The sequence below is a fragment of the Carassius carassius genome, chromosome 22 (assembly GCF_963082965.1).
Source record: "Carassius carassius chromosome 22, fCarCar2.1, whole genome shotgun sequence".
In the NCBI taxonomy this organism is placed as follows: domain Eukaryota; kingdom Metazoa; phylum Chordata; class Actinopteri; order Cypriniformes; family Cyprinidae; genus Carassius; species Carassius carassius.
The window spans coordinates 30521673-30642606 of NC_081776.1; the positions used below are offsets into that span (position 1 = coordinate 30521673).

Sequence of the window (120934 nt, forward strand, 5' to 3'; positions counted from 1 at the left end):
TGAATCATGGGTTGACCCAGGCCACCTTGCCACAATATTTGTTAGGCGCATTTGTGCATCACATATAATCTGCACATTTATTGAATGAAAATGTTTCAGATTCAATTCAATTAAATTCAATTCAAGTTTATTTGTATAGCGCTTTTTACAATACAAATCGTTACAAAGCAACTTTACAGAAAATGATGTTTCTACAATATTTAGTAGTAGCTAGTAGTTTGTGCACGTTTGACAGGATTTTAGAAAAATAAAAATATTAATAATAATACAAGACGTAGTCAGCTAGATGATGAACTATCAATATTATTAATTAATAGTAATTATAGGATGCAGTCACACATGTAGCAATAATTGTTAGTTCTGTTTGTTGATTCAAGGTTAGCATCATCTGGGGTCCTCTGAGGGTCAGCATCATCTCTTCTCAGGTGTTCTGGATCCAGACTGGAGCTTGTGTAAATCCTAGTTACCACGGGATGTAAATCCCGTGGCAAAACATAGAAACAAAATAGAGACATCATTAGCATAGCTGCTGATCCAACAAAATAAAATTAGTTTAACCGAAGCTAAAGAATAAAAATGCAGATGCAACTACACTCACAATTTAAGAGATACATTATTCGAATGCTTGGCGAAAGAGATGCGTTTTTAATCTAGATTTAAACAGAGAGAGTGTGTCTGAACCCCGAACATTATCAGGAAGGCTATTCCAGAGTTTGGGAGCCAAATGTGAAAAAGCTCTACCTCCTTTAGTGGACTTTGCTATCCTAGGAACTACCAAAAGTCCAGCGTTTTGTGACCTAAGGGTGCGTGATGGGTTGTAGCGTGGTAGAAGGCTAGTTAGGTACGCAGGAGCTAAACCATTTAGGGCCTTATAGGTAAGTAATGATAATTTGTATCTGATACGGAACTTAATAGGTAGCCAGTGCAGAGACTGTAAAATTGGGGTAATATGATCATATTTTCTTGACCTGGTAAGGACTCTAGCTGCTGCATTTTGGACTACCTGTAGCTTGTTTATTGACGAAGCAGGACAACCACCTAGAAGTCCATTACAATAGTCCAGTCTAGAGGTCATGAAAGCATGAACTAGCTTTTCTGCATCAGAAACAGATAACATGTTTCGTAGCTTGGCAATGTTTCTAAGATGGAAGAATGCGGTTTTTGTAACATTGGAAATATGATTTTCAAAAGACAAATTGCTGTCCAATATAACACCCAGATTTCTGACTGTAGAGGAAGTAACAGTACATCCGTCTAGTTGCAGATTGTAATCTACAAGATTCTGTGTGGTGTTTTTTGGTCCAATAATTAATATCTCTGTCTTATCCGAATTTAATTGGAGAAAATTATTTGTCATCCAATCTTTTACATTTTTAACACACTCTGTTAGCTTAGATAATTGGGAAGTTTCATCTGGTCTCGTTGAGATATATAGCTGAGTATCATCAGCATAACAGTGGAAGCTAATTCCGTATTTTCTAATAATATTACCAAGGGGCAACATGTATATTGAAAATAGAAGGGGACCTAGGACGGATCCTTGTGGCACTCCATATTTTACTGATGATAAATGAGATGACACCCAATTTAAGTAAACAAAATGGTAGCGATCGGACAGGTAGGATCTAAACCATCTTAGAGCCTGCCCTTGAATACCTGTATAGTTTTGTAATCGATCTATGAGTATGTCATGATCTATGGTGTCGAACGCAGCACTAAGATCAAGTAAGACTAGAAATGAGATGCAGCCTTGATCTGACGCAAGAAGCAGGTCATTTGTAATTTTAACAAGTGCAGTTTCTGTGCTATGGTGGGGCCTAAAACCTGACTGAAATTCTTCATACAGATCATTTTTATGCAGGAAGGTGCTCAATTGAGCAGACACAACTTTTTCTAAAATTTTAGACATAAATGGAAGATTTGAAATAGGCCTATAATTTGCCAGTACACTAGGATCTAGTTTTGGTTTCTTAATAAGAGGCTTGATAACCGCCAGCTTAAATGGTTTTGGGACGTGACCTAAAGATAACGACGAGTTAATGATATTGAGAAGCGGTTCTTCGGCTACAGGTAACAGCTCTTTTAGTAATTTAGTGGGTACAGGATCTAATAACTTCTCAGAAGAGAGCTCGGTTCAGTGTCGCTGTCCGTGATACGCGGCTCTCTCTCTCATGCGCACCGAACTCAGCGCGTAAGTAACCAGCTACTCTGTTCAGCTTTTCCGCGTCTTGTTTTTGGTTGCTTTAATGTTTAAATCGACAAGCGGTAAGGCTTAAAAATACGTGAAAAAGATAAGCTTTCGTGACGATGCGCAGCAGTGGCCCGTCAACTGTCCTGAGCATCTTTTTAGGCTGGCCTCAGCCAGTCGGTTATATAAAATATCAAGGTGAAAGTCATTATAGCTTGCTTAGTATAGACCCAGCTCCCAACCCAACTTTGAGAATAGATTAACGGCGATATTTTTTTTATCGCCCGATAAGAGTCTCACGTTAACGCAGCACGTTAACGCCGATAACAGCCCACCACTAATATGTATATATATATATATATATATATATATATGTATACATACATACATAAATATATATATACATATATACATACATATATATTTAATTAAAATCTACCTTTTAATGTGGTACCCCTTTACTGTCCATTCAAAGCATTTTCACAAATTCAACTTATAAATTTCTGAGTTCAGCAGTGTTTCCTGACAATCAACCTTTTATTTGAACTGACTGAATAACAGTAGATGAGAGTTTAGAAGACTGACTGTCATTCTTCTCATTCTCATGTCTCTTCCTGATAGAAGTGAAAGACATTTCAGAGCTTCTGTTCAACACAACACTTCAGACGAAGACAGAGATAGAAGTAAAAACACTTAGGTGAGTGTTTCATCTTTCTCTAGTTGTTTTCATGTATGAATGTCATCTTATGATGTGTCATTGGTCACTTTGTGCTTCTTTAAAGCTGTGCTGAAGTTGTTTTGATGGTTTAACTAAAGCTCTTCATGTCATATTCAAACGGATGATCAAGTATTTCTTTGTCAGTACAGAAAGCTGCAGATTCTGACATGGTTGTCACACCGTGTGAAATCACGGTTTCTCATTTTACCATCAGTGTGTATATATAAATTGGTGTCAGCAATTTATAAAAATACACAACACTGAGAACACAAGGGGTAATAAATAGGGAAGGAAATGAGGAGGGTAATGAGGGAGAGCATGTGGGGTAAATCAATCAGTTCTGGTAACAAGAAGGGCGGGTTTAGACAATAGACAACGGAGCATATGACACATACACTGCATCCATAAACCAAAACTCGCAGCCATATGAGGCAATGACTTTGGCACCTCATGAAACTGAATTTGGACAGATTTCTGAGTCAGCGTACGATATTTAGATTTCTACATCATGTTGCAGTTTATCTTTAAGATTTAGGTCATTCTTCTTGTAGTAATGGACATGAAGTTTATCAAGAGTTTGTTGTTGTGAGTCAGGTAAAGATCTGATGGGATCCAGTATTTCTGCACCATTTATTTTTTCTGGTCTTCTGTCTGGAGCTCTATGGTATTTAAATTTAATTAACATTGAGGCAACTTCCGGCATTTTATATTCCAGCAGTACTGGAACTTTGATATCTAAAACTAGAGGACCATGATCAGATTTGCTTCTTTCCATTTGTTGATTTTCTCTTTTTTTGCTCTGCCATTCACACATTTAATGACATGATGTCCTGTGTTCGTTGCCATGAAAAACATATCTAACCTTAAGTGACTCTGATTCTGAGATTGTGTGAAGCCTTCTTTTATAGGATGTATTAATGCAAATATATCTTCGAGGCTCAGAGAATCAGTGAAATCTTCTAGAATACTTCTAAGTGAGGATTGGTAAGTTTGATCTGCTGCTGGTATCCTATCGAAAGTTGGGTTCAGTACTGTGTTGAAGTCCACACCAACCACGAGCACACCTTTAGTTTCTCAATCTGTCCAGCATTTGTCTGTCTGCCCTATGGTTATACACATTAACAAGAGTAAACAACTGACCATAGAGACGACAGAAGAGTATAATACAGCCTCTACTGTAATCTTCATCATGGCATATATGGTGAAAGATTTTTTCATTCTTAATTAAGATAGCGACTCCTTTGCTGCGAGGATGGTGGACAGTGAAGACCTCAAGCCTTGTATGCTCTCTAGTACTTTATAAGACTGTGATCCAATGTGTCTTTTGCACAAAGACAACATTAGCCTTTAGGCTGACGAGTTCATCCAACACAAGTTGGAACTTGGGGCTTCTTTCTTTTGTGTACCTGATTCCCATAGTGTTACAAGAGACAAAACAAAGTATCAGATGCTTTGGTTTTTCCATTTTTTATGAAGACGGATTCTGTCTTACTGATAAATTAAGAAAATAAAATGTATTAATAAAATTGTTCTATATTACATTTTTATTAGTTTAATACTTACATAATAATGAACGGAATATCATTTTAGATGAAGAAATTGGACGCAGAAATTATCCATCAAATCATGTAAAGTATTTCATAATGTGACAAAACAAAGAAGAATTAGTTCTCAAAATCCTATGGTACTGAGTATGTTTTATATATATATATATATATATATATATATATATACTCCAGTGTTTATGGACATGTCACAAGCTACTTTTTCAGTTTGATTATCCATCTACATTATAATTATAGATCATTTAAAGTGTATTTAAAGCACACATTATGATTTGATGTTAAATACGACTTCCACCTACTAAGTAGCCAGAATGAAAAGAGTGTGTATAAAAATAAAGATTTTTGGATTAAGTTGTCATTATACAGATGGCTTTGTAACTTTAATGAAACATTTTTTATGTGTGTGTTTATATAGGCCTGTATGAAATCTATCAAACTCACCTTTTTCATGCTGTCACTTTGAACATTCAAAGCATGTTCACAAACTTGTAAATCAACTTCTGAGTTGAGCAGTGTTTCCTGACAATCAACTTTTCATTTGAACTGACTGAATAACAGTAGATGAGAGTTTAGATGACTGACTGTCATTATTCTCATGTCTCTTACTGTTAGAAGTGACAGAGCTCAGAGCTTCTGTTCAACACAACACTTCAGCCGAAGACAAAGACAGAAGTACAAACACTGAGGGTAGTGTTTCATCTTTTAATTTCAGTTTTCAATTGAACTAATTTCATAATTAATGGACTTTACACACTAAACAAAACTAACAATAACTGTGTAAATAGTAGTTAGGTGGTGGATATTTATATTTCAGTAATGTAGTTAATTATAAAACAGTATGCAATAACATAGTGTTTAAATTTTCATTCTTAAAAATATTATTAAATGAATGCAACTTTATTGGGACAAAAACCTCCATACACCTATACTGCTAATCACCTAATAACACTGTAGCCTAGAACAAGTTTGGTAAAGGGCGGCCTCGAACTCGAACTATAGTGCTGTTTATCACAGTCAGGCATTGGTGGGTAGAGTTAATGTAAATAGTCTCTGCCAACAAATGATTATTTATTTATATATTATATTACTGCAATATTTTATTATTCAATATCTTTAAAATAATCTGTATTGTATAAATCACTATAGAGATAAAGTTGATATAATTTTACTTGATCAGAAACGTGCTGTAGAGATGAAAGTACAATTTATGTCCTACTTTATTGTTTTTAGATGCACAGCGATAGTAGTTAACAGTAACTTATGATGTTAACACTGTCCAGGAGGAGCGCGTCAGAAATAGGCCTGGGTATTGTTAGGAATTACACAATTCGATTCGATTTCGATTCTTGAGGCTTTGATTCGATATTGATTTATTAGCTTCGATATCAATTCAATAATAAGTAAATACAGAAGTAATTAAGTGAGATATGACTAAGGTGGCTTTCTTCAGTGGCTTCAGAGCCAGTGCAATGAATCTTTCTCAGCTCAGATCTTTCTCTTGTTTTCTTATCTCAGGGGCAAGTAGTGCTGCAGAGATAGCAGCTTGCTGGTCTAAAAATCTTTCCAGCATGTTAAATGCACTATTCCAACGCGTTGGTACATCGGTCACTAACTTGTGCTGTGGCAGGTCCAGGAGTTTCTGTTTTTTTTCAGTTCGTGAATGGCTATGGTGCTCCGGTGGAAAAATGCAGAGATCCGCCTCAGTCTGCCTAGAAGCCTTGATACTGCAGGCATCTTGAGAGCAGCCTGTGATGCCAAGTTTATGACATGTGCAAAATAGCCAATGTGCAATGTCTCTGTCAGTCCAACTGCTCGTAGCATGTTAGCTGCGTTATCTGTTACAATTGCTGGCACTTTGTCATTTCAGCCCCATTCTTTCTGTTATGTCCAGGAAGTATCGCATGCTGTGGATGTGTTCCTTGTTGTCTCCTCTCTAACAGGATTGGTCCAAGGCTTAATGAGGGACAGCCAGTGGTTGGCCAAGAGACGGGACCTGTACTATAAATTCCCCTGGATCTCGCTAGAGGGTGCTCTCCCTTTTTGCTCTCACCTTTGTTGTTGTCAGCCATGAGCAATGTGCTGTGTGTATCTCTTTGTTTGGTACACTCATGGTACACTCCTGTGTGTTTAGTGGTAGTGAAATTGCTGTTAGATCTTAAGTAGTTAACAGAGTGCTGTTAACCACATGTTTTTGGAGAGCTTTATGACTTGAACCCCAACAGTTCAGTGTTTGTTTGTTATCCCACACATGAGGCCATAGGGGGTGAGTGCCTTCTTTGTTTTTGTAGGCCATTCGGCCATTACCCATTTTCTCCTGTTTTTTGATAGGTAAGGAGTTAGGTGAGATTGTTGTATTTTAGTTTCTTTATTTTGGATGCACAGGGAAGTTAGTTTCTTAATGGGAAGTTAGTTGTTTTATTGTTTTGGCATTTGCTCACCCCTGATCATTTGCCTCTGTTTCTTCTTTATTTATTTTGTGATTTGTTTGTACTCCACAAAATAGCTTCTGTATCAGATTGATCCAAAGATCAACTTAGAGAATAAAAGAGTACTTTAACAGCTAATCATTGTGGTGTCATTTATGTTGCGGTTCTGACCTAGACCGGGGCTGTAACATAAATTCGAGGCTCGTCCAGCCGGTTGTTTGTCACGGATGGTCTAAATTGGGCGTACGTTTGTTGCAGATACCATAACTTATAGGGACTCGTTTGGTGCTGGTAATAAACTGTGGAGGTTTATTTATTTTTGGCAGATTAGTGAAGGGCAAGATGAATAGGAGATTTGTTTATGGCTTGTTAATGAAGGTACCATATTTTGTGGATTCATTCAGTAGGTATCAATGAGGGTATTTGGCAAATTAACCATGCATTTGTTGCCTGGTAATTTTCTTGTGGTGTGCGATGAGTTTACGGTCAAATATGGAATTTGATTTAACGTAATTTACGTTATCTCCTACGGAGGAATTTAATAAGTGTCGGAAGGCTGATTCGTTGCAGATTTCTTTAATTTTCCTGTTCCTAGGCAGGAGATAAAACGGGTAGTTAAAGAGCAGTTGTATAACAAGTTGGTAGAGGCTGGAATTTTACCGGATGAATCTGTGGAAGGGTTACCACAGAGTGTTGAAACTGAGGTAGGTGGAGAACCTCTTTCTTTTGCTAATATAGATCCTAGTCATCCGCGTTTTGATCCTATGTTAGTGATTAAATTAAAGGAGTTGGATCTACAAATAAAGAAACCGGATTATGATGCACAGCTTCTTCATTTTCGAACTTTTGAGTTGCAGGTTGATAGTAAGTTTAAACTGCGTAAACTGGAACTGCAAGCCAAAGAGCAATTTAATGCACCTGTGCCTATGCCTAGATCGAGACCTCAATCTCCTCATTCCCCAGTGAATGTGCCAGTTTCAGCTGTGCCAGAGCAAAGTCCACCACGCGCTACTTCGTCTGTTGGTGAGTCCATAACTAGTCTTGATGTGAGTAAATATGTCACACTTGCTCCCCAGTTTAGAGAAACTGAGGTAGATTCTTACTTCGTCACTTTTGAGCGTATTGCAGCTACTTTACGTTGGCCAAAACAGATTGATGTTGGTCAACAATTTCTTCAATGTCTTTTCTGCCTGTGCAGTAACACGTGCTCAGACTAGGAAGTTTGACGATGTTCTTGTCACGGTCTCTGGTCTGTGTTTCCCTGGGTCTCCACTAGTGGTCTCACTTCCCCATAGGCACCTCACTGCAGGCACTACAATTCCCACAAGGCCTTGTCCCTTCATCACAGTAATTGCACTCCTGTTAATTGCATTTAGGTGTCTTCACTTCATAGTCATTACCCTGCCTATTTAAACCGGTCGGTTTCTGTTTGTTTCATGGAGTCCTTACTTTCCGCCACCCTTTTTCCTTGGTCCCTTGTGTTCTAGTGTCTTGTTTCCTGTTTGTTTGTTTTGGACTGATATTTGGTTTTGACCCCCTGCTTGTTTGATTCTGATTTGGATTACCCATTAAACTCACACTGCTCTTGGATCTCTCGTCTCCTATGTTCCCGATCATTACAGAAGGATTCCATCATGTCTAGATCCAGCGGTGTGGGATTTGTGTCCGTTCCCCAGCCAGTGTGGAGGAGCGGAGGGCTAAATTCCTCAAATTAGCCACCCTCCATCAAGAGGGGAATGAGGTGGGTGGTGTTCTGGACCCTGGCGGGTGGAATGGGATATAATGATGCAGCCCTGAAAGACCTTTTCAACGCCGGTCTGGATAACCCTGTGCCAGAAAGGGAAATGGACCAGCTGGACGCCTTTGATTTTTGGGGGTTCATTTTGTACCTACAACATTGGTCTCCGTGGGATACCCCAGCCACACCTGTCTCTCCCGGTGGTATAGCCGACTCTAGACTGGGGTCTACAGATAGGAGGACCGCCAGCCCAGCACCACTACACAATATGGCCGCCAGCCCAGCGCCACGGCGCAAGATCGCTACCAGCCCAGCGCCACGGCGCAAGATGTCCGCAAGCCTAAGCCCCTGAACTTTCATTTCTTTCCTGGCCTTGTGTTTTGTTGTTGTTGTTGTTTTTTTTTTTGCACTTTCTTTATCTGTTACAATCTATTACCTGGCCCTCCGCCGGTCCACCTCCCTCCTGGTCTCCTTGTTGTTTGTTGTTTGCACTTCCTGTCTCTGTTTCCCTCTGTTGCCTGGCCCTCCGTCCCTCCCCCTGGTCTTCTGCCAGTCCACCTCCTTCCTGGTCTCTGTGTTCCTTGGTTTGTTCTTGTGTTCGGTGGAGCATCTGGTAGCTGCTCCGTAGAGGAGGGGGTAATGTCACAGTATCTGGTCTGTGTTTCCCTGGGTCTCCACTAGTGGTCTCGCTTCCCCATAGGCACCTCACCACAGGCACTACAATTCCCACATGGCCTTGTCCCTTCATCACAGTAATTGCACTCCTGTTAATTGCACTCAGGTGTCTCCACTTCATTGTCATTACCCTGCCTATTTAAACCGGTCTGTTTCTGTTTGTTTCATTGGAGTCCTTACTTTCCGTCACCCTGTTTCCTCGCGTTCCTTGTGTTCTAGTTTCTTGTTTCCTGTTTGTTTGTTTTGGACTGATTTTTGGTTTTGACCCCGTTTGATTCTGATTTGGATTACCCATTAAACTCACACTGCTCTTGGATCTCTCGTCTCCTGTGTTCCTGATCGTTACAGTTCTAGACGTGTCTGAAACCTTCATGACTGATAGAGCTGACCAAAAGGAATGTGTGCAGGATATTTTTTCTTATATCTGTATTTCTGATTAGGATGTTGCAGTCCGGCTTGAATCTCTGCTGGGAACAGGGAGGAACCAACTGGCCGCCGCGCAAAGAATTGATCCGTCACTAGAAAAGTGTGTTGATGTTGCTGTACAGGAAGATGAAGTAGCGACTAAGGATGTGGTTTACGTTTGGGAAGATGGGGTGCTCATGCGTAAATGGTCTCCAGTAGGGAAGGATCTGAGCTGGAAAACAGTATTTCAGGTAGTAGTCCCTGATAATTACCGTGAACCGATTTTGCGTTTAGCTCATGATCATGCTCTCTCTGGCCATTTGGGAGTAAATAAAACTTTCAATCGCATCATTCGTTATTTCTATTGGCCGGGGTTGAAATCAGCCGTTTCCAAATACTGTCATTCGTGTCATGTGTGCCAGTTAGCTGGTAAACCTAATCAGGGATTCCTAATGCTCCTCTTCATCCATAGCAGTTCTGTCGGAACCATTTGAGAGAATCATTATCAATTGTGTTGGTCTGTTACCAAAGACAAGGTCTGGTTATCAGTACCTTTTAACCCTAATGTGTGCTGCTACTCAGATCCTGAGGCGATTCCTATGCCTACAATTAGAGCTAAAAATGTGACCAAAGAACTGATTAAATTATTTTCTACATTTGGCATTCCCGGGGTCATACAGTCAGATCAAGGTACAAATTTCACCTCTAAACTGTTTGCTCAGGTCTTGAACTGTTTGTCTGTCAAGCATACTTAGACGACATTGTTGTTTATTCACTTGACTGGAAACAGCATCTGACAAGTCTCTGTTCAGTGTTTGAACGGTTGAAGGCTGCATCACTTACCTTGAATCTTGCCAAGTGTGAATTTGGTAAAGCTGTTGTGACCTATTTGGCAAAATGTGTGGGTCAGGGACCGGTACGTCCTGTGGAAGCGAAAATCGAGTGCTTTGTTAATTTCCCAGCTCCAATCACTAATCGGGAGTTATGTCGTTTCCTGGGAATGACTGCATATTACCATGCCTTTTGTAAAAACTTTGCTGAGATTGATGCTATCAAGACGTTGTTGTGTAGTGCCCCAATCCTGTCCGCTCCAGATTTCTTAAGAGCATTTAAGTTGGAAGTGGATGCAAGTGATGTCGGAGCAGGTGCAGTTCTTATTCAGGAAGATGCTGCGGGAATTGATCACCCAATCTTTTACATCTCAAAGAAATTCACAAAGTCACAGCAGCATTATAGCACCATTGAAATAGAAACCCTTGCACTGTTGCTGGCACTCCAACATTTTGAAATCTATCTTGACGCTGGTACTGTTCCTATCATGGTGTATACTGACCATAATCCCCTTGTGTTTCTCTTCCGAATGTCAAATTCAAACCAAAGGTTGATGCGTTGGTCTCTTCTGATCCCGGGTTTTAATCTGAAAATTCGGCACAAGAAAGGATGTGAGATTGTGATTGCTGATGCTTTGTCAAATGCTCCAAGTACGCTGCAGAGTTAGGAGTCCTTCTGTTTTTTTTTTTTTTTGCCTCTGTGAGCAATTTAGCAATATTGTTCCCTGTGTGGCTTTCAAAGAGCGCTCTGGTCTGCAGGATGTTTGACACAAGGACCCAATCAGTTGAAATAAAATGAGACGTGATGTTTACATAAAGGTCGGTCGATCTGGAGGTCCAGCCAGGTAAGCACCACTTTTTCCGCCAACATTAAGGACTCACAAACCTCCGTTTTAACCTCATGTAAAGCTTTGACATGGACACTTCTGTGATGTGTTTATGTGTAGGTATGACGTACCGTGGCTCAAGTGTGTTGACCATGTATTTAAAGGCCACGTTTTCAACAACACTATATGGGCCTAAGTCTTTACAGATGTAAATGGCCACGGATCCTGTTATCTTCTGTGCATGAACGGAACCTGAAGGAAATTTGCAGTGAAAGGCTTTGTTGAGTTGTGTCTGTTTAGAATCATTCGGCTTAGCCACGCTGGATTGAATTGAGAAACAAATAATTGCAATGCATTGATGAATCAATATTTTTACCCAGTCCTAGTCAGATACTTAGCCTAATTAACACCGGTGGAGCGCACTCAAGCCAATCAACACCACAGTATAAATACAGCCGACTTACCTCTATCAATTGACAATTTATCAGCATCCCTCGTCCACACCATCTCCTCACTTCGAGTTCATTTTACACTATAGGGGAAGGTAGGGGTACTCTAGGTTCAGGTTCAGGCCACTAAGCTCGGAGCCCTTGCCTGGACAGCACGCCAAATATGTATTATCGTACTTCAGCTAATTATATGTAAGCGTGAACTCGTGAAGTGTGTTATATTTATAATTACTATTCCCCGCCTCCAGTTCACGTGTTGTTTCTGGGAAAGAGTATCCCATGCAGTGTCTTCAGATGCATGCATCAAATTTCAGCAAATATAGAGCAGGTAATCCGGGCATTACATGCATACAGAACATTCTCTTACTATTCACAGTATACACGCAGCATACTTGTATTTTAGTACACCATTCCGAAAACAGTTTCTGTACTGATTTCAGTGTACTTGAGTTATAGCAGATTCTGGTAAATATAGTAGGTCATCTGGGTATTTGATGCATGCAAAAAAATTGCACTCTATGCATAGCATAAATACTGTATACTGCAGAAATAGCAGTATGATAGTATGGCAATTCGAGCACAGCACATGTGTCTGCACAAAACATGATACAAGAACACAGCCAATAAGAGCTCTCAATGACTGCGCATCCACACATGACATGACATGAAAGTACACAGCCGAGCTCATGGTACACAGAACACAAACATGAAAGTACATGGACGATTATAAACATGAGCATGTGCTACACAGAAAAGAACAACACACACTAACAGAAGAGCATACACCCTGAGTGAAACTCAATAATGCACACTCACAATGAGACCAGGAGCCCACTTCAGAAAGGAGGTTATGTGAAAACTGAGTATGTTAACCCTGAAATGAGGGAAACTCTAGGTTTTCTGTTTCAGAATGGGAGGTTTGTCAAACCTGAGAAATCAGGGTAAGTCAAGCCCATTTCTGAAAGAGAGCTAGCTTATACTCAGAGTCAGTTACCATGATAACTTACTCTGTGAACCTAACCTGGGGGTTGTTTCATCAAAGACGCTAAGAAAATTGGGGACTTGAAATAACATAAATCAATAAGGACTAAAGCGGTTTCATAAATTACAAATGAAGTTCACACAATTTCACTAATTCAATCCAGGTTCAATGAGTCAGGATAATTTGATGTGCAAGCTTATTCTTAAGCAGCCTATAAGGTCGATCATGGATCAGATTGATCCAACAAATAGAGAATATCTGTGCTGTTCAATGCACTTGAGAAATTGTTTTCCTCTGTGCATAACTGACACATCACAGGTATATTTTTCATCTGTATATGTTAGAAAGTCATGCACAGTAGCGTACCATGGGGTTTCAGTCAGGGCCTTCAGCAAGCAACTGTAAACTACATACCTTTACACATCTAACTTTCACATCTCTGTAACAGCTAACACAGCCGTATGCATATCATTTGCATATTATGCTGTACACAGGCTCTCAATGACAATGACAGCTGATCAACAAGTTCAACAGTAGACTAGATGGAGGTGGGTAAAATTTTGAGTAAATTTCCCTACATGGGTCAGTAAAAGTAATTCACAAATACATGATTCACTATGATCATTCACGTCACTCAAAAATGACGCGCTCACAGCAGCAGAACTGTACAAATGCTGGACATCCACACACAACACCACAGTATTATCAGACAGCACATACACCTCTATAACAATGTGCATGATTCAATACTCAAAAATAATAAAACACTCTTTCACCTGTCACTTTTAAATTAAGTCTGTGTGTCTGTCATTCCATGTCCCTTTACTCGTATTAAAAAAAATAAACATGGCCAAATAATTTGTTGTGCTCGGTGCTAGCTGTTAGCCACTCATAGATGCAATTTATCTTTGAAATGGTGCACAAAACCATTGTTAGCAAATTCAGGTTAGGTAGTTTATCCTTCAGTTATTCCTCTTTTGTTTGCAAAAAGGTGCCTTGAAAAAGGCAGATCAGCAGCAATGTCTGGTGTAGAGGCGCCGGTGACTATAAAGGACTAAAAATGACAGGAAAGGAAAAATAAATAAATAAAAGTAGAAATAAATAAATAAATGCAGAAATAAGTGAAAATAAATACCTTTTGGTGATATAAATGGCTATTTCTGTATTTTTGCATTTATTTATTTATTTATGCATTTCTACATGTATCTACATGTCTCTCAAATGAGCTGAATTTTAATTTTCCTTCTTTGTACACTGACCTAAACACAGCTGATTAGCTGATTTTCTTTAATCATATTATTTTTCTCTTCTATGCTGCGTGTGTAACATGGCCTTCCTTGCTGATTTTGTGACGCTGGACTATGAAGGACAAGAGGCAAAAGCAAGTTAACAGAGTTTATTATAATATTTGAGATGATGGTAGGATGACGCAGGAACCGCGATGGCAGCACAGACTGGTGAGTAGGTGAATTGAGTGCGCTGATGATGATGACGGCGGTGGTAAATCCAAGTGAGGTGACAATAATCCGTGAGCGAAGGTAATGATCCAACAGAAACCGAACAGGAGACAAAGCAAGGCAGGAACACATGAATCAGACATCAGACACGGGCGACCTCAAACAACGATCTGACAAACAAGAGACGAAAGACAGGGTGTTAAATAGGCAGTTGGAATGAGATGCACCCACATGAAACAATCAACATGACGTAACATGAATACAGCTGGAGACGGTGCATTCATGAACCGTGACAGTACCCCTCCTCCTCAGGACGCCTCCTGGCGTCCCCAGAATCTCTTACCTGTCGATTGTAATCATCGATAAGGGAGTGATCCAGGATGTCCCTAGCAGGTACCCAACTTCTCTCCTCCGGACCGTAACCCTCCCAGTCCACCATGTACTAAAATCCGCGTACCCTCCGTCTAGAGTCCAGAATGCGATTGACCGAATAGGTGGTCTCCCCATCTACGAGTCGCGGTGGGGGGGGGGGGGGACCGGGGTAGGCGGATCAATGGGAGAATGAAAAACGGGCTTTATTTTGGATACGTGAAAGGCGGGATGAATTCTCCTGTAGGCAGGAGGGAGTTTAAGGCGGACTGCCACCGGACTAATGATCTTGGTGACAGTAAACGGGCCAATAAATTTGGGAGCCAACTTAATAGATACGGAACGGAGAGGAATATTTTTGGTAGAAAGCCACACTTTTTGACCCACGACGTATACGGGAGGCCTTGACCGGTGGCGATCGGCTTTGGCCTTGGTGCGCGCCCCCACCTGGAGTAGAGTCTCGCGGGCTCTAGTCCAAGTGCGGTGACACCTCTGGACGAAGGCGTGAACGGAGGGGACCGCAAACCTCGGATTCCATACTGGGAAAAATAGGTGGCTGGTAACCTACACTACACTCAAAAGGAGATAGGCCCGCAGCTGATACTGGTAAGGTATTGTGGGCGTACTCCACCATAGACAATTGTTGGCTCCAGGAGGAAGGATTCTTGGAGACCAAACATCGCAACACCCTTTCCAAATCTTGGTTGGCTCTCTTGGTTTGACCATTGCTCTGGGGGTGAAACCCTGAGGACAGACTTACAGTCGCTCCCAGTAGTCTACAGAATTCTCGCCAAAATTTAGACACAAATTGGGGTCCCCTGTCGGAGACCACGTCTCTCGGGAGGCCATGTAAACGAAAGACGTGGTCTATGACGGTCAGCGCTGTCTCCTTGGCTGAGGGTAATTTGGGCAAGGGAATAAAGTGGGCTGCCTTCGAGAACCGGTCCACCACGGTTAAAAATACCGTGTTGCCCTGGGAGGGCGGTAATAAAATCTAAAGCGATGTGGGACCAGGGTCTCGAAGGAACCGGCAGCGGTTGAAGTAACCCATCAGGGGGCCGATTGGAAGTCTTACCAGTGGCACAAACCGAGCAAGCCAAAACAAAACTGTGAATGTCGCGAGCCATAAGTGGCCACCAGAATCGTTGCTTGACTAAAAATCTATCGGAATGGTCAAAAATACGCGACAAAGAATCGGGTTTGATATTTTTGGAACCCGGGCGGTACGAGATAGTAAAGTCAAAACGTCCGAAAAAAAAGTGCCCATCGAGCCTGCCTGGAGTTCAACCTTTTGGTGGTGCTAATGTACTCTAAATTCTTGTGGTCAGTCCATACTATAAAAGGAACCCCCGATCCTTCTAATCAGTGTCGCCATTCCTCCAATGCCATCTTAACTGCCAACAATTCTCGGTTACCAATATTGTAATTTCGTTCTGCCGGAGATAAACGATATGAAAAATACGCGCAAGGGTGGACCTTGTCGTCTAAGGGAGAACGTTGAGATAACCCCGCTCCTACCCCCACCTCTGACGCGTCGACCTCCACCACGAACTGACCTGTAGGGTCAGGGGTAATCAGAATAGGGGCTGAAATGAAACGGCTCTTCAGTTTGGCAAACACAGCCTCAGCTGTGTCTGACCACCTGAACGCAGTCTTGGCAGAGGTCAAGGCGGTCAGAGGTGCGGCTAGTTGGCTGAAGTTGTGAATGAAACGCCGGTAGAAGTTAGCGAACCCCAGAAACCTCTGTAGGGCCTTACGGGAATCTGGGCTTGGCCATTCTACCACAGCCTTAACTTTCTCGGGATCCATGCGTATTCCTTCAGTCGACACGATATACCCCAAAAATGGAATTGACTGTGCATGAAACTCGCATTTCTCCGCCTTGACAAAAAGCCCATTCTCTAGCAACCTCTGAAGCACTTGTCGGACATGCTGCGCATGTTCCTGGAGAGAGGAAGAAATAATCAATATGTCGTCCAGGTAGACATAAATGAACTGATCCATCATATCTCGCAGCACGTCGTTGACGAGTGCCTGGAAGACCGCTGGGGAGTTGGAGAGCCCGAAGGGCATCACCAAATATTCAAAGTGCCCTCTGGGGGTGTTAAAAGCAGTCTTCCATTCATCCCCCTCCCTGATCCGAACCAAATGATACGCATTGCGTAAGTCCAGTTTTGTGAAAATTGACGCTCCCTGCAACCTCTTGAAGGCCGAAGACATCAACGGTAAAGGATAAGTGTTCTTTACCGTGATGTTGTTCAGTCCTCGGTAATCAATGCAAGGTCGCAGTGATCCGTCCTTCATTCCCACAAAAAAGAACCCCGCCCCCGCAGGAGAAGAGGAAGGGCGGATGAATTTAGAAGCTAGAGAATCAGAAATATATTTCTCCATAGCCTCCCTCTCTGGAACAGAAAGTGAATAAAGTTTGCCCTTAGGCGGAGACTTACCTGATAGTAAATCTATGGCACAGTCGTAAGGACAATGCAGAGGAAGAGAAGCAGCACGAGACTTACTGAACACTTCCATCAGATGGAGGTACTCAGCGGGCACGTTAGACAAATCCACCGCCTCCTCCTGTAACACAGGCACAGGCACAGGCACAGACACAGACGGACAGGCAGACACTAAACAAGACTCATGACACTCTTTACACCAGGACAAAATGGAAATAGAGGACCAGTCTATTTTGGGGTTATGGAGGAGGAGCCAAGGGTGCCCAAGGACAATGGGTGCCAGGGGAGAGTCAAGGATGTGAAAGGAGATGGTCTCGGAGTGATTGCCAGATGTGATGAGTGTGATGTCTTCAGTAATGTACGAGATGGTAGGGAGTTGCTGTCCAGTGAGGGCGTGAACCATGATGTGGTGCGGAAGGGGTCTGAGGGGAATGTGGAGCTTGTGTGCTAATGTGCTATCCATGAAGTTACCCTCTGCCCCAGAGTCCAGTAGTGCTTGACAGTGGTGTGTCTGTGCTGACCACCGCAGCCTTACCGGAAGGAGCGTAGATGATGATGATGATGGTGATGAGGTCTTCTCGGCGGAGATCCCACCCGATAGTAGCCTCATGCGTACTACCGGGCCTGGACCTTTTACCGGACAGGCATGGGCTTGATGTCCGGCCCCCCGCAGTAAAGGCATAGGCCCAGGGACCTCCGCCTCTCCTTCTCCTCCCGGGAAAGCCGAGCTCGCCCTACCTGCATGGGCTCGTGATCGTAGACGGGGCTGGCCGCGTCCCCGCCGCTGAATCGCACGTCTGCCGGTCCCCTGGATGGGGTGCTGAGTAGAGCCCTCCTCTCCATCCGTGCCAGACGTGCATCGACCCATAGCGCCAGCTCCATAAGTCCATTGAGGGACGGGGGAAGATCCAGGGCGTAGATCTCTCTCTGGACACGGTCAGCCTGCCCATGCAGGAACATGTCCCACTGCGCCTCCTCGTTCCAATGGCACTCCACCTCCAGGGTCCGGAACTCGATGGAATAGTCCGAGACGGATCTCTCGTGCTGGCGTAGCTCCGCCAGCTTCCTGGCCGCCTCCCGCCCTGCGGCGGCCCGATCAAAGACCCGTCTCATCTCGGCGGAGAGTGCCTGGAACGAGGCGCAGCATGGATCCTGGTTCTCCCACACCGCTGTTCCCCACAATGCCGCCCTCCCAGAAAGCAGGGTAAGTACAAAGGCCACCTTGGCCCTCTCATCGGCAAAGGTTCTGGGCTGGAGGGCAAAGTGCATATCACAGCGGTTAAGAAAGGCTCTACAAAAATCGGGCTCACCCGAGTACGCCTCCGGGATCGGGAGGCGTGGTTCCGGCTGGGAGCGGCCCTCAGACGGTGCTAGTGGAACAGGCGGTGTGAGTGGCACAGTGGGAGCTCGTAATAGCTGGAACTGTTGGGTGAGCTCGGACACCTGCGTCACCAAGGTTTGAACCGCGCGACCAGTGTCGTCAAGACTCCTCTCCTGGGAGTCCATCCTCCGAACACTGGCGCTGAGAAACTCCTCGAGGGTGGAATGGTGACTACTCGCTGCCTCCATAATGGTCAGATCGTTCTGTGACGCTGGACTATGAAGGACAAGAGGCAAAAGCAAGTTAACAGAGTTTATTATAATATTTGAGATGATGGTAGGTTGGAGAATGACGCAGGAACCGCGATGGCAGCACAGACTGGTGAGTAGGTGAATTGAGTGCGCTGATGATGATGACGGCGGTGGTAAATCCAAGTGAGGTGACAATAATCCGTGAGCGAAGGTAATGATCCAACAGAAACCGAACAGGAGACAAAGCAAGGCAGGAACACATGAATCAGACATCAGACACGGAGGACCTCAAAAAACGATCTGACAAACAAGAGACGAAAGACAGGGTGTTAAAAAGGCAGTTGGAATGAGATGCACCTGCCGCTGATCAGACGATCAGCGGCAACACCCACATGAAACAATCAACATGACGTAACATGAATACAGCTGGAGACGGTGCATTCATGAACCGTGACAGTACCCCTCCTCCTAAGGATGCCTCCTGGCGTCCCCAGAATCTCTTACCTGTCGATTGTAATCATCGATAAGGGAGTGATCCAGGATGTCCCTAGCAGGTACCCAACTTCTCTCCTCCGGACCGTAACCCTCCCAGTCCACCAAGTACTGAAATCCGCGTCCCCTCCGTCTAGAGTCCAGAATGCGATTGACCGAATAGGTGGTCTCCCCATCTACGAGTCGCGGCGGGGGGGGGAACCTGGGTAGGCGGATTAATGGGAGAATGAAAAACGGGCTTTATTTTGGATACGTGAAAGGTGGGATGAATTCTCCTGTACGCAGGAGGGAGTTTAAGGCGAACTGCCACCGGACTAATGATCTTGGTGACAGTAAACGGGCCAATAAATTTGGGAGCCAACTTATTAGATACGGAACGGAGAGGATTTTTTTGGTAGAAAGCCACACTTTTTGACCCACGACGTGAGTGTTTCACCCACATGAAACAATCAACATGACGTAACATGAATACAGCTGGAGACGGTGCATTCATGAACCATGACAGATTTAGGTTTGTTGATTTGATTGATGAAAAAACAGAGAAACTCACAAGCTGAGCATTTGCTTTGATGTTCTTGAGTATGCGGTGTGTTTAACACAGTCCGGTTCAAATGTGGGTGCAAAAAAATCCATTAAAACTCTAGCAGATGTTTGTCAGAGCGTTGCCATTGTGCTATTGCCTTGTGGGCAAGTGAGAAATGTTAAATAAAGCAACATGGTAAAAAGATGAAAATTCAATTCCTTTTACATTCTCCAAGGTATTAACATTAACATTTTTCATAACTCCATGTAGGACGTTTCTGTACATAAATGTAAGCACTGTGGCAGTAGTAATGTGATATTTGGAAAATGTACTCTTGATACTCAAGTACTTTTAAAAACAAAGTACTTCAGTACTACTTTTACTTAAGTATACATCTGACTGTAGTACTTTTACTTGTACTTGATCTAAATTTAGTAAGGGGTATCTGTACTTTTACTCAAGTAATGAAGCTGTGTACTCTGTCCGCCTCTGGTATTTATACAGCAGATTTTTTTTTATGTAGGATATTCCAGTTCAACCTCAATGAAACTAATCATAGGCCATTAAGTGGACATTACACAAATGAAAATGATGTCTAAATAATAAAAATAAAAACATTTTTTACATAATTTTATGTTTCATAGGGCAAGCAGAGAAGGCCCTGCAAGCCCTGATGGCCCACCACTGTGAGTGAACGAGTGCTGCAGTGTGCATGTGCGGTAAACAGATGGAACGCAATAGAATAATGGTGCAGTAATTCTATAATAAAATAAGCATTCTGCTAAAATATTTGTTGGACATTAAATGTGACGTAGAATTTTAATCCTACATATAAACGCATTTTTATAATAGCAGTATGTAAATCAAATTTAAGCTGCTGATACAGCCTTACCATCTTAAATGAATTAATGTGTGTTTCTCTTATCAGTTAAAATCTATTCTGATTTCTGTTATTTATTTTCATTTTTTTAATGATAATGTTCTAGTAATAACCATAAAATGTACAGCTGTCATAAAACCTGAAAGAAAGACTGCATGGCTAGAAACTGCTGAATAACTCAATGTGCAAGTTGCAACTATGGTGATATGTTTTCATCTTTAAAATTTCATTACATTTTGGACACAATATTAAATATCATTGGTTGTACCCTTTTTTGTATTAATTTGATTATTTAAGTTTCATTTTCTGTATACTTTTTATTTTTGGATAATAAAGTCAACTAATTGTAGCCTATATGAGAGAGTCAGTAGTAATATCAATGCTTTCCTATTAGGGGACGTTTCGTTGAAAAAAATCAAACCGTTCGGTTCTCCACACACGGTTCGGCAAGCGCTGGGACCACGGTTCAACTTAAATCTGACAAAGCACCTGTAATATGGTTTTAGCACCTAAAACAAACAGGGTTCAGCTAGTATAGGTTTCTATTTATGGATGCGCATTTTGGCTTCCCAGACATTACAACAACAGCAATGAGAAGAAAAACAAAACCTGGATAAATCGGTCACTCTTGTTCAATGCAAATGCCTTATGCTGGAATATGAGTGGTGATAGCGCACACGCTCACAGATGAGACCTAAATAGTACACGGTAATATGTGTTTAAACTAAACTCATTTAAGCTTTGCCAGTTTTAACATTTATGCAAGCTCGCGCACACACTGAGAACACAATCTTCTTTTTTTATTTTTTATTAGAAAGTATAGTTTTTCCATAAACATAGCACATAACAAAACCGTGACTCTAAAACCATGAAAAAGTTGAACTGTGCCACCCCTAGCTCCTATTGGCCAGTGTCAGAGGAGCTCAGCTTAGCCTGACAGTAAGTTAGTTTCCCAGCATAAAATGCCATAGTGACTGAGCCTGAGCTATGGTAATTTTGCTTTATGAAACCAAATCAAGTGAAAATAAGTCAGACCAATTGAAATAAGCCTGGCTTATTTGGTAAACTTGTTTTATGAAACAGCCCCCTGATCAGAAGCAGGTTTTCTTCGGTAAACCCAGAGTTTCTTTAGATCTATTCCCTCTTTTAATGCACAAGCGATGTTTAAATACTTCATTCATTCATGCACACTGCAAAGTTGCTTTTCTTACTAAGGATTTTTTTTCTTATTTCCAGTACAAATATATATTTACAAAACAATTAAATCAAGATGGAATTTCTATATAAGAAAATGATATAAGGTATTTAGACTCGTTCCCTGGGGGGGTCTGAAAAAATTTACTTAAGTAAAATTACATGCCATTGTGGTAATAAAAATTATTTTAATGCAAATGGAAAACAAGATTATTTGGAGTGTCTATTACTAAGTGCAAATCTACCGTAGCTCCACCCTCCAATGTCACACAAGATTAAATGCGAAGTAGTTTGTGATGCCAATGAAAGGGTTCGAGTCTGGCTTTTGCCTACCTCGCTTTTCACTTTTCCCATCACATATCACATTATAATTAATATTCAATTAAAATTAAGAAAATGTTCTAAATTTGTAAGTAAAGTGCCTAAAGAATGTTTAATAATTATAAAAGAGTATATAGTTTCAATAAATAATAATTTAGAATCTTATTATTTCATAGCATTACTCTATATTATATATTCGTAAATAGAAAATAACGTATTTTATTTCGAATACAGGACTCAGTACAGTTGCCTTGGAAATTTTTGTACACGGGTGTACACCTTAAATCTCACAGAAATTTCCCAATATCAGATTTATCCCAGAAATTCCTTTTCCCGCAATGGTTGTTCAGTGGTTCTGAACCAGAAAACTCAGAATTTCCCATCTCAGAGTAAGTCTCACAGAGAGTGAGCTAATGCTCAACCAGTTCCCTCACGATGGAACAAAAAACAAATGGAGTATGAATGTCTAAAGCCCGACACTGAACCAAAACCAAACTGTCATCATTTACTAACTCTCATGTCATTCCAAACTGATATGACTTTCTGGTATAAAGATATTTTTTAGAAAGTTGGTAACTACTCTCTCATGAGTTCTGTAAAAGCACACAAACAAACAGGCGCCATGATCGAATAAGCAGCATAAAACGTAATTTTTGGTGCTTAAAACACAGAAAATCAAGTTCACTTAGAAAGGAATTCAACTTCGAGACAGAAGATGAGTAACAATCAATATAACAGGAAGTAAAATTAAAACAAACGGAGAACACCAAGTCTTATTTAAACAGGCAGTGATAGTACTGGACATCAGCAAGTTCAAAAGGTGCTAGAGGAATTAAAGAAACTCTGTAAAGAAATCAAAAGGGACACAACCACACTAAGACATGCCTGGAAAGAGTGGGGCAAAAAATCAAATATATAAAAGATCAATTAACAGAACAGGAGGAGAGAATCGAAAAGGCAGTAGAGAGAATAAGCATGGTGGAAATTACAACAATGCTAAAAAAAAACGAAGGAAATACAGGCAAAATGCATATACCCAACGCAATTAACACAGAAACTTAGCAATGGGAAGAAAACGTTCACAACACTGAATGACGCAACAAAGCGACTGAGAGAACTGGAAATTATGCTGTGAAAGTGCACTGTGGAGAAAAAAACGAGACACTGCTGTCGACACATGACATCATTGAGCCTTGATTAAAGAAAAGTGTAATGTATCTCAAAATAGTAAATAATAGTAGATAATACTAATACTAATAACAATACTAGACAATAGTAAATCAGAACGTTTTCTAAGTAAACTATGGAAGGTTTCTTTTCTTCTTTTCCAGAAAGAACATAAAAATGAATTGCAGTTATGTTATGTTTCCATATAAGTTTATACAAGCTTTATGTTAAATTTCTGATGGATGCCAAATCTGAATGGAAAATGAATGAAACACTCGATTAGACTTCTTGTGTGCATGTACAATAGTATCATAGGACTTTTAATAGCCCTGTGTGCAATGTTTTCTCCGGAGAGGACAGGCCACACCTCTACCCAGTGGATTAGATGCAGAAAGTGTTTGTAAACTGATTCTAATGGGACCAATGGAAGTTCAAGTTCAGTTCATGGTTTTAATGAGAGGTTTTTTTTGTTTGCCCTCTCTGTCACTATACAAGTATTTATATGAACAAGGAGGAATGTATATAATAATACTATCAGAGAATATGGAATTTTTGAATTTCATTAGTTATAATATAAACAGAATTAATAATCTAACAAAAAGGAAGAAAATTTTGGGACTGTTAAAGGGGGTCATATGACGTTGCTAAAAAGAACATTATTTTGGGTAATGCAATGTGTTTATGCAGTTTATGGTTAAAAAAAACCACAATATTTTCCACATAATGTACATTATTGTTTCTCCTCTATGCACTGCTTTTTGAAATGCATGGATTTTTACAAAGCTCATTGGCCTGAAAAGTGTGGTGTGCTCTGATTGGCCATATATATACAGTGCATTTTGATTGGCCAAATACCTCAAGCGTGTGACAGAAATGTTACATCCCCTTACTATACTGTGATGCTGTCTCCTGGCACGATGAGACAAAACCTGTAAAACCCATTATAAATATGGCATTTGTTGCATCCAGTGGGGACATAATTACTGATTATAATTACTGTCCTTTTTCGAATTGCATTGCATTGCATTGCATTGCATTGTGCCACGTAAACTTAAAACCTTGTCTGCATTTGAGATTGGAGAAACAACAATCAACAACCGCTACTCTCCCAGGAAACAGTCTTCATCCTCCATAAAATGCACTGCACACATCTAAATATCTGTGTTGAACTGTTTTGAAACAGTGTTGTAAATACTCTTTTGGAAGGCCAAACAAAGTAGTTTCACTTTCACAACAAAACCTACATTCTCCACATCATGGCGACGGCAAAAAAACTACAGCAAGATTTCATGTTATGCCTTTATTTGTGTAAACATTTGGTGGCGTTATGCAAATCTTCTTTAGTCTTTGCCACTTGTGATGTAGACATGTTAGAATGTGTTGGGGCGTGTTAGAATGAGCCGTTTTAGGTAGGTGTGGTTGACTCTTTTATAAAGAATATCTCTTTGGACTGGAGACTTTAGTCTTTGCCACTTTACAGATCTTCTTTATGCACCAAGAGCTTGTAACACTGCAAAGAGAAAATAAAATTTTCAATTGCATTATATGAACCCTTTAAAAAAATGGCAAAGTTCTGTAGTATTACTCCAGGAAACAAACTTATCTGAGATAAACATTTAAAACTAAAAAGAGAATGGGTAGATCAAGTGTAAAATGCATCATTTGGAAATAAGAAGAAAAGAGGAGTGACTTTTTAGTTTAGTAAAGCGGTATGCTATAACAATTAAAAAACTTTTAAGACAAGGATGGTTGATATATTATGTGGGTTGGATCATTTGGAGGCATAAAGATAACAATTGTAAATATATATATGATCCAAATGAAGACTGCCCCTTTTTCTTAAAAAAAAAATAGCAGCACCAGTAGCAGATAAAAGTGATGGAATTTTGCTTATCGGAGGAGATTTAAATTGTATATTGACTTTTAAACTAGACAGAACACCTATAGTAGAAAAACCTTAATCTAAATGGTCCAAGGAAAGTCAAATCTGATAGACAAAATGGGCTTAGTAGATGTTTGGTGACAAATTCATCCTAAGGAAAGATACTTGACATTCCTGTCGCATGTGCTTGTGCATGGGAGCTACTTTAGGATAGATTTTTTTTTTTGTCAAAAACAGATTTATATAAAGTAATGTACAATTGAACTTGTCATCACCTCTGACCATAACCCATTTATCATGAAAATTAATTTAGGATTAGACAAACAGTTTATATTGATGTAAACAATTCAACATACTGGACAAGACATACAAGAAATGAATTTATGACGATAAATATGTCGTACATCAGTTCAGAAGGGTGGCATTCCAGGTATCTCCATGTGCTTGGAACATACGGGCATCCTCAATCAGTTGATCAGGGAGTCCAAGGGGAGCAAAGGAAATTTAACGGTTGCCTGGCTCGACTTGGCTAATGCATACGGTTCAATCCCACATGGCCTCATTAACACAGCTATGGAACACTACCATATCCCCTACCACACCAGGGGTATAATTACCAGCTACTTCGGAGGATTCAAACTACGGTTCAAAACTGCCCACTTTACTACTCAGTGGCAGGACCTGGAAAAGGGAATCATGACAGGCTGCACCATCTCCCCCATCCTGTTTGTCATGGGAATGAACCTGCTCATAACAGCTGCAGAAAAGGAATCCAGAGGGCCATCAATGGAGTCTGGCATCCGCCAACCTCCAATTAGAGGTTTTATGGATGACCTTACCATAACAACTTCAACCCATGTGCAAGCAAGATGGATCTTGAAGGCCCTTGAAGATGGAGCAACATGGGCTTGGATGAAATTCAAACCGAGGTAATCAAGAAGTATGGTGATTAGAAATGGGAAAGTGACCAGCAAGTTCCAGCTGCGAGTACAGGGGGAGACGATAACATCAATTGAGGAAAACCCAATTAAGTGCCTAGCGAAATGGTACGACGCATCCCTGACAGACAGATGCAATGTTTCCAGGACAGAGAAACAGGCAGATGCATGGCTGAGAAAGACCGAGGGGTCAGGATTGCCAGGAAAGTTCAAGGCCTGGCTCTTCCAGCACGGCCTGATACCACAGCTTATGTGGCAACTGACAATCTACAAAGTACCTATGACAGCAGTGGAAGGAGTCAAGAGGCGAGTGAACAAATACCTTCGCAAGTGGCTCGGAATCCCACCAAGCTTCACGTCAGTAGGGCTATACACCAGGTCTGGTCAGGTACAGCAGCCCCTATCATCAGTGGTGGAGGAGTCAAGGTGGCAAAGTACCGGCTTGTGATGATGTACCAAGACTCCACTGATGAAAAAGTCAGAAGAGCAGGTGTCACTATGAGATCAGGGTGCAAGTGGTTGGCTGACACATCAGTGGCACAACCCGAAAGTGCATTGAAGCTGAACGATTTCGAACTTTGAGTACAAGGTGCCTGGACGAAGTGGGACCCTGCCGAAGCAAAAGATCACATGGCCTGAGATCTGGAGACTGGAGCCCTTTCGTATCTCCTTCCTGCTCTGTTCAGTGTACGACACCCTTCCATCACCAACAAACCTCCACAGATGGGATATGAGGGAGGACCCATCGTGTAGGCTATGCGGAGGGAGGGGAACAATGGCGCACATATTGGCAGGATGCAAATCAGCCCTTAGCCAAGAAAGATACAGGTGGCGCCATGACAAGGTTCTCTTTGCACTGGCTGACATCTTGGAGTGGGAGAGGCAGAAAAAGCACCAGACCAGTACAAGGCTGAGGATATGCATTCAGTTCATCAGAGAAGGGGAGAAACCAGCAGCCCCCAAGAAGATTAAAAAATAGCCTCTTGCATGCAGCACAATCCTGGGAGATGGGGGTGGACCTGGGAAAGAAACTAGTCTTCCACCAGGTTGTGCAAACACTGCTGAGGCCAGACATAGTCTTATGGTCTGAGGAGGCAAGGAAGATAATCTTGATTGAACTGACGGTCCCGTGGGAAGACGGGTGTGAGTAGGCCCATGAGCGGAAAGTCACAAAGTATCAGGACCTCGTCTGTGTGGAAGACACTCACTGCGTTGGGTATAGCAGGAAGGGAGAGGAAGGCAGCTGTCCGTAGGTTGGGTGAGGCAGCAGAAAGAGCGTCTTGTTGGCTCTGGAGTAGGAGGGAGGAGTTGAACTGGGGGCCAGGAAGAGAAGGGCAGTGACTGGCCACCACTGCTGACCCGCCAACTGGAGGGTGTTGTGGTTCAGGGTCGAAACACCCCGTGAAAGTTGGACGCCACCTGATGACATCTTCTCCTGGCCGAAAGCTACAGTCATGCATTACAGTCAGTGACTGTGTAAGATAGCATCAGTTTAGATGTTTTCAAAAGTAGAGTTAAGAATAGAAAATTATTTTACATAAAATGCAGTGCAATCATTTGGGGTTGCATAAAATACAGTGCAATACATAAAAAACAGTGCAATCAGTTTGGACATCGCACAGTGCTCATTCGATAAATGCACAGCTAAACAGATGAGTTTTGAGACTAGATTTAAAAGTGGCTAATGGTTTAGCACCAGAGGTGAAAATCTGAAATCTTCTAAACATAGTAGACTAAATGAAGGGCTCTGGACTCTGCTCGATCTGTCCAACTGCTGTAAGACTGACAAAGAGCTCTGATTTCATCCATGTATAAAGCCTTCTCCTTAGTTAGGAGGTAAGTGATAGGATTAATATCTGTCCAGATGGTGAATTTGTGGCCTATTATTTGCTGTGTGATGCACTGAGTGACTTGCTTGCGAAAGCTATCGGTCTGGCCCCGAGTTCCTCTTTGTGCACTTGTGATAAAAGAGCCCCTAAGCTGTCCAATGAGGCATTAACAGAAAGAATGAAGGGCTCGTTGAAATAAGGATGAGCAAGCATGACACTCTCCAATAAGGCAGCCTTGAGTTGGTCAAATGCGATCTGACACTCTGTTGTCCAATCTGAAGGGGTAAGTTTATGGTAAGTGCCTTGAAATTTCCCATTCTTGGACAACTTTCCTCTTCTTTTCTGTCCAGTTGTAAGACTGAAAAGCGGTTTAGAGATAGATGAGCAGTTGGGAATAAAGTGTTGGTAATAATATACCATGCCAAGGAAAGACTTTATTCTTTTGACAGAATTGATGGATCAACAGACACACCTCCACTGTCAACAATATGGCCAAGGAATTTGACTTGTCTTTCAATAAAATGTCATTTTTAAGGGACAGTTTCAGATTGTTCTTCTTTAGCCTCTGAAACACTGTGTGCAGCCTGGACAGAGTCCAAGGGTCTTTTTGGGGCCTGGAGAAGTTTTGTCATGCCCTGACATTTGTGCTTTTTTCAGTTTCTTATAAATATCTAAATGGCTAAAGTCTAATCTCACTGTAATCAGCACAAACTGGGCTATAATAATATGTGAGCAGCATGTATGTACATGATTGTGTTTTTGAGAAAAAAAAAATATTATGCGTGGTTAGTGAAAAACTAAAAATGTTAAATCACTTGAATAAGGCAATAAAACACATACAGAACATTGGTTCCCGGGATTTTTGAGAACTGAAGCTTGTAGCCTAGAATTTTTCTTTCTAAATTATGTGAAAATCATCTTGTTTACTCACTCACTCACAGAAAACAATATATTGATTTAAATTTTCTAAGACACTTTTTGTTGGTAAAAGTCATATGCGAGTAGGCATCAACTATCATGAATATCATTGTGATTTACACCTGAGAAGACAAAGGGCCGCATAATGAGCTGCATAATGAGCCATTCAGTCATCTGTGCCACTGAGAGGGAGGTGTTACAAGAAAGAATGTGAGAACAAAATAAATCTATATAATTTTATGTTTGTAGTTTATTAAGAATATATTTAATTATCCCACAACATATTTTAATATCCACTTGGGAGTGCAGTTAAACAGTTTATTAGAAACAATCAAAGCTGACTTTCAAACAAATTGTTTGCATCATTACTCCAGTCACACAATCCTTCAGAAATCCTTTTAACAATCTTATTTTCTACAAAAAACATTTATCATTATTATTATTATTATTATTATTATTATTGTTGTTGAAAAGAGCTGAGAATATTTTTTCAGGTTTTTTAGGGGGGATAAATTGTTGAAAGAACAGCATTTTGTTACATTTATTTTATTTACATCAAGCTTTTGAATGGTATAGTATTGTGTATTGTTATTGAAACTTCATAATATTTCACTTGATTATACATTTAGTCAGGAATTATGTTTGGAAAAAGTATTTGGAAAAAGTCTAACTAGTAAAATGTTTACACGTTATTTGAAAACTAATACAAGTATTATAAATAAATAAATAAAAAGAGACTTACTCATGTTTATGATCTCTGCTGAATAAAGTGCTTCATTCTTTTTTTCTGAGGAAATCCATTTCTCAAATCCTCAACCACATCACATCTTTTCAGGGTGAATTATGTCTTATTCCTCTCATCGCGAAGCAAACAGTAAAATAAAATAACTTGAAGAACAGTCTCTGCTTTTTCTTCTGTGTGGGCGTATTCAAACAGCGCGCTTCAGTTTGAATCTGAATAGCGCGTTCAGCGCGGGGGCATGGTCACATTAGATATAATGAAGGGAGATGTGAAAAACAGACATCGCGTTGTTTTCATATGGATTACTTTATCACAGAATATCTGTTCGGTGGCACTTGTTTAGTTTAAAAGTAGACATGTCAAGCTTTCTATAGATATCTCTCTCATGTCTCTTCGTTGAGTATTCACAGAGTTACAGTTCATTTTAATGACGTGTTTGTAAATGAAGATCAGCGCAGACAAAGGCTGCAGACAGCACACCTTGTTTGTTATCTTTATTTTATAAGTGCACAAAGTTTTGTTGTTATTATGTCTGTATCCAAAAAAAGTAGACCCTTTACAGATTCGATTGACGATTAAAACTGAAAGTGTAATTTAAGTTCTTTTCAGGGTTATCAGGAGAAAATGACTCATAACGCGTATCCGCGTTAATCGACACCAGAGGGTTAACAAGAACTGCTGAATGTCTCTGTCAAGCTGATGGTCAGGTCTAGAAGCTATGTCCCAATTATCACTGTTGCTTTTCAGCTCATGGATCAAGTGTTTGATAATATTAGAGCCCAGAATAAGATCATCATGCTGACCAGGCACAACCAAGCAAGGAACAACACATTGGATGGCAAAGAATTGGATTTCTAAATCATAGAAAACCTCAGGCTGGGTATGCTGACCACCACAGCCTACCAAGACAATGTTTTCTTCAGCATGTTTCTTCTCAGACAACACCCCAGCTGAACCAATTTTCTCTTCTTTTTGCTGATTGTACACGCCATAGAATCAGAATCAAGCATTCGGTTAAGCTGAACATGGCCATTGATGCAAACAGGAACATAAAAAAAAGACTACTGAATGCTTCAACTTTTTGACTGGATTGAACAATTATCCTGGTTCCTTTAGGAGCACTATTACAGTTCTCCTCATATAGCTGAGCAAGATTGCACTCTTCATGAAAGGAATTAGTGTCCATACCCACGTCACCCCTTCCCTGACATGGGCCATCTAGTTTAACTGGTGAGGTGGTCTGCTAACATCAGTTGTCTACATGTTCAACTGATGTAGATGAGGAGTGGCTCGCTGTGGGCAGTCCTTTTTCCAATGACCAGGAGTTAAGCACTTCAGACATCTGTTCTCCTGTATGCAATGAGACACAGTTGAATGATCCAAGGATCTACAAACTCTGCATGGTTTGCAGTAAGTCTGAAACTTTGTAACTTGATGATGAGGGCTCACTTGGAATTGGGTTTGCTGAGTGACAAGACGATCTAACAGACTGACTAGGCTTTTCATATAATCAGTGTCACTGCCACACTGTGCTAAGGGAGAAGGTGGCATGGACAAGGCGGGGTTAGATGCAGATGCCTCAATAGCATTCGGGCTCTGAGTGCAAACCATATGCTCTGCTGTATACAAATTGTGTGACTTTGCGTACGTTTGAGCTTTCCATTCTTGCATATGTTCATCAAGCCTCTCTTGTATCTCACAGGCCGACCATTTTTCAGATGACTTAAATTTGAAGACATTTGAAAGAAACTGACCTGGGCAATGCTTAATAAACATGATACTGATCTCATGACTTGGATCACAAATGCGCCGACCTCGTCTCTCTAAACATTCCTTTGCAACATCCATAGACTTGTTCAGCCTGATCCAACTCAATCGCATCGGCATTTGCAAAGTATTGTAAAAATCAGCTAGGGGCATACTAGAGTAGAGTAAATACACATATTTTGTGGAAGTCAGAACGGGTGTATCAAAGGCCCTGGTAGTAGACCCTGGTGTCCTTGTCACGCTGTCTGGTCTCTGTTTCCCTGGGTGTCCACTAGTGGGCTCACTTCCCCATAGGCACCTCACGGCAGGCACTACAATTCCCACAAGCCTCGTCCCTTCATCACAGTAATTGCACTCCTGTTAATTGCACTCAGGTGCCTTCACTTATTAGTCATTATCCTCCCTATATTTACCAGTCTTTTCCTGTTTGTCTTGAGGGAGTCCTTACTTTCCGTCACCTAGCTTCCTCGCGTTTCAAGTCAAGTCACCAATGATGTTTATGAGCAGAGTCAAGTCACCATTGATCTTCCTGAATCCAGTCTAAACTCTGCCGAACTACCAGAGCTTCTCCACATCTCTGCTGAATTACCAGAGCCTCTCCACGTCTCAGCCGAACTCTCTGAGTGCTCGACTGATCCTGTCGTGGCCACGGAGGCCACCCTTAACTTGTTCATGTTCTCTGTTTCAGACTTGCCTATCCAGACTTGCTCTCATGTATAATCGATCCCACTGTGTTGGTCCTCGGTGCCGCCCTGGTGGGCTCCTGTCTCGACCGCACGGCTGTGGTGGTCTTCTGCGCCGCCCTGGTGGGCTTCTGTCTCGACCGCACGGATGTGGTGGTCTTCTGCGCCGACCTGGTGGGCTTCTGTCTCGCCCGCATGGCTGTGGTCGTCCTCTATGGACCTAGCCATCCGTCCCTCCCCCTGATCCTCCGCCGGTCCACCTCCCTCCTGGGCTCCTTGTTTTTGTTTTGCACTTCTTGTCTCTGTTTCCCCATTTTTACCTGGCCCTCCATCCCTCCCCTGGTCCTCCACCTCCCTCCTGGTCTCTGTGTTCCTTGGTCTCTTCTTGGGTTCGGGTGGAGCATCTGGTAGATGCTCCGTGGAGGAGGGGGTAATGTCACGCTGTCTGGTCTCTGTTTCCCTGGGTGTCCACTAGTGGGCTCACTTCCCCATAGGCACCTCACCGCAGGCACTACAATTCCCAAAAGCCTTGTCCCTTCATCACAGTAATTGCACTCCTGTTAATTGCACTCAGGTGCCTTCACTTATTAGTCATTATCCTCCCTATATTTACCAGTCTTTTCCTGTTTGTCTTGATGGAGTCCTTACTTTCCGTCACCTAGATTCCTCGCGTTTCCTAGTCCTTGAGTTCCTGTTCTTGTTCCTGTTTGTTTTTTTTGTTTGTTTCTGTTTGGATTATGTTGGTTACGACCCCGGCTTGTTTTTGACTCTGATTTGGATTACCCTTAATAAACCACACTGCACTTGGATCTTCCGTTTCCTGTGTTCCCGTACGTGACAGTCCTATGTTCAGATGGTATACTGAAAAAACCCATTCCCCTTCCAAATCTGCTACCTTGTTCAAATGTCACATTGTCGTTCACCTCATCAGTTAAACTTCTAAAACCCTCTGCCATATTTCCACACTGTATCAGTCAATTATTTTCAACTTTAAGTTTAACAAATAAACAAAAATACTGTTCTGAACAGTATAAATTGATAACAGTAATCAGTGTGCTAATTTGCTTTTCGGCAAATTAATTGGTTGAAAGTTCGAATTCAAATTGGTGACATGTCTTTGGAGAAAAAATAATCCACCATCATATAAAATAGTCCTTCAGTCTTTGAGGAAAAAAGTACCTAAAATCAGTCACTACAGCTTCCCATGGCGAACAAACAGGCATCGATCTTCAGATGGATCCTTAAAAGGTCACGGCACCATTGTAACGGGTCCCAGTAAAGGGGAATCCACTCTGCGTTGTGGATGTCACTCAATAAAGAAACTTCAGACCTCTCACTGCTTAGCACTGGCTTTATTTTCTGCATAAATGGGGAAATATGTTGAAAATATGAATTTTGTGATCTCTTGATTAAACACCATTTAATGCCTCAACAAACCACGAGACAAACTTCTCTCAGCTCAGAAGGAAGTTAACTGAGGAAACAATTTCACAAAGCAAAATACATGGAGTTAATCTGCTTAGCATAAGCTAACATAAGACAAAAATATCAATAACATGAAATTAATAACAAAGATTGCACTCAAAACTACAACATACATATAAATGGGGAAATATGTTGAAAATATGAAATATGAACTTTTGGCAAACAGAGAGTAAATACAACAAGCTAATATATGCTAATCTCACTCACAATCATTCAAAAAAACGATTTCATTATCCTACATACAAGATATGTTTAACAAAGCCAGAAACAGCTTTGATTCAAAATATATCATCAAATATAAGTAACATTACCATTTAATGCCTCGACGAACCACGAGACAAACTTCTCTCAGCTCAGAAGGAAGTGAACTGAGCGGGCAAAGCGCGCGCGGTGAGAGAACAAGTATATACTCTTAAAGTGAAAATGCACTTCCTGAACAAATCTTGAGGATCATGTCCATGATAACAATAAAATAATATATACAATCATATCAAAGAAACAAAATTACATTTATATTTAATAGAAAAAAGGGGGATTTTGAGTGCAAACAATATGAACAAAATAACTTTTACACCATTCTCTGGTCTTCCTACTGTGTTAACCATGTGTGAATGTTGACATATCTAGTTCTTGTGACAATGCTATCTGTAGTTTCTAGGCATGCTGGCATATGCCTGCAGAAACAAGTGTGACGATATAAACTCTATAGTTTGACATTGTTTTAATATTGACTCAAACTAGTTTGCATATAATTTGTAAATGAAAGGGATTAATAAAAGTATTTAATTTTATTGTATCCAGCGTATCAGTAGAATGTTACCAGAGAGAGACTAAGTTTAGCTTTTGGGAGGAAGAGAAATAGAGGTGGAATTGAGGACTTGTGTGGACTGAGATTCTGTTTCAGAGAATGATGGATGAGCAGGTACATGTGCATCTCATGAGATTAAATGATTACAGAGACCGCATCTGTCACTTTCTTGAGTCCCGGGCACAGGGTGTATCACACAAGACCTTGTACCGAGCTCGACTGTCCCCGCTGGTCTGCACTCATATCGCTGTTAATGTTCCAGGACAGTGCACACGTCATTACCATGCTACTTTGTGTTTTGAAGTAATGCATTTATACATTATACATTATGTGTGTCTTTTGAGGACAAACAATAATTTCAGCATATTTACACACAACTCTGACACTTCATAGGTCTCTCAACTTGACTTCTGAAGTCGCTGGAGGAATTGGACAAAGATGATCTGAAGAAGTTTCAGTGACACTTAAGGAAACATGAGTGTATATCAACATCTGAAATGGAGGATGCAGATTGATTAAACAGTGGATAAGCTGGTGGAGTGTTTTGGGCCAGAAGAAGCTGTGAAGATCACGGTCGGCATCCTGAGGAAGATGGACAAGAACAAACTGGCTGTTCAGCTGGAGGAAGAACACAAGCAAGGTAACATTTAACTCACTGTGACTGTAACATAAGCTGTAACGTGTCATTGTTTAGCAGTGTAACTGTTTGACTTACAATTTCCTCTTTTCTCTGCTGAAGTGTTTGTGTGATTTGTGTTTCCCAGTGAGTGAACCTCTCTCTCTCTCTCTCTCTCTCTCTCACACACACACACACACACACACACACACAAACACACAGCTCAGGCTGAGGGCAATATGAAGATATATGATTCTGCTGGATCATTAAAAAGAGAAACAGGGTAAATAACTATCACTTCTTGTTCTGTACATAGAAACGAAGAAATAAAACAGCAATTCCAGGACATAGCCCAACAGCAGCAGGTCTACACAAATACATTTAATAGAACTGTGACCCCCAGCGTACAAGCTTGATTAAAACTTTTTATACTGTGATACAATCTATTTTTATACTCTGATACAAATTATGCTTGACCAGTAGGTTAAATAATCTAGTATCACCAATGCATCATTACAATCACAAATACAAAAGGTATGGTAACACTTTAGATTACTGTTTCATACTACATAACTAATAAGGAATTATTGAAGAACTAAAAGGTGATTATTCATTAAGACTTAACTCACTACAGTTAACTACTAAGGAAGATGTGTTAACTAATCAGCATGTTATATAATTTTATGATTATGTTAAGTAACAGTGAGCTAATCAATAACTTATGTATTCTGTCATAACTCCTGAAGAACTACTATTAATTATCTACGAGTTAAGGTCCAAGAAATATCACTATAAAATAACTACTACTGAACAGTTATACGCAAATATTCACAATAATAATCAGGCTGTTGCCCACAGATCAAGTACTTGAGTAAAAGTACAGATACCCCAATAAAATATTACTTAATATTAAAATAAGTAGGCCTATACATTTTCAAAATTAATTGAGTAAAAGGACGAGTACAACGTGCTACAACAGTTGCAATTTTGTTACAGTCCACTCATTAGACTTTAATGGAAATGGAATATGCATTTTGTTTGCTTCTAAATGTTTAATGTTTGATAATAAAATTTTTGTTAAATTAGTTTAAATGTGGGCAATATACATGTTAAAATAAAATAAAATAAGCTATTTTAAGAAATGTTCTCTTCTGAAATTTTAGTTTATGATTACTTTATAGGGTTTTTTTTAGAGTGCAAGTTTTATTTGATGTTTTGATGAGTCAAAATGATGTAGCAATTATTATTTACTGATATGTTCACTTTAGAATACTGTTTCAGGTTCTAAGTAATTCCTGCAGAATTGTCTAATAATTCTTTATTAATTACTAATGGGTTCCCTACGTTTTCACTTTAGAACAGGCCTAATGTTTCAGGTTCTAAGTAAGTCTTGCAGAATTATTTGATAATTCTTTATTAATTACAAATTGGATACCTGTATTTTCACTTTCCCTCAGTCCTTGTCTTACATACAGGAATTGAATTAATGGTAATGTGGTATATGCTGATGAGGCACACATACAGTACTGTATATAAAATATAAAAACTAAGATAAGTTATCGCAAGCCACTGGAGTTGTGCTGGGGTTACTATTAGAAGCTGATTTATTACAAAACACACTCACAAAACAATTCACTACACAGGCAAAACCTCTATAAATTGTATTGTATTTATTAATGTTGCATTTTCATACTACTACTGCTAATAACATTTATATGAAAGGGTCACAATTCAATGTAATTGTAATTGTGATTAACTGTTCTTGTGTATAATTGTGTATAACTGTTCATTAGTAGTTACTTCATAGTTATTTTTGTTGAACCTTTACTAGTGGATAATTAATAGTAGTTCTTCAGGAGGTATTACAGAATATATTAGTTATTGATTAGCTAACTGTTACTTAACACAATCATAACATTGTATTACATACTGATTAGTTAACACATCTTCCTTAGTACTTAACAGTAGTGAGTAAAGTGTTAATAAATAATAATCTGTTAGTTCTTCAATAATTCCTTATTAGTTATGCAGTAAGTAAGAAACGGTATTCTAAAGTATTACCAAAAGTTATATGAAAGTTGTAAAGTATGTAAATCTTTGTAAGAATCATAAATCTTTATCTCTCTTTCAGCTGATAAATATCCAGTCCAGATAAGCAGCAGTGCTCAGCCTGGAGCCAATGTTGTTGAAGTGAAAGCTGAAACAGGTGCAAGTGTAAATGCTCCTGTACTCGCTGGAAGCACCTTCACTGGACCAGTACACTTCAACTTCAGCTCACACGCTGCAGGAAACGGTACACTGTAATCACTAATACTAGCATTTGAGTAAAGACTGGTGATGTTACGCCCTCCTAGTGAGTTAATGGGACACTTGATTTAGCACCATTTTAGTGATACAGAATACGATCTCAGTTATTGTCTATCTGTATCTTCTGTTTATTTCTCTCATTCTGTATGCATCTCAGATAAACACAAATGCTCAGAGACAGCAGAGAATAACAGAGAAAAACAAGGTAAACCTTTCATGTATGAACATTTATTGTGCACCTGCTGCAATTATATTACTGAGTCCATCTCCCCATTTAAATATCTGATTTAACAGTAATGAAGTTCAAGTTCAAGTCTGCTTTATTGTCAATTCTTTCCACATGTACAGTACATACATACAGAGAATCGAAATTGCGTTACTCTCAAACCCCGGTGCATACAGATAACATTAAAGCCTAAAAATCTAGATCAAATATAAAATGTAGATATAACTATACAATAAGGGAATGTTAAAAAATACATATAATAAAATTAAAAATAAAGTTAAATAAAGCAGCGCAAGGCAAAAGGCAGATAGAGTGCAAATCAATGAAGTGAACAACAGTGCAGATAAAAGTTTTTATGGTGCAAAAACAAAAGCTTATTAAGTCTGATTAAAGTGGTATAGGGCTCAAGAGCAGTTATTTTATTTAACTGACTGATGAAGTAGTGGAATGATGTCAGTTCCATGGAGAATGAGGTAGTGAGCAGACCAATGCTGCACAAAGTGACTAGTGCATGTCATCGTATATTGGTGGGGGGGGGGTGTGGTTCATAGTTCAGTGGTGCCTGGGGCAGAAGAGGGGAGGGGGGGGCAAGTTTGGGAGTGAGTTCAGCTTCCTGATAGCCTGGTGGATGAAGCTGTCCTTCAGTCTGCTGGTCCTGGCCTGGAGACTCCACAGTCTCCTCCCTGATGGCAGCAGGCTGAAGAAGCTGTGTGATGGGTGAGTGGGATCACCTGTGATGCAGAGGGCTTTACGGGTGAGACGTGTTCCGTAAATGTCCTGGAGGGAGGGGAGAGAGACACCAATGATCTTCTCAGCTGCTCTCAATATGCGTTGCAGAGTCTTTCGGCAGGACGCGTTGCAGGCGCCATACCACACAGTGATGCAGCTCGTCAGGATGCTCTCGATGGTGCCTCTGTAGAAGGTGTACATGATGGGGCCCGGGGCTCTGGCTCTCCTCAGTTTGCGGAGGAAGTAGAGACGCTGTTGTGATTTCTTGGCCAGTGCTGCTGTTTTCAGTCCAGGAGAGGTCCTCTGTGATGTGCACACCCAGGAACTTGGTGCTGCTCACTCTCTTCACAGTCGCACCGTTGATGGTCAGAGGAACGTGCCGAGTGTGTGTTTTCCTGAAGTCTACAACAATTTCCTTCGTCTTCTCCACGTTCAGAAAGAGATTGTTGTCACTGCACCACCTGGCCAGGCGGCTCACCTCGCTCCTGTAGTTCGTCTCATCTCTGTTGCTAATGAGACCTACCACAGTCGTGTCATCTGCAAACTGAATAAAAAGGTTGGAGTTGTGTGATGGTGTGCAGTCATGGGTCAGCAGAGTGAAGAGGAGGGGGCTCAGCACACATCCTTGGGGGGCCCCAGTGTTCAGTGTGATGGTGCTGGATGTGTTGCTGCCGACCCGTACTGCCTGAGGTCTTCCAGTCAGAAAGTCCAACAGCCAGTTGCACAGCGAAGTCTTGAGCCCTAGCTGGATCAGTTTGTAAATGAGCTGTTGAGGGATGATTGTGCTGAATTGTGATGAACTGAAGTCAATGAACAGCATTCTGACATATGAGTCCTTTTTGTCCAGATGTGTCAGTGCTGAGTGGACGGCAGTGGCGATGGCAAAATCAGTCGAGCGATTGGACCGATATGCAAACTGGAAGGGGTCCAGGGAGGGGGGGAGGGCAGACTTGATGTGCTGCATGACTAGCCGTTCAAAGCACTTCATGAGGATGGGGGTAAGTGCAACAGGACGGTAGTCATTGAAGCAGGATGGAGATGGCTTCTTCGGAACTGGAATGATGGTTGTAGTTTTGAAGCATGTGGGAACAACAGCCTGACTCAGTGAGATGTTGAAAATGTTTGTGAAGACATAAGTGAGTTCTGCTGCACAGTCTTTCAGTACACGCCCAGGGATGTTGTCAGGGCCCGGAGCTTTGCGTGCATTGATCCTGCTGAAGGATCTCCTCACGCTGTCTGGGGTCAGCGTCATCACCTGGTCGCCGGGAGGAGGTGGAGTCTTCTGTGCAGTGGTGCTGTTTTGTTGCTCAAAGCGAGCAAAGAAGGTGTTCAGCTCATTTAGCAGAGAGATGTTGTTGTCACAGGTCCGTGTTGGGGGCTTGTAGTCCGTAATGGTTTGTATCCCCTGCCACAGCTTCCTAGTGTCTCTGCTGATGAGCTATCCTCCTGGAGTGCTGTCTCTTAGCCTCTCTGATGCCGCGGGACAGGTTGGCCCTGGCTGTTCTCAGGCCCACCTCATCTCCAGCTCTGAAGGCAGCGTTCCGTGTCTTCAGGAGTCTGTAGACCTCCCCTGTCATCCATGGCTTCTGGTTGGCCCAGACAGTGATGGTTTTTGTGACTGTAACATCATCAATACTCTTGTTGATGTAGGCAGTGACAGTCTCCGAGTACTCCTGGAGGTCAGTGGTGTTATTGCATGTGGCAGCCTGCTTAAACATGTCCCAGTCAGTTGTGTTGAAGCAGTCTTGAAGAACCTCTGATGATCCTTCTGGCCACACTTGAATCTGTTTTTGAACTGGTTTGGTGACTTTAATGAGCGGTCTGTATGCAGGCAATAGCATGACAGTGATGTGATCTGAGGCTCCGAGGTGGGGGAGGGGGAGGGGGAGGGCTTTGTAAGCTCCTCTCTGTGTGGTGTAAACAAAGTCCAAAATGTTATTACCTCGTGTTGGAAAGTTAATGTGTTGGTGTATTTTTGGAAACACACTCTTTAAGTCAGCATGGTTGAAATCCCCAGCTATGATGAGAAAAGCATCAGGGTGTGCTGTCTGCTGCTCACTGATGTGCTGGTACAGTTCATTTAGTGCATCGTTCCTGTTGCTGATGATGTTGAATGGGGAATTGTACACCAAAATGAGCAGTATAGCATTATATTCCCTCGGCAGATAGAACGGCCGGCAGTTAATAATCATAAACTCCATCAGGGGTGAGCAGTGTTTGCTGAATAGCGCAGTCTGGAACGCTGTTGCAGAGCAATGTTTCCGTGAACACAAAAACACAGCAGTCTCTTATAGTCCTCTGAGTTGAGCATAGTAATCGAATGTAGTCCAGTTTATTGTGTGGGTTAGCCGTTAGCCTAGCCCGGATACCTCCGCGCTTACCCCTCTTCTGCTTCCTCTCACACCGCTTGTGGTGCCTCCACTGTGGGCGAGATGCAGCAGTGGGGGTTGGTGGTGGTGAAGGCCTACATAGCACACAGAGATCCCGCAGCTGTTCCGCGTGGGCGGAGTTTAACTGTAAAAATATGGTTCTGCCGACATCGAGCAGAAACTCGCGACTGTATGCGCGCTTACAGACAGGTAGACTCGATGACGACGTACAAAAACACTGCAACTCACATGACATAAAACACGAAAACATTGTTCTGTCGGGACAGAGAGAAGCCGCTGCGTGTGGACGCGCCGCCATCTTGGAATCAATGAATGTAATGAATTATCATTGCATTGATGCATTTAGTGTTATTATTGAATAACATTTTATAAGCTATTTAATGTGCATATTTTGTATCGATTTTAGTCAGACTGAAATCCCTGAAGAAATACATATTTAGTCTATGAACGTGGAGGCAAAAGTGCAGCTACTGTATTTTTCGGACTATAAGTCACGCCTAACTATAAGTCGCATCAGTCCAAAAATACGTCATGACGAGGAAAAAAACATATATAAGTCGCACTGGACTATAAGTCGCATTTATTTAGAACCCAGAACCAAGAGAAAACAATGCCGTCTACAGCCGTGAGAGGGTGCTCTATGCTGCTCAGTGCTCCTGTAGCCTATACTGAGCAGCATAGAGTGCCCTCTCGCGGCTGTAGACGGTAATGTTTTCTCTTTACATCACTTTTGAGCAATTTAAGGAATCTTTGCTAAATAAAATATTCATTTATATCATTTATTTTCCAAAACAATTATACTGATTAAGCTTTTGAATGATATAGTGTATAATGTTGCAAAAGCTTTTTATTTCACATAATAAACACATAAACTTGCTGATATTTGGATCTTTCTATTCATCAAAGCATACTGAAAAAAAATTACTCATCTGTTTTAAATATTGATAATCAGCAAATCAGCATATTGAAATGATTTCTGAAGGATGTGACACTGGAGTAATGATGCTGAAAATTCACCTTTGATCACAGAAACAAATTACATTTTAAAATATATTCATATAGAAAGCAGTTATTTTAAATAGTAAAAACATTTCACAATATTAATACTTTTGCTGTACTTTGGATGAAATAAATGAAGGCTTAGTGAGCAGAAGAGACTTCTTTAAAAACAAAAAATCGTACTTTTCAAAAACTGTTGACTGGTAGGCTGTACAGATTAAAGAACTGTTATATGGTAATGTTTTGTATAGTTGTATCAGTTCTGAAAAGATGGCTACACCCCTGTTTTGAAATGTTTCAAGTTTATCAGAGGGGGAAATGTGTTAGGATAACAGGACTTATTGTAAACCTGGGGTCACGAATAAAATGTGTATTTTATCAAAAATCTTATGGATTTTTTTTTTCTTTTGAAAAAAAATGAAATCATTGATTGAATATAAAGTCACACATAAATGCAAAAACAATTACATTTCTGAAGGATTTCAATCATAATATTTAATGGTAAATTAAACAGGCAGGGAGCGTGGACATGCAACTGCTATTTAGTGTTCTAGGTAGTTTTTATTAATTATTTGAATTATACATTCTACATTTTTCAGTTAGCTAAATGTGAAGACATTTTGCTTAATAATAAAATGTATATTAGAGTAAATTGTCCTGCATTTATATACTTTTAATGTCCTGGAGACAGAAATTTTACCCATTCGCTGAAATGTCCCAAATAATTTTGTTACAGTACTTGAATTTTACATTATTTTCTACTTTCTTCAGTATAATTAAATTTTGGTACTTTTACCTAAATTGAATAAAATTAAAGTATTTATTCAACTTAGCTACATTTATTTTTCACTTAAAGTAAAAAGACAAAGGTGCTGATAACTCAGCACTGCTGAGTAACTTTTCAAACTACTAGCTATGCTATAGCTGTGCACAAGGTGTTCGAGTCTCAGCTCAAGGTTCAGGCTTATTTGTTCATTAATGATGTCATCAGCGACTAGTCGACGTTGACTCGACTTTTATTACAGAAATTAAAAAAATTTATGATGAAAAAATCTGAAATCATTCAACCCCTAATGCACACAGTTCAGTTGAATGGTAGGGCTCGCCCTCTTTAGCAGTACATTTAAACTAAATGTATGAAGCAAATTTTGTATGAAGCTGAAATAACCTCAACATTAACAACAAAACTGATATAAGAATGTAAATTTATTTTAAAATTAAATGACTGACACATAAGCCATGAATTTTATGGCAGTCATATGGATGTAAAAGTGTAGTTTTTTTTACTACAGCAACAGTGGACTTTAGGCATATTTTTGGTGGAATGAAAAAGGAGCATTTTATTAACAATCTAACATGAAAAAATCGGTTCCAGTCCTGGAATCTGATAATTATGGTTGGGAATCGGATACTTGTCATAAAAATGTTTATTTCGATCCCTCTTATCAATTCCTTTGTGTGCATTTTAATGTAATGTCTCTTTCATTCATACTTGTAGCTGGAGGGCACCATCACACAGAAACAATGTGATACTCATAGAAGTAATAGAACTTATGATGTTCTATTTACGTCAATCTCATAAACTGATCGATCTGCTCAGTGCCACTTCAAGACAAACACACCTTATATGTACATGTATTAAATCACATTGACCGTTCTCTGTTGATACCACCTTCTCAAGTGCCATGAATCCTGACCATGACATTTCAACGAAAAAAAGGACACACATGGTCACACTATGTTGTCAGAAAAATGCAATTTTTTTACTACAGCAATGGTGGACTTCAGGCATATTTTTGGTGGAATGAAAAAGGAGCATTTTATTAACAATCTATTTAATAAATAAATCTACAATCTACCAGTGTGTTCATCAACCTCAGCAGTCTGGGTTACAAACAGCATCACCAGAACTTTGATGTTTAGAAGCAGTGTGCATAGTTATAGGGGAAAATTCGTAGTTAAGTCTAGAGGGAGGGGGGGAGGGGTAAAACTTCTGAAAAAGAAAAAGAAACTCACCTGCTTATAGTCTTTATAATCCTGAATACATTGATTAGCTTGTTCAGGTGTGTTTGATTAGGGTTGGAGCTAACTCTGCAGGGCAGCAGCTCTCTATGACTTGCCTACCACTGGTCTAGAACAGGGGTGTCCAAACCTTTTCTGGAGGATCACAGACCTGTGGAGTTTAGTGTCAACCATAATCAAACACCCACTGAACACCCTCTTAAAGCCTAGTTAACACTACACGACTTTAAAACCTCTGCAGATTGCTGTGCTGTTTAGACTACATCACTTGATTGTCTGTCTTGAAGTCTTTATGGTGTTCACACTACATCACATCACACGAGTTGAAAATTCTGTCTCCCAAAGAGTCTATTCTGTCCCCAAACCACTTTTTTTCACAAAAACATGTTCGAGAAGTTGAACAGGAATGACATGAATCAACACGTGAAACAGGAGTTGTTTATTTGAAAATGGACATTGTGAAGAAATTTGTGCTGCAAGATGTTTGCATGATGATCTGTTCTGAAAAATTTTGCTCTATTTCTTGTGTCTAATCTTTCCTTAAAGCTGTGTTGCTGCTGATGTTTTTCTTCCGCTGACCTCAACCCATGCCTTGCTTTCTCATTGGCTGTAGCTTGTCATGACACCTGACACCATGTGATGATGAGACGGCTGACCGGTCCAGATATTTAGCATGCTAGATATTTGTTTGGTGTCGTGACGTGTCAGCGAGCGTCAGTGGTGCATCGTAGAGTAGTTAAAACATAAAAATTGCAGAGCGCTGATCACCCGTTGATTTTCCCCCAATTAAAGCCGGCTTAAAATCCTGTAGTGTGAACTAGTCTCACTCATTGGCCCTTCAGGAGCATTAATTAGAATATAGACAACACACAGTCTTAAAGTTTTGTAATGGGAATCACATACTATGTCAGAGTCTACATAAAGATTTATAATCAATATTTCATTAAAAACCAATAACTTACACTTACACTGACTTTTCCATTTTCTCAAAGGCTCAGCTGCAGAGGACAGTAAAGCTACTTATAATGATTACACTAAGGTCTTGAAGGACAAGTTAAAACAGCAATGTGAGCGGATATTGGTTGGTAATTCCCAGACGGGTGAAAATAAATACCTGGACGATATTTACACTGATTTATATGTGGTGGAGAATCAGACTGGAGGAAGAACGAATGAACACGAGGTGAGACAGATCGAATCAAATCACAACAGACTGACTGCCAAGGACACGCCGATCCAGTGTAATGACATGTTCAAAGACCATATGGGTCGACAAAACAGAAAAGTGCTGACAGTGGGGATTGCAGGAGTGGGAAAAACTGTCTCTGTCAATAAATTCATCCTTGACTGGGCTAAAGGAAAAGAAAATCAAGATATAATCTTCATTTTTCTACTCCCATTCCGTGAACTGAATTTGATGAAAAAGGAGTACAGTCTCATGGGATTGCTTAACACATACTGCTTTAGTGGCCTTAAAGAGCTGACATCTCTTCCTGAAGATGGCAATAAGGTCATGTTCATTTTTGATGGGCTGGATGAATGTCGCTTCTCTTTGAGCTTTGAAGAGGGTGACAGCTTTACAGATGTTAATAAGAAAACAACAGTGAGTAAGATAGTTACAAGCCTAATCAAGAGACATCTGGTTCCCTCTGCTCTCATCTGGATCACATCCAGACCAGCAGCAGCCAGTCTGATACCCCGACAATACATTGATCAGGTGACAGAGATACAAGGATTCAGTGATGAGCAAAAAGAGAAGTACTTCATCAGAAACCGCAGTCCTGAGGTTGCTGAAAACATCATCCGTCACATCAGAAAATTCAGAAGTCTGTACATCATGTGTCACATCCCGGTCTTCTGCTGGATCTCTCTCACTGTTCTTCAGCCTCAGCTGGTTCAAGAGAGCAATGACAAAACACCTACAACCCTCACAGGGATGTACACAAACTTTTTACTTTCTCAGAAGCAGCAGATGAAAATAAAATATTGCAAGGATCCTAAAACTAAGGCTGAAGTCATGTCTTTTGATGAGATTATTCTGAAGCTTGGGAAACTGGCCTTTAAACAACTACAGAAAGGTAATCTGATTTTCTACAATGAAGATCTTGAGGAGTGTGGGCTAAATGTCAATGAAGGGTCTGTGTACTCTGGGTTATGCACCCGGATGTTTCAGGAGGAAAAATCTATGTCAGAGAGAAATGTTTACAGCTTCATACATCTTAGCATCCAGGAATTTATTGCTGCTCTCTATGTGTTTTTTAATAACAAAAACAAGAAAGCAAACCCATTTCTAAAATCCTGGAAAAAAACGACAAATATCCTGTCCACAAAGCCACTGTTTGAACTTCATAAAGCTGCAGTCAATGAGGCTTTACAAAGTGAGAATGGACACCTGGACCTCTTCCTCCGATTCCTCCTGGGTCTTTCAGTAGAGTCCAATCAGACAGACCTGAAGGAACTACTGCCAGGACTGGAGCTCAAAACAGAGGACACCAAAGACACTGCTGACTATATCAAAAAGAAAATAGAGATGGAGGAATCAACCGAGAGGACCTTCAATCTGTTCCACTGTCTGAACGAACTGAAAGATGAATTTCTTGAAGAATTCCAGAAGAATCTGTGCTCTGGAAAACTTTCAGAGCAGAATTTCTCCTCTGTTCAGTGGTCAGCTCTGGTGTTTGTGCTCCAGATGTCAGAAGAGACTCAGGAGAAATTTGAACTGCAGAAATACAGAAGATCTGATGAAGCACTGAAAAGACTGCTGCCAGTCATCAAAAACACCAAAAGAGCACTGTAAGAGTCTTCTTAATATTAATTTAATTACACTGTTAGTTGTTTTAAGGGTAGACTCTGCAGGTAGAAACATTGTTTTTAGTTGCACCTGTCAATTTTGAGATTTAGGGCATTTTGGCTTTTCATAAAGACTTCATAAAGACTACTGGAAAGGAAACATCCAAAAGACACTGTTATGTGTTTCTTTTATAGAAATATATTGCTTTGTGGTTGTTGTGGAGTGACAAAAAGAGATACTATAAATTCCTACTATAAAATCATTTGACTCTTATATGTAAAAAAAAAAAAACAACAACAAAAAAACACCAAGTAACAGATCAGTTCAGTTCATCCAGTTCAGATTTTTTTTTATTAGAAATGTATGCAAATTAGTGCGTATTTCATTAAATAACAGCGATGATAGTCCATCAGAAAGAAGCTTGGTGATAACTATTAGTTAATATTTTTACCCTATTTACCTGCAGTGTCTCACCTTATTAAAGGGATTTAAGATATTTTGGATGAAAATCAGGAGGCCTGTGACTGTTCCATAACAAGTAACAGTCAAGGTCAGAATACTACATTTGCCATCAGTGGTTCAACCGTAATTTTATGACATGACGAGAATAATTTCTGTACGCGAAGAAAATAAAAATAATCACTTTATTCAACAATTCCTCTCCTCTGTGTCTCTCCAAATCAGTGTCAGCACCATATTGGCAAATCTGAGCAGTACGCAGGCAGCTCTCTTCTGTGTCAGCCGCACTGCGCTGATGCACAGTTTTTGTTCAAACCAAAATGTAAATCCATGTAAAAAACATATCCTTGTGGCACTGCTGACACAGAAGACCATACGTTGCCTACGTACTGCTCAGATTTGTCAAAATGGCGCTACGCTAATTTGGAGAGACACAGAGGAGAGGAATTGTTGAATAAAGTCGTTATTTATGTTTTCCTCATGTACAAAAAGTATTCTCGTCGCTTCATAAATTTACGGTCAAACCACTAATGGCAGATGGACTATTCTGACGATGCTTTTCATACTTTCCTGGTCCTTGACAGTGTAGCTTACTTGGCAGTCTATGGAACACTAGTCAATGGTTTTTGCACGTTTTCTGTGCTCCAGAATGTAAAACATACAAAATAAGCAAATTATTTGTTTTTATTATTATTTTTGTTCTCTACACAGGCTACAGTGCTGTGATCTCACTGCTCAGTCTTGCGAGAGGTTGTCATCAGTTCTACTGTCATCAAACTCTATCCTGAGAGAGCTGGACCTGACTAACAATGATCTGCAGGATTCTGGAGTGAAGCTTCTTTCTGATGGACTGAAGAGTCTAAACTGTCAACTGGTGATTCTGAGGTAAATGGTTTACCATAAAATAATTAACAAAATGCTATCATAATGAATGACTTAAAAATTTTGTCACCAAAGTTGGCATGTGCTCTCAATGGAACATTAGAACAAGAGATAATAAATGAAAAAATATGACTCAGGTGGACTGTGTACACCTGAGAAGAAAATAAATGTTGAAATATTGTGATTAAAATTATGGATTTTCAAATAAATTGATATCATGCATGAATTCCTCTGCACAGACCTACACAAGCTAGCAGCACCATCTAGATTGGCTGTGTGAAAAACAACCATTGAATCTAAGCTAGGGTCTAGAATTACCACTCACCAGGCACCAAGTGCAAGTAAAAACTGATCTTCCCTGGACATTATTTGAAATTGTATTAGTCACCAGTTTGTGAGAATGCAGTATGGATTAGTGTGATTCTAAAATTATAAAACTTGCTGTTCACTATCTGGTGTTTTACATTTCTATATACATTTACATTTATCCATTTACAAAACACTTACAAATGAGGCATACAATAAGTGATTCATCATTAAGAGGCAAGTAAACACAAGAAGTGCTTGTAATACAAAGTTTCAGACTTTGTTTAGAAGAGCACAAGCTAGAATAGAGTGCTGTCTGTGTCTAAGAGCACCTCAGTTCACAGTAAATGATGCTCCACTTGAACACCATCTTACATAAGTGCTATGAGTTCGGATCACTTGGATTTTAAAATGCATAACATAAAGAGAATGAAAGAATTTATTAGAAAGAAACTAGAATTCGTAAAATAAGATTCAATCTATTTGCAAATAAAAATTTTATTTAAAAATATGCATATTCACTTTTATTTGTATACCTAATATTTTGAAAAAGACTGATTTACCAGACATTTTTATCCAAAGTGACTTCAAAATGAGCAATTCAACAAGTGATTCGTCTTGAGTCAATAACAGAAGTTCTAATAATGCAAAGTTTCAAACATGGTCAAGAATCGTGCAAACTAGAACCCAGGAGGGATTTAAGAAATAGTGAAAGCATGGAAGAAGGATTTTTTTCCCCCAAATCAGCATGATGCAAATGTTGGGAACTCAGAAATGAAGACCAAGGCCCGTATTCATAAAGATTCTAAGAATCCTCTCAGAAAACTTAATTTAGCTTAAAAACTTTTACGTAGGAGTCTTAGCTTAAGAGCGATTCAGGACTGATCTGAGAGCAACTCTGAGTAAGGAAAAAACTTTCATCTTAGTGAGGAGGCGGGGTTGACCCCGTTGCTATGTATGACACAATCTTTTGAAGACTGTGATTGGTTGGTTGTCCAAGAAGGAAAAAAGGAGTGATTTTAAGTATAGGGTCTATTCTAATTCTCACTTTGAATTTACATGCGTAATTTTTCCTATTTGACCATTCTCTTTCTCACACACACTCACACACACACACATTATATGTGTGTATATAAATCCTTTTTTTATTTACCATGCTTTTAATTTCCTATAAGGTAATTGATTAGCTTAGAATGATAAAAATTGTTCCACTCTTTCCAATTACAGTGATTGCTGTCCTATTTAAGTGGCGGTTTGAATGTTGGTTTTGATGTATCAAACATGGAATCAAAACCAAGAAGGGCGAGAAAGCCAAACTGGACAGAGGAACAGAGTTTACTGTTAGCCCAGTTAGTGTATGAACACAAGGGCATTCTTAAAGGAAAATTCGGGCCGGGTGTCCCAGCAAGGGACAAGAAGCAGACATGGGCGTAGAGCACAAACTATTAACGGTTCATTCCCCCTGCTTGTGCGCACCTATAAGCCTGCTATATTCATAAATTCAGTTTTGTGAGCCTGCAAGGTGGGAATGTCCAGTGGAAACGAAATGAACTGCGACACAATAAGAGGTTCTGAAAGTGCTGTAATTGTTTGTGTGATCACTCTGCTTACAGAAGGTTGTGACAGACCCAAATCATCACTACTGCATTGTTGCATTTTCCCAGTTGCCAAATATCGTAATGTAGTGATTACTTGAATTTCTGGCGCTATGGCATTTCTGGCGCTGTTTTGGAGATGTTAGCACGTCTCTAATAAGATAAGTCACAAACATGATCCCTGCACGATCTAATCTATAGCGTCTTATTTACTCACTGTCATCCAATGTCTGCAACACATTTCTTCTGCCTCTTCATCTTTCTGCCATTTTCTCCTCTTCTAAAGAAACTCTTAAGCCTCTTAAAAGTCCTCGTCTGTGCTCCTAACAAGTTTGACCTTAAGACCTCTTTTAAGGGTTAAGTTGCTTTCTGAATTACTTTTTTCTTTACTATGATTTTTTCTTTAATTTTAAGAGTAAACGCCCACATTTCTAAGAATTTTCTTAGAATTTTGTCACTAGGAGCTACTTTTTGCATTAAGATTCTTTATGAATACGGGCCCAGGAGACTCTTGGGTAATCTTCAGCAGAATTCTTTATTGAGAACACTCTGCATGGTGCTGTCGTCATCAAAAGTCTAACTAGTAATTAATACATAGTAGTTTATATACATTTCAAGGGGGCGGGATATACAGAGGTGGAGACAACCTAAACAAAGCATGCAAATGGAATCAGGAAAATGCCTGATTCTGGCATTTTCCCAGCCTTAATCTCATCAGCATAACAGTGTCATGTAAATACAGAGGTGCCTGATAGTATCACCCATACCTTCACATTATCATAGAAACAAAAGCACAGCTGTGCCTTGAGTTTAGCAGGCACCTTTATCTTGGGACCTTGCCCAATCATCAGGAAGTGCATGAAGACAAAAGGTTCATGTCTCAGACACTTGATTTTCCTGATTTGATCTTCTTTGATTTCAGCTTTATTAGCCCAAAATGTCTACTATTATATTGTGTAACGATAAAAGCTTCGGAATCTTCGGGAAGAAGGAGGCGGGAACCGGCGGACAATCAAAGGACATTTTAATACACAAAATACAAAATACAAAAATAAACACAAAACAGCGCACCAGCCCCTCACGGACGACTGGTGCGCGCAAATAAAAACCAAAACACAACTAAGAGCCCAGGCCTGGTCCTCTCTCGTCCTTCACTGTCGTCGCTCCAGTTTTATATCCTTCCATCTCCTACGTGGGACTCGAGACCGGCGGTGGGCCGCAGGTGCCACTGATTTGCCCAATCACTGCCGGCCTCACTCGTGTTCCCACGTCCCTCGGCCCCGCCCCACTCGCCACATACCCCCATCGCCCCTCGCAGGCCGGGGGGTACCCACGAGACTGCGCTCTACTCCCCCCCCCTCCCTCCGGGGGGGACCGCTCACGGGAACCTGCGGGAGCCTGGGGGTAGGACAGACGAGGCGAGAGAAAAGGAGATGGAAGGAGGAGCGACAGAGACGAGAGAGGGGAGAGAAAAAAAAAAAAAAATTCCGGTTCCCAGGCGCACTGCTGCTCGGCCCTCCACCAGCTGGGTGATCTCCTCCGCGGTGCCTGGCGGTGGCACTGGACGGCCCTCGGCGGACGGCACGACACTCCTCCGCCGCCCGGTGGACGGCGACGGCTCCTCCGGTTTTGGGCAGCCGGCAGGAGTCCCCCGTTCCCTGCTCCTCCCCGTTCCGGCGGATGGCAGCAGGCTCCGGCCACCTGGCGAACGGCGCAGACTCCTCCGCTCCCTCATGGACGGCAGCCGCCCCTCCCTATCGTGGGCGGCCGGAAGCGAGCTCGCCCGTCCCCGGCAACTCGCTCCAGCCCACCGCCTCGAGCGTCCATGGCGGCACACTCCTCGCCTGCACGTTGGCACCGCGGATTCACCAAAGCGGCGAGGGATCTTCAGCAGCGCGTCCCTCCTTCTCCCGGGCTTCGGCACCACTGTAACGATACAACCTTTTATATTCATCTGGAAGAAGGAGGCGGGAACCGGCGGACAATCAAATAACATTTAATTATTCAAAATAAACACAAAACAGCGCACCAGCCCCTCACGGACGACTGGTGCGCACAAAATAAAACCAAAACACAACTAAAATCCCAGGCCTTGTCCTCTCTCGTCCTTCACTGTCGTCGCTCCAGTTTTATATCCTTCCATCTCCTACGTGGGACTCGAGACCGACGGTGGGCCGCAGGTGCCACTGATTTGCCCAATCACTGCCGGCCTCACTCGTGTTCCCACGTCCCTCGGCCCCGCCCCACTCGCCACATATTGGAATCTAAATTTAACATTTTATAAATTTGTAATCCACCAGTCCTCCCGTTGAGAGTTCTAATAACTCTCCCATAATACAAATTTAAACTTTCATAAGTCCATTCTATGGCCTATGTTTCTTAACATAAGCCCCATCCCACAGTCATGTAACCTGAAAAGGTTACATGCACACATATCTTATTATGTGTCTTGTCCTAGATTTACTTAGGTGTAATAGTTTTTTTAGAAACATAACTGTTGAAACATATGACATAGATGGTAACATGTCGTGAAAACTACATGTTGACACAGAAAACGATGTAGCATAAGAGTGGAAGTCTGTTTTCTGTAGTCCATTTTGCACGTAGATTCACTCAGATGACTCTTTGTCCTCATGAAGCTTGTTCATGGATGTCTGAAGTGATGCTTAACACCAGGGTGTCACATATGGAAATGACATGGCATGCACACATACCTGAAACACAAGAAAACAAAGAAACAGCAGACCAGCAGTATTCATGCATAGACTTCTGTAGATCGTATAGTGGTTTTAAGTCTGGTGGTCGTATAGTGTTTTTCTCAATCTAGGTTAAGTACATTTGACACCTATGGACTAGTGATGTGGGGATAAAGCTACGGATAGGGGAAACCTATGAGGAAGTCTTCACCACAGGGTTGGCCCCCGAGGCCTATTGCACTTCGGTTCTTCCCAGGGCTCCTCACTGGTCTTTGTGTGTCCAGGTCTGTCCCTGTATTTGCTGTGCGAACTTTACTTTGTGACATCTCCATCCTCTAATTGAACATAAATAATAACAAACATCACTACCCAAAAAGAATAGGTTAGTGACTGGAGTGTGCTTTAGTATAGCTTTGTAGGCTGTGAGTGTACTTAACGTTTTCTCAATGAAAGGAAGTGACAGTCAGCTTCCTGTAGTTTTATTTACAAAGGATCTTTCATCTCCGTTGTACATTACTGGGGAAGTTAAGCACTCACAGTCCTTACAGTTAACACCTGAGCAAGCTGCTCCAACAGTTTGGTGATGTGGGGTGGGGCAGCTTCAGAGTGGTAAGTAGACTGAGTAAGAGCTGAGTAAAGCTGTTCATTTATCTTAATGTCTTCCTGCTTTTCCTACACTCTTTCATCCAGTGTCCAGTTTTGCTGCTGCAATCTTTACTCCAGCTTTGACATCAGAGCTTCTTTCCCAAGTAACTAAACTGTCTAGATTACTTTTGAGAGTTTTGTGAGACCAAGTTCGATCTAGGAATGGCAAGGCTTTCCTGTACTCTGCTACAAAGCCATCTGACCAGATGCGGACTAATGGTCTCTTTCAGCATCATCAACTATTCCACTGTAAGTTACTGTTTACTGACAAAATCTTTTAGTGAATTCACTCACAGTTTCAGCCTCCTCCTGTTCAGTTAGAATTTGTGACATCAGCTGTGTGACTTCTGCTAACGACATGTCAAAGAGATTCATTTTGCTGATCAATGCTCTTCTAAATTCAGTAACATTTGTGCATGCAGAGGGATAGCTCTGGTATAGTCTCACTATATCTTTAGGTCTTAGCGGTTTGTCAACAGTTTGTACTCGGCCTACAGAAGAGTTGGGAGGAACACTTTCAGTTCCCTCAGTTCTCTGAGATCTTCTCCTAGCGCCACATACCTTTACAGAATCTACAGGCACATCAGTTACTGACTGGATGGCTACATCTGTTTCAAAGAAAGTTTTTAAGTCAGGATAAATGCTATCAGTCTGACTAACTTCTTCCAAATCAGTTTTTGCTGCAGCTTTGTTGCGGTTCAACTTCTTAGTCAAAGAGTATACTCTAGCTCGGCGCTCTTTGTTCTGTTCCTCTAGTTCTGAGTTACACTGAGACAGTTGTGTAGCTAGCGCTAAGGCAAATTCTCTGTGCCAGCAGATAATGCCTTTCAAATTGTTATTGCGAATACATGCTCCTAGTACCTTTTTACACTCATCTACAGACCAATGGATGTATGTCTGGATGGATATCATATTTCTGAATTAGTTCTTCTCTAACTTTCTCAGTAACTATTAGGTTCATTTGCACTCCTGACAGTGATTTGAATTTGCTATCTTACCACGAAGGAGTCGCGAGACCACCTTTTTCAGTTGTGGGGATCAATCTAGCATTCTTTCTAAAGATTTTGTGAGTTTCTTGTTTTACCACACAATCAAAACACTAAAACTTCTCTGATCAACAGAGGGTACCAAATATTAACAATTCTTCTCTGCCAACACAGAGGATAACACAAATTCTAGCACTTTACGCTAAACTTCCCTGCCGAGACAGAGGGTAACACAATATTAGCATGTGATGCTAATCTTCCCTGCCTGAACAGAGGATATCTTTCATCTCTAAAATATTTTTTTAGAAGATAACTTAGTTAACCAAACCCTACAGCTGTCTGTTAACTCTTCTCTGACGGCGCAGAGGATAACAATTTTTTTCTGGTCTTAAAGGTTCTTTTGGATGGAGATACACTCACCAACCCTTCCTATTTAATGTTGATTGTCTATTAGTTCCTATTATTAGTTCAATATGTCAAAGAGCAAGACAAAGACTTGACATTTGAAGGACGATTCTGTAGATTGTGTGTTCCTCCCTGCCCTCACTACACATAGTATATGCGTGGTTTGCCTGGGATCAAAGCACGCTGAGTTGGCTCTCGAGGGGGCCGGAGCCATCAATGTTTTCACGATCTCCGCAGAGAAATTGTGAGATCGTGGAATCACCCCTATTCTACCCACCTCTTCGGCCCTGATTCACAGCACTTCAGCAATGTAGTGGGGCTGGGAGAGTGGGGTTATAGAGCAATGCCACGGGTGGAACAGACACTTGCAAGCTATCTGTCCCCCGGCTCAGTATCGTCTCTAAAGGCTCCGGTGTTGCCCAACTTGTACGCAAGTGGGCAAAGGGTATGTGGCTGCAGGTCAGGCTGGGGCATGCCTTCACACTATGGCAGTTCTTCAAGCCTGTCAAGCTGACCTGCTGAGAGTTATTGACGAGGGGATCAAGTCCAAGATTTCAAAGAGCTTAGACGGACTGATGATTAGTGTTGCTTTCGTCAAGGAAAATTATGACTAAATATCATCATTAACGAACCTTTAGCATGTGACGAAAACGAGACGAGACGCAATGTAATTGCTGGTCATGTGATGATGACTATAATTAAATGTATAATGCAGTATTGTTGAATAAAAACGAGACTAAATGTGGTTTACAAAATAAAAACTATGCTAAAATGTCTCTTCAGTTTCGTTGACTTAAACATGACTAAATGAAATATTACAATGTTTTTTTCATCTCGTTTAGTCACGTTATAACTATTTAGCAGTATTTCTGTTTCCTATGTCTCACTGCGCCAAAGTAATTGACGTCACTGCCTTAAGCCCCAATCGTGTAGTGAAGTTCGGTTCTTTTCCGAGAACCGGTTCTTTCAGTTTGATTCATTACCAATAGTTATCTGGCTCTGCTCGGTGTTCATCTTCACAGCAGTTCAGTCAGTATACGGTTTGAGTAAATTAATTACTCTGCGATATTGGTTTATTTAGACTCAGAGGGAATGTCAGCCACATTAAAAAAAGTAAACAATTGAAGTAATTTGTGGATCAATGCTTAATGGAGATGCAAACCATTTCAAATGATTCAGTTCGATTTGGTGAACTGGTTCAACCGGTTAAATCGAACGATTCGTTCGCAAACCGGACATCACTTTCATTGTGGGATCATATAGAAGACGACAACAAACAATTCAAACAGGATTTATACTTTCACCTGGCTCAGCTAACTGCGAGCTCTCTTTCCCAAATGGACGAGGCTTTTATACTTGTCACGTTCACCGTTGTTCTATTCTTTGAAATGACAGGGGAGTGACAAGGAGTAATTGTCCTATAAAACCGTCGGGAATCACCAATGAGAAGTAATTTGCCAGTGCAAATCTTGTGATGAATGAGTTGATGAATTAATATATTTTTTTATGTACAAACAATCTTAACACATGGTGTATAATATAGCAATATAGCACATAGTGTTTAATTAATATCTAAATAAATTCTAATTCTATTTTATACAATACAATAAAATGTACTTCAAATAAGAAGCCTTTGACAAACTATGCAAACTTGAAAAAAAAAAACTTTTCCGTCAAAAAGCACCTGATGGATTTTAAACTTCACATTAAACTGCTTCTGTTTCACACAAACGCCGACACAGATCTACATGTTCAGCTAGAATTGCCCTGAACTCGTGCATGTTTCTTATGTGGAGCTATGTGGAAGGAATAAAAAAAATGCTGTGCACTCCGCCACGCGAAATTAGAGCACTAAAAGCAAACTTTGGGCAATATCGCAATGATGTCATATTTTCCAAGCTAAATTGAGGACACGCAATAAATCAGGCCCGACACAGAGAAAGGGACTGATGCCGGCCAGCCGGGGTTCGTCTTTGGGAGAAATATTTTATTATATTTAAATATATATATATATATATATATTATTTTATTGAAATATATGTGTGTGTGCTTCTTACATGTTTGGTTGTTAAAATAAATTAAAATCAGAGCATCTTCAGTGTCTGGAATGGATTTATTCTTAAGTCGATAAGGTAACAATAGTATAATAAGATAACCTTGTTTGAAATGGGTTTGGCTAAAATAAAATTTTGGTTTTGTCTATACTTCTAGCTACTTGTACTATATTGACTGGGTTAAATAGAACTGTGCTACTAAAAAGAGACTAAAATACTATGTTCATTGACTAAAACTAGACTAAATGTCTAAAACTGGACTAAATGTCATCAGTTTTTGTCAACTAAAATTAGACAAATATAATTAGTTTTTGTCAACTAAAACTAGACTTAAATGTCATCAGTTTTCGTTAACTAAAACTAGACTAAAAAGAGTATGAACATGACTAGAACTAATAAAAACTAAAATGACAGCTTCACACAAAGACTAGACTAAAACTAAAATTAAGAAAGGCCGCCAAAAACAACTCTACTGCTGATCCCTCCACCTGTGCCACTAAAAAGACTGCTTGCGCTATTGGGCAGTCTATGGCAGCCTTAGTGGCTGTGGAGAGGCCTTTATGGCTTACCCTGTCAGAAATAAAAGAAAGAGACAGGGTCTGCCTCTTGTATGCCCTTCTTCAGCCTTCTGGCCTGTTTGGCGACACAGTCAATACTGTCATCGACAGGTTCCAGGAGGCACACAAACAGGCTGTGGCATTCCAGAGCGTAATGCTTTACAAACTTTATAATCTTGGGATGAAGGGGGTGGGGAACCGGCGGACAATCAAATAAAACTTTAGTAACCAAAATAACACAAACAGCACGACAGCCCGTCGTGGACGACTGCTGCGCACAAATAAAAAAGCAAAACACAAAATAAAGCCCAGGCCTGGTCCTCTCTTGTCCTTCACTGTCGTCCGCGAGGGAACCTGGGGGTATAACAGACGAGGCAAGAGAAAAAGAAGATGGAAGGATAAGGAGTGACAGAGACGAGAGAGGGGAGAGAGGAGACAAAAACTAATTCAAGTTCCAAGACGCACTACCATCCTCCATCCGGGTGATCTCCTCCGAGGTGCCTGGTGGTGTTACTGGACGGCCTCGGTGGATGGCATGATACTCGTCCGACGCCCGGTGGACAGCAACGGCTCCTCCAGTTTTGGTCAACCTGCAGGAGTCCCCCGTTCCCTGCTCCTCCCCATTCTGGCGGATGGCAGCAGGCTCCAGCCCCCTGGCGAATGGCGGCGACTCCTCTGCTCCCTCATGGACGGCAGCCACCCCTCCACATCGCGGGCAGCCGGCCGGCAGTGAGTTCGTCCGTCCCCGGCAACTCACTCCAGCCCACCGCCTCGAGGTTCAATGGCGGCACAATCTTCGGCCACGCATCCCTCCTTCCTCCCGGGGAACTTTTCCATGACATTGTAATTTATCAAGATGCACCTGTACAAACAAACAGTTATGAAGTGGAGGATTAATAGAATTTGCAAGTCCCAAGGTTCTAGTATTTGTTGCTACTTAAATTGCACCAATAAAATCACAAAAGCAGAGATTTGTCTTATCTTAACTGTTTAATATCAATTCAAGCCAATTCAGCAAGAAATAAAGATTTTGTTTGCTACTTGCGATTGCGCTGAAAGCAGGGTTTCCTTTCCTGGCTGAATGAGTCCTGAAGCTGTTTATTCTTGTTTGGATGATGTCTTTGGGATTCACGTGGTGATGAAGGGGGTTTTCCTTGTAACTGCGGAAATCGTTGTCTTGGCTATGGATGATAAGGCACTTGAAGTTCTTCTGAGAGTTTCTTTGCTTGGCTTTTGACTTTAAAGATTTCTTCAGTCAATAAGTTTCAACAGAGTATTTGAGTTCTGGATTACTTGATCGCTTGATGGTGCAGCACGTGAGCATGTTTAACACAAAGGCTAAAGAGCCCGAGGATGAGTGAAAAGGGAAAAAAAGCAAGAACAGATCTGTCTGTGCCATTTGGTTTTAAAATATAAAATGGCATAATGCTGACAATATGAAATATATACAAATGCTCATAAGATCACGTTAAAATACATCAGGATTAGAGGTAGAGTTAGAGTACAGAATGTTCAGTTCGTACAGTATAAAAAAACTGAAAATGATTCAAATCAACATTTACTGGATCCATGATCTAGTCTAAAGTGAGTACTATTTATGGTCAATGGGTAGTTAATAAATAATTATCCTAATAAAAAAATACTTACAAATGAGCTAATTTATACAGCAACACTATTTACACTGCCTCGTTTACACTGTCAGTTAAATGTGAAAAAATCACTTACTGCACTTCATTAATCGGAATTAATAATAAGACAAGACAGAGGACTTCACTATCAACTTCAAATGGGCATGTAATTTTTTTTCAGATTCCAAAAAATTATAAATCATTCTGAATGTATTTTAATGGAGAATTAAATTTTCATTAAAAAAAAAAAAAAATGTATTACATTTTTTTATAAAATTTTTTAATTGCTCATTGTGACTCGTTTTGTCATCACAAGCCACATTATTCTCATGCGGAAGCACATGTGGAGGCAGTAAATGACAACAACGCATGCGCAGTGTTTCAGATGGTATGGCAAGTATAAACACATGAATCGGTTATGGGTCATAATTGAAAGATTATTTAAATGGACAGCCAAAAAAACTGATTTAGTCAACAAATCAGAATTACGCTTTTAAAACTGCAGTGTAAAAGAGGCCTTAGTTAATAACAGTGACAATGAATGATGAACTCACTATTTGTATATAGTCTATTAACTACAATAGTTTTAAAATGGGTTATTAGTGCTTTGTTATTTTATAATTATTATAAAGCGTTACCTAGTAAAGTTCAATCAATAAAGTCTAATTACATTGTATTTAACACAAACATGCACTGCAGATTATAAACTATATAAACTCATAAATTCACATTAATAAAACTCTTTGTTTTGTTTACACAGGCTATGTGGATGTAATTTCACTGCTCAGTCTTGTGAGAGTTTGTCGTCAGCTCTACAATCCTTAAATTCCCATCTAAATGTGTTGGACCTGAGTAGCAATGACCTGCAGGATTCTGGAGTGAAGCTGCTTTCTGAAGGTCTGAAGAGTCCAAACTCTAAGCTGGAGATATTAAGGTTTGAGTTTTATATATTTGATTAGTTATTTTGTAAGTTAATTATAAAAAAAACACATTAAGATTTATTTTGTTTGCAGTTACTGTGCCCTTTTTGTTTAGATTTTCCATCTGTAATCTCACTGCTCAGTCTTGTGGGAGTTTGTCATCAGTTTTACAATCCTCAAACTCTGTCCTGAGAGAGCTGCACCTGAGTAACAATGTTCTGCAGGATTCTGGAGTGAAACTTCTTTCTGATGGACTGAAGAGTCCAAACTCTAAGATGGAGTTATTGAGGTTTGACATTCAAGTACTTGATTAATTATTTTGATAGTTAATTATAAAAAAAGGTTATGAATGTAACCATGGTTCCCTGAGTAGGGAACGAGACACTGCGTTTTCTAGGGGTCGCTATGGGGAACACCTTGTCGTGACCCGTGTCTCAAGCATACATTGAAAACTTTAATTACCAACACTAAGTACCAACTCCATGGGAGTTGCCCCTGGGACATTTAGTTTTTTTTTGTCTGTGACATAACAACTTACATCCAAAGGCCTAGGCTACATAACAAACTTATTTGTTAGGGCCTCGGCCCAGGATAGAGCTGAAGACTTAGAATCAAGAAAGATTCCTTTAAAGGGATATGGCTAAGAAGTCTTGCCTGTCAAACAGGGGCTACCGCTTGCTATTGCATAAGCTTACTGAATTAGCTGTCTCAACAGATCCCTAGTAGCAACACCCTTTTTAGATAGGTATCCAAGGATACATAGGTGGAGTGGCGCCCAAGATGAACGGGGCTTTAACCAACTCAAGAAAGGGCACGAAGCAACCGCGCAAAGCCCTCACCAAATAGGATTTTAGAAGGAATGCAGAGCACTAGTGGCGAAATTACCACAGTGTGGATTTCAGAAAGTGCGCAAAGACACATGCACACTTACCATAACATGTACTTTAAATACTGTTCTAAGTAGAGGGCTCTTGTGGAACTCATAGGCGCACTCATAGGCGACCCTTCTTAGTGAGGGGAGCGCTGCTAAACTACCACAAGAACCGCCCAAATGGCCACCGTCATGTTGAGGGAAGTGATGCTTGAAGTGTATAAATAAATAAACACTGGCTGAGTGGAGCCCAAGGAACCAAGGTCTAACCATCTCAAGAAAGAGAACGAAGCTGAGCGCATTACCCTTATCTTACAGGATTTCAGAAAGTGCGCACTTACCACTTAGGTGGATTTTAGAAAGTGAGCAAAGTGTTCAACATGCACACTCACCACCATGTGGTTTGCCAAAAGTACACAGAGCTTAGCGTGTGTACTTAAAGGTACCTAAGCATCCCAGAAGTGCTGAACCGCACAGGGGAGGCAAGCTCAAATTTAAAAACCTCTGGCAAGGAGAACATCACCTGAGGCAGCACATACAAGAAAACTTCCGTAACTACCACCTCCACTTCCCGCTTGATGCTTCAGCAACATCTAAGCAGCCCGGACATACATTAAATTCCTTGCAGTGCCGTGCCGGGTCTGATGATCAAGAAGGCTCCTGCAGAAACCTGTGATCTGGCCACCTGATACCACAAACATGAAGCCGGAATCAGGGCTATCATACCAGCTGGACAAAACACCGACGAGTGTTTAGTAAACACTGTAGTCCAGCACTGCAAAGAAAGGCAACTCCCTTTAATCTGGACCATCAGTAAATTGGTTACTATGAATATAGAACCAACTGAAACATCATAGGTTCAGCGTAGGAGACTGTTTGCAAGATGTTTCCACCTAACCTTGGTCAGGTGGAGAGCTGGTGGTTATTACCTATAACCTCAATTACCGTCTCAATGGAAATACAGAGAGAAGTTTGGAATGTGAAACCTGAGCGTTGAGGATTGAGGACTGAGCATTCCCAATGTCTGCCAGGTTCATCCAGATGTCTCTCCATTACTACCATGGCTGCCATAGTCCTGCCCATGCCAGAGGAGGTGTGCTTGGTAGCACGGAGAGAGAGATCTGTGGTGTGGCGCCACTCGGCTACCTGATCAGGAGAAAGGCCCTTGCCTTTATCCAGCTCTTTTAACAGATCAGCCTGATATGCTTGAAGCACCACCATCATGAGTAATGAAGCCACAGCCTGACCTGCTGCCACGTATGCCTTGCCATTTAAGTGAGATGTAATCCTTGAAGGGGCTTTGATGGCGAGGGAGATTAAGAGAGGACATCTCCCCCGCAGAAAGAAAGCTACAGGGGGCATACTCTCATAGCCGGTTTCGCGCATCGCCTCAATGTCAGCATAAACCTTTTGCTGAAACCGATGGATGCGAGAAGAAAATGGCCTCTTCCATTTCTTTTCGATCTCTGCATAGAAATCAGGCAGAAGGCTCACCTGAGCTGGAGGACTATGGTCAGAAAGATAACGCTCGTCGAGGTGGCCTTACGGTGTCACCTTGTTAGCGCACTTCCATGGCAAGTCCAACTTTGTCGTGGCATGATCCATAACCTCCAACAGCTCTACATACGCAGGGCAGGAGGATTGAGAAGGCTCAGCCTCAGCTTTTTCACCATCCTCAAATATTTCCAGCTTTTCCTGGACAAAATCCCAGCAGAGCACTAACCTCAGTATCAGAAAGTGTTAAAGATATAACATCCTTTTCCTGAGGTTCACTCTCATCCGCCACCAATGAGCGCGAGAGGGAAAGTCCCTCTCTAAACGATTGAGCCAGATCCACCTGTAATTCTCACAAGCTCATTCTCCTCTGTGCCTCAGCAGTGGCAGGTCCTGGACTGTGGGAATCAGATGGCTGTACTTTTTTTCCTCTGAAAGAGTGCGGAGCTTTTTCATTGTAAAAACACTCACAATGCACGCAGACTGCCTCCTCAAAGACATCGAGTGCATGCTCTTCACCCGAACAAACGATGCAAAGATTGTATTACATTGGGTGTCAAATAACGCTGACATGGATGCACTCATTGTCTAAACGCTTGTTAGTAGTCGCCATGATAGACAGAGAAAGATCACTCTTACCAGTTCTTTCAGAGGCACGCTCTGCGTCAGTGAAGACATTGAAGAGAATGGCGTGTTCTCCCGGTGCTTATTTATCCATAGTTGCGCCGGTAGTGACATCAGGGGTTGTCGCCGGCCAACTAGTTGGTTTTTCAATGTATGCTTCAGACACAGGTCATGACGAGGTGTTCCCCATAGTCGCGCCGGTAGTGACAGCAGGGGTTTCCGCCGACCAACTAGTTGGTTTTTCAATGTATGCTTCAGACATGGGTCACGACGAGGTGTTCCCCATAGCGATTCCCATTCACTCCTAGAGGACGCATTTCGAAGTTCCCTTAAAAGGGAACCAAACTGCTAAGATGTATTCTGTATGCAGTTACTGTATTACTTCTTGTTCAGATTTTCCATCTGTAATCTCACTCATCTGTCTTGTGAGAGTTTGTCATCAGTTTTACAATCATCAAGCAACTGTTTGAGAGAGATAGACCTGAGTAACAATGACCTGCAGGATTCAGGAGTGAAGCTACTTTCTGATGGACTGAAGAGTCCAAACTGTCAGTTGCAGATTCTGAGGTAAATTGTTTTCTAGGGGTGCACAATTATGACAAAAATCATAATTGCCAATTATTCCCATGAAATTGTAATTGCTATTATAAATAACAATTATTTAACAAAAATCTATTATGTATAATATATATAAAGCTTAACTATATATTGGTTTTGTTTCTTCTATTTGGTTTCAAAAAAGGTAAAATTATGCATGGTATAATAATGTTATACTAAAACTGAAAAAAAGGTTTACCAAAGCTATGTATTTAATTTACAATTAAACAGATGCAATTTTAAATTAAGGCAAGGCAAGTTTATTTATATAGCACATTTCGTACACAATGGTAATTCAAAGAGCTTAAGTAAAATAGTCATGAAGAAAAATAATAAAAAAATTAAAACAAGTCAATTTTTAAATAATTTTCAAAGTTTTAAAATTGCTTATTTAAAATGAATTTAAAACGGTTAAAAATAGAAAATGATTTTACATAAAATACAGTGAATACGTAAAATACAGTGCAATCAGTTCGCACATCGCACAGTGCTCATTCAATAAATACACAGCTAAACAGATGGGTTTTGAGTCTATATTTAAATGTTACTAGTGTTTTAGCACATCTGATCTCTTCTGGAAGCTGATTCCAACTGCGGGCGGCATAGTAACTATGGCGGACTCCCCTTGTTTTGTGTTAACCCTTGGTATTTCTAACTGACTCGATCCTAATGATCTAAGTGCTCTGTTAGGTTTATATTCAGTGAACAAATGTGCAATATATTTCGGTCCTAGGTCATTGATTGACTTATAGATGAGTAAAAGTACTTTAAAATAAATCCTAAATGTAACTGGAAGCCAGTGTAAGGATCTGAGGACTGCTGTGACATACACTAAGTAGACAGCCTAAAGGCCCTTTTTACCGCCGCGGCGTCTGTAGAGTGCATTTGCAGCTTTTGACAACTGAGTGACGCTTTAACCACAAGTTATCAAACAAGCGCATCACAGCACATTTTCACAAATAGACTTCAGTTTTGCCTCGCTGATGTGTTACATTGGACGGCTTCAGTCACGGAAAATGAAAGAAAAAGACTATAGTTAAAATATTTTATATATTTAATATGTAGCCTAATATTCACAGATGAAAGTTTGGTACTTATGAAGTAATGTGCATTTATTAGAACGAATTCAAGCAGGATAAATGTCAAGCCTGTGCCTGAGTCTGTGCTTATATTTTCTCTAAGCTACATGATATTATTTTGTTTTAGATATTAGATATTAGACATATTTTAAAATATTAGACATATTTTAGATTTGATACATTTAAAAGGTGTGAAGTATTATTTATATTATATGAATTATATGTTATATAATTCAAAAGAAATTGTGGTTTACTTTGCATCGGAGCATTAAAAGAGCTTCATTAACTGACAACATAAGTGATTTTAAAGGGAGCCTTCTTTACTTGCTTTTAGTGCTGGGCGATTTATGATTTAAATCGATTTTAAAATCAATATTCAAATGACAAATACATTTTTCAAAACAAGTTTTAATATAGCTATAAACTGTAATGTTTTTTCCTTAATGCTGGAAAGACCTTTATTTTATTTTATTATTATTTTTTATTATATATTATTTTTTATTATTATTTATTTTTTGTTAATACTAGCCCATCAGCTTTGCAAATTTAGTTTGTGAGGAAAATAAAAGTACATTTTTGTCAGTTATTTTATCTAAACAGATCGAATAATTTCTTCAAGATTTCAAAATCAAATAGCCTACTGATAATGTAGCACTGTAAGATTACATTTGTTTGAATGCATTATTGCTAAAGTGATTGCATGTGAATGTGCTATATCTGTTTAAATCATGCTTTAACCCAAAAATAATCAGTAAAAAAACTCATATAGCCTTTAACATCCCGCTCGACTATTGCAGTCATTATAACCTGATCAAGCCATAGCTAAATATGTTTAACATGAATTCTTGCTGAATTTGCGGGCTGTTGGCATGAGTTGTACTCGTGATGTAGGCTCCAGTCAGAATCACACCGCTCGGCTCATCCTTTGCTCGGTGGCGTGTCTTTGTCAGACTCGTGGTGGAGGGTTGAGACACTCTGAACTACGGGAGAACTTAGTGGTGCGTCGGTGGATGTTAAAAATAAAATATAAATTACAAATTCGAGTTAATTGATAAAATCAATTTATCACCCAGCCCTACTTGCTTTCATATTATTTAATGAAAAAAAATGCAGCTGCATTTAAATACAGGTGTGTAAAATATGTGCAAGATTTGCACTGCACGTTCACACAATTCACACCTTTATCTCGACCCCCACAAGCCACACATAAATAACCCCAAAAACCCAACCCCCTCCAGCTGAACGGAATTCGGTCTGTGTTTTGGCTCTGAGGAACGGTGTGTTACTGCACACCATGCCTGCACTCAGCAGCACTACTCTTTGTATCCATTATATTCTCGCAGCCCATATTATTATTTTCACAAGACCATAGTGATAATAACAAATCATCAATTAATAATTAATCATTATTTTACGAAAATCATTGTTATTTGTTATTGTGGATGTTTGCGGAAGGCTTTAAGACCAAGCGGAATCCTCTGACTTTACTAAATCAGATTGAGGCGAATACAACTTATTGATCATGAGCCCAACATTTAGCAAGCAGGAAAACATTCATTCTACCTGAAGGAAGACGTATTTCATTGAGCTAATGCTGTTAAATAGAGGGAGAGAGAGAGAGAGAGAGAGAGAGAGAGAGAGAGAGAGAGAACCAGTCTAGGGCTATTAAACTTGGAGCTCATTATATTGAAGTACAAATCCAAACACCAGAAATGTTATGCATTTTATGAATAATGAAATGTTATGAAAAGTATGCATTTTATTTATTCACATGCAGTATGGTTGTTGGTTTTTAGCAGTTAAAACCAATTTTTAAACTTGAATTTAAATACTATTAAACTAACTTTAAAAAAATATCAAGGAGTTTATAAATTAAAAAGGATAAAATGTCACAGTGCATGTTAAATAGCCTAAATGAACTTGTGTTAATAATATAATTAGAACTTACAATATAATTCAATTTTTTACATGAAAAACTCCTGTATAAAATGGGACAGCAACCTTTATATCAAACTTTTTTAAATCATCCACAGCTGAGCAACACGAGAGGGGGATCTGCGCCTGAGCGCGTGAAGTGAATGTGATGAACGGCCATTTTCAGATGCAATGAAAATAAAATAAAAAATAGCCTAGATTAGGCCATGCAGGCTCTGCTCTCAAGTAAATAATACTTATAATTACTGTTAACCCAGAGTAACAAATTTTAAGGGATTAATCGCCTTTTTTAATTTGCTGCATGTTTTATTTATTTATTTATTTTAAAACACGCTAAAAAATAAATTAAGTTTGTGAGAGAAAAAAATGTATCGTGAGTCGTGTATAGGTTGCATTTTAATGTATTAATCACATATTTTCTTTTGCTGCATGTTTTTTTTCAAATTCAAAACAAGAATTAAAAATATAGAATTCTAATGGATAAATATAATTGCAGTATATAATAATATAGGCTTAGCTATAAACAAACAAAAAATAATAATTTAAAGCTAAGCATAAGGTAAGGTTGGGCTTTCTCATTCTCTCACTCGGGAGAAATCCGTTTCCATATTCGTGAAGTTGCCCATTTGAAGCTTAAGTATTATTCGTGAGGTAAAAGAGGCTTTGTTGTACACGCGTGTTTCAGTATCGATGGAAAAAAATAATAATTAACAATATGTGGAGTACGTGGATCGCTGCTAACGCTGAATGTCCGGTGAACGACTGCTGTTTCCAGTGAATATGTGCACGAGGCACCAGCGCGATCAAACAGCTGAAACAGAAAATACTCAATTTTTGGTCACACATAAGGCATAATTCAAAAATGCAAAGTGTTAGTAGTTTGAAAAAAATCAAGAATAAAAACAGAGTTAATAATAATTATTGCTAAATGCTGGACCGTTCCCATTTCACTCTGCATATAGAACCTGAAGATTTTTTTTAAACCAAGAATGAACCGAAATGAAAATGAAATGAAAACATTTAGCTTTTTATCCGTTGTATATATATATATTTATATATATATATATATATAAATATATATATATATATATATAAATATGTATATATATATATATTTATATATATATATATATATATATATATTTATATATATATATATATATATATATATATATATATACATATATGGGCCTATTTATTTAGTGTTTAATAACAATTGCATGCATATGATCCTTTGTGTAAAGGTCTTCTTTTAATTTTTGATGAGTAGACTGTAGCCTAAGACTATTATCTCATTTTAGAATAACATTCATTTTGCGATCCAACCCTTTGCGCCACCTGGCGGTAGTTTTGCGAATGATTTTAACACGCGACTGAATTACGCTGCGGTACACACGGCGGTAAAGCCCAATTAGGCTGTCTACCTACTGTACTCAGATTTTCAGGTTCTAGTCAGAATCCTGGCCGGTGAGGAGCCCATTATAATAGTCCACCCTGATGGTGATAAAGGCAAGAACAAGTTTCTCCAAGTCTTGACTGGAAACAAAACATCAAATTCTTGCAATGTTTTTTAGATGATAGTATGCTAATTTAGTTACTGCTGTTGTCTGTCTCTAGAATCACACCAAGATTCCTCACTTGATTTTTAGTTGTTTGACCCCTAGAGTCAAGGTATGCATTCACCTTGAACACTTCATCTTTGTTTCCAAATGCAATGACTTCAGTTTTTTTCTTGTTTAACTGAAGAACGTTCTTGCACATACAACTATTAATTTCATAAATGCATTGGCAGAGGGAGTCAATGGGGCTGTAGTCATTTGGAGATAAGGCTAGGTAAATCTGAGTATCATCAGCATAGCTGTGATAGGCAATTTGGTTCTTTCTCATTATTTGACTTAGTGGGAGCATATACAGGCTAAACAAGAGCGGTGCAAGAATTGACCCTTGTGGGACTCCGCATGTCATGGACGTCCACTTAGACTTATGCTCTCCTATACTCACATAATATGCTCTCCTATACTCACATAATAGCCTCTCCCTTCTAAGTATGACCTGTACCATTTGAGTACCATCCCAGAAAGCCCGACCCAGTTTTCCATTCTCTCTAGTAGTATGTTATGATCGACAGTGTCAAACGCAGCACTGAGATTAAGCAATACCAGCACCGATATTTTGCCAGAGTCACAATTTAAGCGAATATCATTTATTATCTTAACGAGTGCTGTCTCTGTGCTGTGATGCGGTTGAAAACCAGATTGAAAATTGTCCAGGTACCCATTTGAGTTTACGTATTTGTTCAGCTGATTAAAACCTACCTTTTCTATAATTTTGCCTATAAAAGGAAGATTAGATATTGGTCTAAAATTGCTCAAAATGGTGTTATCAAGATTCCTCTTTTTCAGGAGGGGCTTAACAACTGCAGTTTTTAAGGAGTTTGGAAATGACCCAGAAAGAAGTGAGGCGTTCACCACTTCTAAAAGATCTGCTTCTAAGCAGTTAAGCACACTTTTGAAAAAAGATGTGGGAAGTGTGCCAAGATAGCAGGTTGACGATTTTAGGTGCTGCACTATGTCTTTCAGAATTTTGCTACCAATTGCTTCAAAAATAGACATAGTATCTTTTTGATATTGTGGCCTAATCTGTCTGACATCTGCATTACTTGAGGATGTGCTAATCGCCTTCCTGGTATTGATGATCTTCTCAGAAAACTCATTGCATTTGCTGTCTGAGAGCATTTCACTGGGAATCTGACTTGGGGGGTTTGTCAGTCTCTCAACAGTGGCAAAAAGAGTACGAGTGTTAATTAAGTTACTGTTTATAAGGTTTGAGAAGAAATTCTGTCTAGCTGTGGCTAGTTTCACATTAAAATCATGAAGGCTGTCTTTATAGATGCTATAGTGAATTTCAAGTTTTGTCTTCCGCCACATCCGCTCTGCTTTTCTGCATTGTCTTTTCATAGTCTGAACTGCTGTTGATCTTCTCCAAACTGATTTCTGTCTGTTTGTTTTCTTACTGATTATTATTGGAGCAATATCATCAATAACATTCTTAACTTTTTGAGTTAAAGGAATCAATGAGAATATCAACAGAGTCTGCAGAAATGCTTGGTGTTAAAGATATAGCCTCCATAAGTAGTACACTTGTGTTCTCGTTAACGCATCTCCTACTGACAGAGACCGATCTAGATTCAGTAGTAGCAGACATCAAAATATCAAAGAAAATACAGAAGTGATCAGATATTGCTATGTCCTTATTAACAATGGATGAAATGTTTAGACCCCTACTGATGATTAAGTCCAGAGTGTGTCCACCTTTGTGTGTGGGTCCATGCACATGCTGAGTCAAGTCAAAAGTGTTTAGAACCGTTATCATTTCTTTTGTAGTTTTGTTTTCTGAATTATCTATGTGAATATTAAAATCCCCTGCAATAGCAAAACAGTCAAACTCTGAGGAAATCATTGATAACATTGCTGTGACCTCTTCAACAAAGGCTGGAGAGTATTTTGGAGGCCTGTAAAATAATAATAAACAGAATGCGTGGAGCACCTTTCAGCACAATCCCTAGACATTCAAAAGACAAGTACTGACCAAATGACACTTGCTTGCATTGATAGACATCTTTAAATAGAGCAGCTACACCCCCACCTCTCTTAACAGTCCTGCAGACACTCATGTAAGTGAAGTTAGGAGGGGCTGCTTCATTAAGGACTGTTGTATTGCAGCTGTCTTCAAGCCATGTTTCGTTTAGAAACATAAAATCCACATTGTTTGTGGTTATAAAGTCATTGATTAGAAATGATTTATTTTTTAGTGAGCGAATGTTTAAAGATGCTAACTTAATGGCTGTGCTTTGTGTCTTTACATCAATTTTAGTTTGATGCATAATAGGCCGCAGATTAGATGAGTTTGCCCTTCGGCTTGAGATGGCCTTAGACTTTCTATCAAGTGATAAAACTGAAATAGAGAAAGCTACAGGCACACTGGGTTCCCGCTTGTTCAGTAGGCATTTGTGAATGTTGCAGTTATTATAGCGGGGACCCGACACATATCACTGAGAGCTGCTATCAGTTGTTTTTGGTTCACCTTCAGCAGATTGAGGGTTTGGGCCCTGGCGTTGTGGCAGTGGTCGAAGAGCTCTCGCAGGAGCAGGAACCACAGGCTTTGGTGGTTTTGGGGCCCGCCGTTTTTTTGTTGATATCTGCGGGCTTGCAGCAAATGAGTGAGAGAGTTTAGTCCCAGCATACACCAATTCCTCCATTTTCTGGGAGAAGCACAGAAGTGGAGATGCTGGAGAAAGGGATAATGTGTCTGGTGAGTGGCTGTGATATGTTGTCCTGGCTTCCCTGGCTGTTTTCCAGAAAGTCGTCCTTGGGTGCTGAATCTTGTAGCTGTTTTGATATATCACAGTCTGTCTGTGAGGAGCTCTGTGGGCAGGGCTTAGCCAGGAAAGTGTCTATCAGCAGTGATTGTTTTGTCTGCATGGTGTTATCAGTGTCCTTGTGGGATATGTCAACCACATGATGACTCGGACCCCGTGTGTGTGTGCTGAATGGATTGACACACTCTGCTGAAGGATGACAGAGGGAGAAGTAGATATTGTCCTTAAGCATTCTAGCACCAAGTTTGTTTGGGTGGAGGCCATCCGGTTTAAAAAATTGTCTATGGCCCCAGAAAAGATTGAAATTCACTTTTTTATATTTCACTGCTTCAGTCACGGAAAATGAAAGAAAAACACTATAGTTTAAATATTTAATATATATAATATTTAATATTCACAGATGAAAGTTTGGTATTTATGAAGTTATGTGCATTTCAACGAATTCAAGCAGGATAAATGTCAAGCCTGTGCCTGAGTCTGTGCTTATATTTTCTAAGCTGCATAGTATTAAATCATATTATTATGCAGTATTATTTATATTATATTATGCGTTATATTATTCAAAAGAAACTGTGGTTTACTTTGCATCGGAGCATTAAAAGTGGTAGCCTATTTGACAGGGGGTAGGCTACATGGATTAATACGCAAAATGTCAATATTTTTTGATATATTATGCCTATATTTTAATTTATATTTTAAATATAAATATATTTTTTCCTTTAATAAAACAACATGCATTTTTGTTATTCGTTACCTATCCTTTATTTTGACATAACTTACTGGGAAAAAGACATTTGTCTGTAAACTGATTAAGAAATTGTTGCATGTTTAAACGTGAAGCACTGTATAATTTTGTTCCCATTATTTAGGCCTAATTTAAAAAAAACAAGAAACGAATAAAATTAAACCTGCACGATTAAATATTTGAAACTCTAAAGAACGGATGGATTAATAAACGTCCTCACGATTAAACTCAGGTTCTCTAATTATAATCAACAAAATTCACACGATGTAAAAAAGAGCTTTAGTAATTGACAACTTAAGTGATTTTAAAGGGAGCCTTCTTTACTTGCTTTTAAAGTTGGGCAATAGCATATGGCCTAAAAAAAAATCTGAATTATGATTTAAACCGATTTTTAAATCAATATTCAAATGATGAAGAAATTAAAAAAAAAGTTTTAATATAGTTCTTTGTAATTCATTTAGCAGTCAAATTTATAACTGCAACAAGATGATAAAAAAAACAGTAATTTTATAACCTTAATGCTGGAAAGACCTTTATTTATTTATTTATTTATTTTTTATTTTATTTAATACTAGCCCATCATGCATCTAACCATCCACTCAGCGTTAAGAGCTGTTAAGAATTAAAACTGGCAGCTCAGCAGTGAGTCAGTGTCATGGACGGAGGACCTGTTAATATATTTTCTTGTCTATATTTCCATCTCATTATGCCGCTGGTTTAGTTTTTTTTTTCTTGTAAATTGTAAATAGAGCAGACACTGTCTGTGTCTACACCAGACACGAGTTGTCATCCGTGCCCCACAGCGAAAAGTGTGTCTAAACTTGATGACATCACACTATAGTGTCAAATCATCTGAACACAGTGTCAGAACATTTCGTCATAAACAGAACGAGCATCAGTTCACTGATGGGGATTGTGTCCAGTGTATCCGTCACTGTGTTCTGTTGTCTTTTGTTGGATCGTTCCACTTGTGTCCGGTGTAGACCTGGCGTGCGTTTCTTATTGTTTTATTTTACAGCCCTGCTTGTTTTAATGTTTTTATTAAATATCTGTATTGACTGCATGGTCATATTATCGTATTATTTACTGCCATGCGACCTACAAAAGTAAAGCTTGGCGAGTTGATCAATGAGCATTGCTGCAGGTTGATTTTTGGTGGATGTGCTGTGCTTGTGCAGCCGCGGTCGTCTTCATTTCGTCGGGTGAAACGTCTCTCTCACTCGCAGCAGAGTCTGTGAGCAGCAACTTCCCCTCCGCGCGCACTGATACCAGAAACACGCTCCGCCTTCACTCCGTGAATATAGTATTTCAGTATGTTTGAAATGTTATGTTCATAACGTAGCATATAAAATAAAAATAATAATAAAAATAAATAACAGGAGAGTTTCAAAGTGGCTAAAGCTATTTTGTGTAAACTTTTCCCTATATCACATGCCAAACTAATTACATTGTAAGCATTTAAATCTTTAATTGCTGCTTTCTGCTGTGAAAATTTTGTTTGTGAGGAAAATAACAGTACAATTTTGTCAGTTATTTTATCTTAACAGATCGATTAACTTCAAGTTTTCAAGATCAGATAGCATACGGATAATGTAGTAGCACTGTACATTTGTTTGAATGCATTATTGCGAACATGATTGCGTGTGAATCTGTTTAAATCATGCTTTAACCCAAAAATAATCAGTAAAAGAAACAGTCAAACTCTTAACATCCCGCTCAACTCTTGCAGTCATTGTAACCTTCTGATCAAGCTATAGCTAAATATAGTGTTGTGCATGAACGCGTTCAATGAACGACGTTCACTGAACGCGTTCATATTTTCGCCGAACGCTGAACTGAACGAATCACTTTTCATACAATGAACGTGAACGAGAGCGGCGCTCACTCTGGCAGGAATGAACAGAACGCGCAGTTCACGTTCATGCTCATTTGAAAGTCAGGTTTTACCAGGGCTTAATTTGAGCCGGAACATGTTTCGTCACCTCCCACATTGGATCCGTCACCTCCTGTGTCACTAAAATTAATTGCCTAAATGAAAAAAAAAAATACTGTTTGTGTAGTGTTCAGTGTTTGTGACACATGACTTGCGCTTGTTGTACTAGTTGAGATGCTGTTAGCCTCGATCGTTTCACGCAGGGGAAAAATGTCAAAAAGACAGGAAAGTTTGCTTAACTTTTTCAAATACGCTGGACAGTCAGATCCCAAAACAAGCAAAAATCGTTGGTAAATTGTTAGGATTTTAGTATCATAATGATTAGGCTTATAAATGCACGCACAATTATTCGTGAACTTAATTTGAACAAATGCCTTTCAACTTGTGTGTGCAAAATTCAGAATTAAATTAATGTGCAGAAATTTGTACAAATAGAGAGTAGGCTATGTAGGCATACTATACTGTTGTAGCCATTAAAAAAGCGTGTTTCATATTTGTTAAAATATTATAATGTAATTTTTTTTCCATTTATGTTGATTTATGAAAAGTGAACAGCACGACCGAGTAAGATAGGATGCGCAATATGAGACATGGAGCGGGTCAGACATGATTTTGCCCGTTGAAGTTGTTATAGAAAGCCTTTCTTTAAAGTGAATTTCGTTTTGTATAAATTGTATCTTAATTTTAATCAACTTTTCATCAACCAATTGCCTGTATTTAATAAATAGGCCGACGAAACAAATATAACAGAGGTGCCCGCGCGCTCACTTGCATTGCACGTCAACTAGAGCACATATTAACTTAACGAAACTCAGTGTATGCCTCACACAGACATGACAAATACATCAAATACACAAAGCTTGAAATGTATAAATAATTGTCTCTTGTTTACTGGTACAATAATTTTGATTAGTTTTGGAGTGGCAGTGATTTGCAGCTGGTAATGGATGGTAAAGAGGTTCTATTGAGTAAGATAGTGGCCTATCTTAAAAAGAATTTAACAAATGAATGTGAACTAGTTTGTTTTTAGATATGTGAACTTAGTTCATTTAAAAAAAAAAAATGAACTATGAACGTGAACTAGTTCATTATCATCTGTGTGAACTGAACTTTGAGCTAGTTCTTTTTAAGTATGAACTGGCACAACACTGGCTAAATATGTTTAACATGAATTCTTGCTGAATATGCAGTTATATTATGGGCTGTTGGCATGAATTATACTCGTGATGGAGCGCTCTTGGAGCGAGTGAAAACCACCATGCTCATATTCAAGTGTTTGTGCAAAAAATATTAATGCATAAATGACAGGGAGGCGCCGTCTCATCACTTAAATTTTTTCCTGATAATGCATTTATAATTTTTTAATTAACATAATAACGTGGTGTTTCACATACATTAAGAATATATCTATATTATATTATATATAATTTATTATTATATTATTATATATAATAAGCTTGAAATGTTTTTTAAACGAAAACGAATTGTGTAATCTGTGAATGTTGCAGTTCTCTCGTCGGAGAGAGCCAGCACTTTGAATTTCCTCTTGCAGCCGAAAAGAAAATATTTGTTTATTAATAAATAATTAAAATGTCTAATTTTTCACAATTATTAGGCTACTTCTGCATGTGCTTTGTTGCAAACTTAATGCATGTGCTTAGTTGAATTAGTTGAATATAACAAACGAACGACTAGAACTAGGAAAATCTTACGTGGGGGCAGACGATTTTTTAGTGTATAACCAAAACAATGAGTCCTAACTAAACCCGCTCAGCAAGTTTGAAACTCTCATAAGACACTGTGCATATGAAAGATTCACACCTTTATCTCGACCCCCACAAGCCATACATAACTACCCCAAAAAACCCAACCCCCTCCGGCTGAACTGAATTCGGTCTGTTTTTTTTGGCTGTGAGGAACGGTGTGTTTGCATGTTACTGAAACATGCCTGCACTCAGCAGCCCTACTCTTTGTATTCATTATTTTCTTGCAGCCCATATTATTATTTTAACAAGTCCATTAATGATAATAACAAATTATCAATTGATTGATAATAATCATTATTTTTCGAAAATCATTGTTATTTGTGATCGTGGGTGATTGGGGAAGGCTTTAAGACCAAGCAGAATCCTCTGCAGCTGCTCCCGCCTCACAGCGCGTGGTGGTGATGCACGGGTCGTCTCATAACCCGCAGGCCCTGCGGGTAACCCGCGGGTCGGGGCGGGGCGGGTTAAGAAATTGGCACTTTATTTTTTTTATTAAGAAATTGGCATTTTATGAATAATGAAATGTTATGAAACGTAGCCTATGCATTTTATTTATTCACATGCTGTATGGTTGAAATTAGGGATGTCCAGATCCGATCACATGATCGGAAATCGGGCCCGATCGCGTGGTTTCAGACTCGATCGGAATCGGACGTTACCTCCCGATCAGGACTCGGATATATATATATATATATATATATATATATATATATATATATTCTCATTCATTTTTAACACATCTTTTGTTATGCGGTGGCACAGAGTTAGACCCTTTTGACTCGTGTGCGGCATGACATCACTTTGTTTTCAAGAGCTGGTGTGAATAAATATAGATTCAAACTCAAAGAGACATGATAGTTTGCGCATGACCTGATATTTCATTCGGACTCAGGATACAGCGAGATGAACATCACAGAGCGCTAAACTCTCATGCAGTGTGTGTTTCCTTCATACTCGAAGCCGGAGCGCGCTCCCGCGCTGATATCAGGATATTCCTAATATGGACAAAAGCGTCCAGCTATGCTGTGGTGATCACAGGAAAACAGAAACTTATGCAAACACGAAGACGTTAATATACGATCACGACAATAAATTGTTCTTCAAGTCATCTCCAGCAGGTGATAAATAAAGTATGAACAATCCAGTGCTGATTGACATAGTATTTATTACAGTATAGAAACTATTCTGCATTATTATGTGATAAACAGTGTTTTTAGTATATAAACAAATCATTATTATTTGTTATTGTCCAGCATTTATAGATTTCTAAGCCAATTAAAAGCTAGAAATTAGAGAAAAAATAAAGTTGCCTATACTACCAGTCAGAAGTTTTTGAACAGTAAGCTTGTCAAGGTTTTTTTTTTTTTTTTAAGAAGTCCCTTCTATTCACCAAGCCTGCATTTATTTGATCCAAAGTACAGCAAAACAGTAAGATTTTGAAATATTTTTACTAGCCTATTTAAAATAGCTGTTTTATATTTGAATATATTTCAAAATGTAATTTATTGAACATCCTGGATCTGTTTTTTCGCTCTTCTTTATTCTTTTTTATGTATCATATTCTTTTATTATCAAATGACTCGGACTCGAGGACAAAAAAAACCTGATCGGGACATCCCTAGTTGAAATAATATTTTAGTTCACAACTTTAAGTTCCATTGTTTAAAACAAATGCTTTATTGGCTAACGTTTCATAAACCTTCAGTTGTTATGCTGTTATCCATTTGTAATTTCACAGTATTTTCACCTCCTAAATCACTAACCTTTAATGTCACAATTCCATTAAATTCAAATTTACTCAGGCCGATGGCATTTTTTAATTACATTATTAAATCATTATTATTTATTTATTTATTTTTGAATAATGTAGCCTACATATATAGGTGAAGCAAACTAACTTTAAAATCTCAAGGAGTTTATAAGTTAAAAAGGGTAAAATGTCACAGTGCATGTTAAATAGCCTAAATGAACTTGTGTTAACAATATAATTAGAACTAACAACATAATTAGATTTTTTTAAATGAACAATTCCTGTATAAAATGGAACAGCAACCTCTATATCAAACATTTTTAAATCGTCCACAGCTGAGCAAGGCGGAGGCGGGTCTGCACCAGAGCACGTAAAGTGAAAGTGATGCAAAGTCATTTTCAGATGCAATGAAAAAAAAAAACTAATTCTCTCACTTGGGAGAAATCTGTTTCCATATTCGTGATGTTGCCCATTTGAAGCTTAACTATTATTCATGAAGTAAAATAGGCTTTGTAGTTCACGCGTGTTTCAGTATCGATGGAAAAAAAATCATAATGAACAATATGTCATAAAGTGAACCGCTGCTTGTGCCAAATATCACGGTGAACAGCTGCTGTTTCCAGTGAATATGAGCACGAGGCACCAGCGCGATCAAACAGATAATACTTAATTTTTGGTCACATATAAAGCATAATTCAAAAATGCAAAGTGTTAGTAGTTTGAAAAAATCAAGAATAATAACATAATTAATAATAAATATTGCTAAATGCTAGACAATTCTCATTTCGCTCTGCATATGGAACCTGAAGATTTTTTTAAAACCAAGAATGAACCGAAATGAAAATGAAATGAAAACATTTAGCTTTTTATCTGTGTATATATATACACACATAGGCCTTATATTTATTTACTGTTTAATAACAATAGCATGCATATGATCCTTTGTGTAAAGGTCTTCTTTAAATTTTTGATGAGTAGACTGTAACCTAAGACTGTCCTACGTTTTGAAATGAACTCACTGTAAATATTTTAATATTTTTTAAAGATGTTACAATGTTATATCATTATGTTATTGTTGTTTTACTTCTTCCTTTTATCTCATTTTACAATTACATTCATTTCGCAATTCGTCCCTTTGCGCCACCTGGCAGTAGTTTCGCGAATGATTTAACATGAGACTGACTTGCAGTTAACACCGCGGCGGTAATGCCCATTTAGGATGTCCACCTACTGTATACTGTAAAAAAAAATAGAACAAAAAGAAATTCTGGAATAAAAAGCATTCCTCGTCAGATTCCTTCCATGCCCTGCCTCCAATCCCCATGATCGGCCTGATTAACTGCCTCAGCAGCCGCAAGACCCGAAACACAGGTGAGAGCTGCTAAATTTTTGAAAAGAATCAGGCATTCTAAATGCAATCACATCTCACATCTCTCATACGTACGGTTTATTGAATCGAACTGTCCGAAAGAACTACTGGTGATCCGAAAACCGATGCAACCTGTTCTCTACTCGAGAACGATTCAATCTTTTGTTCGTTATCTGGCTCGACTCAGTGTTCATCTTCAGTTCTCTCTTCACAGCAGTTCAGTCAGTGTACCGTTTGAGTAAATGAATTACTCCGGGATATTGGTTTGTTTTAACTCAGAAGGAGTCTCAGCCACATTAAAGTTTACAGCTTAATTAATTTGTGGATTAATGCTTATTGGAGACGCGAATCATTTTAAACATTTCAGTTCTATTCGGTGAACTGGTTCAAGACGATCTGGTTACATCGAATGATTCGTTCTGTTGTGTTTTGAACTCTCTCACAACAGACACGGAAGAGAAGACAATGATGAATAAAGTTGTAGTTTTTTGCTATTTTTGGACCAAAATGTATTTTCGATGCTTCAAAAAATTCTAACTGACCCTCTGATGTCATATGGACTACTTTGAAGATGTTTTTCTTACCTTTCTGGACATGGACAGTATACCATGCACACAGTTTCAATGGAGGGACTGAGAGCTCTCGGACTAAATCTAAAATATCTGTGTCCCAAAGATGAACGGAGGGCTTACGGGTTTGGAACAACATGAGTGTGGGTTATTAATGACATAATTTTCATTTTTCGGTGAACTAAGCCTTTAAGCTTGTTCAACTCCCCCGAGAGGTGAACACGCTTGTGCAAACGCTGACATAAAAACTCAAGTACAGATCTCTGCTCTAGTAGTTCCGCAAATGCAGCAGTGAGCGCATCCTTCTCTCTCGGGAGTCACATATGTGCTTCGTACACTAGGCCTCTTGAAGACAAAAAAAGAGGATGATGTGTTGGATACAATACAGGTGCCTTTTTATATTTTGCTTACATCATATGCTTCGGCCTGCCAATGTCAAGTTCATTGTCGTTATTTCATTCATGCTTCAGACACCGGTCACGCAACGTGGATTTCCCTTTCGAAAGGGAATTTTGTGTTTTGCAAAGTTTGCTGCTTAACCTGTTGTGGTGTTGATTTACATTGTTTCTATTGTGTAGAGTGATCAGATGCATTTTAAATAATTGCTAAAATCTTCATTGGCCAAAAAATGTACTTTTCATAAAAAAAAAATCACTGTCGTTTGATCCTGACACAAAATGACCAGCTAACATTAATTGTCTAATCATATCAGCAGCACATGTGAAAGTGTGAATGAGTACTAGTCAGGTTAATCACTATAATACTAATTAGATTGTAAGAGCAGACTGATTGCTATAAAAGGAGGAAAGAAGCACTTCCAATCATTGTGTTCTTGTTAGCAATGGTTATTTCCAAAGAGAAATATGCAGCCATCATCACCTTGCATCAAAATGGCCTCACTTGCAAGGAAATTGCTACAAAGAATATAGTACCTGAAATAACCATTTACAGGATCATCAAGAACTTCAAGGAGAGAGGTTCGACTGCAGTGAAGAAGTCCTTAGAATGTATCAGAGTATCCGGCAAGCACCGTGACCATCTCTTCCAGTGGAGTCAGCTACGGAATCATGTCTCCAGCAGTGCAGAGCTTGCTGATGTGGCAGGTTGATGTGAGAGCATCTGCTCACACAGTGAGACCAAGACTTTTGGACAAAGGCCTGTTGCCAAGAAGGGTGGTAAAGAAGCCACTTCTCTCCAAGAAAAACATCAAAGACAGACTTAAATTCTGCAAGAAGTACAGGATTGGACAGCAGAAAACTGGTACAAAGTTATTTTCTCTAATGAAGCTCTCCTCCGACTGTCTGGAAAATAGTTTGCTTGGAGAAGAAAAGATGAACACTACCTTGAGTCCTGTGATGTGCCAACAGTGAAGCATCCTGAGACCATCCATGTGTGGGGTTACTTTTCAACCAAGGATGTAGGCTCTCTCATAATTCTGCCCAAAAACACTGCCATGAATAAAGAATGGTGTCAAAACGCCTGCAAGAGTGACTTCTTCCAATGATCCATGAGCAAATTGGTGATGATCCGTGCCTTTTCCAGCATGATGGAGCACCATGTCACAAAGCAAGGGTGATAAAGAAGTGGCTCGAACATCATTACACTGAAATTTTTGATCTGTGGCTAGGCAAGTCCCCCGATCTCAATCCTAAAGAAAACCTGTGGTCAGTCCTCAGAAGGTGAGTGGACAAGCAGAAGCCCACAAATTGTGATCAATTCCGAGAATACGGCAAAATGGATAAGCATTTATCAGGATTTGGCCCAGAAGCTAATATCCAGCATGACAGAATGAATTGCAGAGGTTATGAAGAACAAGGGTCAACACTGTTAATATTGCCTCATGTTTTTTTTTTTTTTTGCAAATCAAAGCCTTTAAAACTTATGACATGCTTATCATTGTTTTTCAGTATACCACTGAAACAGCAAACTTTGTGAAACACAAAATATCTGTCACTGCCAAAACTTTTGGCCATAACTGTAAGCAAAATATTACATTAAATAATTATCCAGAAATTAAAATGAATATTATAAATATTAATATGTTCATTTGCAGCCAGAAGGGATGTTTCAACCAGTCAAATGACTGAGAACTAATGCTGAGGTCTGAGAATGTCCTCATATGAGCACATTAGTATGGATGAGGCTTGTGAAAATAGCATATGTTTCTATGCTTCTACCTCCTCAGCGCATTTCTCTGTCATCTTTAAAATAAAATAATCAGATTTTCATTAGACAAACAAGCTAATTGCACATATTCATAAAGTGACTGTTCTGTCTCTGTGAATAGTACACATTTGACTCAACTGACAAGATCAGAATAACAGCAAATGTGCACAATACTTTATATTGAATAATCAGTTCAATACAGAAATGATACAACACAAAATGCTATATACAGAACAAACAAACTAATGTGATGTGGGCTGCTGCTGTATGTTTTTGTAGGTTGTCTGGCTGTATGGTGACAGAGGAGGGATGTTGTTATATATCTTCAGCTCTGACTTTAAACCCCTCACACTTGAGAGAGCTGGATCTAAGCTATAATCACCCCGGAGATTCAGGAGTCAAGCTGCTCCAGGAAAAACTGGAGGATCCAAACTGCTCACTGGACAAATTCAAGTAAGTTGAGAAGGAAGAGCTTTTAGGTTTTATTGATTAAACTTTTCAGTGTCTTTGGGTATATCTTTAAGAGTCTAGATTTTAGAGGATGCAACAATATTTAGAATCTAAAAGGCACTTTTCTGAAGATTAAAATATTAACTAAGCTGCTCAAACAAAACAAATTAACAACAAAACAGTACTTTAACTCACCCCCTAACTGACATAAAAAGAGGAGCATACAGTGAAAACACAATGGAGGATATTTGTTTTTTTAAAAAGCTATGTTTTACACATATTATATCTCGTGTGATTTTGAGAGCAAGATTTTCTCATGAGTAACAGTGTGTGATGTTTTGCGATAACCACAAGAGCTGAAAAAAACTTTGAATTCCTGTTTTGAAGAATAGATTCACTTTAAATGTGCGACCTCCCTTTGTGAATTCTTCACCACACACTGGGAAGTGTTACAAAAACAAGATTCAAACAATCAGAATATTGTACCTGGTCAAGAGTGCCCAATGTTGAAATGTGAATACTACACCATTACTGATATTATACAGTTCTGGAGGCTCTACATAATGCAGAGGTTGACTGTCTGCTCTGCCTACAGTTTGCAGTGGTCCTACAGTGTGCAATGTTTCATAAATCACTGTTTTACTGAATTCTGCTGAGGTGAAATTCAGTGCAGTCCCCTATTGGGATATGTATTGTGACTTTACTGGTGATACAAAGCCCTACTAGCAACTACCCCATGTACTCTAGCAACTGCACAGCAACACTCTATCAACCATGTTATGTACCTTGGCAACCACATAGCGACCAACCAGAACATGTTACCAACTGCATTGCAACCACCAAAGTACCCTTGCAATTGCATAGCAACAACATAGAAACCACCCTGACTACCTTAGCAATTGCATAGCAATACTCTAGAAACCACCCTGAACACATTAGCAACCACAAAGCAACCACATCATGCACCTTAGAAACCCCCTGAGTACCTTGTATAGTAACTGTATAGCAACAGCAATTTGTTCACTGAATGATTGTGACTCTGTGTGTTTTTAGTGTGAAGAATGGAGGGGAATCCAGGATTACAGCAGGACTAAAGAAATGTATGTCTAAACACACACACACAGCTGTAGTGATTGTTGTTGTTATTAATGTCTTTATTCTTGTATTCAGATGCCTGTTTTTTCACACTGGATCCAAACACAGCAAACACTGATCTCATTCTGTCTGAGGAGAACAGAAAAGTGACCTGTGTGCAAGAGAAACAGCCGTATCCTGATCATCCAGACAGATTTGATGTACTTCAGGTGTTGTGTAGAGAGAGTGTGTGTGGGCGCTGTTACTGGGAGATTGAGTGGAGTGGAGACTATGGTGTGTGGATATCAGTGTCATATAAAAGCATTAGCAGGAAGGGACGGGGTGAGGAGTGTGAGTTTGGACGTAATGATAAGTCCTGGAGTTTGATCTGCACTCCTGACAGTTACTCATTCAGACACAATAACAAAGTGACAGATCTTCCTGTAGAGTCCATCATCAGGAGAATAGGAGTGTATGTGGATCACAGTGCAGGAACTCTGTCCTTCTACAGCATCTCTGACAGAATGAGACGCATGCACATAGTCCAGACCACATTCACTCAGCCGCTCTATCATGGGGTTGGTTTTTTTTCTTATGAATCATCAGTGAAACTGCTGATGAATTAGAAGAGTCTCACAAGAGATTCTACCCATAATTCTTTGAGCTGCATTAATCAGTAACAGTGGGATGTTATAGAGTCTCTTCATGACATAAAATCAATCAATATCAACAAAATAAATTTTTTCAATGCAGAGGAAACAGAAGCGGGACTTCGTATTTGTATTTACCCACTGTTTAATGCAGGACATGAATGCATTTGACCTGCAGTTACAATCGCATAAATAATGTTTTGATATATAAGACATAAAATGTTAAATACTCATTTGAAAAAAAAACATTATTAATAAAATCAAAAGATACTTTAAATGTGAAATTAAAACTGCCAGTAGGTGTCAGAAAGTCACTTAATAAGTGAGTCATTGCGATTGAACCGAATCATTTAAACTGGTGATTCTTCAGGAACGAAACACCATCATTGCGGAGAGAGGCAAAACTGTGCTATGGTGGCTGTCTTTGGAATTATTTTTATTGTCGAAATAGAGTAAAAACAGGCAATATGGTGTCTAGCATGCAAGTCTCTTAATTAAATTCTTGTTTATTGAACTGTTGTAAAAAACAATCTGTATGTAATCATGCAGATTTTTTAAAATATGGCACTCTTCATGTGATATTGATTTACTATATGAAATTATATAAATATATACATTTTCTGCCCCATATCTTCAATTGTGTGCATTTTAGCAGACTGAATCATACAGTGAAAGAACGCACTCTAAATGTGCACGCACTAGTGTAATCTACCAGACTTCACAGCACTATAGGTGTTTTGTATGGTTTTTGGCAAAATATTGATCATGTCAAATCACACATCATTAAAATAGCAATTACAATATGATCATAGACAATATATATCACACACCCTGCACCACTATCTGTTTGGCTAATTTGTGCAAAACCTTTTGCTAAACTGTCAAAGCTTAATTTTAACCACCAATGCAATGATGCAAGTTTTACCTTATCTCTGCGTGCTTGCAAAGGGTTGATGTCAAGATTTTATAAGCTGCTACTTTGGTCTTTCTATGCAAACACAACTTACAACTTCATAATAGAGCTTAAATATGGCCAGGGCTTCACTTAATTTCCTTCGAGTTCGATGATTTGACAGCTGCAGTCAGGGAAAATGAAAGAAAAACAGTTAGTAAAAATATACTAACTTATATTAAATAGTTAAATTGTAAATTGTAGTTAAAATATTTAATATTCACATATGAAAGTTTATTACTTGACGTTATGTGGGTTTCTTAGAACGAATTCAAGCAGGATAAATGTCAAGCCTGTGCCTGACCCTGTGCTTATATTTTCTCTAAGCTACATGGTATTAAACCATATTTTAGATTTGACACATTTAATAGGTGTGCAGTATTATTTATATTACATGAATTATGTGTTATATTATTCAAAATAAATTGTGGTTTACTTTGCATCGGAGCATTAAAAGTGGTAGCCTATTTTAGTGAGCTAGGCTACAATTTATTATACATTTATTATATATAGTATACAAAATGTCAATATTCTCACATATTAGGCCTATATTTTAATTCATATTTTAAAATTACTTAAAACAGCATGCATTTTTGTTATTCATTACCTGTCCTTTATTTTGACAGTTAACTTATATATTTTATATATATTATATTTTTCTGTACACTGATTAAGAAATTGTTGCATGTTTTATAAATTATTTCCTTTATTTTAGTAAAATGTGAGGCACTGTATAATTTCGTTACCATTAGGCCTAATTAGCCTAAAACAAGAAATGAATAAATTAAACCTGCACGATTTAGCCAAATCTTTGAAACTCTAAAGCATGGATGGATTAATAAACCGTCCTCACGATTAAACTCAAGTTCTCTCATTATAATCAACAAAATGCACACTAGTGTTGTCACGGTACCAAAATTTCAGTATTCGGTACCGATACCAGTGAAAATCCACGGTTCTCGGTACCAATTTCGGTACCAAAGCAAAACACAAAAATATGCTAATTAAAAAAAAATCTTTTTAGCACTAAGAATAAAACCAATGCCATTCTTTATACTTATTTACAATTGTTTTAAAGTTTCTCTACAAGTCATATAATTATGAAAAACAGTAAACAAGTTTCACCCAAATTTAATTTGTCTTTTAATTTATGAAATTTAAACATTTTATTTTTGGTAAATAAAGGGGATTAAAACATGGAAGAAATATTGTGATTTATTTCTTTAAAAATTAAAGTTTTATAAATTTTTCCAACAGTAGTAGCAGTATCACATACATTTTACTAAATAATAGTAATATTTCTAGCACAATGCCTTTATGTAAAAATTAACTTTTAGGCCTAATGAATGCATATTTGTCATTTTACTTAACTTAAGACTGGTGGTGATGCTTAAGATATTTTTGGTCATTGAGGCTTTCTGTAAGAAAAATAGTAATAGATCATATTAATTATTATTAAAAGATAATACTACTACTAATTCTACTATCATACTAATGTTTATACAATGCACTATGAATTGATGGGTTCATGAATATTAATCACGTTGTCTGCGTTCAGTCAAACTGATTTGCTGAAATCAAAACAAAGACGGTACTAGATCAGCGCCAGCCAATGAAATTGCCATTTGTGCATTAGCTACGCCCACTACCGGAGAAACCGGTATGTCTTCTGCTTGTTCGAAAATGAATATGAATAATTCTAAATGAACTCCATTATTTTGACAGGAGAAGACAACAAAGAATAGTTTACATATAGCGTGTCGATTCAGCGTGGTAAGACTCTCGCTCTCTCTCTCTTTGCATGTGTTAGAAACAGCGCTATCAGTAAAGCGACGGTGAGTCGTGCGCCTTCACAAAGAGTTTACAGAGCATCAAATACAGGTGCGCTGTGCGTCCATTGAGATGAACTGAAAAGTTCAGATCTCTTGATGGAGAGAGAACTCTGAAGCTCAGATGCTGAAATTACTGCAAGCATCATGCGCTTCAGTCTATGTAGTAAACAAACCCGCACGTCTCTGCCATTCATTAATTCACACAGAGACGTGCAGAACACGGATTCATATTTCAAACAACTTTTGCGGCTTAACATTTACAGATACTGGTCCATATGGAGATTTGATTTGATTAATTTATGCTAACTTTGACAAATTCCATGACTGTCCATATTAAAATGCAAGTTTCATTTTCATGACTGGATTTTGAGATTCCATCCTCGTTTTCTGCTTCGCGGAAATCATAGAGCTGAACCGAGTTTCAATAAATTAATATTTATATTCAAATGTTTGTGCGAAAATTATTAATGTGCATGCATGACAGGGATACATCTCGATCACTTTAATTTTTTCCTGATAATAAAATAACTTAAAATTGTGGTGTCTCACATACATGAGAAATATATCTACAGAAAGCTTGAAATGTCTTTTAAACGAATGTTAGATTATTTCATGATCTCTGTCAGATATTACTGTCAGGTTGCAATCCCTCCTCCCTTCTTACTCGCTCCTTCCACAGATGTTTACTGTTTTTGCAACATATAAGTGTTTTTGTCTTCTCTTTATCTCCTGCCCTCCCGTTCCTTGTCCTATGTTTTTCTCCCTCCTCCCATCTGTGTTTTCACTCTCAATGGTTTAGTTTTATGTCTCTTTACCCAAATGTATACCCGCATGCGCAGATGATCAGTGTTGGGTAGGTTACTTTGGAAATGTAATAGGTTACAGATTACAAGTTACCTTGTTTAAAATGTAATAGTAGTGTAACTTTTTCAATTACTTTATTAAAGTAATGTAACTAATTACTTTTGAGTACTTTTTGATTACTTTTCTAAATTTGTGAAAATTAAAGAATAATAAATAAAAGCATATACATCAACTTAAATACAGTTATCTAATAAGCATGTGACGTATTCTGTGTAATAAACTCCTGAAACATTGGTGTTTTTTTGAAACTGCTGTCTCTTTGTATATGATGATAGTTTTCTCAAAATAAGTAAAATGCTCATGAAGTGACACAGAGCAGTTCTAGAAATTATGTTTATGTGCTCGTGTACTCCTATATTGAGGCAGCAGAGGTTGAAAAGACTGCAAGCTTCAGTAGGCCTATGTGTAGAAAATGAAACCATGTCTTTGCCATTAATTTATAGGAGGGGCGGACTGGGAATAAAAATCAGACTGGAAAATTCAAACTCATACAAAAAAATTCATGGACAAAACTATTTTTTGTATGGACCTGACATAAAAAAAGGTTTAAATCTTTAATTTGGGGACATGCAAAATAATTAAAAGTTCTCTCCTGAACTGCACCTTCACTTCCATTTTTCTCTTCAGTCTTTTTATTTTGCCCTGTTATCCATCTCTCTCATGACTAATACTCAAGATTGAACAAAACTATACTTTACAATACAATACTCTACAATACTACAATATCTTTATAGAAAAATCCTAATACTGTACACGAGTCTTGTTTGTGTTTTTCCCTTACAAAAATTAACCATGCTTTTATTAGCCTATATAAAAGTAAAATAACCTTGTTTTGTTTTTTTGCAAATGGATTTGTATTTATTTTTAAATAAATACATTTGTAAAATAATTTTACATTTTTTGTTACCACAGTTAAACAATAGTAACCATTTTCTCTGGATTTATAGTTAAATATTAAAATGTTAATTTTCGTAAGGGTTGTGTTGTTGTCCGTCAGTAGCTCCCCCTAAACCTATAAAAAAAAATCTGAATTTTTTTTTCAGATAAATTCCTACTGTAACATTACAACAGATAATAATGATGTCCTTTATATAGTATTTTGAGAGATGACTGATGAGCAACGTGCTGCTGCTTGATTAAATAAATAAAAAAACAAAGACAAAAAAGCATCTTTACAGATGAAACTGACCTAAAACCCTGAACAGTAGTTCTGCTTCTCTGCTCCAGCTGTGCGCTTCCACACTCCACTCTATTCTCTCTCTCTCTCTCGCATTGATTACTCTGAGTCTGAACCAAACCGTTTGGCGGAGGCGCGGAGAGCGCGCGAGTCATGACTAACACTTCATGACTTATTAGAGATTTAATTATCAAATGGCGGATTCGCAAATGATCGCTTTAATACATTCGGCAGGCAATTATACAATAATGATATTAAATAGTGGGGCAAAATCGGCTGCCAGGCCACCGGGAATTGTCCCGGTTCTCCCGGTGTCCAGTCCGCACCTGATTTCCACAGACACGCAGAATGTGCAAGTCATATAGGCTATTGCATTTTTGGGGCTTAATATTCACAGACACTAGTCGAGGTCATGTTGTGATTCAAGTGTACTGACCTACTTTTGATTTAGTCATCCAAAATGTGGCATATTCAGTCCGCGTTAGCCATTCCGTTCTTATGACTGGATTCTACGAACCAGACTGTGTTTCCGCATCCCGGAAATTATTAGGGCGGTATGTCTCAGAATAGTCAGTGCAATTTGGGAAAGAAAACAGTTAAATCTGTATGTGGATGTGTGTAAATATTCAAATGTAATCCCCTTTGTAATCGTTAAAAATTTCATAAGTAACTGTAATTTAATTACTCATTTTTTCGTAGTAACTGTAACTAATTACAGTTACAATAATTTTGTAATTAAATTACGTAACGCCGTTACATGTAACTAGTTACTCCCCAACACTGCAGATGATACCTAAAGGTGAATTGGTGAAGATTGGTGGGGGGACCTTTTAGGCCCAGGTTGTTGAGTTTAGTTTGACCTTTGCAGAAAGTTGAAAGGCTCAGTGCCAGTATTATTCCTTATATGTCCAGTAATTCCTGATCACATATATGTTTATATAACTCGTTGTTTAGGCTCATACTCAACAGATATGTAAGCCATATCTTATTGGATAAACTAAAGCACAACCCCTTGCAATGCAACTATATAATGTGTGAATGTAATAATAAACTTGGAAGAAGTTTGTGAGCAGACTTGTCTTGATGTTCATTTACTTTTTCCCATGGGCCCATGCAAGGACTGAGAATGGTCAGACAGCATCGAAAGATAAAGACAAAGAAATGTGTTATTTTAACAATGAATCAATTCAAAACTAAAGCATTATGTAATCTGTGAAGGTTACATTTCTCTCTAAAGGCGCATCCATGTGGAGAGAGGCAGCACTGTGAATTTCATCTTGCAGCCGACAAGAAAACATTTGTTTATTAATAAATAATTAAAATGTCTCCTTTTTCACAATTAATAGGCTACTTCTGCCTGTGCTTTTTGGCTAATTTAATGCATGTGCTTGAGCGCAGAATATATTAAGGCTGGATTATAAATGTTAATTCAATGTAAACCTGCGATTAGTTTAATAATGCAACAAATGAACGACTAGTAACTAGAAAATTTTTAGGTGAGGGCAGACCTATTAAATACCCTCTAGACTTCGCTGGTAAAGTTTTAAATTTTTTCTTTCAGAATAGTCTGTAATGGAGAGATGTCTTAACACAGATTTATGCTCTGAAACACAAAAACGAAAATTGAAATAAAATTGATATTTTATGTTTTGAGAATGGCCAACCCTTCTCCGTAGATATTGGGCTTCTGATTTGTGCATTTTTAATCACATGAAATCTACAAAATATAATGTCTCCCAAAACTCTGGTGTCTTTTGTCACGTCTGTAACACATGTGTGTTCCCAACTCTAAAATAGCCTATAAAACATGTTCATAGACGGATACTTTACTGATGTCTAGACTGTTGGGGATTTAAAAAAAACTTAAGACATATAATATATTGGTTATGAATAGGCTACATTCTGTGAGAATATATTGTATGGATGCAACAAAATTAAATTAATGCAACATAGGGCTGGGCGATAAATCGATTGTATCGATTCATTCGAATGTGTAGTTTACATCGATTTATTTGAACGAAAATCCTTTTTTTTTTCTTTTCATCTGCCGATGCTCCACTCAGAGTTCTTATAAGTTCTAGTGATGTGTGATTCGTGAACGAATCGTTCACGCAATCCACTGACTCATATTTCTCGTTCACTTAAGTTCCTCCCTCCATAGCAGCGCAGCGCTATTAGCAGCGCATGAGTAGCTCGGTGAACCGAGTAACAATCATTTCATCCTGTCAAAGAATTACTAACATCATCATTAGAGTTGACAAATAACTTTAGAAATGTAAAATAAGGGCTAATAAGGGTTCTTTTCTTTTATTCATTTTTCATATAATGTTTATTCTTGAAGAAAATAAGTATTTATTCTTGAAGAAAATAAGGGAAAGAATAAGGGAAGATCCAAATATTTGTAATGTACTATAGGGCCTATATCTGCCTGCAGTTAAAAATTTTGATTCACCCATTTGTGGTGAATTGTTAGGCTACAATTATTCTAAAAATTTAAATAAATAATATCATAAAAAATGCCATCGGCCTGAATAAATTTGACCATTATAGACTTGTGACTTTAAAGGTTAGTGAATTATGGGGTGAAAATACAGTGAAATTACAAATGACATGGGATTTTAAAGCATAACAACTGAAGGTCTATGAAACATTTCTATTATGCATTTTTTTAAACAATGCCACTTAAAGTTGGGAACTAAAATATAATATCAACCATATAGCCTGTGAATAAATAAAATGCATACTTTTCAATGAAAGAACACTTAGAGAGTGTAGGTTGTTTCTGGTGTTGGAATTGTACTTCAATTTAATGAGCTCCACGTGTAAGAATAGCCTACACTAAAGTTTTTTTTTTTAACTCTCTATTTAACAGCATTAACTTACAATGAAATACGTCTGACTTCAGGTAGACTGAATGTTTTCCTGCCTTGCCAAATGTTGGGCTCATGATCAACGAGTTGTATTCACTTGCAATAAGAAGTTTTTTTTTAACTGCACATTTTTAAGAGTTTTAATTTATATCAAATGTGTTTTTATTAAGGCATATGATTTGACATACAATTCACTTGTACATTCTGAGAGCTTTTTTTTTTTTTTAAATAAAGAGAGAGAAAAAAAAATATATATAATATAATAATAATAATAATAATAATAAATAAAAAACAATCAAACAGTAAGCTTAAAGAAGTACAAAAGGCAAACCAAAAGTAAAAAAAAAAAAAAAAAAAAAAAACTGACCACAATACCCCACACTATTCCATCCCCCTATCCACTCGTCTGACCCTTCCCCATATATCTCCACCCTTCCCCGTAAAGACCTTCACTCTAAAACCATTACCATTGTCATATATTGTGTGCTAGGATGTGGACTGTTGTACTGGATTTGTAGTTTTTAGGTATGATATGAGGGGTTTCCATGTTTTATTAAATATGTTGAGCCTGTTTCTCAGCGCATATCTTATCCTTTCTAAATGAAGTGTATTAGTTAAATCCTCTAACCACATCTTAGAAGTCGGTACGGTTGCGCTACTCCATAAGATGAGGATTAATCTCTTTGCTATTATAAAGCAATAAGAGAGAAAACGCTGTTGTGCCACGCTTAATTTTCTGAAGGTCTCTGATGTTCCAAGAATGATAAACAGGGGATCAGGTTCGATTGGAGTATCTATGACCTCAGACATAACGTTACATATATCAATCCAGAACGATTGAACCCTTGGGCATAGAGCAAAGCTATGGAGAAGTGTTGCTACGGAAGAGTGGCACTTATCGCACATGGGTGACACTTCTGGGTATATGTTGTGTAGTTTCTCTTTTGAATAATGAAGTCTATGTATAATTTTAAATTGGACAAGACAATGTCTTGCGTTAACGGAGCAATTATGTATGTTTTCAAGACTTTCTTTCCATAAATCGTCTGGAATAGATTCACCAAGTTCTTCTTCCCACTTTCTTTTATATTTTTCAGTTGACGGGGAGCTTATTAGTAAGAGATTGTTATAGATACATGATATTTTACTTTCGTTAGGAGACAATTTCAAACAGTCGTCTATTTTAGATTGTGGTTCAGTCTCAAATTCTCTTAAGTATTTCCGAACGTAGTCCCTAACTTGAAGGTAACGAAAGAAATTATTTTTCCCCAGCTCATACTTCCTCTGTAGTTGCGTGAATGAAGCAAAAACGCCTCCCACGTATAAATCACCAATACATTGGACACCCCTCTCACACCATGTAGAAAACGCTCCATCCAGATTGGAGTTGGCAAATGTGGGATTTCTATTGATGGGTAACATAAGAGAAATTGGTTTAAGATTAAAGGTGATCTTGATTTGTTTCCAGGTACGGATCATACTATGAATAATAGGATTGTTATTATACAGGGACTTATTAACCGCAGCTGGAGCTAGCAGGACTGCGGCCATGGAATATGGGTGGCAGTCCTCCCGCTCCAGCATTAGCCAATCAAACATTGGTATTGATGTGTTCAACCAGAAAGTAAACATCTTAATTGTTGAGGCCCAGTAATATAGCAAAAAGTCTGGGAGCGCCAACCCCCCCTCTGACTTTGGCCTACAGAGATGTTTTTTACCTATTCTGTGAACTTTGTGTCCCCACAGAAAAGGAACTATTAAAGAATCTAGGTTTTTAAAAAAAGATTTTTTTAAAAACATTGGGATGTTTTGAAATAGGTATAGTAATTGGGGGAGGAAAATCATCTTTATACAATTAATTCTTCCAATTAAAGAAATTGGGAGAGTATCCCAGAATGATAATCTAGTCTGTAATCGCTCTATTAGAGGAGGGAAGTTTGCTTGGAATAGAGATGAATACTGTTTTGTCACTTCTATCCCCAAATAGGTGAATTTCTCTGGAGAAACTGTAAATGGAAAATGGTCTAGGCATGCTAAGTCATTCATTTGGACCGGCATTAAAACACTTTTAGACCAATTGATACGATAACCCGAAAAGGTCCCAAACAGGTTGATTTTATCGAGAAGATTAGGAATGGAAATTTGAGGCCTTGTTATATATAAAAGGATGTCATCTGCGTACAATGATATCTTATTATTTGTGTCCTTGGTGGCGTAACCATAAATCTGGGGTTCCATTCTAATACATTGGGCTAGAGGTTCAATAACCAATGCAAAAATTAAAGGGGATAGGGGACAGCCCTGCCTTGTTCCTCTATGCAAGCTGAACGGAGAGGATATTGTCCGGTTTGTTCATATTTGAGCTGTAGAATTTTTGTAAATAAGTTTGATTAGTGACAGGAATTTATTTCCAAAATTGAACCTATTAAGAACTTCAAATAAGTTACACCACTCAATCTGGTCAAATGCCTTCTCGGCGTCAAGTGCAAGTATGACCAGATCAGTGGATGGACCTCTCTTTGTATACATAATATTGAAAAGGCGTCTAAGATTAAAATTAGCACTCCTATTTGGTATAAAACCCATGTGATCCATATGAACTAGCTTTCCCAATAAAAGATTCAGCCTATTTGCTAATATCTTGGCAAATAATTTCCCATCGACATTAAGGAGGGAAATAGGACGATATATCCAGTACATATATCCTCCATATATCCAGTACATTAGTGTTATTAATGAACGTATTTAAAAATTCACTAGAGGCATTCCTTGGGAGTCTTTTCGTGGAGGACCTATCAAGATATGTGTCAAGGACAGTATTAAAATCGCCCCCTATTATCAAGTGTGTTTGTGAAATGTCTGGTATCAGTGAAAAAACCTTCTGAAAGAATATGGGGTTATCTAAGTTGGGAGCATATATATTAACTAGAGAAAGGGAAATGTTATGGATTTCACCAATCACTATAATATAGCGGCCTTCTTTATCAGTGATTGTTTTTTTCTGTAAAAAGGGCACACCTTTTCTCAGTAGAATGGCCGCACCTCTTGCTTTGGATGAAAAGTTTGAGTGGTAAACTTCCCCTATCCAATTTGCTTTTAACCTGCCATGCGAGCCATTCTTCAGATGAGTTTCCTGTAGGAACATAATGTCTGAGGTCAGTGATTTTAGGTGGGTCAGAATTTTACCCCTTTTGACTGGGTTATTTACTCCGCGTACATTCCAACTGGAAAATGTGAGACCCTTCAGCCGTCTGGTTTGATTATTTAAACTATCATACATCTGGAAAATGTGGTTAGTACAGTATCCATAGCAGTACAGTTGTCAATGTTTAGGATTTGAGTGAATGGTCCTCCTATTCCTCCCCTCCCCACTACCCCAGTCCCCCCCACATCCATTATCGAGGTCAATCCAGTCTCCATAATAACAAATAAAAACAAAACTACTCTAGCCAATTCAAAGTGAATGTGGCGCGAGCCTTCTTAAGGAAGTACGTACAAATAAACAAACCAGTAACTTCCCCACACCTTCTGGTGGCCTGATGCTAACTCCTATCTGTGATCACATAGCTTGGTAACTTACACAAAATGTGTAGGTAGTTTAGTGAAGAGTAGAAAATATAACTAATTAAAGTGCCATAGTGATATCGTATCCATGGGTGCACACATACGCGCATGTGCCATACCCACAAATATCCATATATCTAGCTAAAAATTAAAACTCAGATTTTTAAGGAAAAAAAATAATAATAATAATAATTACACACATACATATACATACATATATATATATATATATATATATATATATATATATATATATATATATACATACACACACACACATACATGTATGTAAATAACATAAAAATAAAATAAAAAGGAGAAATAAATGCATATATGAACAAAAACGTATAAAGTTGTGACTCCAGGCAAATAACAGTTTAAATAACTTTCAATAACAGCGAACCCTTTCCACACTTTAAAGAGCTAACGTCAAATTAACTGAACAATTATCAGGGCTCTGGATAAGATATCAGAAAGAGAAAAAAATAAAATAACAGCGCAAACCTCGGTTTGTATGATGCGGGACATAACATTTTCCAAATATTCTTCTAATGAAAATGGTGGTTTTATAGTCAGATAATGAGGCACCATCTGTGTGTAATGTTTTGTACAAGTCTTTAACTCACGTGGAAAGGAAACAGTGTGAAGCGGCTGGGATGAGAATCAGCACCTCCAAATCCGAGGCCATGGTCCTCAGTCGGAAAAGGGTGGCTTGCCCAGGTTGGTGGAGAGTTCCTGCCTCAAGTGGAGGAGTTTAAGTATCTTGGGGTCTTGTTCACGAGTGAGGGAAGGATGGAACGGGAGATTGACAGACGGATCGGTACAGCTTCTGCAGTAATGCGGTCGATGTACCGGTCTGTCGTGGTGAAGAAAGAGCTGAGCCGCAAGGCGAAGCTCTCGATTTACCGGTCAATCTACGTTCCTACTCTCACCTATGGTCATGAGCTTTGGGTCATGACCGAAAGGACAAGATCCCGGATACAGGCGGCCGAAATGAGCTTTCTCCGCAGGGTGGCTGGGCGATCCCTTAGAGATAGGGTGAGAAGCTCAGTCACCCGGGAGGAGCTCAGAGTAGAGCCGCTGCTCCTCCACATAGAGAGGGGTCAGTTGAGGTGGCTCGGGCATCTGTTCCGGATGCCTCCTGGACGCCTTCCCGGGAAGGTGTTCCGGGCGCGTCCCACTGGGAGGAGACCCCGGGGAAGACCTTGGACACGCTGGAGAGACTATGTCTCCCAGCTGGCCTGGGAACGCCTCGGTGTCCCCCCAGAAGAGCTGGAGGAAGTGTCTAGGGAGAGAGAAGTCTGGGGTTCTCTGCTTAGACTGCTGCCCCCGCGACCCGGCCCCGGATAAGCGGAAGAAGATGGATGGATGGATGGAAAGGAAACAGCTAGTGTTGTGTTAGCGCTAGCCATAAAAGCTAACGTGAACTAGAACCATAGACTGACTAGAACACAGCCACCCTTTTGAATATATTGCTTCTCCGCATCAGCAGTGATTGCATCAGTTTAACGTTACGCGTCCTTCTGTCTCGTTTCAGTCGAGCTCAGAGTCGATAGGCGTTCGGCATATTCCTCCGCTTTTTTGGCATCTATGAACGAGATCTGCGTGTCGTTATGGGTTATCATGAGCCTGGCAGGATATCGGAGGCCATACCTGACTCCAGGTTTGCCCCGTAGCAGCACCCTCGTGCGGTTGAATAGTGCCCTCTTTTTAGCTAGGGCAGGCGGATAGTCCGGGAAGATTTTAATCCTTTTACCACCGTGAAAGAGCTGTTTCTCCGCTGCAGCCTTGCGTAGGATATCCTCGAGCGTGTGAAAGTAGTGTAGTCTCAGTACAAATGGTCTGGGTGGCTCATGAGGCTCGGGCCGTCTTCGGAGGGTCCGGTGTGCTCTATCAATGAGAGGCTTCTCATTCAGGGATAGCACCTCTTGCAGCAACCCGGCGATAAAGTCTCTCGGTCTGGGTCCCTCAGTCCCCTCCGGGACTCCGATGACCTGGATGTTGTGTCTCCTCGAGCGCCCTTCTAGGTCTTCACATTTCTCAGTTAGTTTTTCTACTTCAGAGCTCAGGCGGGTGACTTGACGTTGAAGTGCAGTGACATCGTCCGACTGGTGTGAGGCAGACTTCTCTATCTCTCCAATAGTGTTAGCATGCGAGGTCGCGGTTTTCTCCAGGGTCGAAATGGATGTCTGCAATTCTTCTTTAGTTGTAGCCAATTCGCCTCTCAGCACAGTATACACCGTCTGTATACGACCATCGATGGTGGCGCAGATGTCATCTTTAATCTGAGTAACTTCATTTCGCAGCGCAGCAATAGCGGCCAGTACAGCTCGGTTTGGTGGGTCCGCCTCCTCAGTTGAGTCCGAGGGTTGATCAAGGCCTGATTCAAGTTGGTCGTTCTTTTTCGCTTTACCCCTTTTTTAACATTGTTTTTTCCTTTTACGTTAGGTTTCTCACTTGTTTGTGTCTTCTTATATCACCCCAAAGCACTTTTAAACGGATATACAGGTGTTTAGTGTATTAATAAAATAAAAGTTACGAGAGCTATGTAAAACACGTCTCACCCCTCGATTGCTCAGCAGCGCCCCCCCAAGAGTTTTAATTTAGATTCATCTTTGACATTTATGTTAGCATAAGAAATCTGAGTCATCGTGCCCTAAAGACATGAAAAGGGTTGTTCTTCTAAAATTCATGATTGGCCGTGCTCATTTTAGTGAGCAATGACTGCTGAAAATAGCATATATTTTTAATTCATACATGTTTTCAATATCTCACTCATAATCAGTAAGGTTTTCTACTTTTATTTATTCTGCTTGTTTGTCAGTGGCACATACATACAACCCAAAGGTTCTTTTCAGAGCCACATCGCCCAGCGTCCTTGGCTTTGTAAGTACATCCCACTGAGCAAAAGTACGTCCAAACAACGTCTTTTCAACATCTTTGTTGGACGTTGAAATGACGCCAGAATGAAAGTTTTTATGATGTCTTTTTTCTACATCTTTTGGGCGTCCAATATCAAGGTCCACAGAACGTCTCTAGAAAGTTGAAATATAGTTCAGATGTGGTTATTGTGGACGTATTTTGAACGTCTTATAAGGTCTCATTTAGATGTAATTTATACTGTTTTTGGTCAAAATAAACACTCTTAGGCTGCTTTCAATTAACTCTCATGTTTTTTTCAATGCAATTTTTTTTGTACTTGTATAATAAACTTACAGAAACAGTGTGTTCACAGAAAAAACATACAAATAAAAGAAGTTTCACTTAATATACAGTGGATAACAATTAACAACAAATAATTTACTTTAGTTGAGTCCATACATTATGTTCACCCGTTGGAGCTTAACCTTTTAAGCTTTTTTATTTTTATTTCAGCTGCAATTAGCATAAAATTCTTAAAGATGGTATTCTTTATTCATGCAATAGTCAAGTGTTCATGTGCCCAAATATTATCTGCATGCACAATAATGTAAAGAACACAATATGCTACAATGCAAGGGCTTTCAATCTGGTTTTCAGGACCAAAGCAAAAGGGTCCACAAAATAATTTATACCATATTTTCCAGACTACAAGTCATGTTTTTTAATCTTCTGAGATGTGCTGAATTATTCACTTACAGGTTTCTACAGTATAAATATAGTTTTCATGTCTGTGTGACAAGTCTGTCTGTACACAATGATATTGTCTGTACCACTGTGTTTTCTACATTGTCAGGTTCACAGAAACTGAGATAGCAAGTGCATTTTGTTTGGTTTCTTTATTTAACAAAAGAAATACTGCTTGTAACTAATGGCATTAGAATTTGTTTATTTTATACATAGGCCTAAATATTTTTATTCTTGTTTTGAATATCATTACATTTACATAATTTGAAGTGAGGGAAAATAAAATACATCTTTACAGTTTTTAAGTTTCTTAATGTTTGTTTTATTTATCAGTATTTTAATTATTTCTGAAATTAATAGTAAAATGTGTCTTATACACTGATGCAACTGTGCTTTTCCTGACCTGGTGCAACTTAGCCTTTTATTGTGCTGTATTATTAAACATATGTATTATTAAAAAATGTTGACCATTTAATAAATAAATAAAACAATCATATTATATTTATTATACTCCCACCCACATACCCCTTTTATTTCTTGTTGTCCTTGAAAAATGTTCTCTGCAAGGAGTCTCCTGCACCAAAATGTTGTAAATGTCCTGTGCTAGTGGACAGGCATCATATACAGCAGTCTGGTGTGATAGGAGGAACTGTCCTGGTCGTCACAACATCTCTCGGCCTTCACGAATTGCCCTGAAACACAAATTAAATATAAATGGTTATTGTTAATATAACTATAGTTTCACAACACTAATTGTACAATGCACGTTGTACAGATGTCTATGGAAGAATTTTCCAGACTATTTTCAAATGGAATTGCAAATGGTATTTTAATTTGTGTTTTCAATATGTGGACACATAAATTGTAAAATTATCCAAATGCAACTGCAAATCTTGCATTACCGTTTGCAATTTCGCTTTCGCGAACGCACAGTGAGTGCCAAATTTCAAATAAAAAAGCAAAGTCTGTTTGCAAATGCATTTCTAATGTCTTATGAACTATGAGCCTGTTATATTTAAAAAGCAATATTAATTACCACATTTGCTTTTTCATCCTCTCTGGACTGTGCATGTAAACTGCCAAAACGCAAATGGAATCGCAATTCCTATTGCATTTGAATTTCTGACGTCTACACGGAAACCTGTCAATCAAGTGACAGGTGGGGCCATTTTATTGGGCGTGTTTGCATTGGGAAGTGACGTCACTCACAGTCGACAGTAATAAACAATTATTAATAGACGATTTTGTGGAATGTTTTGAAAATGGAAGTAATCGGTGAAATTGTGTTGGACATTTTGACACTCGCGTTGCAAGTTGACGACAGTTAATCCGGTACAGATTTCCTTTTAGCCATTTGGTTTTGGACCGGTTAAATTAGTTTGTGGCCTTGACGAACAGCATCATCAGTAATGAGTAATTAGTAACTCAACCAAATCACTAAAAGCAAAACAGCAGCATTAAGGTGAAATGGCGTCGCTATCAAGCACCCACTTTAATGGCCTAAGATACACAAAAAACAAACACAGGATTACACACACACTTCTACTTAAAAATAGACAGAGACATGAGTGGGTTTACATATCGATCTGCAGGACTTGCGTTCAAATATCGGGCAAACAATCCCCGCCTTCCCTTTACTGCACAAAAGGAATTCACGCCTCATCCGTATGCAAAATAAACATAATCCCACGCCTGCATATACATAATACAATAGATCTACCGCGCAGAAGAACAGCAGTCACTCCCAGCCCGTCGGGTTTCACATGCAATCAAATTTGTCTAGTTATATGAACTCCCACGATCCAAGTCCAACCACGGCCCACTAAATGCTCATGGGGTGGGGTCATACTTAAAAAAAGGAGCACTTCACCACATGAGTTGTGTTTAGAAGTATTCAACTTAAGGAAGATTTAAATTTGGGATACTGTGATTATTACAATTAATAGTTAATGTGAACAAAAAGACCACGAATGTGTCTGTATGTATTCACTGTTGGGAAAAATCAATGAAATGGCAATTAGTGAATGTTTGGTAGTGGTTAAAATATTTTGACATGATACATACCTTTTGATTTGATGGCATTGTTTTAATTTGAGCTACTGCATCAGTTTGTTTTGGAGGTATGAATGAAAAGGTGACCTCGGTCACGACAATTGTGCTGTCACGACTTATCATGACGTTGTATGTTTTATCATCCGTCTGGCCTGCAGAGTAGAAAACTATAGAAAATTAATGAACATAAAAAGTAGTAGCATCAGTGGTGTGGCCATACGTAAATATACGCCTTATGCTTACTTTTCCCCCGGGCCATTTGTGTATTACGACTTCTAAGGACCAATATCTGCATATACCCTCGGTGTACCCACTTGTTTTGTTGCTTAGCAAGTCTGTAATCTACTATCATGTAGGCTATAGCTGTGTCCCAAAGTTGAGTGTGCACACTTCGAAGGCCACGGACTTTGAAGACCTGGTCTCAGAAGTGCACGAAGGGCCCTCCAAAGTGTGTGAGATGCTCCGCCTTCGCAGGATTTCTTAATTCTGCCACCAGGTGTTTTTCCGATTAGTGCTCTGTCACATAGTAACAGTGTGAGAAGAGCACTGACAAGAGGACAATCCTGCCAGGATAGTTTTTGTTTTTATATTTTACGTCATAATGGAGGAGAGGGTGATGTACCTCAGGCTTAGCCAAGACCAAGGCCAGGTAAATTACACTGGTTTGCTGCGTCCTTTGTTGGATTACAACTTTAAATGCAGGTACTGGTTCGGAGCTTACTTGAATAATGTAATGATGCATATGAAAAGCTACAAAATACACAAATACACACACATAGCAAATTCTGTCAGGATACAAAGAATACGGCTGCTAAATGCAGGCGTGTTTCAACTCAGTAACATGAAAACACACCGTTCCTCACAGCCAAAACACAGACCGAATTCAGTCCAGCTGGAGGGGGCTGTTTTTTGGGGGGTAGTTATGTATGGCTTGTGGTGGTCGAGATAAAGGTGTGAATCTCTTATTTTTTCTTTTTTTTATTCTTTTATTTAAGCTTATGCAGATACAGGCATTAACAGTTCATGTTCCGAGAGCCTATCGTGATCTGCAGCTGCTCAGGACTACAGTCGTGGCCAAAAGTTTTGAGAATTACATAAATATTAGTTTTCAAAAAGTTTGCTGCTAAACTGCTTTTAGATCTTTGTTTCAGTTGTTTCTGTGATGTACTGAAATATAATTACTAGCACTTCATACGTTTCAAAGGCTTTTATTGACAATTACAGGACATTTATGCAAAGAGTCAGTAATTGCAGTGTTGGCCCTTCTTTTTCAGGACCTCTGCAATTCGACTGGGCATGCTCTCAATCAACTTCTGGGCCAAATCCTGACTGATAGCAACACATTCTTTCATAATCACTTCTTGGAGTTTGTCAGAATTAGTGGGTTTTTGTTTGTCCACCCGCCTATTGAGGATTGACCACAAGTTCTCAATGGGATTAAGATCTGGGGAGTTTCCAGGCCATGGACCCAAAATTTCAACATTCTGGTCCCCGAGCCACTTAGTTATCACTTTTGCCTTATGGCACGGTGCTCCATCGTGCTGGAAAATGCATTGTTCTTCACCAAACTGTTGTTGGATTGTTGGAAGAAGTTGCTGTTGGAGGGTGTTTTGGTACCATTCTTTATTCATGGCTGTGTTTTTGGGCAGAATTGTGAGTGAGCCCACTCCCTTGGATGAGAAGCAACCCCACACATGAATGGTGTCAGGATGCTTTACTGTTGGCATTACACAGGACTGATGGTAGCACTCACCTTTTCTTCTCCGGACAAGCCTTTTTCCAGATGCCCCAAACAATCGGAAAGGGGCTTCATCTGAGAATATGACTTTGCCCCAGTCCTCAGCAGTCCATTCACTATACTTTCTGCAGAAGATCAATCTGTCCCTGATGTTTTTTTTGGAGAGAAGTGGCTTCTTTGCTGTCCTTCTTGACACCAGGCCATCTTCCAAAAGTCTTCGCCTCACTGTGCGTGCAGATGCGCTCACACCTGCCTGCTGCCATTCCTGAGCAAGCTCTGCACTGGTGGCACTCTGATCCCGCAGCTGAATCCTCTTTAGGAGACGATCCTGGCGCTTGCTGGACTTTCTTGGACGCCCTGAAGCCTTCTTTACAATAATTGAACCTCTTTCCTTGAAGTTCTTGATGATCCTATAAATTGTTGATTTAGGTGCAATCTTAGTAGCCACAATATCCTTGCTTGTGAAGCCATTTTTATGTAATGCAATGATGGCTGCACGCGTTTCTTTGCAGGTCACCATGGTTAACAATGGAAGAACAATGATTTCAAGCATCACCCTCCTTTTAACATGTCAAGTCTGTCATTCTAACCCAATCAGCCTGACATAATGATCTCCAGCTTTGTGCTCGTCTCACCTGAGTTAACAAGACGATTACTGAAATGATCTCAGCAGGTCCTTTAATGACAGCAATGAAATGCAGTGAAAAGGTTTTTTTGGGATTAAGTTAATTTTCATGGCAAAGAAGGACTATGCAATTCATCTGAACACTCTTCATAACATTCTGGAGTATATGCAAATTGCTATTATAAAAACTTAAGCAGCAACTTTTCCAATTTCCAATATTTATGTAATTCTCAAAACTTTTGGCCACGACTGTAGATATATAGGATAAGTGACATTAAGCATCAGGAGATTACAGTTTTTTAGCTGAGTAGGTGTTTGTTTAGTCTCTTCTTGAAGGCTTGAACATTCTTTGAGGTGATTTCACCTACCACAGTACAGGGGAGGAAGTTCCAAGTTGTTACAGCCGAATGAAGAAAACTCCTCCCCAAGCATTTCAGGTTGGGGTAGCAGAGCTTTGAGATCCTCTGGACAGTTTTCAGTGTGCATTTTAAAAAGCACAGTTGTTGGTGCAACAGTTCTACGTTGGCTGAGCTGGCTGATTGCATATTTCCTTAGGGCAGTGTCCTCATCCTCCCCAATGATTTTCAGTGCCTTTTTCTGGATGTTGTCAAGCTGCCCAAGGGTGGTCTGTGATGCGTTCATCCAGGCAAGGCATGAGTATTCCATGGTACTCCTGACTTGTGCCTTATAGACATTGGCCCTACCTTTAACATCAAGCTTGTTGGCCAACCTACGCAGAGCTCCAAGACGCTGTCCAGCACGCTTGCAGATGTTTGACAGGTGATTAGTCCATAGCAACTTCTTATCGATACATAGTCTCAGAATATTCATCTGCTCACAAAGGTCAATTCTGGTTGCCCCCAATAAAAGGTCCGGGCAGGAAGGAAACCTCTTTCTCGACAGAACCGTAGCCTTACATTTGCTAGGCTCGAACGTGACCTTCCAGGTATCAACCCACCTGCGAATATTCTCCAGGTCTTTATTTAGGGATGCTGCCACATTGGGACCATTAAGTGACGATACTGGGGCGTAAATGGTGGAATCATCCGCATATAGAAAAATGCTATTATCACACTGTTCTACAACATCGTCTATGAAGATGGAGAATAATAGCGGGCCGAGAATGGATCTTGCTCTTTTATATGGACAGTGTCTTATGAGGGTTTCAAACTTGCTGAGCAGGTTTATATAAGACTCGTTGGTTTGGTTAAACACAAAAAAACGCCACGTAAGATTTTTCTAGTTCTAGTCGTTCATTTGATATATTTAACTAATCAGAGGTTTTATGAGGATTTCAAACTTGCTGAGCGGGTTTAGTTATACACTAAAAATGGTCTGCCCCCATGTAAGATTTTTCTAGTCGTTCATTTGTTATATTCAACAAATCAGAGGTTTATATTAAATTTGCATAATTAAGTCTTAATATATTCTGCGATCAAGCACATGCATTAAGTTTACCACAAAGCACATGCAGAAGTTGAAAAAGGTGCCGCGGCGTTAACTGTAATTTAGTCGCGTGTTAAGATCATACGTGAAACTACCGCCAGGTGGCGCAAAGGGACGGATTGCAAAATGAATGTAATTGTAAAATGAGATAAAAGGAGGAAGTAAAACAACAATAATATTATGTTATTACATTGTAACATCTTTAAAAAATAATAAAACATTTACAGTGAGTCAATTTCAAAACTTAGGATAATCTTAGGATACAATCTACTCATCAAAAATTAAAAGAAGACCTTTACACAAAGAATCATATGCATGCTATTGTTATTGAACAGTAAATATAAGGCCTATATATATATATATATATATATATATATATATATATATATATATATATATATATATATATATATATATATATATATATATATACGGATAAAAAGCTAAATGTTTTCATTTCAGTTTAATTTCAATTCATTCTTGGTTTTAAAAAAAATCTGAAGGTTCCATATGAAGAGCGAAATGAGAATGGTCCAGCATTTAGCAATAATTATTATTAACTCTGTTAATATTCTGTTATTATTCTTGATTTTTTACTAACACTTTGCATTTTTGAATTATGCCTTATGTGTGACCAAAAATTGCTTCAGCTGTTTGATCGTGCTGGTGCTTCGCGCACATATTCACTGGAAACAGCAGGGGTTCACCAGACATTCAGCATTACCAGCGGTCATCTTACTCCACATATTGTTAATTATGATTTTTTTCCATCGATACTGAAACATGCATGAATTACAAAGCCTATTTTACCTCATGAATAATACTTAAGCTTCAAATGGGCAACAACATGAATATGGAAACGGATTTCTCCCGAGTGAGAGAATGAGAAAGCCCAACCTTATGCTTAGCTTTAAATTATTATTATTTGTTTGTTTATAGCTAAGACTATATTAATATATACTGCGATTATATTTATCCATTAGAATTATAAATTTTTAATTCTTGTTTTGTTCTGATATATTTGTTAAATTTAAAGGATTTGTTGTAAAGTGAAGGGAACTAAATATATCCTGTTGGTACATTATAACATTATTAGGCCAGCCGTTATTATTTCTAAATGTAATAAAATGCAACTTATACATGAATTATATAATATCAAAAATATATATAAAAAAACATGCAGCAAACGAAAATAGGTGATTAATCCTTTAAAATGCAACCTATACACGACGAATATTTTTTTCCTCTTACAGACGTAATTTATTTTTTAGCGTGTTTAAAAAAAATTAAATAAAGGAAACATGCAGTAAATGAAAATAGGCGATTAATCCGTTAAAATTTGTTACTCTGGGTTAACAGTAATTATAATTATTATACACTTCAGAGCAGAGCCTGAAAAAAAAACACTGGATAGCCTAGATCAGTGGTTCCCAAACTTTTCCATTCCACGACCCACCTAGACAAGTGTAATATATTTCACGACCCACCAAAATATTAAAAAAAAAAAAAAAACAACGAGTGAAATTACTTTAAACCTAATCTTACTTAAAATTTTTATGACAGAAATTAAGTATTTAAGAAAAATAACCATTTTATTTTAGAGTACAACTGAAAATTTCACTACAAATTTACAAGTTTTAATTTTTGTTTACTGGCGTTAAAATATGTAGTGTCCATAAAAACGTGAAGCAGGCTCACTCCAGTGAAGTGTGATCTGCGCTGCTGTGTTTTGTTGCATTCATGATCCTTCCGTGTGTGTCGGCGAGAACGGAGCACAATCCAACACTTTTTTAGAAAAGCATAAGAAGCAAAGCAGAACTATCTAAAACAGTTTGGAGATTAAAATAATTGTGAAATAGGTAAAAAAAGACCGATTGAACCTTTTAATGACATTGCTCTGAGACCTTCAAAACACGCAACGCACACGGACTTAATTGCAATTTGAAAATCACACTAAGGATATTGCAGTTCATTATTAATGTTGGTGGGCTATATCGTTGTGATGAGTGGGTTCCCAGTTCCCGCCTCCTTCTTCCTGTGATTGTGAAGATTTTAATGTTTTACACTGGTGCCGAAGCCAGGGAGGAAGGAGGGGCGCGCTGCCGAAGATCCTTCGCCGCTGGGGTGAATCCGCAGTGCCATCGAGCAGGGCGAAGGAGTCTGCCGCCGAGGGTGCTCGATGTGGTGGGCTGGAGTGAGTTGCCGGGGGGGGGGGGGGGGGGCGAACTCACTCCAGCCCACCGCCTCGATGACTCCTTCGTGGAAAAAGGTGGGAACCGGCGGACAATCAAACAAAGTTTTAATAACCAAATAAACACAAAACAGCGCGACAGCCCCTCTCGGATGACTGCCGTGCACAAATAAAAAACAAACACAAAATAAAACCCAGGCCTGGTCCTCTCTCGTCCTTCACTGTCATCGCTCCTCTTTTGTATCTTTCCGATCTCCTCCGTGGTTCTTGAGACCGGTGAGTGTTGCTCATTTCCCAATCACTCCACCGGCCTAGCTCTGTTCCCATGGCACTAGGCCCCGCCCCACTCGTCACATTCGTGCAGCCCTAGACTGAACTGTGTTAGTGTCTGTGTGTCATTGAAACGCAAAATTAGCTGCAGCCAAGTGACTTTGTGCGACCCACCTTGTTCCATTCCGTGACCCACGAGTGGGTCGCGACCCACAGTTTGAAAACCCCTGGCCTAGATAAGGCCCATGGCCTTATCTAGGCTATCCAGTGTTTTTTTTTTTTTTTATTGCATCTTAAAATGACTTTGTGCAGCATATTTACTTCACGCGCTCTGGCACAGATTAAGCCTCCCGCGATGCTCAGCTGTGGACGATTAAAAAATGTTTGATATTAAGGTTGCTGTGCCATTTTATACAGGAATTGTTCATGTAAAAAATATAATTATATTGTTAGTTCTAGTTATATTTTTAACACAAGTTCATTTAGGCTATTTAACATGCACTGTGACATTTTATCCTTTTTAATTCATAAACTCCTTGAGATTTTTGAAGTTAGTTTAATAGTATTTAAATTCAAGTTTAAAAAAGGTTTTAATCGCTTCAGTTATTTCTATGAATTAATAATATGTTATCATGTTTATTCTTGTAGAAAATAAGTGTTTATTCTTTAAGAAAATAAGGGATTTATGTAGGATACAAAATATTCAAAAATAAATAAATAAATAATAAAATGTCATTAAAAAATACCATCGGCCTGAGTAATTTTGACCATTATAGAATTGTGACTTTAAAGGTTAGTGATTTGAAGGTTTATGAAACGTTAGCCAATTATTTTTTTTAAACAATGGAACTTAAAGTTGTGAACTGAAATATAATTTCAACTATACAGCATGTGAATAAATAAAATGCATACTTTTCATAACATTTCATTATTCATAAAATGTAGAACTTTTCTGGTGTTTGGACTTGTACTTCAATATAATGAGCTCCAAGTTTAAGAATAGCCCTAGACTAGTCTCTCTCTCTCTCTCTCTCTCTCTCTAACAGCATTAGCTCAATGAAATACGTCTTCCTTCAGGTAGAATGAATGTTTTCCTGCTTGCTAAATGTTGGTCTCATGATCAATAAGTTGTATTCGCCTCAATATGATTCAGTAAAGTCAATCCGCACACAGTGAAGCTGCGTCAATGAGCGCGAGTCCCGTGCGCTGTGAGGCGCAAACAGAGGATCCCGCTTGGTCTTAAAGCCTTCCGCAAACACCCACAATCACAAATAACAATGATTTTCATAAAATAATGATTAATTATTAATTGCTAATTTATTATTATCATTATGGTCTTGTGAAAATAATAATATGGGCTGCGAGAAAATAATGAATACAAAGAGTAGTGCTGCTGAGTGCAGGCATATTTCAGTCCAGTAACACACCGTTCCTCAGAGCCAAAACACAGACCGAGTTCAGTTCAGCTGGAGGGGGTTGGGTTTTTGGGGGTAGTTATGTATGGCTTGCGTGGGTTGAAATAAAGGTGTGAATCTCTTGCTCTTTCATATGCACAGTGTCTTATGAGGCTTTCACTTGCTGAACTGGTGTTTATATAGGACTGTTGTTTTGGTCATAAACTAAAAAATGGTCTGCCCCCACGTAAGATTTTTCTAGTTCTAGTTTTTCAGTTGTTATATTCAACTAATCAGAGGTTTATATAAAATTTACATAATAAATTCTTAATATATTCAGTGCTCAAGCACATGCATTAAGTTTGCAACAAAGCACATGCAGAAGTAGCCTAATAATTGTGAAAAATGAGACATTTTAATTATTTATTAATAAACAAATGTTTTCTTGTTTTCTTGTAAAAAGGGCCTTTTCCATTTCTACCTACTGTAATTTGCAGAAACCATATTTACCTGACTGATAATAAATTGTTACATTTGATTTTATTCAGTTTTACTCTGTAATTATTGACTCTAGTAGATTACGTTGTATCGTTGTTAGCAACATGAGCACCCGAATGAGCGAGTTAATATAAAAGTAAAGAGTTAACTAGAATAATTAAATGCCAGAAGAATACTACTTAAAAAGCCATACAACCAATTTGCATTTCAACCTAAATTCAAGGTCATACTAAAATGGAGTCAGATTAAATAATAAAATGGAGTCAGATTTGAGTTTAACCTAAACTAAATAACTCTACGTGCTGAAAGACCGAACACATAGGAAACCTTCATCCAGCACCGGATACCTTCCTTGGGCCGAGTGCCTGGACCTTACAGTAATTTTAATGCAAATGAAAAAAGACTTATTTTAATTGACAACGCAACACCAGAATGCAAAATTGTATTTGTGACAAACCAGTGCAAATTTCACATTTAACATGGAATGAATAACTTTACATTCAGATGGACCTTTATTAATGTATATAAATTAATATACTATTGAAGGTCAAGGCATTGAAGCATTACTGTTTTTTCGTTTTTTTCATGTTGTTAACATACTGACCAGTAACAAAAGCAACACAAAAGTATTTTTATGTAAATCATTGTTGACCAGTTAAATTTGGCTACAACAAATTTGAGTAAAATGTGTAAATACTGTTTTATATAATGAAATATGTTTCACAAGTCAATGTTATTGTGTTTGTGTAATTTTAATGCAAATGAAAAAATATATTTTAGTTGCCAGTGGCTCAGTGGTTCATGTAGGTTGTCTACAAACTGGAAGGTTGGTGGTTCAATCCCCGGCTCCACCTGACCAGGTGTCGAGGTGTCCTTAAGCAAGACACCTAACCCCAGCTGCTCCCGACGAGCTGGGTGGCGCCTTGAATGGCTGACACCTCAGTCGGTGTATGAATGAGTGTGTGAATGGGTGAATGTGAGGCAACTTGTAAAGTGCTTTGGATGACCATGTGGTCTGTTGAAAGCGCTATATAAATGCAGTCCATTTACCATTTATTATTAATAAAGTATAGAATTATACTCATTATTAGACTCAATTAAATACTAATTTTGAAAATGTGATGGGAATGGAAAATAGTGGATGGATAATGGGAGTGTTAGTGGTGACAGTGGGGTGGGGTTAGAGGGGAGTTGAGGGGGTCAACTAGGATGGTTTGATATATGATAGGGGTCCAGTCACTGATCTATATATATATGACTGGATCACTCATCGCATTCTAAACTGCCAACAGACCGGAAGTGTTCGATCCGCCATCTTACTAATCCCTACCAGCAGAGAGCACCATTGAGACACATTCAAACCGCTGTCCTAAAATCACTCGATTTGAAGCAAATCAGTCAAACGGGACTCATTTTTATGTTATGTGTATGCAAATTAATGTTTACTTCAGGTGTTATCTGCAGTGTTAGTGATATATTCAAATCGTTTAGGTGGGTGTGTCTACTGTGCACGGATGAGACAGGTAACTGATCCAACACAAAATATACCTTATTTCTTTATAGACATTATTAATCAGGAATTATTAAACATGAACGTATTAGTATCAGAAATGGATTTTAATATTTTACAATGAATAATAAAATTATGTTGTTAATAAAATGTTTGTTAATATTGCTCTATAATGAAATGAAAAGCTTAACTTACTATCTCTGAAATAAAGCTTTATGTCTTTAAATCCGTACTGTATATAACGTTAGTCAGTTATTTCTTTTAATAAATTCAGATTTCAGAACGAACACTTTGTCGTTTGTTATATGTGTTGAGGTTGTGTCTGAGGTTTATCATGTTCACGATGCTCACTTCTGTAATGAACATAGCTTTTTAATAAGTAGGGGAAATTCCCAACATTTAAAAAATAACCGTTTACATGTCCAGGGTGTTTGGATTGTAATAATGTACATAAATACTTCAGATTTATAAATGCTGACTTGTTGGGTGATGTTTTCTCATTAAAATCATACAATTTCCTATTAATTCAATTTAATGTTTACGCACATTAGGGATTACCAATATGGCGGCGCGGCGGCTTCACTTTCATGACGTCATGAGCAATCCAGTTCTCTGTTATAGATCAGTGGGTCCAGTGCTCAAAAAAGGTTGAGAACCACTGGTTTAGATCTCTTCAGCAAAACTATACTATACTATAAAAAGATATTGAACAGGATGATATGCGCTTAAAAATCTACACAGCACACTGCTAGTAAAAATTGAGCATCTGAATAAAATATTTCTTCATTGAAGAATTCTAAAAGCTGTTGAATTGGTTAATCATTGAAGAAACCAAAACAAAATGTCACTAGAAATTTCTAAGTAAAAAATTATTTTATTTCCTGTTAGGCTTATAATTTTTTGTAGAATTATGTTCTATACCCTAAAGATATCAAGATGTTTGTGTTTCATTATTGTTTACTGTGTTACATAAATACACTGTTATGTTACTTGTGCATGTATTGCATAAAAAAGTAAAACAACTGGACAAAAATCTAAATTTAGCCAATGCAGCCATATATAGCTCATTTGAGATACATGTAAATACACAGAATGATTCTGAAATAGCTGCTATCCCTAGAATGTACTAGAGCTCAAATGCTTGAACCTAACTACATTTGATTATGCTAATTTTATGAAGAACTATCTGTACTGTTGATGCTGTCTGTCTGCATGGTGCTGCTTTTACAAAGTGTCTCTAAATGGTCTGATAAAATACTATTTAGGAATTTTTAGTGTAACTTTTTACGGTGGCCCAGTAGTGCACACCACGACGAAATCAACACAACACACAGGAATAATTTTGTTGTGTTATGGCTTCTTTTCATTGTGTTGTGTTGTGGCATGAAAGCTGAATGTCCATGGTCACCTGGCCTTATAATGAAAGTAAAAGTGGGGTTTGGGTGAAAAGCTGAATCTTTTGGACCAATGAAAATACCTTCTCCTGGGTGCTGGGATCACCTATTTTGGCCAAGCAGGAAACTGGACCTCCTGAAAAGTCTCCTTGTTTGCTGGTGCACTACACAAATATGTTCACATTTCATCTAAAAACTTGCTTCCATGACATGTTGGCCAAAAATGCCAATCAGCTATATAAGACTGTAAATATTAATCAGTGAGCATGGATTATAATATTAAGTGAGTTTCATGTTAGATGAATACTGAAAACAACAAACATATAACAGAATAATATATTCTTGTTAATTCAACACCTGGACAATAGTGTTGTATACATCATTATAATGATCACAACTCTGTATCACACAAAACTACAAAAACAAAGATGAAAAGAGTTTGTAAACTCCTTATAAGGATTTCCAACTTGTTTGATAGCAGTCGGTCACTCCTTTAAAAAGCTATTGTTGTGGATGATATGTGATTGAGAAAAAAACAACTACAACACATGGCTAATACAAGTAGAACATAAAAGGCAAACATACGTACACTGAAGAGTAGTCTGCTCTATAGGGTGAAATAAACAATTTTCCAACTCGTTTTGGAGCACTACAACACTTCTTTCTAAAGCTACTAAAGTAAATCATGTGTCAATGGAGAAACCCATACAAAATGTCAGTAATAGGTATAGAACATATAAAGCAAAAACATGTACAATAATGGTTTGTAGCACGGTCTTTGAGACTAAATAAAGATTTTACCATCTTCCTTGGATGACTTGATCTATTTTTCCCAGACCTATTAAACTGTGTAAGGTGTCAATGAGGGAACCAATGCAACACATTGGGAGCATAAATTGACCATATAAAGCAATAACTCGTACAGTAATGAGTAGTAGTATGTTCTTTCAATTTAGATGAACATTTTACAGTTTGTCCCAGAAGAATTAGTCTGTGTAATGTGTCAATGATGGAAACCATTGTAACACATAGTTGTAATAGAACATAGAAAGCAAATAATTGTCAACTGAAGAGTTGTAGTTCTTCAGGTTAAAACAAACATAATCCACCGTGCTCTGTAACAGTCCACAGAGCCTTTGAAAAGCCACTGAACTGAATAATTTATCATTGAGGAAACCAATTCAACAGGTTATGAGTAAGTATTGACCATATAAAGCAAATGATTGCAAAATAAAGACTTAAAGTATGTTAATTAGGGCCAAATTAAGGTTTTCCACCATGTTCTAGAACAGTCCATCGAGCCTTTTGAAAGCAAATTAACTGGATGATAGAAGAATCAAATGCAACACACTTGCAGTGTCAAATGTACACATAGAGTAAATAATAGTACATTCAAAAGCTGTAGTGTTATTTAATTTAAAATTAATATTTTACGATATGTACTGGGTAAGTCAGTATCTTTCTTTAAAAGCTATTGAACTGGAAGGTGTCGCAATGAAGAACCCCATAGACTACAGTAATGGTAGAAATTGAACATATACACTGTAAAAAAATATTTAGCAGTTTAGTTGTTTCAATTATTTTTTTTATGTTGACACAACTTGCAGTTACTGAATTTGTTCATTCAACTAAAAAATTAAAGTTTTCAGTGTCTCAACTAGTTTGAAAGTTGACTGAACTAGATTATTTGTCCTCTCCACTTTAAAAAATGTGTTGACTCAATTCAATAGCAATATCACGTTCTCAACATCACTTATCGCTAAATTTCGTGAAGGCTGTTGAAAACAGAAATCAGTTTCTCCACAAAGTTTGGACATTTTACCAGAATACAACTTTGGTAAGTAAAATATCCGTATCTATTGGCTTAAAGTGTAAAATGGCATTTGTTGTCTCAGAAGAGTAAGTATGGTTTAAAGAGCCGTATTTTCTGTATGTACTGTATGTAAATGTTCGTTTCGCGGCACTCTGACGCCTCAAAATACAGGCGGTTCCACAGTATTGTCCTTATAAATATTAAAACAAATATTGTCCCATGCAGGAGAATGAATGAAGTTCTGAAGGTAACGTCACAAACTCTTCCTTCCGTTTTCAGAAGTAACATTAGTCATTCAAGTGCCTCACCAGAACTCAGTGTAATGCTGCGTTAATATCTGTTTTATACAGTCTATATAAAACTATGAATATACGCTCATAAGTAAACTGCATACATTCAAAACTATATATTTTAGAATAAAAGTAATAATAGCATATATCTTGTATAAATAGCCATACAATAACTATCGACACAAATGTGTTACATTTCTTTTAATTGTGTTATCATTCTGTGTTGTGTCATTTAAAAGCATCGTCTGGATGGTAAAGTTTGTCTTTGGTATTTAAAACATTGTTAGACTATCTGGGACTGGGACTCACAGAAATAAACTAATTCAGGTTTAAAACAACTTGAGGTTTAGTAAATGACAATTTTATTTCTTTTTCTTTTTTGGGTGAACCCTTTACGAAAATGTAGTTATTGGCATTGGAAAACAGCTTCAAAATTTAGAGAACATACTTTGACATTATTTTCCCTTCAGTTTTATTCCTTGAATTTTCTATAATTGGTATTTAAAAGGTCTTTAAACAGTGTTGAATTTATCTTCATAAAACCAACAGAAATCCTTTATGGACATCGCCATTCTTTATTATTATGTTGAATACTGTTTTAAATCCTGAAAAATGTTCAGTGCTGGCATATTGGCCATTAGAAACTTTGCTTAAAGGGTTAGTTGACCAAAAAATGAAAATTAGGCCATGTTTTACTCATTCTCAAGGCATCCTATGTGTATATGATTTTCTTCTTTCAGACGTATCCGATCTGAGTTGAATTAAAAATTGTCCTGGCTCTTCCAAGTTATTTAATGGCAGTAGACAGGTGTTTTTTTCTCAGCAGCCCAAAAATAGTCAAATAAAATGCACCTATCCGTGAATAAAATGTGCCTCACATGGCTCTGGGGGTGGTGAATAAAGGCTTCCTGTAGCAAATCGATGCGTTTTTTTGTAAGAAAAATATCCATATTTAAAACGTTATAAAAACTTTTTTTTTCTTCCACTGACTATCATACGTGCAAGCCTAATTTTGTGATTCTACTTCGTGATCGGCGTATTGTTGTCTCTCCTCCGCTCTTCCGTGTTCATCACTAATCACCGGTGCATGCATGACACACTTGCTCACACAAAACAAAAACAAGCACATGGCCAGCAAACCAAATCACAAACCATGTGCTTGAATTAGACACAAACACGCAGCTAATAAGGAAGCTCATAAAACGTGTGTTGACACAAGACAGCACGCAGCCAGTGAAAACTAAGCTGCGTGCGACAGCACAAGACAAAATAGAACAAGAAAGCACACAGACGATAGCTCGAGCTGTGTGCAACAATACAAGACAACACTTTGAGACCGCACGTTACCACAATAAAACAGAACATGTCCGGTTCCCGACACAAAACCGAAACTCAGCAAAACATGAGTGCCAGTGAGGATCCAGCCTAACAGGAACCCCGGCAGACCAGCAGGGTGGAACCAGACAGCGAGACCAGGAGGCCTCCAGCCAAACAGGGACCCCGACAGATAGGAAGGGCAAAACCGGCAAGGCACTCATCAAGGGCAGAGCTGGCATCAGGGCAGGGAGCTTAGACAGAGCCGGCATCAAGGCAAGGAGCTTGGGCATGACTGGAATGGTCTCCAGGCCAGCAGTGGGCTCCTGAATGGCCTCCGGGCCATGTGGGATGGAGGAAGCCTTTCTCCTCCGTCTCCTAAACTGGGGCACTGTAATGACGTCGACCACTACTGGGGGCGCTGCAGCCTCATCAGGCACCCCTGGGGGTTCTGCAGAGTCACAAGTCACTTCTGGGGGTACTGCAGCTCCTTCATCCACCATAGGGGGAACTGCAGCTTTGACGGGGACCACAGGCAGCACTGCAGCCTCCTTTGCTGGGGAACGTGCCACGAACTCCACAAATTCCCCAAACGACAGGTGGTCCAGTCCCCTCATTCTCCACCAGCTGAGAGGCTCATCAAGGGCGTAATTGAAGAGGTCCTCTAGGGCCGCGTCATTAAACTCCAATCCCTCTGCAGTACCACTGAACTCCAGGGTAAAATCCCTCACATCAGTCCCTTGTTGATGGAGAGAGATCAAGGTCTTAAACTGGAGCATGCGCTGGTAGTGGGGGCTGGAGAGAATGGAGGCTGGTGGATGGTGCAAACCCATCTTCCACTGAGTCCTCATACTGGCTAGTTCGTACTGTCAGGGTTTGGGTAGAGGGATGAGGCGAGGACTCAATGATGCAGAGAGAAGAGCTCTTTAATAGTAGTAATAATAAAATAAACAAACAAAAACTACCCCATAGGGGAAAACAGACAAAACTTGACTGGCAAGGCAAGACACGATGTGCACAGACAAATTTTTTACAACGAACTAGCAACCAGACTGCAAACACAAGGACAATAAATAGGGAGCTAATGAGGAGGGTAACGAGGGAACACATGTGGGGAAAATTACATCAATAACCAGGTAACAAGATGGGGGGGGGGGCTCAAGACAATTGACGGGAGCACATGGCACATAGGAACTAAGACAAAAGCCATGTGCTCACACAAAACAAAAACAAGCATATGGCCAGCAAACCAAATCACAAACCATGTGCTTGAATTAGATTTTTTTTTTCAATTCAATTCAAGTTTATTTGTATAGCGCTTTTTACAATACAAATCGTTACAAAGCAACTTTACAGAAAATTATGTTTCTACAATATTTAGTAGTAGCTAGTAGTTTGTGCACGTTTGACAGGATTTTAGAAAAATAAAAATAATAATAATAATACAAGACGTAGTCAGCTAGATGATGAACTATCAATATTATTAATTAATAGTAATTATATGATGCAGTCACACATGTAGCAATAATTGTTAGTTCTGTTTGTTGATTCAAGGTTAGGATCATCTGGGGTCCTCTGAGGGTCAGCATCATCTCTTCTCAGGTGTTCTGGATCCAGACTGGAGCTTGTGTAAATCCTAGTTACCACGGGATGTAAATCCCGTGGCAAAACATAGAAACAAGATAGAGACATCATTAGCATAGCTGCTGATCCAACAAAGTAAAATTAGTTTAACCCAAGCTAAAGAATAAAAATGCAGATGCAACTACACTCACAATTTAAGAGATACATTATTCGAATGTTTGGCGAAAGAGATGCGTTTTTAATCTAGATTTAAACAGAGAGAGTGTGTCTGAACCCCGAACATTATCAGGAAGGCTATTCCAGAGTTTGGGAGCCAAATGTGAAAAAGCTCTACCTCCTTTAGTGGACTTTGCTATCCTAGGAACTACCAAAAGTCCAGCGTTTTGTGACCTTAGGGTGCGTGATGGGTTGTAGCGTGGTAGAAGGCTAGTTAGGTACGCAGGAGCTAAACCATTTAGGGCCTTATAGGTAAGTAATGATAATTTGTAACAGATACGGAACTTAATAGGTAGCCAGTGCAGAGACTGTAAAATTGGGGTAATATGATCATATTTTCTTGACCTGGTAAGGACTCTAGCTGCTGCATTTTGGACTACCTGTAGCTTGTTTATTGACGAAGCAGGACAACCACCTAGAAGTGCATTACAATAGTCCAGTCTAGAGGTCATGAATGCATGAACTAGCTTTTCTGCATCAGAAACAGATAACATGTTTCGTAGCTTGGCAATGTTTCTAAGATGGAAGAATGCAGTTTTTGTAACATTGGAAATATGATTTTCAAAAGACAAATTGCTGTCTAATATAACACCCAGATTTCTGACTGTAGAGGAAGTAACAGTACATCCGTCTAGTTGCAGATTGTAATCTACAAGATTCTGTGTGGTGTTTTTTGGTCCAATAATTAATATCTCTGTCTTATCCGAATTTAATTGGAGAAAATTATTTGTCATCCAATCTTTTACATTTTTAACACACTCTGTTAGCTTAGATAATTGGGAAGTTTCATCTGGTCTCGTTGAAATATATAGCTGAGTATCATCAGCATAACAGTGGAAGCTTATTCCGTATCTTCTAATAATATTACCAAGGGGCAACATGTATATTGAAAATAGAAGGGGACCTAGGACGGATCCTTGTGGCACTCCATATTTTACTGATGATAAATGAGATGACACCCCATTTAAGTAAACAAAATGGTAGCGATCGGACAGGTAGGATCTAAACCATCTTAGAGCCTGCCCTTGAATACCTGTATAGTTTTGTAATCGATCTATGAGTATGTCATGATCTATGGTGTCGAACGCAGCACTAAGATCAAGTAAGACTAGAAATGAGATGCAGCCTTGATCTGACGCAAGAAGCAGGTCATTTGTAATTTTAACAAGTGCAGTTTCTGTGCTATGGTGGGGCCTAAAACCTGACTGAAATTCTTCATACAGATCATTTTTATGCAGAAAGGTGCTCAATTGAGCAGACACAACTTTTTCTAAAATTTTAGACATAAATGGAAGATTTGAAATAGGCCTATAATTTGCCAGTACACTAGGATCTAGTTTTGGTTTCTTAATAAGAGGCTTGATAACCGCCAGCTTGAATGGTTTTGGGACGTGACCTAAAGATAACGACGAGTTAATGATATTGAGAAGCGGTTCTTCGGCTACAGGTAACAGCTCTTTTAGTAATTTAGTGGGTACAGGATCTAATAAACATGTTGTTGGTTTAGATACAGTGATAAGTTTATTTAGCTCTTCCTGTCCTATATTTGTAAAGCACTGCAGTTTATCTTTGGGTGCGATGGATGAAACTGAAGTGTTAGACGCTGTAGAATCTACATTCGCTATTGTATTTCTAATGTTATCTATTTTATCAGTGAAGAAATTCATACAGTCATTACTATTAAACGTTGGTGGAATATTTGAATCAGGTGGCGTCTGGTAATTTGTTAATTTAGCCACTGTGCTAAATAAAAACCTTGGATTGTTTTGGTTATTTTCAATGAGTTTGTGGATATGCTCTGCCCTAGCAGTTTTTAGAGCCTGTCTATAGCTGGACATACTGTTTTTCCATGCAATTTTAAAAACTTCCAAGTTAGTTTTTCTCCATTTGCGTTCAAGACTACGAGTTACTTTCTTGAGAGAGTGAGTATTACTGTTATACCATGGCACAGTACGTTTTTCTCTAACCTTTTTCAATTTGATGGGGGCAACAGCTTCTAATGTATTAGAGAAAATAGTGCCCATGTTGTCAGTAATTTCGTCTAATTCATGTGTATTTTTGGGTACAAATAGCAGTTGAGATAGATCAGGCAGGTTATTTGCAAATCTGTCTTTGGTGGCTGGAACAATAGTTCTGCCCAGACGGTATCGCTGAGACATATAGTTAATATCAGTTATACGCAGCATGCACGATACAAGGAAATGGTCTGTAATATCATCACATTGGGGTACAATATCTATAGCAGTAAGATCGATTCCATGCGATATAATTAGATCTAGTGTATGATTAAAACGATGAGTGGGCCCGGTGACATTTTGCTTGACTCCAAAGGAGTTTATTAGGTCAGTAAACGCAAGTCCTAATGTATCATTTGCATTATCAACGTGAATATTAAAATCTCCCATGATTAGCGCCTTATCAACTGTAACTAGAAGGTCTGAGAGGAAATCTGCAAATTCTTTTAGGAATTCTGTATACGGCCCTGGTGGTCTATACACAGTAGCCAGAGCAAGAGATACATTAGATTTCTTTTGCATGTCTGACAGTGTAACATTTAGCAGAAGTATTTCAAAAGAGTTAAACCTGTATCCTGTTTTCTGGGTAACATTGAGAATATCACTATATACTGTTGCAACACCTCCTCCACGACCAGTCTGACGGGGCTCATGCTTATAACAGTAGTTTGGTGGAGTAGACTCATTTAGACCAAAATAATCATTTGGTTTTAGCCAGGTTTCAGTCAAGCAGAGTACATCAAAACTATTTTCTGTGATCATTTCATTTACAATAACTGCTTTGGGTGTGAGTGATCTAATATTTATGAGCCCAAACTTTAAAAATTGTTTTTGTTCATTTACTTTACATTTTTCTGGTTTAATTACGATAAGATTTTTTCTAGATCCTACATTATATTTTGACCTCACTATCCGGGGAACAGACACAGTCTTAATAGTTTTTACAGCACAAGTACTTTTATCATTTAAGCGGGTGGAACAAAACTCATCATAATAGTTATTAGAGAATTGTCTTACTAGTCACATGGAGCGAAGTGTTGAATTAGACACAAATACGCAGCTAATAAGCAAGCTCATAAACCGGATTCACACATGGATTCGCTACAGCAGGCCCTTATTCACCTCTCAGAGCCATGTGAGGTACTTTGTATTATGAATTGATGCACATTATTTGACTACTTTTGGACTGGAAAAACATCCACCTATTGCCATTATAAAGCTTGGAAGAGCAAGAATAGTTTTTAATATAATCTGATTCGATTTGTCTGATAGAAGAAAGTCCTACACCTACGATGCCATGAGGATGAGTAAAACATGCGTTTTTGGGTTAACCAACCCTTTAAGAGTCATGCTTTACTCTGAACATGCAGTGCAACAGACTATTATTTAAAAGGATTACCTCTTTACACCAATATATTTTCAGATCATTATAAAAATGGTGTGACAGATTAGACAGTTAAAACTGGATTAAAAAAAACAAATCTGTTGTATTGGTTTGTCACATTTTATGTCATTCAGAAATCATGTAGAATACCAGTGAAGAAAATAATTTCCCCCCATTTTAACATAGTTGGTTTCGGAGGTGTATTTTCCACTCTATGTGTTTTGAACACTCTTTGTGTTCAGCATAATAAAGAAATTTATACAGAATTTTAACAGTTTAATACAGGAAGTTATTTTGAATGTTTCTAAACAAAACAGTTGAGGAGCACCATTTACTTTTGACTTTCATTTTTGGTTAAATTTGTCAAAATATCTTCCACTTGAAGGTGAATTACAATTAGCATTTATTGGTAGCTGTGCTTTTAACAAAACACACAACTTTAATAGTGTATGTACATATGTGTGTTCATTTGTTATAAATTTATTAAGTAATGTAATATTTTGTGTTTTCCCAGCCATCTGGTGACATTAAGGATGTTGAGAAAGAAATTGAATAGGGCATTCTGATTGTAACTGAGGAGCAGCAATGTGATGTGCTTTCCAAGGAATAACCAACATTGTGAATCTACAGTTCTCTCTCCACTCTCAATACCACGACTGAGGTGTCCTTGAGCAAGGCATTGAACCCCCAACTGCTGCCCGGGCGCCGCAGCATAAATGATGAACACTGCTCCGGGTGTGTGCTCACAGTGTGTGTGTTCACTGCTCTGTGTGTGTGCACTTTGGATGGGTTAAATGAAGAGCACAAATGTATGTCATGTCACTTTCACTTTTCAATGTTCATGATGTGTCCATCGGCTCCACAGCACTCTTTCTTAAAAAGTAGTGGTTTTTTTTAGGAACTTTAGGTTCTTTTGTGCCTTTCACTACATTTTAGAATGTACATTAAAGTTTATCATGTCAAGACTTGGAATATGCATGTTGTCATGTAAACAAATGTTGTTTCACCTCTCATTTTCTTAAACAGTATGTGCACGTTTTCAGTATGTAGCATTATGAGAGTTTGGAAACTTTCAAGATCCTTCTGATGTTGTGCTTGCGCTATCCTTCATGTTGTGCTATGAAACTTAGAATCTGACGGTTTAGATCTTTGTGCTTTCATGTGCATTCATTCCATTTATATCTTATTATACAGAAGTACAGTACACCCATTTTTATAATTAATTGTGATATTATATACATATATCTTGGTTTCTCATTTTGACCAGGACTTGCATTATGGTGGGGGAGTGCATGTGAACTTGTGCAGGGCTAATATGCCGAGTTTAACCTTCTGATTTTCATAATGAGTTATGAAATTAAAAACAGTCCCTGTGGTTTTGATCTGATG

At 38.8% G+C, this 120934-nt stretch overlaps 1 protein-coding gene across 3 annotated transcripts; it reads left to right on the forward strand.

Annotated features, from left to right (window-relative positions):
• Nucleotides 1-34693: 34693 nt before the first annotated feature.
• On the forward strand, nt 34694-84045 carry LOC132099190 (NACHT, LRR and PYD domains-containing protein 12-like). Of its 3 annotated transcripts, XM_059505641.1 has the most exons (11): nt 34694-34923; nt 37031-37192; nt 37364-37411; nt 44565-46365; nt 47534-47707; nt 59337-59510; nt 59612-59785; nt 62879-63052; nt 81052-81225; nt 82276-82322; nt 82393-84045. In XM_059505641.1, the coding sequence occupies exons 1-11, from the start codon at nt 34875-34877 to the stop codon at nt 82920-82922; spliced, it is 3507 nt and encodes a 1168-aa protein (XP_059361624.1). In that variant the 5' UTR covers nt 34694-34874; the 3' UTR covers nt 82923-84045. The 3 variants fall into 3 exon arrangements, with proteins under 3 accessions (XP_059361624.1, XP_059361622.1, XP_059361623.1); XM_059505639.1 differs by lacking the exon at nt 59337-59510; XM_059505640.1 differs by lacking the exons at nt 59337-59510; nt 59612-59785; nt 62879-63052.
• Nucleotides 84046-120934: the final 36889 nt, after the last annotated feature.

What these genes read in the sequence shown, in the direction of transcription:
- LOC132099190 (XM_059505641.1), top strand. Translation starts at nt 34,875, where the DNA reads ATGGACAAGAACAAACTGGCTGTTCAGCTGGAGGAAGAACACAAGCAA. An exon ending in TGTCAACTGGTGATTCTGAG is followed by an intron (nt 47,708 to 59,336) that starts GTAAATGGTTTA and finishes TTGTTTACACAG; the next exon opens with GCTATGTGGATGTAATTTCA. An exon ending in TCTAAGATGGAGTTATTGAG is followed by an intron (nt 59,786 to 62,878) that starts GTTTGACATTCA and finishes CTTCTTGTTCAG; the next exon opens with ATTTTCCATCTGTAATCTCA.